This window comes from Mus musculus, chromosome 16 (assembly GCF_000001635.26).
Source record: "Mus musculus strain C57BL/6J chromosome 16, GRCm38.p6 C57BL/6J".
Lineage (NCBI taxonomy): Eukaryota > Metazoa > Chordata > Mammalia > Rodentia > Muridae > Mus > Mus musculus.
This window is the reverse complement of record NC_000082.6, coordinates 39,411,729-39,555,907: the sequence shown is the minus strand read 5'-3', so window position 1 is coordinate 39,555,907 and position 144,179 is coordinate 39,411,729. Positions and strand designations below refer to the sequence as shown.

Below are 144,179 nucleotides of genomic sequence, written 5' to 3'. Positions count from 1 at the left end.
TAAAAGTAGCTGAATACAGAATGAACTAAAAAAAAAAATCAGTAGCCCTCCTACATACAAATGATAAATCAGCTGAAAAAGAAATTATGGAAACACCTATCATAGTAGCCAAAATAAAGTAAAATACCTTGTTGTTACTCTAATCAAGCAAATGAAAGATCTGTATGACAAGAATTTCAAGTCTCTGAAGAAAGAAATTGAAGAAGGTATCAGAAGATGGAAAGATATTCCATGTTTCCATGTTGATGGATTACATAGTGAAAAAGGTCATCTTACCAAAAGCAATCTACAGATTCATTGCAATCCCCATCAAAATTCCAACACAATTTTTATAGATATTGAAAGAGCAATTCTCAACTTTATATGGAATAATTTAAAAAAGACAGGATAACCAAAACAAAGATGAACAATAAAAGAACTTTGGGAGGAATAGCCATCACTAACATTAAGCTGTATTACAGAGCAATAGTGATTAAAAAACAGTGCATGGTATTGGTATAAAGACAGACATGTTGATCAATGGAATTGAGTAGAAGATACAGTAATAAACCCACACACCTATGAACATGATTTTTGGTAAAGAATCCAAAACCATACAATGGAAAAATGAAAACATCCTAAAAAAAATTGGGCTGGACCAACTGGATGTCTACATGTAGAAGAATGAAAATAGATCCATACTTATCACCATGCACAAAACTCAAGTCCAAGTAGATCAAGGACTTCAGCACACAAAAAAGATACACTAAAATTTATAGAAAAGTATGTGGGAAACCTTGAGCACACTGGCACAAGATACAACTTCCTAAACAGAATACCAATATCTCAGATACTAAGATCAACAACTAATAAATGGGATCTCATAAAACTAAAAATGTATGTAAGGTAAAGGGCATCTTCAAAAGAATATAAGGGCAGACTACAGAACTGGAAAAGATCTTCACCAACCCAATATCTAGCAGAGATCTGATAGTAATACATAAAGAACTCAAGAAACTGTATATCAGCAAAACAAATAGCTCAATTTAAAAATGGAGCACAAATCTAAATAGAGAATTCTCAACAGACGAATCTCAAATAGCCAAGAAGCACTTTAAAAAGTGGTGAACAGCCGGGCGTGGTGGCACACGCCTTTAATCCCAGCACTCGGGAGGCAGAGGCAGGTGGATTTCTGAGTTTGAGGCCAGCCTGGTCTACAAAGTGAGTTCCAGGACAGCCAAGGCTATACAGAGAAACCCTGTCTCAAAAAACCAAACCAAAAAAAAAAAAAAAAGTGGTGAACATCATTACTCATCAGAGAAATGCAAATCAATGATCTCTGATATTCCATCTTAGGCCCATCAGAATGAATAAGATCTAAAACACAAGTGAAAGCTCCTATTTGCAAGGACGTGGAGCAAAGGGAACACTCCTACATTGCTAATGGGAGTGCAAAATTGCAGCCACTTTGGAAAGCAATTTGGCTGTTTCTCAGAAAATTAGGAATAGATCTCAAGACCCAGCTATAGCATTCTGGGCATATACTCAAAGACTACTCCATCCTATCACAAAGACATTTGATCAACTACGTTCATAGCAGATTTATTCATAGAAATAGCCAGAAACTGGAAACAACCTAGATGGACCTCAACCCCAAAATGGAAAAAGCCAATGTGGTACATTTACTCAGTGGAGTATTGCTAAGCTATTAAAAACAATAACATCATGAAATCTGAAGGTAAACAAAAGGAACTAAAAAAGATCATACTGAGTGAGGTAATCCAGAACCAGAAAGATGAATATAGTATGCACTCACTTATAAGCAGCCTTAAAGTAAAGAATAACCATTGTACAATCCACAGACCCAAAGATACTAAGTAAGAAAGGGAGCTGGGGGGACAGGCAAAGCTTACTAGTAAGGGGAAATAGAATAGATATCATAGGTAAACATGGCGAGTAGATGTGGTAAGAATAGGGGTCAGGAGGGGAACAGGAGGTATCAGATATAGGAAAGATAGAGCAAGAAAGCGCTGAGAAAGACAACTTGAATAAGGGTTGGGAGAAGATCCAGAAACCCAGGACAATGGAAACCTCCAGAAATCTGTAAGGGTGACTCTAGCACTGGGAGATATGGAGTCTGAATGAGTCATCTCCTCTAATCAGGGAAGATTTCCAATGAAAGGATTGGAACACCAATTCAGCCATGAAGTTTCAACCTATAATTTGCCCTGCCTACAAGATGTGCTTTGTTAAAGATGGAGCAGAAATTGTTTCCCGGGTCTCTCAGAGTCCAATCTGCACAGGAGAGCATGCAGGCCACAGAAGCAACAGAGCTTCTTGTACAGGATCCTTTCAGGCCTTCTTCCTCAGCCATGAGGCATAGCTGAGCACCAGACCTCTGGACACCTTCCCAGCCAGAGGAGAGCTTGCCAGAAGAGAGTGCTTTGACCCCTGGGACTCAGGAGAGAGTTGGACTCCTAGGAGTGCTGACAGAGTCTAACAGAATCACAGGAGGAAGAAGTTCCAACCAGAGACAGCTAGAACATCTAACACCAGAGATTACCAGATGGCGAAACACAAGAGTAAAAATCTTACTAACAGAAACCAAGATCACTTGGCATCATCAGAACCCAGTATTCTCAACACAGTGAGTCCTGGATACCCCCCAACACACCCAAAAAAGCAAGATTCGGATTTAAAATCATATCTCATGATGATGGTAGAGGATTTTAAGAAGGGCATTAATAACTCACCTAAAGAAATAAAGGAGAACACTGCTAAACAGGTGGGAAAGAGGCACACTCCTCAATTGCTGGTGGGACCGCAAGCTGGTACAATCACTCAGACATACACATACACACACACATACACACACACACATACACACACACACACACACACACACACACACACACACACACACAAAGGGTAGCTGCAATAGACTTTTCTTCTCCTCTTTAGTTTTCAATATAAGTTTATTAAAACAAAAATCATAGAAACATACATGAAACAGAAACTTCATAAATCTATACAAAAATAAAGCGTAACCTAGAACAGGAGCATTAAGCATACAGAGGATGAGGTACTTTTAACGAGGTGATGTAGGAACAACAGCTAACAGAGAAAGGCCCTTTGAAAACCTACTACAGGGAAAGCTTTCCAAAACATAGATATGAAAATAATTTAAAATGGGGGAGTGAAAAGAATATAAACAACATATACCGTGTCAAAGGAAACCTTAAATACAAATTTAAAAGAATAAACTAAAGAAAGGGAGAATCCACATATGAAAGTAAACAGCCATCTCTATCTAAGACTCAAATACTTCGATTACTATCATCCTTTCTAGTCTATGTAAATATATGTGCATATATACATGTGTACATATATACATATATGTTTGCTTATATACATATACAGATATATATGCATACATGTTCATATGCACATACACATACATATATGTGTGTATGCAAATCTATATCACTACCAAACAGAATTTATTCCAAAGATACAAGCTAGAATTAATATTTTTTAAAATATTAGTCAACATCTTATATAATATTAAGAAACAAACCACATAACCATGTTATTTCAAATGTTAAAATATTTGATACATTTTTAAAAATCCATTCAGTCTTTAAACTATAGAAAATGGGGATATTAGGGGCTTTCATCAACTCAGTCTATTAGCACACACAAAAAAAATCAACAGTTAAGATAAGACGTGAATGCTGAAAACCTGGTTAGGAACCAGCATGGGCATCACATCACGACTCTTATTCAGCAGAGCGATTAAAGTGCTGCAGCAACCCTGAGTCAAAAAAAATAAAATAAAATAAAAAGTCAAACACAGGGCCAATGAGAGTTCCATCCCCAAATATACAGCATAGAAGCACAGAGCAGACTCCTGCAAATTACCCAATCAGCTTAGCACATGCTGTGGCACATCAGTCCACGCACACACAGAAAGATAGTTAAATACATAACATATCACATGTGCTTTTTCAGGAACTCTTCAATCATAGATAGCACTCACAAAGTGGTCCAACAGGGTGATAAGAAAGAAAAAATAGCCAGGGCTACACAGAGAAACTCTGTCTCGAAAGAAGAAAAGAAAAAAAAGAGAAAGAGAGAAAGAGAGAGAGAAAGAGAGAGAGAGAGAGAGAGGGAGAGAGAGAGAGAGAGAGAGAGAGGAAGGAAGGAAGAAAGAAAGAAAGAAAGAAAGAAAGAAAGAAAGAAAGAAAGAAAGAAAGAAAGAAAGAAAGAAAGAAAGAAAGAAAGAAAGAGAAAGAATTTTGTGACTATTTACAATTTAAAATCGAATTACTTTAAAGACCAGTTAAAAATGCATAAAATTTTTATATTTTAAATTATAATTCTATCAAACATTGAAGCTGGGGCTGTACTGATTGCCCAATGGTTAGGAGCACTTGTTCTTGCAGAAGGTCTGAGTTTAGTTCCCCACACCAACATGGTGGCTCACAGCCATGTATAACTCCAATTCCAGGAGATCTGGCACCCTCTTCTCACCTCAAAAAGCACCATACACATAGATGGTATTCAGGCATACATTTGAATAAAACCCTCACCACATGAAATAAAATACATAAACCTTAAAGTGATGAAAGGAAAACATTACCATCCAGAGACTGCCCCACCCAGGGATCCAGCCCATATACAACCACCAAAATCAGACTATTGCATATACCAGCAAGATTTAGCTGACAGGAACCTGATATAGCTATCTCTTGAGAGGCTATGCCGGGGCCTAGCAAACACAGAAGTGGAAGCTCATAGTCATCTATTGGATGGAACACAGGGCCCCTAATGAAGGAGCTAGAGAAAGTACCCAAGGAGCTAAAGGGGTCTGCAAACCTATAGGGGGATCAACAATATGAACTAACCAGTACTCCCAGAGCTGTGTCTCTAGTTGCATATGTAGCAGAGGATGGCCTAGGCGGCCATCAATGGGAGGAGAGGCCCTTGGTATTGTGAAGAGCATATGCCCCAGTAAAGGGGAATGCCAGGACCAGGAAGTGGTAGTGGGTAGGTTGGGGAGCAGGGCAAGGGGAGGGTATATGGGACTTTCGGGATAGCATTTGAAATGTAAATGAAGAAAATATCTTACAAAAAAAGAAATAAAAAAGAACCATAATAAAGAATACAGTGTTGAAGAGAATGTTTTAAATATCATAATCAACAAACTATTAATATTTAGACTACATGATTAGCACTTAAAATTTCGCACACCAAAAGATCTTCCAAAGAACCCTAGTTCTATCCTTAGTACATGTTGGGTGGCTCACAGCTTCCTGAAGATATATCCCCAGAGGATTGAATTCCCTCTTCTGGCCTCTAGGAACATTCATATACATGCACAAACACACATAATAAACTTAAAATAGATATTAACCATAATAGTCTTTTTTCTTCATTTTTTATTAGATATTTTCTTCATTTACATTTCAAATACTATCCCAAAAGTCCCCTATACCCTCCCCTCCCACGCTCTCCTCCCCTACCCACCCACTCCCAATTTTGGCCCTGGCGTTCCCCTGTACTGGGGCATATAAAGTTTGCAAGACCAAGGGGCCTCTCTTCCCAATGATGGCCGACTAGGCCATCTTCTGCTACATATGCAGCTAGAGACACGAGCTCTGGGGGTACTGGTTAGTTCATATTGTTGTTCCACCTATAGGATTGCAGACCCCTTCAGATCCTTGGGTACTTTCTCTAGCTCCTCCATTGGGGGTCCTGTGTTCCATCCAATAGATGACTAAGAGCATCCACTTCTGTAGTTGCCAGGCACTGGCATAGCCTCATAAGAGACAGCTATATCAGGGTCCTTTCAGCAAACTCTTGCAGGCATATGCAATAGTGTCTGATTTTGGTGGCTAATAGTCAAAGCAATCTAATGAGAAATTGGACAAAGGACATGAATATGCTTCATTGAAGAAGATACAAAGAGGAAAATTGGCTTATTCACCAGAGAAATGCCAATCAAACCTCAGGAAAAAAAATCTTACTATATAAAGCAGGTTGAGATTCTAAACTTCTGTATGACTTAGACATAGAAATATCTTAGATTATTCAACTATTTCAAAATTGTATATGATTTTGTTCCTTTGGGTTTTTTCCATGATTGACAAACATCTACTAGTACATTTGATTCCACAGTCTCTTTTCCAAGGTAGCCATGTTTTCTTATTCTTCATAATAATATTTCCTCTTTAATTTTACTCAAACTAATCCTCCATACCTGTTACCATATTTTCAGTATCATTTACTTACTTTCAATAAGATGTTCATTTTAACAATCAATTTACATTTTTCTTCAATATTTTTATGTACTCTCAGCTCACACTTGATCTGTTACATTTCCTTATATCTTTCAAATACTCATTTTCAATTTAAAACTTTGATTACTTCATTAAGTTTTCCTTTTTCATTCATACTGGCCTTTTAACAAAAAATTCCTATTTTATGGCAGTATATTTTATGTTTAGTATTCTTTTACACTATTTATTATCCCTAGTTCCTATTTTATTATTCATATCTATCATTCCTACTTTTATGTTCCCTTTTCTCAGAATACATCTAATACACTATAGACTGAGCACATCTTATATTATTAATCATCTCAGAATTAGTTAAGATCATTTTGATGAAATATTTACACAGAAGTTCATTATGGTTATGGATCAGGCAAGACTAAAGGAATTCCTATGTCACATCATTGTATGTGTAAATCATTTGGCTTTGATTTACCTCTGCCTTTACATATACCCAAAGGATGTTCCAAATTTAGAAACTCACTTCACTGTCCAACTCAGTCAAATCCAGTCCCCTGTGAATATGATTTGGCTCTATATTTTATTAGTCACCCTCATTTTGTAGTGATGTCAAATAAGGATCATAAATGTCCTATTCCATAGTCATGAGCAAATTTTCAATATGTCAAATCATTTTATTATTGAGTTAGCACAAAATACAAATCTTGCTTTTGGAAAATGGATCTCTTGGCTTTGACTGGGCTGAAAATGATATCACAGCCAGCAATTTATTGAGTGTCCGAAGTCCTTCATTAGAATATATACAGAAAGGAGGAGAGCAAAACTCATGGAAAAGATATAGCCATAACTGTGACTGAGGTGTTTCTAAGATGCCAATCTACCAGGAGACAATGAGAAACTGACCATATCTACAATTCCTACATTTATATTTGAGAGAGAAGAGGAAGGATGCAACAGGGAGAAGCACCGTCTGAATATGGATATCCTGCTCACTATGAGAACAGCAGAGATGGAGAAACTGACTCAGTGCCCCAAGTGAGTCACCCCTATATCACCTCTATAGGGCTTTTGTTTGTTCATTTTACATACAATGTACTTTGATAAGTGTGGTAGTTTGAATAAAAATAGCCCCCATATGCACATCTATTTGACGGATTAGTCACCAGGAAGTAGAACTATTTGGAAGGATTAGAAGGTGTAGCTTTGTTAGAAGAACGTGGTTGATATAGCCACTATCATTTCATTGAACAAAATTGATAGTCCCTTTCTCTGAAAGTGTTAGTTGCAATTAGCTTCTTGTTTAGGGTGAGAATTCATGTCCATTTCCCCATCTCAGTGCTGGCCCTTTGTCTAGTTTGAACTTGTGCGGGACTTGGTTGTGTTACTACAACTATGGGTATAAAAATATGTCATTGGGAGTCATTTATTGTTATGTTCCTTTAGTGGTATAATTATAGTAGGTCTCCTTAGACTAAACCCATCTGGTCCCTACTATGAATCTGTTCTTGGTTATTTTTCTTAGTATGAAGCTTTTAAGAATATGTTTGTAATTTGTGCTCTGGGATGGCAGAGGTAGACAGATCCCTGGGGCTCATTGTCTGGTCAAGTTGGCAAGTTCAACGACAGTGAGAGATCTTATCTAAAAAAAGGGGAGGAAATTTTCCAAAAAACAACACTCGAGGTAGTCCTCTATCCTCCACATACATGAAAATACACATATACAAATTTATCCCAACACACAAAAACATATTCATATAAACACAGCATGCATGAGCTTATGCATGGACTGACAATACTCAAAAAACCACATACTATACTGACAATTCAGGAAAGTATACCACATGCCTGAAAAATCTACTGGAATTTTCAAATCTGAGCCCAAGTTTAGTAACACTATCAGCAAAGGCTTTAGAAAAGTTGGGGATATGGGACTTCTAAAGACGTATAAAAGAATAGAGCAAATAAGACAAGACAAAGCAAGACTCAAGCCAAGGGAGTAGGAAGCCACAAGAAGCATCCATAATAGACATAATATTACATAAGAAAGGCTTTGGATATCTAGGAAAGAATCATGGTATTTGCAAGACTTGAAACCAGATTTATAGCAGTCATACTTTACAGCAGCAGATCATGTAGTGATATATTTAAAGTACTTAAAAAAGCAAACATAATAAGAGTTTAGATAGCATTTTAAATCAGTAGCTCAGGTCAGGCACACCTCTGGGAAGGTGAAGAATAGTTGATGGGTATGATATTCTTATTTAACTGAAGAATTAAGGTGACATGACGCTTGCAAGAGAATCAGCAGGCAACGACAGTGTGCTCTGATAATGTAGGTAAAATGTAACAATCACAAAAGAAAAGATAAAAGGAGGAAAATATGAAAGTGGAATAGCTTTATTGATCGCCTTGTAGCTTTTATCTAGGATGAAAGAATATCACTTCAGAAAGTGAATGGGAAGACATGGTCACTAGTTCACTCCAATATTGCTAATAGGTGGGAACCAAGAGAAGGTAAACGAAGTAAGGACAAAGGAACTTCCACTGCTCAAAAAAGAACTTTCGTATAAGGTAAATATTAGTATCACGTGTAACCTTCAGGAACACACGAAATAATACTAATGAAGAAACAACAGAATAACAGAACCAAGAGACATCAGCTTCTGCAGGATGATGAAAAAGAAGCACCGAATGGCGCAAAGAGAGAAGGCTTTCTTCTTGAGATCATCTTTCATAGGTCTGAGTTGAACTGTATTAATACTACTTTCAAATGACGCTAACAATATTAACATTATCAGTGGATTAATAAAAAGGGACGTACATGTACAAGTGAACCGAAGTATATATGAATGTTAGGGAGTCAAGCAAAGGAGTGACTATGGATGTTCCATCATTTCAAACATAATGAAAATTGAAATTCCTAGTGGAGCATAAAAGAGAAACAAATAGAAGATACAACGCACGCACACACACGCGCACACACACACACACACACACACACACACACACACACACACACACACCAAGGCTAAGGAGATGTCTCAGTTGGTAAGTGCTTGTCACATAAGCATAAGGACCTGAGTTTAATTCCCACTCCCCATGTGAAAAGATAAGTTAGAGATACACACCTGTAAACCCAGAACAGGAGGAAAAACAAAACAAAACAAAACAAAAAACAAAAACAAAAACAAAACAAACAAACAACAACAACAAAAAAAACAGGACTCACTGGCCAACTCAATGAGCTTCAGACCAGATATCAGAAAATAAGAGGGATGATTATAACAAAATAAAACCCTAGAGTAACTTCTAGTACAGACATACACACACATACACACATATACACTCACATAAGCATGCATCCATATGTACTCACAGACATACATATACAGGTGTGCTCATATAATTACTCACCTGTATGCACACACACACACACACACACACACACACACACAATCACTCAGATAACGTGCATACATGTGCATACACAAACACACATACAGACACACATGCACACACACACAAGAAAACAAGTAAAGCCTCCATTTTATTTACTGTGAAACTTCTAGAATTACTTAAATAAGTTTTCAATGGGATTTGTTCTCTGTGTCCTGGGTCTCTTCACTCTTAGAAACAATAAGCAGAACAAAATCCATGAGCAACCTGCCACACAGACTACAGACTCTGTTCAGTGAGCACCATCTCACATTGAGAGAAATGGCTGGTTTAGTTCTGTGGGCATGTACAATTTGGTGTCCCAAAGAAAACTGTATCAAAAGATGGCCTAGTCGGCCATCACTGGAAAGAGAGGCCCTTTGGACTTGCAAACTTTATATGCCAGTACAGGGGAACGCCAGGGCCAAAAAATGGGAATGGGTGGGTAGGGAAGTGGGGGGGGGGAGGGTATGGGGGACTTTTGGGATAGCATTCTAAATGTAATTGAGGAAAATACGTAATAATAAAAAATATTTAAAAAAAAAAGACTATTCAGTGGAAATCAGAGCTACACTGAAGCCAGTTTGAAGTTTCCCACTACCAAAAGTGGGACAATTTAGCAGAGATTACCACCCCACCAAAACATCATGGATTACAATGTGCCAAATACATGTTAAATATTATTAACTGAAGAAAACCACCAAACATCCAAATGCTTACTGTGCTTACCATTCCTTGTCTGAATTTGAAACAATGGCAAAGAACTAAGAAAAAGAGAAATGGCTCAGTGGTTAAGAGCACCGACTGCTCTTCCGAAGGTCCTGAGTTCAAATCCCAGCAACCACATGGTGGCTCACAACCACACATAGTGAGATCTGATGCCCTCTCCTGGTGCATCTGAAGACAGCTACAGTGTACTCACATATAATAAAATAAAATAAAATAAAATAAAATAAAATAAAATAAAATAAAATAAAATAAAATAAAATAAAATAAAATAAATAAAATAAAATAAATCTTTAAAAAAAACAAACCAATTACATATACCTTTATCAATAACTTAGTCTGTATAATATTCAAATCAAGAAAAAAGGGGTGTTTCTTCATATGGAAACATTCCAGCTAATATATGTATAAGGAATGTCAGGAGCAAAATATCTAACTAGACCCAGAATTGATCCTGACAGTAGTATCAATGACAGTTAACAGCCAGGCATCGTGTGCCTTCCAAAGAAGACAGTGACTTTACTTGTGAAATAGTCATGCTGGGAACATTGATTCTCAATGTGATGAAGCCCTTAGGTCAATCTGACATTTTACAGGAAGAAAGAACCTTTACATGCCTCCAAGGAGGACCAATCAGCAAATCCTAGAGTATGAGAAGCTAAGCTACAAAATAAACCTGATTCACATGAATAATTTTCTTTTATATGTGGGAAGGAGGGGAGACCTGCTATGAAATGTTGGGGCAGACGGGGAAGAAGCCTAAAGATTAAAAACAACAACAACAACAAAAAACAAAGCAACCATGAAGTCATCATTAAGTTGCAAATTTTCAATCTTATTGGTATTTGGGGAGAAATGTGCTATTAGGGGCTAAAGAGATGTTTCAGGGGCTTAAGAGCACTTGCTACACTTTCGAGAGCACCTGGGTTCATTTCCAACATCCTTGTGGTTGCTCATACCAGTCCCAAGGGATTCAATACACTCTTCTGGCCACCAGGGACACCAGCCAAGCATGTAGTAGGTATATGGACATACATGCAAGCCAAATACACATACATATAAAAGAAATAATTTTGAAAATTATACTATTCAAACAAATTTAAAAATCAAATTAGAACTTTAAAGAGATTTAAAGTTTTTTTTTTTTACTATTAACCAATATTTGATGACAATGAAAACAATATTGTGAATGCTTTTGCCATTGTAATTTGTGTCATCATTTAAATAAGGTTTTAGAGACATAGTCATATATTTGCAAATTAGGATACCAGCTCTAGGATGCCTGAGATTAGCTCCAAACTAACATTCCAGAGTATGTGGATGGGAATGGAACTAGATTAGTTTTAATTGTTAACTTCTCAATTAAGTGATGGCTCTCGGGTTCACCAAATGATTCTAGGAACTTCATATAATTTTAAAATGTTCTACAGTAAAATATTTTGAAAGATTAATGAGAAAGCGAAGGGAAAATGATAAAATCCTCTTTGACCATCATTTTTTAAGTACGTTGGTTTAATTTCAAGCAAAACACACTTAAAAGAGTACTGTTATCAAATAAAGTAATGTGCCATTTTTTTTCCCTCTGTGTCAGGAATAAATTACTTTATGTTGACTTTATCACAGAGGAGACTATCATATACCTCAGGCCAGAGTTATTAATTAAAAATAGACACAATACATAATGAGCAACAACTAGAGGAGGGAAAGGGGTAGAGGGAGAGATGGAGAGAGAGGGAGAGGGGGGAGAGGCATCTGAGTGTGTTCCCATTCCACCCTCTCCTTATAGACTATTCAGTTTTCACATAAACCCTCTGAACTTGAGGACCACGGTGTAAAGAAACTCTGTTCCAGGGCTGGGGGAATTCAGGAGACAGCATATCCATGGCACAGACAAGTTCCAGTTGAAGCCTTCACTTTTATACTGTTCTTTGACCATCTACAAATTTAAAATTATTTTTTATCTTATTCACCACAAAATACCCTCTCTTCTATGCTCCCCACTCCCTCTGAATACCATCTTCTTTCTAGCAAACTCCCCTCTTACGTTCATATCCTTTCCTTTGTGACCGAATTTAATTGAGGTTGCTTGCATGAGCATGGGTGGAGCGTGCATAGTAAAACATGGGTGACTTACACGTGGCTGGTGGAAATTACTTCCAATTCACCTCAACTGAACTTTCGTATCTTCCAATAGTTCAGGGAGATTGCTGGTCTCCGGCTCATTCCTGAATGCTAAAAGGTCCAATTTTATCCAGGCACTATGCAGGTAACCTAAAATCCCATGAGCTCATGGGTATAATGTCCATGTCATATCCAGAAGAAAGGATTTTACATCAATCTTCTCAACAGGGTTTCTTAAATCCTGTCCTCTCTCCATGATCTTCCCTATGGTTTTGAATGGTGGCACATAGGCCCCTTGTAGGTCTAACATCTCAGTAATTCCTCGTTATCTTCACCTTGGCCAGTTATGAGCCTCTTAATGTCATTCACTACCAAAAAATAAAAAAGCTTATGTTATTAATGCTGAGAGTGGCACAAATCCATGGGTATTTTGAGTTAGTTTCAAAACATGTTTGTGTAAGAAAACAACAGTAGTATATTCCTCCTAGGGCCACTTACTGTCACATCCATGAACTTTCAACAAGGTTTACAGTTTGAGGAATAACTTGCTTCCTGTGGATTAGGCCACAAATATAAGCAAAAAGCAACTGGTTAAACTCATAACATTCATGTCTCAGTTGCACTACAATGTGTGTGATGCCTGTCATATCAGTGTTCTAGCATGCAAGTTCCAGAGCTGGGTCAGCCCATTGATGGCGCCCCAGCTTCAGCAGCCTCCCTAACACCTCCCAATATGATGAAAGAGAGCCAACAGGAAGGGAGCTCCCATTCACTTCCAACTTGATTTTTCTACATCCTACAACCATTTTTATTTAGGGGTTTCACGAACTAAATCCTACCCTCCAGTTGTGAGAGGCAAATAAGAGCAATAAAAGCAAATTCACAAAGTTTCAAGAATTCCTGCAACCTCACTGATCAACAACTCATAGAAGGTATCCCCATTCCCAAGTGACTTTTCAAAAATAGTTTTTTATCTAAATCTCAAGAGTTTGGCAAAAATACTTCTTCAGCATTGTTTGAACAAGTCATAAGGAAATGTGAGCTGAACAATGGCACCATTACAGAGAGCCTCAAACTACAAACAAAATTACTCAGAGAATATAGGTACACTGTAGTGGCAGATCTGAGAGGAGAACAGGGTCTGCCAGATGTGTATTCTTCTCCAATGAACACATTAACACACTTGGATAAAGAAGCATATGCCGTGGTTATTAATTTTTACATGAACAAACCTAAGAGTCATTGACAAATTATACAAACTTAAATGAAGATATAGAGAGATAATATCTGGAAAAATAAGCTACCATTGGTGATATTTTATATGTATAAATGAAGAGCTAAAAAAGGTAACAGGACATAAACTATGAAGACTGTTCGTTGTTGCTGGCCCACAAAATACCATTGTGTATCTCTAGCTGTGGGCTTCGAGGATACCTGCCCAATTCCAGGCCCATGTCTGCAAGTGTCATTGCTGTCCTGAGTTCTGCTGAGAAGGCTGGAGAGATGAAGAATAGACTTCATACTGAAACTTAAGAGTTCTGTCTTTCAACCCCAGACACTGTTGCATACGCCAGCAAGATTTTGCTGACAGGACCCTGATACAGCTGTCTGTTGTGAGGCTATGCCAGTGCCTGGCAAATACAGAAGTGAATGCTCACAGTCATCTATTGGATGGAACACAGGGACCCCAATGGTAGATCTAGAGAAAGTACCCAAGGAGCTAAAGGGGTCTGCAACCCTATAGGAGGAACAACAATATGAACTAACCAGTAACCCCCAGAGCTTGTGTCTCTAGTTGAATATATAGCAGAGTTTGGCCTAGTTGGCCATCATTGGAAAGAGAGGCCCTTGGTCTTATGAAGATTATATTCCCCAGTACAGGGGAATGCCAGGGCCAGGAAGTGGGAGTGAGTGGGTTGGGGAGCAGGGCAGGGGGAGAGTATAGGGGACTTTTCGGATAGCATTTGAATTGTAAATGAAGAAAATATCTAATAAAAAATAGCCTTTCAAGCTAGAGTCTGGAAACCCAGAAAACCCTGCAAATGTGTATCTTCATGCAGCTTAGATCTGAATTTGATGGAGAAATCAACTATACAGCTAAGCAGGAAATCATCATGCCAACAAAGTCTACCATTGATATTATCTCTGAAAGAGGGGTGAGTTACAAATAAGACACTGTGAGCTCTATTTTACATCCAGAGAAAAAAGTGGAGTCCAAGACCAAAGGCATGATATACAATGTGTACCACTGTCTGATCACGCACCTCAGTGGTCTTCAAAGTGAAAAGTGAAATCTGTAGACAGGAACAGAGCAGCCCAAAATTCAGCAGGGGATGGTCCCTTAGGAGGGTCTCACTAAGACAGATAAGAATGTTTATTTCAGGAATGTTACAGAGAATATCAATTGGAGGAGAGACAGTGCCTCTTTCTGTGGAAGGGCAAGGAAGGTCACTTTTCCTAGACCTGAGAAAATTTCCTTAATGAATACCAAAGTTTGTCATCAGGCCTTCCCATTATATTTGTTTCCCTGTGTTGATAGCTAATCTATATCCCTCTATATGAATCTTATAGTTATTTAAAAAAAAAAAACCTCAGACTTAAACATTTTTGTCCTAAAACTTATCTCATATTGAAAAATTTAATATATCTCTGTGCTAAGTCCATTTTCATGTTATGAATTTTTAAAGGAACAGTATTTTAGATGTCTTTCATAGTGTTTAAAATTACAAATTTTGAAAAAATAAGAACTAAGAGAATAACTTTCATAGGCACGGAAAAAAATAGTGTAACAGGAGATCATATGGGCAATGGGGTCTTGGGAATTCAATTTGATGCAGATTTAGGGAACTATCATCAAGGGAATATATCACAAGGAATTTATTTAGAAGAGCAGTCTTCACATGACTAGGTTACAGTTTGGCTGTTGTATTGATCAGGGCTCTCTAGAGTAACAGAATTATTGGAGATACATATTGAAAATCATATCATATATAAATGATTATGTCATATAAAAATGATTAAATTATATATATGTGTATATATATATTTATAAGCATAACTTACAGTACTTGCAGTTCACAATCCAACAGTGGCTGGATACAACCTAAAAGTTCATGAGTCCCATGAAGCTTCAGTATTATATACTAGAATCCCAAAGAAGGAGGTTCAAATGCTAGTAAAGAAATGGACTTTCTAGAGAGAGAGCAAGCAGACAAAAGGCAAAAGCTTCCTTCTTCCATATCCTTACTGCAGAAATAGAGATTTAGATTTGCAAAGAGTAATGTTTTTGTTTGTTTGTTTGTTTGTTTGTTTGTTTGTTTGTTTGTTTTTTAAAGATCAGATTCTCCTGGACCAGCTTGTTTCTTTCTAAAAATTTTTATGAACATTGGTGTTTTGCCTGTGTCATGGTGTCAGATCCCCTGGAACTAGAATTACAGACACCTATGATCTGCCAAGTGGGTGCTGCAAATTGAACCCTGGTTATCTGGAAGAGCAGCCAGTGCTCTTAACTGCTGAATGTTGCTTGAACCAGTTTCTTAAAGAACCAATGAGCCTCATAATCTCTAAAGCAATCGTAATATCACTGATTTCTCTTATTAGAAACATCCTCCTTCAGGGAAGACAATGACAAAATGACCTTCACTGGCATTTTATAATTTGATATTATTTTTATTAATTACACTAACATATATAAGATTTATGAGATTTCTATCAGCCTTTCTATAGAACTCATACATATTATCTATTTATGAAAGAATAATTAAAGGGCAAAGAAAACTCACACCATCCTAGATTTTTCCCTGCCTTACAAATATTCTTTCCCTTCTAATTTCTCAGTCTAACTCAGTCAGCTAATGCACCCAGCATGCTGTTGTCGTGCACTTAGTAGCAAGCTTCTCAGTTACTGGCCAAATTCTCCATTAAACCCTTACAGTTTGTGAATCAGCAACTTTCTCATTGATTGAAGTTCCTTCTTCCTTTCCCTACTGATTGCCAAGCAAAACTTCATAACAAATATATGAATCAATTCCACTGAGCATCAGCTGAAGCCAAGCTCCCTCACAGAAAATACAACTGAAGGTAACCCAGAGTTGGGACATCCTATCTGTTTGAAACTTAAATGTGTGAGTGCCTCCCTAGAATCAGAAACACATCTTTTTCTCAATACAGTAGAATGTGTTTTTCCAATCTTGGGTTTTTAAGATGTAACCTTCGTAACCCTAGTTTCCCTCACTCTAAGCTGTGATTATCAATCTACTTTTCATTATAGCTGTATTGAGTGGCTACCTGACACATGCTGTGAATAAAAAGTAAAGCAATCATACTCTCAATAGTCTATGATCTAGTTGAGGATAGGGACATCAGGGCAGCATTTATAATATACATAACCTATACAATTTGAATTGTTATAACAGCCACAAATGGATACTCCATCACATTGGGAGTGCATGTTTTTTTTTTTTTCTTTTTTTTTAAATTGTTTTATTAGGTATTTTCCTCATTTACATCTCCAATGCTATCCCATAAGTCCCCCGTACCATTCCCCCCATACCCACCCACTCCCACTTCTTGGCCCTGGCGTTCCCCTGTACTGAGGCATATAAAGTTTGCACAACCAATGGGCCTCTTTTTCCACTGATGGCCGACTAGGCCATCTTCTGATACACATGTAGCTAGAGACAAGAGCTCCGGGGTACTGGTTAGTTCATATTGTTTTTCCACCTATAGGGTTGCAGATACCTTTAGCAACTTGGGTATTTTCTCTAGCTCCTCCATTGGGGGCCCTGTGATCCATCCAATAGCTGACTGTGAGCATCCACTTCTGTGTTTGCTAGGCCCCAGCATAGCCTCACAAGAGACAGCTATATCAGGGTCCTTTCAGCAAAATCTTGCTTGTGTATGCAATGGTGTCAGTGTTTGGGGGCTGATTATGGGATGGATCCCCGGATGTGGCAGTCTCTAGATGGTCCATCCTTTTGTCTCAGCTCCAAACTTTGTCTCTGTAATTCCTTCCATGGGTGTTTTGTTCCCAATTCTAAGAAGGAGCAAAGCATCCACACTTTGGTCTTCGTTCTTGAGTTTCATGTGTTTTGCAAACTGTATCTTATATCTTGGGTATCCTAAGTTTTGGGGTAATATCCACTTATCTGTGAGTACATATCATGTGAGTTCCTTTGTGATTGGGTTACCTCACTCAGGATGATGTCCTCCAGGTCCATCCATTTGCCTAGGAATTTCATAAATTCATTCTTTTTAATAGCTGAGTAGTACTCCATTATGTAAATGTACCACATTTTCTGTATCCATTCCTCTGTTGAGGGGCATCTGGGTTCTTTCCAGCTTCTGGCTATTATAAATAAGGCTGCTATGAACATAGTGGAGCATGTGTCTTTCTTACCAGTTGGAACACCTTCTGGATATATGCCCAGGAGAGGTATTGCAGGATTGTAGTACTATGTCTAGTTTTCTGAGGAATGGCCAGACTGATTTCCAGAGTGGTTGTACAAGCTTGCAATCCTACCAACAATGGAGGAGTGTTCCTCTTTCTCCACATCCTCGCCAGCATCTGCTGTCACCTGAATTTTTTTTTTTTCCCTTTTGTTTTCCTGGTTTTTTTTTTTTCTTTCCATTTTTTATTAGGTATTTAGCTCATTTACATTTCCAATGCTATACCAAAAGTCCCCCATACCCACCCACCCCCACTCCCCTACCCGCCCACTCCCCCTTTTTGGCCCTGGCGTTCCCCTGTTCTGGGGCATATAAAGTTTGTGTGTCCAATGGGCCTCTCTTTCCAGTGATGGCCGACTAGGCCATCTTTTGATACATATGCAGCTAGAGTCAAGAGCTCCGGAGTACTGGTTAGTTCATAATGTTGATCCACCTATAGGGTTGCAGATCCCTTTAGCTCCTTGGGTACTTTCTCTAGCTCCTCCATTGGGAGCCCTGTGATCCATCCATTAGCTGACTGTGGGCATCCACTTCTGTGTTTGCTAGGCCCCGGCATAGTCTCACAAGAGACAGCTACATCTGGGTCCTTTTGATAAAATCTTGCTAGTGTATGCAATGGTGTCAGCGTTTGGATGCTGATTATGGGGTGGATCCCTGGATAAGGCAGTCTCTACATGGTCCACCCTTTAATCTCAGCTCCAAACTTTGTCTCTGTAACTCCTTCCAAGGGTGTTTTGTTCCCACTTCTAAGGAGGGGCATAGTGTCCACACTTCAGTCTTCATTTTTCTTGAGTTTCATGTGTTTAGGAAATTGTATCTTATATCTTGGGTATCCTAGGTTTTGGGCTAATATCCACTTATCAGTGAGTACATATTGTGTGAGTTCCTTTGTGAATGTGTTACCTCACTCAGGATGATGCCCTCCAGGTCTAAACCACAGAAAGATCCAACAAAGATAGAGAACTTCAGACCAATTTCTCTTATGAATATCGATGCAAAAATCCTCAATAAAATTCTCGCTAACCGAATCCAAGATCACATTAAAGCAATCATCCATCCTGACCAAGTAGGTTTTATTCCAGGAATGCAGGGATGGTTTAATATACGAAAATCCATCAATGTAATCCACTATATAAACAAACTCAAAGACAAAAACCACATGATCATCTCGTTGGATGCAGAAAAAGCATTTGACAAGATCCAACACCCATTCATGATAAAAGTTCTGGAAAGATCAGGAATTCAAGGCCCATACCTAAACATGATAAAAGCAATCTACAGCAAACCAGTAGCCAACATCAAAGTAAATGGAGAGAAGCTGGAAGCAATCCCACTAAAATCAGGGACTAGACAAGGCTGCCCACTTTCTCCCTACCTTTTCAACATAGTACTTGAAGTATTAGCCAGAGCAATTCGACAACAAAAGGAGATCAAGGGGATACAAATTGGAAAGGAGGAAGTCAAAATATCACTTTTTGCAGATGATATGATAGTATATATAAGTGACCCTAAAAATTCCACCAGAGAACTCCTAAACCTGATAAACAGCTTTGGTGAAGTAGCTGGATATAAAATTAACTCAAACAAGTCAATGGCCTTTCTCTACACAAAGAATAAACAGGCTGAGAAAGAAATTAGGGAAACAACACCCTTCTCAATAGTCACAAATAATATAAAATATCTCGGCGTGACTCTAACTAAGGAAGTGAAAGATCTGTATGATAAAAACTTCAAGTCTCTGAAGAAAGAAATTAAAGAAGATCTCAGAAGATGGAAAGATCTCCCATGCTCATGGATTGGCAGGATCAATATTGTAAAAATGGCTATCTTGCCAAAAGCAATCTACAGATTCAATGCAATCCCCATCAAAATTCCAACTCAATTCTTCAATGAATTAGAAGGAGCAATTTGCAAATTCATCTGGAATAACAAAAAACCTAGGATAGCAAAAACTCTTCTCAAGGATAAAAGAACCTCTGGTGGAATCACCATGCCGGACCTAAAGCTTTACTACAGAGCAATTGTGGTAAAAACTGCATGGTACTGGTATAGAGACAGACAAGTAGACCAATGGAATAGAATTGAAGACCCAGAAATGAACCCACACACCTATGGTCACTTGATCTTCGACAAGGGAGCTAAAACCATCCAGTGGAAGAAAGACAGCATTTTCAACAAATGGTGCTGGCACAACTGGGAGTGCATGTTAATGACGGAGTTTGACCTTCTGAAGGGCAGGGACTGCTTTCCTAATGAAGTGACCCTGAATCCTCTCAATATTAAGAAGGCATCTCCATGGCTAAAGCAGCAAGAAAAAAAGCACTCCAGGGGTACAAAATTGCAAAGGCTTTCTCCTGAGACCAAATTTCACAGTAGGGTAGAAGTGATCAGTGAGGGTGGAACTCAGAAGGGCAACATAAAAAGGATCTATCATGAGATAACCTTTAAAGTAATCACTGAGTACATCCTTATACACCCCACATAGGCGGGTAATGAATATAACTGCTGTGGGGTTTTCATGTCATTGTCATGAATAACTGGCAAGACAGGAAAACTATGATGATGGAGAGGAAGCCACTCAAATTTCAATTGTCTCATTTCCTTGGTTTGACTATGAGCTTGATGACTACCATGTTCAGTCCTCGTAGTCTCCCTCAGGTTAAAAATTATACACATTATTTCCATGTCTCCTCTTGTTCTAGGTGCCATGATAAAATTCTTCTCTGTGGGAAAAGATGATAGAATTTGAATAGGTTAAGATATTTCTGCTATCTCTACAGTATATTTAAAGACAATAGAAGATAGAGTTTTAAAGGCATTTATTTTAATGACTTGGCCTGTGCAGTAGTGGGTGATGACAAGTTTAAGTTTTGGAGGTAGACCAGGAGGCTGAGATTTCTGGCAGTGTTTCTAAGCAAGTTCTGAAGCAATTTTTTTTTCTTCTGAATAAAATGCTTTGGCCCTTAAGACCTTACCTGATGGAATGAGACCCACTCACCTTATTAATGTCAGGGTGATGTATCTTAAAGTAAACTGGTCATAAATGTTCATTCCATTTACAGACTAACTTCACAGAGACAACTAAACAAATCCTATACTCAACCCAAGTAAACATGGAAAATTAATGCCTACATAGGCCACACATAAGTCTATCTTTTTCTACCTCAGGGGATTCAGACAAGTTTGGTATGTTAAGATCTCTGAAAAAAATTCATATGATTTTTTATATATAAACTGTTAGCCTTAATAAATTAGCTTTACTAAAAATTCAGCTTAGTTCATTCATCATACTTCCTTCCCCAAGGTTAAGAAATATATACTTTCTTTCCATTTCACCCTGGGCTCTCTACAATGCTTGATGCTCCCTTCCAACGTTGCAAGATTCTTGGATTTATTGAGATAAATACAGACAGTAAAACTAATGATCTCTGTATTATGTTAATGTTAGTTCTTATCTTGGTATGTGATCTGTTTACCAAGATCAAGGTTTTCACTACATGGCATTAGTCTGACCAACTTCTCAGCACAATTGCTCAGAGCTTTAGTGACAAATGGTATTCAGTGAAGGAGCAAAGGTATTACTCCATTAAAAACCACTAGGCAGTATATACACAGATTTCCTTGGCATTAACCTTGCCAAATACCTATAGACATTGTTTTGTAGTCTTATATTTTAGTTTGATGTCTTTATTTCTTATCCTATGTGAATTCACTAGGAATAAGTAGTAGAACCATTATAAAACTCTCTCTCTCTCTCTCTCTCTCTCTCTCTCTCTCTCTCTGTGTGTGTGTGTGTGTGTGTGTGTGTGTGTGTAAGAACACAAGGCAACTGATTTCTTTCAAAAGTTAAAATAAGACAAATTTTTGTTTTTACTTCTTCTTGTGTTTGCTTATACATTGTGGCTCACAGTTCCCCACAAATACACATCCAGATACACATATGTGGTCAGTATACACTCGTGTACATTTCAGAGGTATAGGCAAGATATTCACTTGTAGGCTGAATGTACATCTTCCTCAGATGCCAATTCCACTACAACATTTGAAGAAAAAAAAATGTCAACTGGAAATAAAGTTTTATAGCGTATTCTTATCGCTTTATATTACCTTCATCAACGAATTCTGCCATTAACTCCTTTTTATTTGAAAACTGCCATAATGAAGTCTAATTATTTGTATGCTAATAAAAATAATTTTTAAGTGAAAATAATAGATATAAAAATGAAAAGATTTGAAACAAATAAGCTCTCGCTTAGCCCTGTGGACGTGCAGGAGAGCGGGGAGAGGCATGAATCCCTAGAACAGCCGTCAGCTGTGCTCTTGGTCACCTGCCTACACCCACTACAGACCTGCCTACTGTTTGATGCAGCCATCCAACACCAGCTGTCTTATGCTGTGCGGAGATGATCATCAAGTCTGCCCGCACAACTCAAGCTGAAAAAGAAGCAAAGGAAGAATTGTCACAGGCCCCTTCCTCTTTTGCTAGGTCTCACAGGCCTGGATTTCAGGTTGCTGAACCTCCCCTGTCCTCATCTTTTCCTTTTATCTTGGGTTGATTTTAGGAATATGTCACCCTGCATTTTGGTAAATCAGAATCCAAAACATAAACACATGAGACATAAATCTGCAACATAATCTCCTAAAACAAATACTATTATGGAATGGGCTTTAAGGGTCACCAGAGCTAGCGGAGAAAACATAACTGTAAAGCTGCAGCAGCAGCCTTCAAAACATGCCCCTCAAGTCCCAGGGTGCACCTGTTCAACCTACTCTGCCACTCTAAATCCTCTTTGGGGGAGCCTCAGCAGCATGAGCTTAGTGATCAGTGGAATGATCTTTTGTCACAAATTCTACCAGCTGAACCCACAAAGAATGAAGCTCACTGGTCTGTAACTCCTGAGTCCCCAAGGGGCTCTTCTCAGGCATTGTTGGGAGTTGCTTTGACAATCGCACAGCATAGTGGCTTGTTTATGGCAGCTTGCGTATTTATGCCAGTGACTCCACAATTTCACTCCTGAGTTCCTTTAAATGTCTCTTGATAAGTCATTAACTGAATGAGGCCTAAGGGACCTGAGAGATGCTGGGAACGCAGGACAAGGAAGGACTAGGGCAAAGAGGAAAGAGAAAGGAGAGGAGGAGAAGGAAGAGGAATAGGATAGTAGTGAGAAAGAGGAGGTGGAGGAGGAAAAGGAGGAGGAGGAGGAAGAGGAGGAAGTGAATTGAACCTTTTCCAAACAACAGCATCTGAAAAACAGTGCCATGGGCCAGACATGACTAGGGCTCAAATACGCAGACTCATAGAGCAGAGTGTAAGAGACTGTGAAGTTCAAAAGGCCAATGGCAGTGGGCATATAATCTGCAGCTCAGATTTTAGAAAGTAGGGAAGAAAGAAACACACACTGGAGGACTCTGACCCTGGTAGGAGAAGTAATTGGTCAGTGGATTCATAGTCTTCTCACATGGGTCTAACATGGTTTGTACTGAAGCTGAGCAGTAGGAGCTACTTGCAGCAAACAGATGTCCTTCTAGGCAGTAAATTTCAGGACAGGTGGAACGAAAGCATTTCTCATGAAAATCAAAATGCAGGATAGATGGTAGCAAGCCAAGTTATTTGTCTTCATCTGGTTTTTCAATTACATGGAGAACACTCCTAGCATTTGCAGGCATGTGATCTGGCGCATCTGATCTATCTTTGTTAAAAGAGAATTTAGGATGCGTGATTCCATTGAAATCTTCCTCAGAGAGCTGCCCAGCCATGAGATGATTTCTTCCTGTTCCCTCCCAGTCTCCAGCACCTCTCTATGCCACAGCTGTCAAGTGTGTTTCTCTCTGGTTTTGTGCCTTGGATACTGTCAAATTAATTATCCCCAGCACTCAGTCTTCTGTAGATTTTCTCTGAATCACATTTTGGGCTTGTCTCTTTTCCCCATGTCAGTGTCATCTACAATGTTAGACTACCTTTTTCTCATCTCTTTATTGTTCTTTCTGTAGAGAGCTTTCCTCTTTTTGACGTTTATTTCTAAAGCCTTCCAGGCTTTCACTGCTTCTTTAATAAGTTGCCCCAAATGTCTTCTTTTATTATTTTTTTCAATCTCAAAATCCAAGTTTATGATAAATATATACTTGCCTTAATTTTCATTTTTGTATGATAGTAGGTTAAGTCTGGGGATCTCTATAGATGAAGGAGGAACAAAATTGTATTCCTTACAAAGAATTAAAGCAATATAGATAGTTTCTTGGTGAATTGAAATTTAGCCCTGTCTAGCAAATAGACATAGCTCATCTGGAGATCTTGTTTTTACTTAGTGTTCTTATCCTGGATTAAGTACTTAGAGTGGACACTTGCAATTTCTCCACTCTACTTCTCTATCCAATTCAGTTTCCAAGACTGTGCACTGGTTTTACACGTTTGTAACTTAGTTGGTCACAATTTACCCATCACATTGCCTCATCCCTTATCCTATTAATCACTCTATTATTGTCTTGATTTTTTTTTTATCCTGGGAGCCAAACATTCATTGAACAATTAACTGAGAAGTCCTTCCATGTCAGGCACTCAGCCAAGTCCAAAGAGACCTGGCAGTCGCCAGGGAAGAGACAATTGCAGCCATTATGGAGCTGGAAGGCCTTCCATGCTGCCAGTCACTGCCAAGCAAACATTTATGATTGTTGAAGATGCATTTATAGGTCATAAAGTAGTTTTATTGTTTTAAAATTGTCTGTCACTTGATGTCATCAAATAACTACTTTGTCGCCTGCACTTCCTTCCAATAAGCTGACTTTGCTGAATCTCAGGCACTGTGGGGGTAGAGGGGAGATAAAGTAGAAGCTGGACGAGTTCTCATGTGGGATGTGCAGTGTGTCATTTCCCTCAGATTTTAGTTTAATAAGCAAGGAAACAAAGCGCCACCCTGTAACTTCGACATCAAATCTGTATAGCAACCACTGAAAAGGGATCCTCCATGTCTCATTAAGATATTTTTATTAAAAAACATGGAAGGAAAAAAACTCTAATCACCAAAAGAAAACCTCAGACCAATAGTTAAAACTCCAGTGAATCTAAGACTCTGCTGTTAACTATGCAGGCTTTGTCTTCTTGTCAACAGAGCTGACAGGCTGTTAGTCACTTGCTCATTGTTCTAATAAAACACCCACGAAAACAACTTAAAGGGAGAGAGCTTTGATTTGGCTTATGGTTTCTGAAGTTTTAGTCCATAGCCTCGTGGCCTTATTGATGTGAGTTGAGAAAACCATTTATTCATGGCACCTGTCAGGTCGGCAGAAAAGAGAACAGGATGAAGGACAAAGCCAAGGTATGTCCTTCCAAGCCACAGCCCCTTCAAGTGTCCAATTATGACCTACTTTCTGATAGTCAGTTGGGTTTTCAACTCATCAACAGATTGATCTCTCATGATCCAATCACCTTTGAATAGCCCAACAAACTACATCTAGGGACCAAAGTTCAATATATAACCCTTTTAGGGAAAATGCACATCTAAGCTAACAGATGCACAGGCACACACACACTGAAATAAAAGCACAATGACACTCTCTTATTGTCTCCTCACCTGTAATTTAAAATCTCTAATACTAGTCAAGCAAGGCTCCAGGTGTGCTGCTGAAAATTTGAGTTATGGACACATCTCAGCCATTGAACTCTTGAATTCATCATGACTGTGAATGTCTGCACAAATCATGCACAGGATCAAGCAAATCAAACTTCTTATAGACTCAGAAGACTCCCCTACCACCACCTTACAGCTGAGGAGGTCTGGCAGTTGAAAACTGCTGGGATACAGAGAGTAAATTTTCTTTAGGGGACTGGCCCATGCTAGGCTGTCCATGCGTACCAGGAAATGACCCTACACCCATGCGTATGTATGCAGCATTGACTGTAGTCACTAGGCTATGAGATGAGGACATGCTCTTGGGAGGAAAATGTGATGGTGGGACCTGAGAGGGGGAGTGTGACATCAATATGATGGAAATGCATTGTGTAGCACATGTATGAAATTCTCAATGAATAAAAATATTTAGTAACCAAGGAGCTAAAGGGATATGCAACACTATAGGTGGAACAACAATATGAACTATCCAGTACCCCCGAGAGCTCATGTCTCTAGCTGCATATGTAGCAGAAGATGGCCTAGTTGGCCATCAGTGGAAAGAGAGGCCCATTGGTCGTGCAAACTTTAACTGCCTCTCTCAGTACAGGGGAACGCCAGGGCCAAGAAGTGGGAGTGGGTGGGTGGGGGAGTGAGTCGGGGAGCGGGTGGGGGACTTTTGGGATAGCATTGGAAATGTAAATGAAATAAATACCTAAAAAAAAAAAGAATCCCTCATATCATGAATGTATCATCTTATTGTCAAAAAAAAAAAAGCTCAACAGTTATATGTACAGTTAGGCTAATATGAAAGAGATATTTAGAATCCTCTCATTTTGTAGAATTGAAACTACACATTATACAATTCCCTGTTCCTCTTCCCCGAGTCCCTGGTAGCTACTAATGTATTTTCATTTATATACATTTGACTACTTTTAAACATATTTGTGAAATTTGGTAATATTACTTCTTTCTTGACTGGCTGACTTTATTTATTATAATTTCCTTTAAGTTCATACAAGTTTTACCTTGGTACAAGATTTTCTTCCTTTTTAATTTTGAATAAATTACAATTGGTTTTAAGTGTACACCACATTTTGCTTAACAACACATCTGTTGATAGACTCTTGGGTTTATTCCACCTTTTGGGTAGTTTGAAATATGCTCCTATGAACAAGAGTAAGACTATTTTCTATCTGGCAACTTAGACTTCAATTATTCTGAATATTTACTCAGAAATGGGGCATATGGGTGGTATAATTATTCTAGTGCTAATTTGTTGAGGAGTTTAAGCATTTCCTAATTTTGCCATATCATTTCCAGTTCCACCCTGTGTTCAAGCTTTCTAGCTACCTCACATCCTGCCCAATACCTTTTGTTTTCTGGACATGTTTATAGTGATCCTCAGAATAGATCAAAATGCTATCTTGGTCATTTGCATTTCAGTGACAATTGATGATGTTCAATTTCTCATGGTCATTTATGCATATCTTCTTTGAGATAGTGCACATCCATGTCCTTTATTTTTAGATCAGGTCATTTGGGTTGTATTGTAGATTAATTCTGTGTAACTCTTTATATATTGTGAATGTTTTAAAACATGTGTCTTGAACAGCTTTGTTTCTTTCAACCTGTGGATTATCTTTACTTCGTTCCTTATGTCCTTGGATAAGGAAACTTTCTGAGGGTAGATGCAATTCCATTTGTTTAATTTTGCTATGTGTATTCTTGCAGATGTTAAAATCAACAAATCACTCTCAAGATTGATATCATAGGCCCTTGGACTCATTTTTTTAATCAAAATTATGGAATTTAGAATATTCCACTTAAGTTTTTAATTAATGTTCAGGTTAAAAGTACTTATATTCTCAGAGTCATGATGGCTAATCTTGTTGTCTACTTGGCCACATTAGGAGATAACTAAAACCCAAGCAGCAGGATACAACTAAAGGGAAGGTTTGGAGGTAGGGGCTGATCATTTGAGACCCACCCTAAATCTGGGCTCCACCTACTGGTGTCAATCCATAGGACATGGAAGAAGGAAGGTTGGGCTTGTCTGCCTGTCCTCACTCTCACTGACAAGTTCATCGAATTCTTCATGATTCCAATGTAGACTGAAAACTGACAGCTCTCTAGAACCAGACAGGGACTCCAGTATTAGACTAGAGCTGTTGAGATATCTAGTCTTTTATGGACTGAACAACCACTGGTTGTTAGGCCTTTCTTTCAGGATATAGCAATTGTTAAACTACTCACACCACAGTCTATAAGAAATTCTAATGATTTGGTATAGGGTCGGGGAAAAGGACTGAATATCTGAGGGCCAGCAGAAAGAATGGAAACAGGCAACTTAGGGAGGAAGGAAGTTGGGGGGACCCTCCAGAATATACCAGAGACCTGGGAGGTGACAGATTCTCAGGATTCACACGGAGGGACCTTAGATGAAATGCCCTGCAGTGGGGAGAGGAAACTTATAGAGCCCACCTCCAGCAGAAAAGCAAGGTATTGAGTGAGGGGTGGGGTTGCCATTCCACAATCAAAACTCTGACCCATAATTGTTCCTGTCTGAAAGAACTGCAGGGATGGAAATGGAGAAAACCCTGAGGAAAAGAAGGTCCAGTATCAGGGCCAAAGTGGAATCCAGCTCAAAGGGAGGCCCCAAGGCCTGACACTATTACTGAGGCTACAGAGCGCTCACAAAAAGGAACCTATCATGACTGCCCTCTGAAAGACCCAACAAGCAGCTCAAAGAGTCAGATGCACATATTCACGCCCAACCAATGGACAGAAACTTCTGACTCCCCTGGTTGAATTAGGGAAAAGCTGTAAGAAGTTGAGGAGGAGAGCAATTGTGCAGAAGGACCAGCAATCTCAATTAACCTGGACTCCAAGATCTCTCAGGCGCCACATCATCAATCAGGCAGCTTACACCAGCTGAGACTGCCAACACATATATAGCAGAGGAGTACCGGGTCTGGGTTCAGTCAGAGAGGATGCACCTAACCCTCAAGAGACTGAAGGCCCCAGGGAGTTTAGGGGTCTGATAGGGTGGGAGGTTGGGTGGGAACATCCTAGTGAAGACAGGAGGGCAGGGAGGAGGCATGGGATGTGGAACAGTGGGAGGGTGTAATAATAATAATAATCACAATAAAAGGATTTCTAATGAATCTCTTTTTAGTATATACATATATATATATGTGTGTGTGTATTATACTAAAAAGATAAACTATATTTAGTATATATGTATACAAATGTGTGTGCATAAAGGTATATATGCATATACATAGATGTATAGATGTATACACACATATGTATATACATATATATGTATACACACATTATATATATATATACATATATATATATATATATATGCTCTATCTTTCCTGTTACTTAGAAAAGCCTGAGTATTGCAGAGTCCAACATAAACTTTGAATAAGCAGTTTTCCCAGAATCGTTGCCTCACTCCTCCTTTCCCCACTGAGTGGTGTCAGCACCTACCTTGCCTCATGTCGGTTGTAAACTTGACAAGATCAGGAGTCACCTTGGAAACAAATCCAGGAGCTTACCTAGATTGGGTGAAGATAGGAAGAGAGGAAGGAAGGCCCAGCCTTCTTAGGGTGTGGGAAGCAGAATCGTGCTCTGTGCCCTGGAGTGTGTAAAATGGAGAGGGTGAACTGAGAACTCACACTTACTGCTTTATGCTCCTGACTGCATACACGGTGTGGTTACCTGCCTTCTGCATTTTAGTTCTATTTTACCTTCCATGCCATGACAGACTTTATACCCTGAACTATACATGAAAACAGCCCCCCTGTCCCTTAGTAAGCTACATTTATCAAGTATTGCCACAGCAACAAGTAGGTAATGCAGTTAGCTCCCTTGTTGAAGGACAAATGTCCTGAGGCTTTTTTTTCTGGGCTCTCTACTCTATTGCCTGTTCTATGATTGACATTGTTTGGGCCATTGAAGATATTTTGCCATTCCATAAGAATGCTAGATTGTTACTTTATTTATGAAAAACCAATTATCATTAAAGTTTGACATTGAAATGTTAAGTACGTAAATTACCTTGAGTAATATTGACACCTTAACACTGATGGCTTCTAGTCCTTCATTTAAGAATATAGCTTCATTTATTTGTGTTTTCTTTGTTTTCTTTTAGCAATGTTTCATAGTTTCAAGTGTACGATGGTTTTTCCTTTTTAGTTAATTTTATGCCTAAGAATTTTTGATATTACTGTTTACTGAAATACATTGTGAATTTTTCTTTATGGATGCTTGTTGTTGTATAGAAACATAACTGACATTTGTATGTTGGTTTTATATGTTAAGTGTTGCTGAATTTATTATTTCTAATACTTTCTTTTAATCTGATACCTTTGAGGTTGATTGTAATCCTCTTTATGCTATCCTCTAATACTAATTCCCCTCTTTACTCTATGGGCTCTTGGAAATAAACGTGTATCCAGAGTTTACAGAGTAAACTGTAATGCTACTGAAAATTCTTGGTGTACAGAGTAAGATGTAGCATTTTCATAAGATTTGTATGCACAAAGCAATATTCTGCTGCTGCTCATGCACATCATTTCATTTGATCTTTACAACTACTATACCCACGTGTCATTCCCACTTTACAGACTAAAAGTCTGTGGAATAGGTTGTCATTGATTGTCAAAGATTATTTACTAAGTAGTAGTAAATCCAAACTATGAGTGAGTAAGCATGATAACAATAGTCTCAACTAGAAAGCAGAGACGAACATTGCTCAGGCCATGATCAAGGATGGAGCCCAATTCCTGCTCATCTGATATGGAAATGCTTAGTGTACAGTGCTGTCTCTGAGTTAAATGGCATATAAAGAAAAGCTGAGGCAGATAAGGAAGTGCTAAGAAGTTAGAGTGGAGCTTCATCTTCCCCACTTAGCTAGCCAATTCCATCCACTTCTGTGTTTTCCAAATCAACTTACCCCATTTTCTGGAATCATTCTTCTCACAAAAATCACAGGTGTTTATTTCAAATGCTGTTTTACCTTTCACTGTACTTCACTTGGCAATTATTCTCCTTAGCCTTCAGCATCTCCTTCATATTTCTTCGTAAGCATGAAAATAATAATGACTTTGTTCTTATTTATAGTAAGTAGCGTAGTTGTGGTTAGAAGGGATTTTTCCTCTATATAATGGTGGCTGAACATTTTTAAAACATCAGAAAAGCATTCATTTCATACCCTCACTGGCTATCATACTACTGGTTACATTTACAGATACTCAATACAAAGTGAATAATTCAAACACATTTGCTTCATAGGACTGAAAAAAATAATTCTGAGCTTCAACTGGAGAGATGGCTAGAGTCCTGGAAGTGCAAGTTCAACTCCTCAGAGCAAAAAAAGGAAAAAAGAAAGAGAGAGTGAGAGAAGAAGAAGGAGGAGGAGGAGGAGGGGGGAAGAGAAGAGAAGAAAAGGAAAGAAAAGGAAAAGAGAAAGAAAAAGAAAGAAAGAAAGCCACATGAGGTACCATATAATTGTAAGCCCAGCATTGGAGGGGCAAAGATGACCTCTAGCTGGTCAAGGCTAACTGGCCCAACTCAGGTTAGTTGGGCTTTAAAAAAAATTCAGTTCAACGGCAATTAAGAATACATAAGTGAGCAGGACAGTGGTGGCACGCGCCTTTAATTCCAGCACTTGGGAGGCAGAGGCAGCTAGATTTCTGAGTTCAAGGCCAGCCTGGTCTACAGAGTGAATCCCAGGACAGCTAGGGCTACACAGAAAAACTCTGTCTTAAAAAAAAAACAACAAGCAAACAAACAAACAAACAAACAAAAAAGAATACATGAGTGAAATTAAGGATATTTTCCATTTTCTGGGTCTTGAGATATGGCCCAAGAGGTGACAGCACTTAATGTTTCTTGCAATTCCAGCACCCATATCAAGTAGGTCACAAACTCCTGTACCTCAGGCTCTGGGGAAGTTCTAATGGCTTTGCCTTCCAAGGACACCAGCACTCACATGCCTATAGCCACACTTTTACATATAACAAGCAATAAAATGCAAATTATTCCATTTTTAAAAGCAATGGGTATAATAACAAATACACAGAAATAAATTCACTGGAATCAATGAAGGCTGTAAGTAAATGGAAATGTATCTCATGCTCATAAATTAACTTAAACAAAAGAAGAAACAGTCAGAAAGATCACCTAGTGTATGATTCTATACATCTGAAATGTTCACAACAGGGAGATAAGCAGTGACAGAGAGAGAGAGAGAGATTAGCAATTCCCACGGGATGTGCAGTGTGAGCGTCAGGATTTGAATAGACATGGGGCTTCTTTTGTGGTGATAAAAAGGTTCAAAAACTGGTCAATAAAAGCAATAAAATAAAATAAACTGGACAATGACAAGGATCTCATAATTCCATAAATTCACTTACACAACAAAACTGCACATTGTAAAGGGTAAATTTTTTAAATATTTACGCTCTATACCTTTAATGTGAGGATTATCTTCCCATTTTTGGTACATTTTTATCATATATTGTGATTTTGATAATATTTTAATATTTAACTGGCACTGCTATGCAAAAAATTACTGTGAAAAAATTAACTAAGAGACAAACTACATAGGAAGAAAAATTTATTTTTAAAGGTAAGAAATGAAGTGGGATTTGCAACCGCATACCACTGGTTCATTTCTCTCTTTCATTCATAATTTAAGGTGTGCAGGAAAAAGTCCGGTGTGAATATTTGATGTATAAGGTTTTAGAGGAATGAAAGGATGCTGCAATTTTGGTGTGCTCTTCCAGAATTTCCATGTGTTTCAAGTATGTCTGCTGTGTCTCTTTAAATTTTCATGGAAGTTTATTATTAACAACTTGTCCCTTCTGAAATTAAAATCAGGGTAGAATATACAGAACCAGGGTCAGACACAATCCGCAATGGTCAGAGCTGTCATCAATATATATTGAGTCAGAATTCTGGATGAAGCATCTTAATCATTAGCTCCATCCTCATAATTTAAAAATGGTTGTAGTGATATTGTATATTAAAAACTCACCTCTCAATAAAAAAATTTCAAAAACTGTTATTTCCCTGACATTGTTTATCGACTGTTAACAGGTTTGAAATGTTAAAGGAAAAAAAAGGGTAGAACCATTCCCTAGATTTTCTATACTCTTATTTTTTATTAATTAATTTATTTGTTTATTTTGCATCCCAATTGCAGCTTTCCCTCCCTCCTCGTCCCAGTTCCTTTCTCTTACCTTCCCTCCCTTTTGCCTCAGAGTAGGGGTGTGGGAGACATAAATTGGATATACTATATCTGATAGGAGAGAAGGTGGAGAATATAGCCTTAAATGCATTGGCACAGGAGACAACTTCCTAAACAGAATACCAGGTCAGGCACTAAGTTTGACAATTATTAAATAGAACCTCATAAAACAGAAGAGCTTCTATAAGGCCAAAGACACAGCCAATGGGACAAAATAGCAGCCTACAGAATGGGAAAAGATTTTCACTAACCCTACATCCAACAGAGGGCTGATCTCTAAAATATATAAAGAACTAACGCAAGAAATTAAACCTGTAAACTGAACAAACCAATTCTATACTCTTAAGTAATTACTACCTAATTATATGCCTTTTAAGGTTGTATATCTCTTTCATTTTGAAAAACAGAGTATTGTACCATGGATTTGTTTCTATTGACATCCTTACACATGTTGAATTAAACAAGATATGGTGTCAAATTTTCAATAATGTTCATATAGAAAATCAGGTATGCACATATGGGAAGGAAAACACCAAATAACAGAAAACTTCAAAGGTAGACTCACCCCATCAGACATTAAATTCTATCAGCTTTTAATAATCAACATGATGAGGTACTAAGATGCACACACACACACACACACACACACACACACACACACCACAAATAGACCAGTAGTATAGAATAAAAGATTCAGAAATAATTCAATATTCACATGGATATCTAAGCTATTAGGACAGAAAGACAAATATGTACAGAAGTTTTCCTGAGTAACTATTTAGGGGGAGACAAAATTAAATCTGTTCTTTACACCATGGAAAAGAATAAACTACATTAGACATTAGACTAAAGACTCACATAAAGTAAGTTAAATCATATTCAAATGTTGTACAGGAGCAAATCTGAAGACATTCATGTATGAAATTTTTATGATAAAGCTTATTAACCTATACACAATATATATCAAAATTACAATATTAAAAACCTATAAGAAATAGGTGAATTTCAGTTCACTTTGATACAGAAAAACATTTGATCCAATTAAGGTTAATATACAGAGGAAACAAAACAGAAGTTCAATTTATTTGATGATGCAATATTTTTAAAAATATTTGAATAGTAAAATAAATATCATAAATGAAGTCCAAAAAAAAATGATGGGTTAGAAAACGTTGGCATATACATCTCAAATGGATAATACTTCTAATATATGAAACCTAAATACCAAATATATGAAAACTAGATATCAAAGGACAAACAACTCACAATATATGATTAAAAATGCACAAAAAATGGGAAGATAATTCTCACATAAAAGGTATAAAGTGATCCTTAAGCATAGTGAGAGATACGGTAACTTCCAGTTAGAGAAACACTAAGAAAAGCAACCCTATGTATATTCATAAGCATTAGACCAAAGAAAATGTACAAGTATGATAACATGCTCCATTGTCAAGGCTATAAGAAATTAAGATGTATTAAAATGAATAGTGTTCTAAGATTTTGCTGAAGAGGTAAAATTAGCATATGCCTCCAAACTGGGACAGCATCTATAACCCAAAGAATTAATCCCATGAGACCATCGTGATGGCTAAATTCAGATGAGCAGTGGCCACTTATAAAGCAGTAGACAGCTTTGGATAATAAGCATTTCTCCAAAGTATCTTGAAACTTACATTTGGTTTTAAGTCTACAGTAGAATTCATGTAAAGCTGAACTTAGTGGTGTAACTACCATTAAAGTAACAGAGCAGACTACATTCTTAGCTTAAGCACTGACCAATGAGGATGCCAGAAATGTTACAGGTTTTGTGTACCCAGTCTTTAACCTTATTGGGGATTCTGATGGCCTCAGCAAACATTGTCCCACTGTGGGAAGGGTTTCCTTCACTGCAGTCTGATATATAGAACAGCTAAACGGAAGCTTTGTGCAAAATGGGGCTATTCTGGCTAGGATTCAGGGAGCCATACTAGGTACATGTTTATTTGCTGAATTGTAGAACTACTTGAAATTATTCTTGAAAACAACCAGAATGCCTACATATAAGGTGAAATAGTAAGCAGGTATTTAAAATGAGGCAAATTGTAAGCAGATATGTAGTGCTTTCATTAATATGTAATTAAGCAAAATAAAACCTAAGAATTTTTAAAGATAAAAAATCTTAAGCATATGTTATTATTTATATCACAAACAATCATAAAAATGTATAAAGCTGCATTGACATCTCCAAAATAGAGGAAGATTAAATTAGAATATTGTTAGACTCACAACTTAAGGGACGCAGCCAAGTCACTGGATCTTGAATTTGATCGCACATTTGCTTCACTTACCACCGTCAAAATGTAAAACATGGGAGCGAGCAGATCTAAGATCATCAATCACTGGGACATGGACATTTGATTTTCTGTACTTTCACTGGTGTATAGTAAATGTAAAGAAGTCTACAAGGAACTAATAAAATGGGGTAATTAAAATATAAGAATAAAAATGAAATAGCAAGAACTGGACCCTTCTCTAGGTATAGCTACTACTAGAAACTGAGCAGTCGAGCCTAACTAATTCATCGCTAAGTTCAGGTTTTAATGCTTCTAAGGAAATGAAATGTTTAAGTTTTTTGTTGTTTTGTTGTGTTGTGTTTTGTTTTGTTTCCCATTGGACTAGAGTTTATATGGTTGCTAAACTAATGCTGTGTTTTTATTATTATTTATTATTGCCAATAGCTGACAACAAATGGTTACACAGTTACCCCTCTAAACCTGCTTCCCTCCCAAGACTCCCTCCAGTGCCAGTGGCTTTCTTTGCTTCTATGACATAGGCCATGACTTCTTCTAACACCATTTCTTTGATGTGCCTGCTGTTAGCTTCTGAAACTCAATTGTTTTCTCCTTTGAAATTTTGATTCATGTGAATTCCTGGTCTGCATATCTACCAATGAAACTTTGAATGCAAAAAAGTTTTGAATTTTGCATGAATTTACTTTGGCTCTATGAGATTGGATCTTTCTACATTCCTTAGGCTGTCACCAAACTTGTGATCCTCCTGCCTCTGTCTCTCAGTGATGGTATTGTAGGCCTTTGTCACCCCACTAGGCAACACATGCAATTTTGATAAACTCAGAGGCCGCTAAATTATCTTGTATGGGTGATCAATGGAACTAATAGAAATTGTAAGTTCTTGGCCTTAACAGAAAGAGGTCAGATATAGCTCCAGAAGCAAAGTAAATATCTGATAGGCATGTGGAGTACCTGTAATAACCCTGGAAGGTATAAATGGGAGTTCTAGAGCAAAAACTGACTAGCAAGAATATATATCTGTGAAGTCTGGATTTGATTGACAGATCTTGCCTCTAGATAGAAAGGTAGGAAAGCCATCAAGAAAGATTTCTGAACTCAATCTTGGATTCTGCACACAAGCACGCACGCACACACACACACACACACACACACACTCACAAATGTGCATATATACAGGTATGCAGAACACACACATTCACATAAAAATAAATAACAAAAGGATAGTTTGTCATTTTGCTCAGCATAAATGGATATCAAAACATTATGATGAAACAAAGCTGAAAAATAACCAATGAATCTCTTATAAACTGCTCAGATATACAGTCACAGTGAGATAGACAATAGTTACCTTCTGTCTTAGGGCTTCTGTTGCTGTGATGAAACACCATGACCAAAAGGAAACTTAGGAAAGAAAGGGTTTATTTCAGCTTACAGCTCCACATCACAGTCCATCATCAAAGAAAGTCAGAGCAGGAGCTCAAAGCAGGATCCTAGAGGCAGAGGCTGAAGCAGAAGCCACGGAAGAATGCTTTTCACTTGCTTGCTCCTCATGACTTTCTGAGCCTGATTTTTATATAACACACAAGACCATAAACCCAGAGATAATACCACCCACAATGAACTGGACCTTCCAAATCAATCATCAATTAAGAACTATGCCCCTCCTTAGAAGTGGGAACAAAACACCCATGTAAGGAGTTACAGAGACAAAGTTTGGAGCTGAGACAAAAGGATAGACCATGTAGAGACTGCCATATCCAGGGATCCACCCCATAATCAGCTTCCAAACGCTGACACCATTGCATACACTAGCAAGATTTTATCGAAAGGACCCAGATGTAGCTGTCTCTTGTGAGACTATGCCGGGGCCTAGCAAACACAGAAGTGGATGCTCACAGTCAGCTAATGGATGGATCACAGGGCTCCCAATGGAGGAGCTAGAGAAAGTACCCAAGGAGCTAAAGGGATCTGCAACCCTATAGGTGGAACAACATTATGAACTAACCAGTACCCTGGAGCTCTTGACTCTAGCTGCATAAGTATCAAAAGATGGCCTAGTCGGCCATCACTGGAAAGAGAGGCCCATTGGACACGCAAACTTTATATGCCCCAGTACAGGGGAACGCCAGGGCCAAAAAGGGGGAGTGGGTGGGTAGGGGAGTAGAGGTGGGTGGGTATGGGGAACTTTTGGTATAGCATTGGAAATGTAAATGAGCTAAATACCTAATAAAAAATGGAAAAAAAAAGAAATTGCCCTACAGCCGGGCAGTGGTGGCGCACGCCTTTAATCCCAGCACTCAGGAGGCAGAGGCAGGCAGATTTCTGAGTTTGAGGCCAGCCTGGTCTACAAAGTGAGTTCCAGAACAGCCAGGGCTATACAGAGAAACCCTGTCTCGGAAAAACAAACAAACAAACAAACAAACAAACAAACAAACAAATGCCCTACAGATTCATCTACAAGCAAATACTACAGAGGCATTTTCTCCATTGTGATTTCTTCTTACCAGATGAACATGACTTATATACAGTTGAGGTAAAAACTAACCAGCAAAATAACCAAAACCCAGAATTGGGGGAGTAATTTGATAGACTTGGTTGTAAATAGCATAACTATGAAGGGAACAAGTCTAGTTATGATATAAAATATGTTGTATTTTTATTAGATAAGTAGTTATTGGCTTGGTCTTGTCACAAAAGTACCTACATGAAATAATACATGTTATTCTGCTTTTTTATAGTAACCATCTCATGGCATAATTGTATGCAATAATATCTTCTTGTCAGCTGGACAGTGGTGGCACACACCTTTAATCCCAGCACTTGGGAGGCTAAGGAAGGTGGATTTCTGACTTCCAGGCCAGCCTGGTCTACAGAGTGAGTTTCAGGACAGTCGAGACTACACAGAGAAACTCTGCCTCAGACAAACAAAAAACAAACAAACATATTGTCAGTATCAAATATACACAATGAAATGAGTTTAAAATTAATAGTATTTGGTTTTACATCTATTACAACAAAGCTCCTCCAAAAGTAACTATATTTGTCTTCAACCAACACTATTTAGGAAACCCACATAGAATTATGAGGTCCTGAATAATTTCACTAAAGTTTTTCAAATACTCAAGGACATCTCATATATTTTAACTTAGTCCCCAAGTTCCTTGTATTGATAATAACACATCTAATAGAAATGGGAGTCCTACTCAAATTGGTTCCTTTTGTTACTTTGCATTTAGTCAGTTCAGTACGTATTTATTGACCTTTCAAATCCTGAGTTAGGACATTGGAATACAGGAAGGTTTCCAGCAATAAGTGTCTTCTACAAGCATACAGGGGATGGTTACATAATGGCTGCAATATTATGATTCATGAAAGATTTAATTTAACAGGCCATGGGTAAAAATAGGAGAAATGCTTAAAGGCAACACAGAAATGTTGAAATTTAATTGAACAATTGAGTCATAATATTTTTATTGAAATCTGTCCTGAATAATTTGCATAAATCACTCAAAGTCAGGATGGATATGTTATCAAGTAGATGGGACTTTTGGATTCAAGGATTCTCTCTTGCACAGAGCTTTCAAAAGGCTCTAGGCAGGGATATAAAATATCTTCACATGGCCACAGACTGAAGTAAAATTGGGGTGAAAAGTTTTCTAGTAACTTCTATCTTTTGTTTTCTTATGTACTTTTTCATGATACTTGAATAATAAATACTTGGCAAATCTAGAAAAAGAAACTTTTAGCAGAGAATGTACTCCATTTGGGTTACTGGACTACAGATTATGTGGCTCTCAAACAGTGATGTACACTGATGTTCCTGTTAGCCATCTAGTGTATATGTAGAGATATCCGAATGCTTGCACTTCTTGCTGTGTGAGCTTATCCACCGTTTCATGACTCAGTATCAGAGGTCATATTATATAAACATGCCCTCCAGTTTCTGGACTGGAAGTGAGGATAATGGAGGAGAAACAAGGTTTGAAATGTACACAGCCAGAAGGCAGCCTGTGGAAAAAGTTCCAGCAATCAGTAGTGTGAAATTCTAAGCAGTCCATTCAATTCTTATGAAGCCTAGTCAAAATAAAAGTTGCAGCCTGTCAAGAATATATTCAATAATGTAACGCTTCCAGTTATAAACACAAGGTACATTTTAAAATGGCAGTTGTGCATAAAGTTGAACTTCCCAGAAGTTCTTTTGTTGTTCTTGTTGATGTTAATAGGTCGCATACCTATAACAAAGCTACAGTGAACCAGCGCTTTAGGATGGGAAGCTGTCTTTGTCATTATCTGTGAAGTACTGGATTGTATCTTATCACAATGGATGCATCTTGTCTTGATGCTGTCTGGGATGTCCAGACAAATCAGTGAGCAAGATTGCCACTAAAGCTCCAAAACTGCCTGAAGAGACAAATGTTCTAGTGACAATCCCTCTGTCCATATTGATCAGGAAGTCATTGTATGCCAGTAGAGACGAATTAGATCACACCATTATTTGGCTCAACACAACATTGGCTTAATCTGTAAATGCACGTTTCTATTGCCATTGATTTCAAATTCATTTTGACTTTTATATTTATTGATCATGCCAAAAGTAAAAAATGTGTTATAAAAGTGTATGAAGCAATAAAATAGTTAACTTTAAAAGTGGCTCACGTGTATGTATGTATGTATGTGAGCACCTGCACACACACACACACAGAGAGACAGAGAGAGAGAGAGAGAGGGCGAGAGAGAGAGAGAGAGATTTACAATTTTGCTTTGTTTGTGGCAAATGTCAGCTTTTTAAGTTTTTAATGCACTTTTTTCTTCATTTTTTTGTATTTTTGAAATATTTGCATATTTTACTGGATATTTTGTTTATTTACATTTCAAATATTTACCCTGTCTCTATTCTCCCCTCCAAGAAACCACCGACCCATCCCCCCTGCTTCTGTGATGGTGTTACCCTACCCACCCACCCATCCACTCCCACTTCCTTGTCCTGGCATTCCCCTACACTGGGGTATCGAGCCGTCACTGTTCCAAGGGCCTCTCTGCCATTGATGCCCAACAAAACCATCCTCTGCTACATACATGGCTGAAGCCATGGGTCCCTCCATGTGTACTCCTTGGTTGGTGGTTTAGACCCTGGGAGCTCTGGTTGGTTGATACTGTTGTTCTTCCTATGGGGTTACAAACCACTTCAGCTCCTTCAGTCCTTTCTCTAACTCCTCCATTGGGGACCCCGCAATCAGTTCAATGGTTGGCTGCGAGCATCAACTTCTATATATGTCAAGCTCTGGCAGAGCCTCTCAGGAGACAGCTATATCAGGCTCCTGTCAGCATGCACTTACTGGAATCCACAATAGTGTCTGTGTTTGCTGACTATACAATGAATAGATCCCTAGGTGGGGCAGTCTCTGGATGGCCTTTCCTTCAGTTTGTGCTCCACTCTTTGTCTCCATATTTGCTCCCATGAGTATTTTGTTACCCCTTCTAAGAAGGACCGAAGGACCCACACTTTGGTCTTCCTTCTTCTTGAGCTTCATACGGTCAGTGAATTTTATCTTGGGTATTCCGAACTTTTGAGCTAATATCTACTCATCAGTGAGTGCATACCATGTGTGTTCTTTTGTAATTGTGTTATCTCACTCAGGATGATATTTTCTAGTTCTATTTATTTGCCTAAGAATTTCATGAATTCATTGTTTGTAATAACTGAGTAGTACTCCATTGTGTAAATGTATCACATTTTCTGTACCCATTCCTCTGTTGAAGTAAATCTGGGTTCTTTCCAGCTTCTGGCTATTATAAATAAGACTGCTATGAACATAGTGGAGCATGTGTCCTTCTTACATGTTGGAGCATCTTTTGGGTATATGCCTAGGAGTAGTATAGCTGGGATGGTGCTGGTTCAACTGGCGGTCAGCATGTAGAAGAATGCAAATCAATCAATTCTTATATCCTCGTACAAAGCTCAAGTCCAAGTGGATCAAGGAACTCCACATAAAACCAGATATACTGAAACTAATAGACGAGAAAGTGAGGAAGAACCTCGAATGCAGGGGCACAAGGGGAAACATTTCTAAAAGAACACCAATGGCTTATGCTCTAAGATCAAGAATTGACAAATGGGACCTCATAAAACTGCCCAGCTTCGGTAAGGCAAAGGACACTGTCATTAGGACAAAATGGCAACCAACAGATTGCGAAAAGATCTTTACCAACCCTACATCCAATAGAGGGCTGATATACGATATAGACAAAGAACTCAAGAAGACTCCAGAAAGCCAAATAACCCTATCAAAAAAATGGGATACACAGCTAAACAAAGAATTCTCAACTGAGGAATACTAGATGGTGAAGCACCTAAAGAAGTGTTCTTCTACTACTATTCTACTCCTACTTCTTTCAAAAAGTTTTACCATTTATTTTCCCCATCCATGTTATTTCTAATATTCATTGTCATGCTCTTTTAAAAAAAATTATCAGAGTTACATTTACCTCAGGGAATTTCTTCTGTAATACACTGACAATTTTCTTATAAATTCTCAAGTGTGCTTCACTTTCTTGCACCTGTCCCTGTTCAGTTCTCCTCTATCCCGAGTTGTTTAGGACATTTTTCATGACATTTTTATCTTTTACTCCCTTCTTTCCCTTCTTCTCTGTCTTGTGTGCTGTCCCCATCTATGACACTCCTACCTAGCTTTCTAACATCAGCAGCTGCACAGTTTTACAGAAACACCCTCCAGAAACAGCTAATTGCTCAGGGAATTGTTACTCCCTAAAGCCAATGGGAAACTTTTGGAATCTCCTATTAGTCTCAGACTAAAATCCTACCTCAATCAGAGATAATTATTAAACTAAGCAAAAGGATTTCAATAGCCTTCTCAAATTGATCCCAAAGACGCCTCCTGAAGTGAGGCTGCTTCACTCAGCTTTAGCCTCTTTCAATTAACTCACAGCACAAAGCACTCCCAAGAGACCAGGAGCAAACAAAATCCAAATTACAAACAAATGGAAATATTTGAAGCAATTAAGTCCTTGGTGGCTTAACTCCAGGGTGCCCAGGAGTCCTGTTCAAGGCCAAGGACCCAGTTGGTGTAGGTAAAATAATAAATCTATTCAATCTGGTGAAGCAACAAATACTTGATAAATTTAAGCTGTGTAGACAGTTACACTATATAATTGGTAAGAGGTGGGGAGAAAAAAGACTTTTGAACTGGAAGATCTTGTTTAGTACTCGCTACAGCCCAATTCCAGGAGGTAATGTCTAAATCTCTACTACACTTTGCAAACAAAACCTACTTTACTTCCTAACAGAACACAGCACTCCACTATAAAACTAATTCCATAACTCGTTGAGACCCTGATATATAATCTAAACCACGTGCTCCTTTAAATGCCTGCATCACTAGTAGAACTAAGTACTTCCCTCATATGCAAAATTGCAAATTGCTAGAAGAGCCAGTGGAGAAAAGGAGATTAAAATTGTAGTAGTAGCTGGGAAAGTAAAACAGAAAATGAAGCAAAGAACTCTATGGATGAGACTGAAGTAATGAAGTAACTGTGAAAATTAAATTAAAAAAAAAAAGTCCTCAGAGTGAATCCCAGTGGCTGTGCCTATCTGATGTTGAGGTCAGAGAAGCATTTCAAAGGTGCTTAAGGTTTGACTGAGTGCTGGATTACAGAAGGCTCCTGCCAAGCTTCAGGGAGGGAGGCAGAGGCTAAGTCCCCATCCTCCTTCCTCTCCCTCTCCCATCCCCTCCCACTGTTATCAATGGTGGCAAGGCAGCTGCAAGCAAGAGTTTTGGGACTGAAGAGCTTATCTGTAATAACAGCTTATCTGTGGCTGGCAGTAAACCCTGAGGTTAAAACTAAAGAAATTCAGTCCCTCCTGCCATTTCTCTTTCTCCTCAAGGATATTTCAGTTCCCCCACAAGCCTCTTCCCCTGCGTTGTGCACTTCAATCAAGCAAGCAAGTAATAAGCATATTCAAGCTCCATTGTACTCTAGGAATCCTGAAAAGCTCCCAAGGCACAAGGATAGGCAAGACACTCTCCCTGATACTGAAGACTTACATGGTTGTAGAGGACACAATGTATAAACGTTTAAGAGCAAGAGAAGATGGACAGCAAGGGGTCTTTGTTGAATTACAGTGCAGGTGAGTAGACTCTGAGTTCAAAGTAGAAAGAGTTTGTTCAGAGCCTGTCAGTTCCATCCCGGTGGAGGCCTGACAAAATAGACACATTGTAGACAAAATTGGAGCAGAAAGACAGCTGGAAAAGGCTCATACCATGAGCAAAAACTAAAGCCATTTAGCCATTTTGTTGTTCCAAAAGAACAACAAAAACAGAAAACAAAAACAAGCTAGCTTCTAGAGAGAGTCGGCCAGCCTGGTAAGAATATTTCTAAGGCAATGATAGAAAGAAAAAGTCATCTCAGACTCTGGAAGCCTTTGGATATCAATTTCCAAGAATTTTATCCTTATTCTGCTAGTTGTGGGAAAAGAACCAGTTTAGGAAGCCAACTCTAAGATGGCGCCGGTTTCCGGTGTGCCTTGTCATAAACAACATCAGCTCAATTGTAAGCCCGAGTCTGGTGCCAACCCCTCCCGAGCGGGTACATGTTAATTAGGTGACAGCGGTTCAACCTATCCCAGGAGGACACGAAGCCTTTCCCTGTGCTGGGGTGCATATAAGCAGACCTCCCTGGGTTCCCGGGGTCCCCGTACCAGCATCGAGGCATTCCTGCAATAAAGGCTGTTGAGAAGAATCTGACCATGTTGTGTCTTCCTTGCCAGCCTAGGTGGGCGCAACAAAACAGTTCTTAAAGAAAATATAATCTAGAACCCCTCATTGTTTTCTGGAAAATGAATACTGGAGTGTAAATGTGTTGACTAATGTTTTATCTTCTGTCTTGTCTTTGCTAAGGAGAACGAACGCCAAAGATGAGTTGCGGAGTAATACAAGAGAAGAATCCTATAGAATAAGGATCAATATTTTCAAGTCAGAATATTTTCAAATGTAGAGAAAGGAAGAAAATGGATAAAGGTTTTATTCAATGGTATAGCCCTTACCCCACCAAAAATGTAATGATAGTATAAGAATAAAAGATAAAGCTGTGGTTAAGGATAGAAAGCACAGAGGTAGTACTTGCTACAAAAATTTAGTACATAACAAATATTAATAGATATGGTTTCAGTGGCATGCATTTACAAATTCCTATGTTCACAAATGAGCATAATAAATACATGAGAAGGCAATCATCACAGGCTGCACAACATCTCGCTCATTGCACAAGCAACTAAATAATTCTGGCACCCTCAGTAGATGGCACCTCTCCTTTACAGACTTGTCCTCTAGTGAAAATATGGCAGGTCTCAGTGGGTTCCCCTTTACTGTAGTCAAGACTAGTAAAGACTGTACCATGATGATGGTGATGCTTGGCAAAGGGACCATGGTCACTGCTGCCCACTTCTGCCTGCATGCAGCATCAGTTAAAGTGATGAGGGTGTAAGACCTCCTTTCAGAGACCCCCCACTCTAGTCTCAGGAGAGAGAATGCACCCAAAGAAACACAAGAATTCTTCTTGATGCAAACACATGAGGTAGTTTAATGGTGGAGCTCCCGGTCGAAATGTATCTCATGCAGGAGACAGTGGATTCGACCCTGAGGCAAGAAAGCTAGGAGGTTTTATGGGGTAAAGGGCTTAGGGGTGGGGAATTCAGCATAGCGACACACTATTGGCTTATTCAAACATCAGCAAAAGAATACATGCAGGTCAGGGTGTCAGAGTTCTGTGAGTTGTTGACTCAGTTCAGATAGCCCTGATATATCCTCACATTCCTCTTTATCTTTATGGTCAAGCTGTTCCCAGGAATGTTTTAACGATGGGGGATGCCCAGGTTTGTTTTTCTTTGTTCCCAGCCCCAGGCAGCCTCTAGGCTCATGAACAACTAGCAATTTCTGAGTACTTTATATGACTTACAGGTCTTGAAAGTTCATCTTTCTTTCAAGGGCACGCTGCTTGCGCAGAGTACCCTGTGCTTATGTCATTAACACAGGCTTTGCTACTGCCTCCATTTACTGCCACAGGCCTAGCGCACCAGCTTCAGAATGCTGTGTCGTCATGTACTTCGGACACTAAAGACAAAAATAAACTCTTGGTACTCAATCTTTTGTTGCCCCCCTTAACCATAATCCAGCCAAAAGACAATCTCATTGAGAGGCTTGATAAATTCAGATTTGCCTTGCCTTATTAATAACAATTAACAATTGTCCTTCAGCCATCAGAGCCTCTTCATCCTTTCACTCTGGAATATGGTGCTAAAGAAAACTTGTGCTATATGATAGAGACTTAGAAAGCCTTTCCAATCTACCTCAAATAGGATCAGACACAGGGCTCAAGACTCATAGTAAACAATCAGAGACAACTATGATAAAATGCAAACTGTCTTCTATGCCCTCTTCTGTTTTCTAATAACTATATTAACTCTGCTGAATTCCAAATTCTAGTTTGGATGCCTGGACTCCAAGTCAATATTTACCCCATTGTTTTCATAATGGGCAATTATGTCAATAGCTAGAATGATTGGATGTAGAGGCAGCAGTGAAATTCCACAAACCCACACTCCCAATATTCCCATGAGGACCTGCACAATCAAAACATACCAAAAAATCCGCCCCAAACAACTGAGTAGATGTCAGGTATTCTTTTTTTTTTATTACGTATTTTCCTCAATTACATTTCCAATGCTATCCCAAAAGTCCCCCATACCCTCCCCCACCCCTGCTCCCCTACCCATCCATTCCCATTTTTTGGCCCTGGCGTTCCCCTGTACTGGGGCATATAAAGTTTGCCTGACCAATGGGCCTCTCTTTCCAGTGATGGACGACTAGGCCATCTTTTGATACATATGCAGCTAGAGTCAAGAGCTCTGGGGTACTGGTTAGTTTATAATGTTGTTCCACCGATAGGGTTGCAGATCTCTTTAGCTCCTTGGATACTTTCTCTAGCTCCTCCATTGGGGGCCCTGTGATCCAACCAATAGTTGACTGTCAGCATCCACTTCTGTGTTTGCTATGCCCCGGCCTAGTCTCACAAGAGACAGCTATATCACAGTCCTTGCAACAAAGGCTTGCTAGTGTATGCAATGGTGTCATCGTTTGGAGGCTAATTATGGGATGGATCCCTGGATATGGCGGTCTCTAAATGGTCCAAACTTTTGTCTCAGCTCCAAACTTTATCTCTGTAACTCCTTCCATGGGTGATTGTTTCCAATTCTAAAAAGGAGCAAAGTGTCCACACTTTGGTCTTCGTTCTTCTTCAGTTTCATGTGTTTTGCACATTGTACCTTATATCTCGCTATACTAAGTTTCTGGGCTAATATCCACTTATCAGTGAGTACATTTCATTTGAGTTCTTTTGTGATTGGGTTACCTCACTCAGCATGATGCCCTCCAGGTCCAACCATTTGCCTAGGAATTTCATAAATTCATTCTCTTTAATAGCTGAGTAGTACTCCATTGTGTAAATGTACCACATTTTTTGTATCCATTCCTCTGTTGAGGGGCATCTGGGTTCTTTCCAGCTTCTGGCTATTATAAATAAGGCTGCTATGAACATAGTGGAGCATGTGTCCTTCTTACTGGTAGGGACAGCTTCTGGATATATGCCCAGGAGAGGTATTGCGGGATCCTCTGGTAGTACTATGTCCAATTTTCTGAGGAACCGCCAGACTGATTTCCAGAGTGGTTGTACAAGCTTGCAATCCCACCAACAATGGAGGAGTGTTCCTCTTTCTCCACATCCTTGCCAGCATCTGCTGTCACCTGAATTTTTGATCTTAGCCATTCTGACTGGGGTGAGATGGAATCTCAGGGTTGTTTTGATTTGCATTTCTCTGATGATTAAGGATGTTGAACATTTTTTCAGGTGTTTCTCAGCCTTTCGGTATTCCTCGGGTGAGAATTCTTTGTTCAGCTCTGAGCCCCATCTTTTAAGGGGGTTATTTCTATTGTCAAACCCTGCTCTAAATACAAACAAAACAAAGGCAGTGTGCTGAAGTTCATAGTAAGCCAGCATTCTATTTTACACACATTAGAATTTTCTCTCAAGGATAATGAGAGCAAGGGAAACCAAAATAAATAATATGTAATGTTGCCTCTTGTGAAGATGGAAGGTGAGCTCCACCTTGCATTTATCCTATAGTTGTTCTTAAATCCTATAGAGAAATGTTTTCAGAAGGACTGATTGGACTAAGCATGTACTTCCATTTCCATGTAGACAGCAGTTTCTATGAGAGTGGGCACATAAAGCCACTTTTTGTAAATATAGATGTCCAAGAGGTGAAAATGTTGGTGCCATTGCCAGTCATGGCATAAAATGATTGCATTGGATAACGGGAGCAGACACTTTAAAGTTCAGGAGACTGCCAAGCTGAAAGCAGACATTAGAATCTGTCTGCCCGGAGCTATAGAAATATAAACATAAGACATAAAAGGTCAATCTTCCTCAGTCACTGAATCACAGTCAAGAGAAATACATTTCTAGAAATAACTCAAAACATGTGTGCCATTGACTGAGATCGTGGGGCTAGCTCACATTCATCTCTACCCAAGCTATTTAATTAACTTCATGGTCTATAGAGCAAAGAAAATCCTTGCATCACGAGATAACCTATATCCTACTACCCCCTTCTTTGGTTTAGCACTAAGGTGAAAATTCAGGAATTTTGTGACCACCATCAAAGACTCTTCATTTTAAATGTGTGTCTCACCATACTGCAATTTGCTGTCATTGAAATATGAAATGGGAAATTAAGGTTCCTTGACTTCTTTCATTTATAATAAAGTTGAACCCACATCACCAAAATTGGACAGGGCATCATTATCTGGGTCAAACACTATCTCATAATCACTTTAAGTATTAACAGGAAAAATAATTGTATAAGAACAGTATGAGACTGGCAAACTAGTCTTCAGAAAATGATAGCCTTGAAAGCACTAAGAGAAAGCACAATAACAATGATATTCTAGTAGTAGTAGTAGTAGTAGTAGTAGTAGTAGTAGTAGTAGTAGTAGTAGTAGTAGTAGTGGTAGTAGTAGTAGTAGTAGTAGTAGTAGTAGTAGTAGTAGTAGTAGTGGTAGTAGTTGGGGGGTAGTGTGGTGGTGGTGGTAGTGGTAGTATGCAGGTGGGGGGTGGGGGGTTAGTGGCAGTGGTGTTGGTGGTAATACTGGCAATAGCAATGCTGACCACTGGGTTGTTGACTGGGATCTATTCCATTCCCAGACTCTTTTATTCCTGAGTCAGTCTGTCTTTTCCATTTTTCTACTTAATGTAATTTACCCAAATCAGGGCAGAAGTTTTTAGACATTGAAGGATTATCTCTCATTTCCAGTGATGGCTAAGGATAGAAAGGTTTTTTTTTTTTTATGTAAACCCAATTCCAAGTTCCCTCCACTCCCAAATAATCCCTGCACTATCTTCTACTCCAGATCAATGGAATGTGTACATTATATTTTATCATTTGTAATTTCCATGGAGGACTCTCTTTTCCTTGAGTATGTACCTATGAAATTCCATATCTGATGTAGTGGGGTGTCTGGTAAGAGCAGACCTACTCATCACAGGCATTTCCTTCTAATTCCATTCCCTCCCAGTTAGTTTCCTTATGCACTAATAGTCCTTAAATCTTTTCTGACATTCTGCTATATATCTCTAAAATAATACTTGGTAAGTACCACATCATGGGGATGGTTATAGCCAAGAAATTAATTCCAAACAGCAGAACTGTTTCTTGATTTTCTAGTTATTCATAAATGCAAACTAGTTTTATTTTTTATTTGTTTTGCTTTGTTGAGACAGGGTTTTATGTAGCCCAGGCTGACCTCAAACATGCTGACTATCCAAGGGTAACATTGAAATTCTAATTTTCCTGCTTATTGACATCCATCTCTGTATCTACTCTAAGTATAGGGATTTTTGTTTGTTTTGACATCTTTGTTTTATGGCTCTGATGTTCTTGTCATGAGGAGTCCGTTTGGGACTATAAACTATTGTTTCTGGGTATAACGCTTTTCCCAAAGTGTGGAATTTCAATACTTCCTCTCCCTTATAGAATTAAAAGGAATTGGCCACCACAACCTCACCAGCAGGCAAAAATACTGAAAGGAGACATTGTGCTCCTGGCACAAGCAAGCAGGCTGTTCCTACATCATAAGCAGCTGCAGCAGGTTTCTTGCAGAAGGCATTAACAGAAGAAGAAAATAATTAGAAATCAATCAACAAGAACAATGCAATTTCATATGCAAACCAGGGCAATCATGGAGATCCCCACACAGTTGCAATATTACTAATGTCCCAGTACAAGGAAGAGGCCCTTTCATACAGAATATGAATAAGTCAGAAGCAGAGGATCAGCCAAGCATGAGGATATGAGAGTCAGATAGGGTCCCAAACTGGAAGACTTCACTGTAATACATAAACGACGGTCTTATCAAATTTCAGTGAGGAAAAATTGAGAATCAACACTGTGATTCATACTCTATTATTTTGTAATTAAAACTAGTATTAGTCAACTATCTGGGAGAAGTCATACTTTTTACTGTAATCTACTTATTTATCTGTTTTTAGTTTAATAAGTTTTTAATTAAAGTGCAATTTACATCACTTCCCCCTCCGTTTCATCCCTTCAAATCCTCTCAACTATCTTCCCTCAAAGCTCTCTGATACCCCTCACTCTCAAGGCAATATCCTCTTGTTCTTTATTATTGTTACATATACATACACACATACATACATACATACATACATACATACATACATACATACATACATACAAATATACACGTACATGTACATGCACATATACATGTGTATATGTTTGCACAAATACATATAAATACAACCTGCTGAGTCTGAATTTTTTAACTTCCTTTTAATTTAATTTTTTTAATTACTCACTTTACATCCTGCTCACTTCCCCACTCCAGGTCATTCATCCTGCAATTCTTCCCCCATCCCAGCCTCCCCTTCTCTACTGAGTAGGTGTTCCACCCTAGATAGCCCCTCAACCCTGGCACTTCAAGTTTCTGTGAGACTAGGTGCTTCCTCTTCCACTGAGGTCAGACAAGGCAGCCCAGCTAGAAGAACATATCCCACAGTCAACAGCATTGGGATAAGCCCTGCTCCAGTTGTTCAGGACCCATATAAAGGTCAAGCTACACATCTGTTACATATGTGCAGGGAAGCCTAGATCTTGCCTGTGTATATTCTTTGGTTGATGTTTCATACACTGAGAGCCCTAAAGGTCCAGGTTAGCTGACTCTGTTGGTCTTCCTGGGGAGTCCCTATTCCCTTCAGGGTCACAATCCATCCTCCTATTCTTCTGTAAGAGACCCCAGGTTCCAATCATTGTTTGGCTATGGGTGTGTATAACTGTATGATTTAACTGTTGGGTAGAGCCTCTCAGAGGACAACATGCTTCTGTCTGCAAGTATAACAGAGTATTACGAATAATGTTAGGAATTGGCGCTTGCCCACGGGATGGGTCTCAAGTTGGCCATTCCTTCAGTCTCTGCTCCCTCCCCTGTGCCTACATTTCTTGGAGATAGGATAAATTTGGCATCAAAAGTTTCTCGGATGGGTTGGTGTTGCTATTGTTTCACAGGGCTTCCTGGCTGGCTATAGAAGATGACCTCTTTAAGGTTCAAAGTCACAGATAAGGTCACCCCCATTGAGTCTTAGGCAACTCCCTTATCCCTGGTCTCAGTCTTGTCTTGTAGATGGCCCCCACCTATACTCGCCCCATCAGTTGCAGATTTCCATTCATTTTCATGATCATCTAGCCATCTATCTTATCCTTCCCTGCACATGAACCTGAATCCCACATTCCCTACACTTTCTCCTCCTCTCCTGTTCCTTCCCTTCATTTGCCATCTGAAGTATAATGAAGGTAGAGGAAAGGTGGTAGGAGAATAGAGGTCCTCTTGGATTAGCAAGTGCTCCAGGCAGCTTCACTGAGTCTGGGTTTTGATTTTTTGGTTTTTTTGAGGGTTTTTTTTTGGGGGGGTTGCTTGTTTTTGTGGTGGCATGTAAATTGTTTCAAGGCTGACTACTATGCATTGAAAAAGCTGTAAAAGTTCTCATCACTGAGACAAGTTATTTCTTTTTCCAGCAGTCATTAGTTGCCTGTAGTTTTTTGCCTAGGTGTAGAGAGTTGAAGAAAGCTGTGAGTACGTAAGGTTCTGAGTGAATATATACTGTTAACATGGGCATGAGTGAATATATACTGTTAACATGGGCATGACCATGTCACAGACCTCAGAGCCTCAGACAAATGAAGAAATGGCAAAGCATCCGACCCTCCCAACTGCTCATTCCAGAGTGAGGCTCAAAGGAAAATGGCCATGTTTTCCCTTCCACTCCCTATGTGATGTAAGATAATGTATGCAGAAAATGTTCATAATAGCTTTTCCCCTGGGTATTTACAGCCTGAAGACTGTTCCCCACAAAGCTAAGCCTTGATCCAGCTATCTACCATAAATCCTGACTCCTTGTTTAAGTACATATAATAACCTCACTCTCTTGTTCAGTTGTGCAAATAATTCTACCTCCCTATTCAATTCTATACAATAAACACAATGAGCTACTGAGGTACAATGATTTCCCCAACAGAGGGTTTAGTCCACCCAATCCCAACTTTATTATATGTCTCTGTGTCCATGTGTCTGTCTTTCTTCATTCCCTCACTGTCTCGGTTGTGTCCATCCCTGGAAACCATTCATGTACCAAGCATCTCTAAGTATGACCCCACAAAATGGGGAAAGTCATTGTAAATGACAAATGTTAAAACAATGATGAATATGTATTACTTAAATTACAAAAAAAAAAAATGGAATATATTAGTTGACATAGAGAAAGAAAAAAACACACTGAACATTCACTTTTAGTATTGTGGGTAAAAATCTTCATTGTGGGTAAAATCTTCATAAGCAACAAGCACAGGAGTTATATATTCTTCTCTATTTTAGTTTTTCCCTATTCCCCTATAATATAAAAAAGGACATGATGATAAGTGTTTTTAAAGCACCCTAATTATGAAATCTTCATATATATTTATATTTTTCTTCTAACATTTGTTACATTCACTCTCTGACAAGTGATGCCTCTCTATGCCGTGTGTTCCCCAACTATTTAATTTAGATGTTATGGTCATTTGTTTTCATATTTATATGTATTTTAATAAAAATATTTGGTATTATTTAATAAAAATTACAAAAACAGAAAATAAAATAATAGTCGAATTTGACAACAAGCAGAGTTGGCCCTTGATTAGCACAGACTCACTAGAAGGAGCAAATATGACTTCGTGCCAGAAAACAGATGGAAGCTCTCATATTGAGCTGATACCAGCATTAGCCAGCCATTGTGGCTGACCAAAGAAATGGACACTTACAATTTGGAGGTTGATGAGTACAAGTCTGCATGAGTAGTCTATGACATAAAGTTTTCTTAGGATAAGAGTTTAGATCTTCCACTTTCATGCCTATTCATACAGTGCATGCTGCTCTGCTCTACCTAAAAAATCTATCACACTGGAACTAACAAGAGTGTTTTCTGCCCCAGTCCCATATGCCAAATTATTTAGTGATATTGAATTCCTCTAGACTTCTCCAGGAGTTCCTAGAAGGTCCCTAAGCTTTGTTCAGTGGAGCTTTCTACCCACAGCCTGGATACTGCATTAAATCCTTTTCCTTTTCCTTTTTTTTTTCTCAAAGCAATAAGCCAAGCTGTTGTAATCTCTAAAATTCCTTAATTAAGAATGTGGCCATCAATTGTGACTAGACTTTAAAACTTGAACAGGAGTAAAAGAAACCAAGAGTTGGTCAGAGGAAGAAGTATCAAAGGGAGACTATTCAGAAAGTACTACAGGAGTGGAAAAAGGACATAGTACAGAGCTCAGCTCAGCACTAAACCTTAGAGGTAAATTCTTGCTGAGCTGTGGTAATAATATCCCTGCTCAATGTAAGCCAGGGTGATCCTTTATCATCTAGTGAAGCAGTGAGAAAGAAGAAACTCAGATCCTGTGCTGAGGAAAGGGCTTCTGGTTGTGTTGATGTAAAGGGAACTGTACTACAACTGGAATCTTGAGGAGAAGCCTCAAGGACAAAGCCTTGAAAGGACAAAGCCTAACAGAGGAGTCAATGTAGGCTTTTGTTACTACCGGAAGATCCAGCAATACCTCTCCTGAGGAATACCCAGAAGATGACCCAACAGGTAAGAAGGACACATGCTCCACTATGTTCATAGCAGCCTTATTTATAATAGCCAAAAGCTGGAAAGAACCCAGATGCCCCTCAACAGAGGAATGGATACAAAAAATGGGGTATATTTACACAATGGAGTACTACTCAGCTATTAAAAACAATCAATTTATGAAATTCTTAGGCAAATGGATGTATCTGGAGGATACCATTCTTAGAGAGGTATCCCAATCACAAAAGAAGTCACTAGATATGCACTCACATTTTATTAAGCATCCTCCAGAAACTTAGAATACCCAAATACAATTTGCAAAACAAGAAAATCAAGAAGAAGGAAGACCAACATGTGGATACTTCATTCCTCCTTAGAATAGGGAACAAAATACCCATGAAAGGAGTTACAGAGACAAAGTTTGGAGCTAAGATGAAAGGATGGACTATCCAGAGACTACCCTACCCAGGGATCCATCCCATAATCAGCCACCAAATCCAGACACTATTGCATATGCCAGCAAGATTTTTCTGAAGAGACCCTGATATCTTGTGAGGCTATGCCAGTGCCTGGCAAATACAGAACTGGATACTCACAGTCATCTATAGGATGGAACACAGCACCCCCAATGGAGGAGCTAGAGAAAGTACCCAGGAGCTTAAGGGGTCTTCAACCCTATAGGTGGAACAACAATATTAACTAACCAGTACCCCCCGGAGCTCGTGTCTCTAGCTGTATATGTATCAGAAGATAGCCTAGTTGGCCATCATTGGGATGAGAGGCCCCTTGGTCTTGCAAAGTTTATATGCCCCAGTACAGGGGAACACCAGGGCCAAGAAGTGGGAGTGTATGGGTAGGGGAGCAGGGTGGGGGAGCATATAGGGAACTTTCAGGATAACATTTGAAATGTAAATAAAGACAATATCTAATAAAATAAAATAAAATCAAAAGAATTAAGCCTTTGTCACCAGCCAACCTCCAAAGCAGTTAGTGTTCTCCCATAAATTGCCTTAGCCAGATGTATTTTACTTAGGTGAACTATAATACTCATTCCCAAAAAGCTATCAGTCAAGTACATCCACATACCTAGTAAGAATTTTCCCATTCTGAAGCCTCATTAATATAGCTTCAGTCAAACCAGAATGCCAAAGCAAATGATTATTTGCTTTACACTTATTTGTAATTTAAAAATTACTTGTTTAGTTCCAGACTATATACGCTGAAAAATGCAGAAAAGAAATAATTTAACTGTGTTAAACATTAAGACATACCTAATGTAAATAAAGAAAATATCCCATAAAATGAGTAATTAAAGAAAAAGACATACCTAAAAGCAGAAGAATGATCCATACAAAGAAAGTAGTTACCCACTGTTGGCAAGAGAGACGATGAAGGACACAGCTTCATGGCCTTGCTAATCTTTCAAGTTTCAAGTTTGATGAGCATTATGTTTGCTTCCATATGAATGAAATTCATATATAATATATACTTAAAACTGTTAGGAAACTATATAATTGATAGGATGGCCAATTAATCTCATATCTGTAGGCAAGATTTTAAGAAAGTACAAACAACTGTTTTGTTGTTGTTTTGTTTTGTTTTTTTGTTTTTTGCTTAAGAATTTTGTCATGGGTCAAAGAAAAATAACACCAAGTAACAGAGTAATGAGCTATATAAGCCTCAGCTTTGACATGACAGGTGGGTGCTGTCAGTCTTCAAGGGCACAATTGGGTTAGTGGCCCAGAGTGGAAAGCAATGTGTGTCCAGACAGGACAATTTCTAGAGACGTGTTTTTACTGTCACACTATATGAAGAATATTGATGGTATGTAATGGATGTTTGGGATACAGTGAAACATTTTATTAAGCATCCTCCTTTTCCAACAAAGACACAGTTACCCCAAAGTGATAACAGCTTGGAAGTTGAGACATTTGTTGTCAGCCTATTCTGAAGAGAAAAGGAATCCTATCTACACCAAATGTAGAAATGACAACTACCAATAATCTGCACCAACCAAAGCTAGTCTTGGCAGGGTAAAAGATGGGTATTTTCAAATTAATTGAGATTACAAAGAAAGACAATGATTGATAAAGAAAATCTACACTTGTACATTTCCTTTGATATTTATTTCTAACTCTAAAGACTTCTCATGTAATCCTCTGAAACTTTTGCCACTTCATTTCCACAACCCCTACCACCACCCAATTTCCATCTAGCCTACCACCAACCTGTTAGGCCAAAAAAAAAATTTACCTGAGATATTATTCAAAATTTTTTAAATAAGAAAATTGTGATGGCTACCTGAGGATAATCATATATAATTGTGGCTAGGCTCATCATGGAGAGGAAATAGCTTGTCTAATGAAGGAAATATTGATCAAGCTTTAAGAAGTTGCAATCACTATAACACAGTATGATATATTTAAGTAAAGGATCTAAAAATAACAACAACATCATAAGGAATGTTTTTCTGAGCACAGTTGTCCTTTCTCTCACATATTTTTCACTATCTCCTTATAATCATAAAATATTCCCTGTGACTCATGCTTTCTAGGTCATGCCACTTTGTAGATGACACTAAGGTAAAAAATAAATAATGTGAAACAAGTGCAAATGTTCTGTTCCAAGAGAGCTACAGTGTCAATATGTCTTCGTGCCTCTCACTGTTTGCATCTCCTAGATTGTCACCAACTAAGCCCCTGTTAAACCATGGTATATCTGGTACAATGATGACCCAAGAGCATACCACTATAGCAAAACATGCCTGTCATGGCAGTCACCCACTGAGGATGGTGACAGCTCTGGCTTCTGTGACACAGGTAGAATAGAATCTTTGTCTGGAATGCACTTCACACCCATCATCTCTCTCTCTCTCTCTCTCTCTCTCTCTCTCTCTCTCTCTCTCTCTCTCTCTCTCACACACACACACACACACACACACACACACACACACACACACAAAACCACAAACACACACTGTGTCATCTCCCATTATACCCCCTCAGGTTCAACTCAAATAGAATGTTTTCACTAATCATCTGTAATTTTTTTTATTTTATTTATTTTTTATTAGGTATTTAGCTCATTTACATTTCCAATGCTATACCAAAAGTCCCCCATACCCACCAACCCCCACTCACCTACCCACCCACTCCCCCTTTGTGGCCCTGGCATTCCCCTGTACTGGGACATATAAAGTTTGCATGTCTAATGGGCCTCTCTTTCCGGTGATGGCCGACAAGGCCATCTTTTGATACATATTCAGCTAGAGTCAAGAGCTCCGGGGTACTGGTTAGTTCATAATGTTGTTCCACCTATAGGGTTGCAGATCCCTTTAGCTCCTTGGGTGCTTTCTCTAGCTCCTCCATTGGGAGCCCTGTGATCCATCCATTAGCTGACTGTGAGCATCCACTTCTGTGTTTGCTAGGCCCCTGCATAGTCTCACAAGAGACAGCTACATCTGGGTCCTTTCAATAAAATCTTGCTAGTGTCAGCGTTTGGATGCTGATTATGGGGTGGATCCCTGGATATGGCAGTCTCTACATGGTCCATCCTTTCGTCTCAGCTCCAAACTTTGTCTCTGTAACTCCTTCCATGGGTGTTTTGTTCCCAATTCTAAGGAGGGGCATAGTGTCCACACTTCAGTCTTCATTCTTCTTGAGTTTCATGTGTTTAGCAAATTGTATCTTATATATTGGGAATCCTAGGTTTGGGGCTAATATCCACTTATCAGTGAGTACATATTGTGTGAGTTCCTTTGTGAATGTGTTACCTCACTCAGGATGATGCCCTCCAGGTCCATCCATTTGGCTAGGAATTTCATAAATTCATTCTTTTTAATAGCTGAGTAGTACTCCATTGTGTAGATGTACCACATTTTCTGTATCCATTCCTCTGTTGAGGGGCATCTGGGTTCTTTCCAGCTTCTGGCTATTATAAATAAGGCTGCTATGAAGATAGTGGAGCATGTGTCCTTCTTACCAGTTGGGGCATCTTCTGGATATATGCCCAGGAGAGGTATTGCTGGATCCTCCAGTAGTACTATGTCCAATTTTCTGAGGAACCGCCAGACTGATTTCCAGAGTGGTTGTACAAGCCTGCAATCCCACCAACAATAGAGAAGTGTTCCTCTTTCTCCACATCCATGCCAGCATCTGCTGTCACCTGAATTTTTTATCTTAGCCATTCTGACTGGTGTGAGGTGGAATCTCAGGGTTGTTTTGATTTGCATTTCCCTGATGATTAAGGATGTTGAACATTTTTTCAGGTGCTTCTCTGCCATTCGGTATTCCTCAGGTGAGAATTCTTTGTTCAGTTCTGAGCCCCATTTTTTAATGGGGTTATTCGATTTTCTGAAGTCCACCTCCTTGAGTTCTTTATATATGTTGGATATTAGTCCCCTATCTGATTTAGGATAGGTAAAGATACTTTCCCAATCTGTTGGTGGTCTTTTTGTCTTATTGACAGTGTCTTTTGCCTTGCAGAAACTTTGGAGTTTCATTAGGTCCCATTTGTCAATTCTGGATCTTACAGCACAAGCCATTGCTGTTCTGTTCAGGAATTTTTCCCCTGTGCCCATATCTTCAAGGCTTTTCCCCACTTTCTCCTCTATAAGTTTCAGTGTCTCTGATTTTATGTGAAGTTCCTTGATCCACTTAGAATTGACCTTAGTACAAGGAGATAAGTATGGATCAATTCGCATTCTTCTACATGATAACAACCAGTTGTGCCAGCACCAATTGTTGAAAATGCTGTCTTTCTTCCACTGGATGGTTTTAGCTCCCTTGTCAAATATCAAGTGACCATAGGTGTGTGGGTTCATTTCTGGGTCTTCAATTCTATTCCATTGGTCTACTTGTCTGTCTCTATACCAGTACCATGCAGTTTTTATCACAATTGCTCTGTAGTAAAGCTTTATGTCAGGCATGATGATTCCACCAGAGGTTCTTTTATCCTTGAGAAGACTTTTTGCAATCCTAGGTTTTTTGTTATTCCAGATGAATTTGCAAATTGCTCCTTCTAATTCGATGAAGAATTGAGTTGGAATTTTGATGGGGATTGCATTGAATCTGTAGATTGCTTTTGGCAAGATAGCCATTTTTACAATGTTGATCCTGCCAATCCATGAGCATGGGAGATCTTTCCATCTTCTGAGATCTTCTTTAATTTCTTTCTTCAGAGATTTGAAGTTTTTATCATACAGATCTTTCACCTCCTTTGTTGAGTCACGCCAAGATATTTTATATTATTTGTGACTATTGAGAAGGGTGTTGTTTCCCTAATTATTTCTCAGCCTGTTTATTCTTTATATAGAGAAAGGCCATTGACTTGTTTGAGTTTATTTTATATCCAGCTACTTCACCGAAGCTGTTTATCAGGTTTAGGAGTTCTCTGGTGGAATTTTTTAGGGTCACTTATATATACTATCATATCATCTGCAAAAAGTGATATTTTGACTTCCTCTTTTCCAATTTGTATCCCCTTGATCTCCTTTTGTTGTCGAATTGCTCTGGCTAATACTTCAAGTACTATGGTGAAAAGGTAGGGAGAAAGTGGGCAGCCTTGTCTAGTCCCTGATTTTAGTGGGATTGCTTCCAGCTTCTCTCCATTTACTTTGATGTTGGCTACTGGTTTGCTGTAGATTGCTTTTATCATGTTTAGGTCTGGGCCTTGAATTCCTGATCTTTCCAAAACTTTTATCATGAATGGGTGTTGAATCTTGTCAAATGCTTTTTCTGCATCTAATGAGATGATCATGTGGTTTTTGTCTTTGAGTTTGTTTATATAATGGATTACATTGATGGATTTTCGTATATTAAACCATCCCTGCATTCCTGGAATAAAACCTACTTGGTGAGGATGGATGATTGCTTTAATGTGTTCTTGGATTCGGTTAGCAAGAATTTTATTGAGAATTTTTGCATCGATATTCATAAGAGAAATTGGTCTGATGTTCTCTATCTTTGTTGGGTCTTTCTGTGATTTAGGTATCAGAGTAATAGTGGCTTCATAAAATGAGTTGGGTAGAGTACCTTCTACTTCTATTTTGTGAAATAGTTTGTGCAGAACTGGAATTAGATCTTCTTTGAAGGTCTGATAGAACTCTGCACTAAACCCGTCTGGTCCAGCGCTTTTTTTGGCCTGGAGACTATTAATAACTGCTTCTATATCTTTAGGTGATATGGGACTGTTTAGATGGTCAACTTGATCCTGATTCAACTTTGGTACCTGGTATCTGTCCAGAAATTTGTCCATTTCGTCCAGGTTTTCCAGTTTTGTTGAGTATAACCTTTTGTAGAAGGATCTGATGGTGTTTTGGATTTCTTCAGGATCTGTTGTTATGTCTCCCTTTTCATTTCTGATTTTGTTAATTAGGATTTTGTCCCTGTGCCCTTTAGTGAGTCTAGCTAAGGGTTTATTTATCTTGTTGATTTTCTCAAAGAACCAACTCCTCCTTTGGTTAATTCTTTGAATAGTTCTTCTTGTTTCCACTTGGTTGATTTCACCCCTGAGTTTGATTATTTCCTGCCGTCTACTCCTCTTGGGTGAATTTGCTTCCTTTTTTCTAGAGCTTTTAAATGTGTTGTCAAGCTGCTAGTATGTGCTCTCTCCCGTTTCTTCTTGGAGGCACTCAGAGCTATGAGTTTCCCTCTTAGAAATGCTTTCATTGTGTCCCAAAGATTTGGGTACGTTGTGGCTTCATTTTCATTAAACTCTAAAAAGTCTTTAATTTCTTTCTTTATTCCTTCCTTGACCAAGGTATCATTGAGAAGAGTGTTGTTCAGTTTCCCCGTGAATGTTGGCTTTCCATTATTTATGTTGTTATTGAAGATCAGTCTTAGGCCATGGTGGTCTGATAGGATACATGGGACAATTTCAATATTTTTGTATCTGTTGAGGCCTGTTTTGTGACCAATTATATGGTCAATTTTGGAGAAGGTCCCGTGAGGTGCTGAGAAGAAGGTATATCCTTTTGTTTTAGGATAAAATGTTCTGTAGATATCTGTCAGGTCCATTTGTTTCATAACTTCTGTTAGTTTCACTGTGTCCCTGTTTAGTTTCTGTTTCCACGATCTGTCCATTGATGAAAGTGGTGTGTTGAAGTCTCCCACTATTATTGTGTGAGGTGCAATGTGTGCTTTGAGCTTTACTAAAGTGTCTTTAATGGATGTGGCTGCCCTTGCATTTGGAGCGTAGATATTCAGAATTGAGAGTTCCTCTTGGAGGATTTTACCTTTGATGAGTATGAAGTGTCCCTCCTTGTCTTTTTTGATAACTTTGGGTTGGAAGTCGATTTTATCCGATATTAGAATGGCTACTCCAGCTTGTTTCTTCAGACCATTTGCTTGGAAAATTGTTTTCCAGCCTTTCACTCTGAAGTAGTGTCTGTCTTTTTCCCTGAGATGGGTTTCCTGTAAGCAGCAGAATGTTGGGTCCTGTTTGTGTAGCCAGTCTGTTAGTCTATGTCTTTTTATTGGGGAATTGAGTCCATTGATATTAAGAGATATTAAGGAAAAGTAATTGTTGTTTCCTTTTATTTTTGTTGTTAGAGTTGGCATTCTGTTCTTGTGGCTGTCTTCTTTTTGGTTTGTTGAGGGATTACTTTCTTGCTTGTTCTAGGGCCTGATTTCCGTCCTTGTATTGCTTCTTTTCTGTTATTATCCTTTGAAGGGCTGGATTCGTGGAAAGATATTGTGTGAATTTGGATTTGTCGTGGAATACTTTGGTTTCTCCATCTATGGTAATTGAGAGTTTGGCCGGGTATATTAGCCTGGGCTGGCATTTGTGTTCTCTTAGTGTCTGTATAACATCTGTCCAGGCTCTTCTGGCTTTCATAGTCTCTGGTGAAAAGTCTGGTGTAATTCTGATAGGCCTTCCTTTATATGTTACTTGACCTTTCTCCCTTACTGCTTTTCATATTCTATCTTTATTTAGTGCATTTGTTGTTCTGATTATTATGTGTCGGGAGGAATTTCTTTTCTGGTCCAGTCTATTTGGAGTTCTGTAGGCTTCTTGTATGATCATGGGCATCTCTTTCTTTATGTTTGAGAAGTTTTCTTCTATTATTTTGTTGAAGTTATTAGCTGGCCCTTTAAGTTGAAAATCTTCATTCTCATCAATTCCTATTATCTGTAGGTTTGGTCTTCTCATTGTGTCCTGGATTTCCTGGATGTTTTGAGTTAGGATCCTTTTGCATTTTGTATTTTCTTTGACTGTTGTGTCGATGTTCTCTATGGAATCTTCTGCACCTGAGATTCTCTCTTCCATTTCTTGTATTCTGTTGCTGATGCTCGCATCTATGGTTCCAGATCTCTTTACTAGGGTTTCTATCTCCAGCGTTGCCTCGCTTTGGGTTTTCTTTACTGTGTCTACTTCCCTTTTTAGTTCTATTATGGTTTTGTTCATTTCCATTACTTGTTTGGATGTGTTTTCCTGTTTTTCTTTAAGGACTTCTACCTGTTTGGCTGTGTTTTCCTGCTTTTCTTTAAGGGCCTGTAACTCTTTAGCAGTGCTCTCCTGTAATTCTTTAAGTGACTTATGAAAGTCCTTCTTGATGTCCTCTATCATCATCATGAGAAATGTTTTTAAATCTGGGTCTAGATTTTCGGTTGTGTTGGGGTGCCCAGGACTAGGTTGGGTGGGAGTGCTGCGTTCTGATGATGGTGAGTGGTCTCGATTTCTGTTAGTAGGATTCTTACGTTTGCCTTTCGCCATCTGGTAATCTCTGAAGCTAGCTGTTTTAGTTGTCTCTGTTAAGAGCTTGTTCTTCAGGTGACTCTGTTAGCCTCTATAAGCAGACCTGGGAGGGTAGCACTCTCCTTAGTTTCAGTGGGTAGAGTATTCTCTGCAGGAAAGTTCTCTTCTTGCAGGGAAGGTACCCAGATATCTGGTGTTCGAACCGGACTCCTGGCAGAAGTTGTGTTCCACTCACTAGAGGTCTTAGGATCCCTTGTGGAATCCTGTGTGGGCCCTTGCGGGTGTCAGGCGACTTTGCTGGCAAGATAGCCCGGGGCTCGAGTGGAGTGGAAGGATCATCTGTATTTTTATCACATGCCAATTTAGTCAAAGTCTCCAAGGTTATTGTCAAGGTTTTGCACCTTTTCTGCTTCCCAGAGGATGCTTCAGTCCATTCAAGTTTAAGAACTCATGTTTTCAACACTTTTAGGACTTTTGACAATCATTTTGCTATCTACATTTGAAGGACTTGCCTGCAAAATTGGACTCTAGTGATGATTACAATGACAAGTAGTAACAGCATAAATCTGAGTCACAGAATGTTGCCTGAAGTTCCATAGCTAGTAACTGTCAGTATAGACTAGAAACACTTTGGAACCAAAGGCCTAGTGAAGAGAGTCAGCCTGCGCAGGCAGGTAGTAAGCTTCCTTTCAAAACTATTCATCTTCAATGACAGGGCATTGCAACTACCTTCTTTCTATTAATTCATCTGTATCAGTGTATGGAGTCATTACTCTCAGTTCCCAATGGCACCATTCCATCCTACACATACCCCACCTTTTCAATATCCTCGAGTTGATGGCAATTTAAGTTTAAGTTAGATATTCCTTTTTGCTCCACTGACAGTCCACATACTAATTTGTACACATCACCACCACAAGGTACTCCTGTTGTTCACATAAGCATGTACAGAGCCATCTTGCCTCTTCAGTCCACAACGAATAATATACACCCCCTAAGTAGGAACATGCTTCTTAAGATTTCGTTCAAGAACTTTGTAATATAGGCATGTAAAAACATGGAAATATTGAAACGATGCACTGGGGAGTCAGACTGCATTCAGAACCCACTATATAGCTTTGGAAAACTGAGGCTTTAGTCTCCCAACATGTAAAGTTGAAACAAAACTAGGTGTCCACAACAGATGAATAAAGTATTATACATAGGCATGTATATAATCAAGAGAGAGAGAGAAAGATTATTCAAAGAAAAATTAATTTTTGTTAGTGGCAAGAAAATGGATAGAAATACTGGGAATTATTTTAAATGAAATATGACAGACACATAAAAACAAGTATAAAGTAATCTCTTCCATTAAGGAAAGTTTTTAAAATATTGAGCAGAGTGTAGAATGATGGTTCATAGGAATTAAAAGCTGGGTGTAATGGGGTATATGTATAGTCCCCAGCTACTTGGGCAGTTGATACTAGTGCCCACTTGAGCCTGAAAGTTTGAATGTCTTGGGAATACATAAAGTACTTCACTCAAAAAATAAAATATTAAATGAAGGTAGAGAACGGTATGGAAGGTATGGAGTTTGATTATGAAGTTTGATCAGTGAACACTATACTCATGTGGTGAAATATCGCACTGAGCTTGAAAATCAGAGCATCAAGTGAGGGATGGGTTGCCATCTCACAGTCAAAACTCTGACCCATAGTTGTTCCAGTCTGAAAGAACTGCAGGGATGGAAATGGAGAGAAGTCTGAGGAAAAGAAGGTCCAATGACAGGCCCAATGTCAGATCTAGGTCAAGGGGAGGTCCCAATTCCTGACACTATTTCTGAGGCTAGGGAGCGCTCACAAAAAGGGACCTATCATGACTGCCCTCTGAAAGACCCAATAAGCAGCTGAAAGAGTCAGATGTAGATATTTACAACCAACCAATAGACAGAAGCTGCTAACCACTGTGGTTGAATTAGGGGAAAGCTGGAAGAAGCTGAGGAGGAGGGTAAAACTGTAGGAAGACCAGCAGTCTCAATTAATCTGAACCCCCAAAATCTCTCAAACACTGGACCACCAAACAGGCAGCATACACCAGCTGATACAAGGCCCCCGACACATAATTCAGCAGAGGACTGATGGGCCTGTGCTCTCAGAGATGATGCACCTAACCCTCAAGAGACTGGAGGCACCAGGGAGTTCAGAGGTCTGGTGGGGTAGAGAGTGGGAAGTGGGGACATCCTCATGGAGACAGGGAACTGGAAGGAGGTATGGGATGTGAAACAGTTGGAGGGTAGACCGGGAGGGGAGTAAAACCTGGAGTTTAAAACAAACAAACAAACAGACAGACAAATAAATAGCAAGCAAGTAAAAGATAAAAATGTATAAACAATATACAGTAACTAAAATAAAAAGAAGTCTTGGAAAGTAAAACTACCGACCAGACTGAGTAATGATGAGGGTTTTGTTTTTATTGATAATGGGCTTAGAATTGTGTTATCTCGTTGAAAATGTACGTATGTTTAGGAATGCCGCTTAGAATTCAATAAACCTATCAGGGGCTTCTTGGAGAAAACTGCTTCTCCCTCTTCAGTGGCAATTGATGGCTGTTAGATTTTTATCTAATAGTAGGACATTGTACATTTCCCTCCATCTATATTGGCATATCTAATAGTGCCATCTGATACCATTCAGATTCTATTTGGGCAAACATACAGTTGAGATTTCATGGGTGCAGCCCTCTTTTCCCTCTTTCAAGATGTTACCTGAGCCTTAGGTATAGAGACTGGTCTACAAATGTTATCAACTGAGTCCAGGCACTCCACCATCACTTTTTGGGCTATGCATTTTGACTTGATGTGAATACCTGTATGAGTCTTCATCTGCTACAAAATGATGTTTTTTTGATGAGGGGTAATATCTACAGTTACCTGTAGGTATGAAAACAAATACTTAAACACAATTAGAAATTGTATTGGCTTTGGAAAATAGTGGTAGCTGGTTCTCCTACTATATGGGGTCTATGAACACTCTAGCCACAGAAAGTTGGTTAGATTTATAGTACATAGCAGGAATCTCCTCTTATTGAGTGAACATTAAGTCGCACTACATAGTATTTGGTTACCCCCCAAAATATAAGTGATATTCTTGCACCTTTAGAGATATCTTGCCATGAGACCCATAGTTGTGGTTCCCGGGCTTTAGAGCTAAGTTGGACTATTGATTGCCTTTCCCCATTGACAGCCTACATATTCCATTCCAATATTGTGAGAATTAGTTCTCAGGAAGGAGAACTCAATTCCTCCATCTCTGTGCCTGAAGTATATAGCATGGTAGGGAGAAGAGACAGTGATATAGTGGTATATGGAATAAATAACACTAAGGAGGTTTGAAAAACACACAGGAAAGCATAAGCTTACATAAAATACATTTATAATGTATATATACATGTGTATACCTATGTATACTTTTAAAAGGTTTTATTTTTCTATTATAATATGCAGAAAAAAAAACACTGCCCAGACATGCATATCGCTGAAATAAACTATCCACAAACCAATGGTTTTAATCATTGTATGTAACATACTCTAATATTTTTCTATTATACTGTATTTCTAAGCAAGATGAACAAAACTCATCAAATTGATTTGACAACTCAGCACTAGACCCCATGTAGTTTTGAAGACATTCTACTAGACTGCAAACCTGGTGAAGCAAGTCACTGCATGTGTTTGGTGCAATTTCTGTAATTTCTGAGATGAAAAAGAGCATATGAGGTGTGGTTTGGCGTATTTTTATAAGTGAGCCATTTATTAGAGGAGTCTCAAAATGACCATGTGTTCTTCTATGGTGTTAATGTATAAATCTGTAATAAACTAATACATTTGCTTATGTTGTGATAAGATTCTTAGACGAAACCCTAAAATAATTAAAGATTTTTAAGTCCCTAGCCCAATAGCAGTGGGCCCTGCCAAACGCTTTCCTGATTCATTAATTTGGAGTCCTCTTAGGAGGGTGAAAAATTCTGGTAAAGGACTCTGTTGCCATCCTTAATTTTAAAAAAATATTTTTCTTAGCATACTTGGTTTTGAAGTCACTCATTCTCTACACATGGACATATTCCTTAAATTACCATAGTGATTCTGATTCTATGAGATTTTGAATACATTTTAACTATTTCAATTCAATGAAATTTAATTCGGTCTTTTAGTTTTACCAGGAGCTGTTTCACAGGTAAACTTGGGGACATTTAGCTGAGGAAAGAGATGACCATTTTCACTCAACTGCTCTTTTGTGAGTTTCCCATTCAGCGGAGGAAATGTCTCATCAGGAGGAATATGAACAAGAATAAGAAAGCACAGCATCTATGGTGTTGTGGCTCCCTGGAAATGGAATCATTTTAAAGTTCAGTAACTATATCTGGGCTTGAACGTGGGAATACATAGAGAGCTGGCAATAAATAAAATATACTACACACGCACAAGCAAAGATATGCTCCCTATGTTTATAGGCATTAGAATTAGGGCAGATCAATACACAAAGCCTGTCCACTAGTCTCTAGTTTTGTTTCTGTCTGCAATCTTACATGTGTAAATGGGGCAAACAGTACCTATGTTTATAAAGAGGGACTGTGATACTAAGTAGAGCCATGTAAAGAGCCTGCTGTAGAGCCTGGCAAACAGCAATCTTCACTCACTAAGTGTTAATTTCTTCTGCCATCTCCAGGTGTGTGTGTGTGTGTGTGTGTGTGTGTGTGTGTGTGTGTGCCTGGACCATGGGTCACTCTAACTTTGGTCTCTTGGCAAAGCTGAATTCCACTTCTAGAAATAATGATACAGTTTTTCACTTTTAATCGAATAATAAACATGTATTAAATGCCCCTGGTATACAAGGTAGAGTGGCTAGTTGTAAAATAAAATTGAAGTAATGAATCAAATAAATGACATTTTGTTTTTGGTTACAAAGAAGCTTCAGATTTACCAGGTGGAGTGTACACCTCATTAACACAGTCTGTGTAAGCAATAGCATAGCTACAGCTGAGAAAGAACTAGCTCTAACCTCAGAGGGGATCCACAGCAGTTAGCTGAGCTAGCACTTGAACTACACTGAAGAACGGAAGGGTGCAAATGTATTAGGCACTTTTGGAGTTGTTGCCTTTATGGGTTTTGCTCTTTAGACGGAATTGGTAGCCAGAGTCATTTACTCTGAAGCAACAGCATGAGCAAAGCCAGTAAACCAGCTAAGTAGTGATACCCAGGCAAAAGATGTGGGAAACTGGGCAGGGGCAGCGGCGGTAGATATGAGGAGAGAGGAGGACGGGGGAGGTAGAATCACAGAGGCCAAAGCAAATAATTATCAAATAGCACAAGCTGCAGAGACTATCAACACACTTTGCAGGGCTCGCTGTGGGCCTTCGGGTTGTTCCCTGAATCTATTTTGTTTATTAAAGCCTTTTCTTCTCAAATAACTACCCTCGTTTTCCGACTAGTTGGCTGGATTGTCAATACGTCACAGGGACTAGCAGCCTCCAAACCCGTAAGAATGGACTTGATTGCCGCTTCCTGTTTCATTTTCTTCTTTGCTTTGTAAGATTTCTCCTCTTTGCAGCTCCCACCACACTGACTTTTTCGCTCAAACATTATATTGTAAATTTCGTTTGATTTAGCTTCCTCGCTTGCTCCAGATCTTCCACCAGATTTCTCAGGAGGACCTCGAAGCCGATTCAATTTCTTCCCAGATGTACGAGTTTACTTTCTCTCCAGTTTAATCTCATTTTGATTTGAGTCCATATTTGTAACCTTTTCAAGTTTCAGGGAAGTAGTTTCTAAGTCATTATCTATGTTTACTGCATTGCCTAATATAGCATCAATTCAAGATGTATTAATGTGCTGCTTGCTCCCAAAGATATTAATTGAAGTTAAAAAACAAAAAAGAAGCTTGTCTTTGCCCTCTATTCCACTGCCAGTTCAGCAAAGTGTTGTGTCCACTGTCTTTTGCTTAACTTACTATTTATGACTCTTCATGATAACATCACCTTTGAGATATTTCCAATTTAAAAAATGGGAAAAGTGTGTTTATACTCATTTTATAAATAAATTTATAATGTTTTGATTCTAAGTCCTATTTAGGAAGAAGATTCTTCAAACTCTCTGACTTGGGTTCTAGGGAGATGTCTCAGTCAGTAATGCATTTGCCTGCAAATATGAGTATAGACATAGGTTCCAATATAGGCATGAAAAGTTAAGCCTGGTGTGGTGTGTACCTGTAATCCCATTTTAGATGTAGAGCCAGGAGAATCACCGGAGCTTGCTGGCCAGGCAGTCTATCTCATCCAGACAAAAAAAAAAAAAAAGAGGCCATGCTTGAAAGACAATTAGGTAGGAAAGTGATTGGTGAAGTCATGTAGCTCCATCTCTGACCTCCATGGGCATGCACATGCACAGACAGACAGACACACACACGCACAGACACACAGACAGACACACAAACAGACACACACAGACAGACATGCACATGCACAGACACACAGACAGACACACACAGACAGACACACAGACCGACACACACAGACAGACACACAGACAGACACACACACACACGCACACACAGACAGACAGACACGCACAGACACACAGACACACACACACAGACACACACACACACAGACACACAGATCCAATCTTACCAATTTTGGGGAAACTTTTCTGCTTCTTTTCTGGTCCATGCAGATGTTTCAAATCGCTCATCTCCACAAAACTAGCTTGCTGACTGGGAACGCACAAACTTCACTTGAATCTGATGAATGCAACACAGACTCATTCAACTTTGTTATCTTTTAGACAGCTGCATACATTTTCCTAATTCATAATCAATTTTGGTAAGAAAAGTGTTTTATGTACTGAGACGTTGTATTAACAAAACTATTCAGATAATATCAAGAATAAGATATATCACCATTATAGTTCAACAGAAAGAGAATTCTCAAAAGAGAAATTACAGATGGCTGACAAATGAAAAGATGCCTTTGGCTTTACACTCATATAACAATTGCTTTTCATTTAAAATGGGGGGGGTTGTTGGTGACAATGATTATTGCTGGGGAAATCCAGGGATGCTTGTATACTCTAATATTAATTTTGACCACAGAAATTTCAGCATCTGTTTTATAAACAGCTTGGTCCTCTGCATCACAATTAGGAGGAATATTCTGCTCTTGTCAGTGATTCTACTTTGGGTGTTCTAAGAATATAAAATGAGGACTCTCAAAGCTGATATATATGTAGACATTGCGTATAGTCTGATTGCCTATTTTATATTAGAAAGGTTCTAAAGTTACTTGAATGCCCAGTAACAGGGAAATGATTTTATAAATTATAAGGCATCCACTAAAGTAATCATCAAAATTATAAAAATTGATATTAAGACTCTAAACATGACAAAATGATAACTTAAAATGTATTCAAACGACCTCTTACATGAAAATTTACTGCTTCTACCATATATATGTATATATATACACATATATGTGTGTGTATATGTGTGTGTATATATATATATATAAACACAACCATATATATGTGTGTATATATGTATATATATATATATATATATATATATATGAATGAAAACCTGATCACAGAATAAATTTTTGAAGCAAATAATTTTCAAAAGTTAAAGTACTTTTATAGGTTTAGGAATAATAGTCTATTTTATTGAAGCAGGGCTATTTGTTTGTTTGTTTTTTTTCTCTCTCTCTCCATAGTTTAGATTTCTTCTATATAGCTTATTTTCAATAAAAAGTTCTCATGTTTGTGAACATTTACTGGGCTATCACTGTGTTCTGAGCACTGTGTGAAGCCCTATAAAAACAGAAGGTAGAAAACAGAGGTGACCACTACTCTCTCGGACCTCAGGGGTATCAGGTCTACATAAGACCTTATTCAGCACACCACACCTCCAATATAATCCATAAGGAAATAATGTTGCCTTCTGCTTATCTAAAACCCAACCACTGTGCCACCCCCTACTGCCCTGTCTTCATTGTGACTTTCTTGCTTAGGCAACTACCATCACCTGCCTGGGTCCCTACAAGAAGCCTTGTGATTAAATAATGTCCAAAGGTGCCTGTGCTTACATCCTGTGACATTATTGTGACATCGAAGAGATTTTTCAGGTCTGATTATACCATGATGGAGTGATAAACCTGGATCATCTGGGCAGGCCCAAGCTCACCATTAGGGAGTCAGAGGAGATGAAGGAAGGAAGGAAGCAGAAGCTGTGGTGATAACAATTTCTGGAAGGGAACCGTGAACCACACACAGATCACAGGGCTCCTCCAAGAGCTAGAGTTATAAAACACAAAGAAATGGATTCTCCCCAGAGCCCCCGGAAAAAACCACAATCAACTCCTTAATTCCTGCCTGAGGAGATTGACATCAGTCTTCTGCCCTGACAATTGTGAGAAAAGTGATATATATGTTTTGAGCTGCCATATTGATGGTAATTTATTACATTAACGCGAGAGCCTCCTGAAAGATCTCTTGTTTATAGGGTCTTGTAGTGTGGGCATTTTTTTTCTCAGCTTAAATGCCAGAGGCATTGAATAAAGCCAGTCTTAGAAGCCGGTTGCTTTCAAGTTCACTTAGAAGAAGAACCACAGCCCCCTGCTGATGAGCTCCCTGTGACTGATGGCATTGCCGCTCCAACCTCACCTCTCACCATTCTCTAATTTCATTCCACATATGCTGACCTCCTTGCCACTCAAGATTAACATAGATGCTTCTGCCACAGATCTCTTGCACAGGCGCCTTTCTAGGTATTTCTGTATCTTACCCCTGGAACGTGACATGACATATGACATGTCTTCTGTCATCTCCAACCTTCACTTAAATGCCGCCCCTCAATAAAACTCTGCGAACCACTCTAATCTGTAGCACAATTTAGCCCCTTCCAAGCTCTCTATCCACGCTACATTTTTATACAGTGCTTACACAGCCTTCAAGAACACAGCATGACTTACATCCAATTATTTAATTTATTGTTTATTTGCCACATTAGCACAGACATGCATGAGTGCATGTGCCAATGGAATATAAACCCCATGAGTACACGGCTTAGTTTGTATCACAGAGCAGTAGATACCAAGTATCCAGCACACAGAGCACACTCACTTAAAACCATCTCCATAAATAAACTTGTATTACACTCAGTTCTCTGTTAGACATTCAGTTTTCTCAAATGGCAAATTTTTGACAGCTGAATACCTCACTGAGTAAAACATCAAATTCAGAGCAGAAAAATGGAGACTTTACAACTGATAAAATAAAACGTTAATTGACAAACATTTGGGAATGATTCGAAAGCTTACAGTGTCAGGAGACTTTTTTTTTTCTTAAATCACTGTCCATGTGCACTAAGGAGTAAGGGCATGTTATAAACCCGATGGCAATTTTGAGTTTCTGATAACTTACCCTGGTTCTACGCAGAAACAGTTAGCTAAGCTCACACTTCACATACATCTTTTGTATTAGTCTCCTACTGGTCAGTTACTGCTCTTTCCTTCTTTCAAGTTTTATGGATTTCAGTATGGATTCCAGTTCTTCCTATGGCTGGCTGAATGCACTTTTCCACTTGATTTTTGCTCTCCAGTTCATTTGGGTGTGATTTGTAGCCATGTACTAGTGTTCCATCACTAGCACCGCTGTCCCTGAAAAAGTGAGCTCAGCCCGGCATCTCTCTTAATTTTATTTTTCATTTTCTCTTATTCCTTTTCATCTCTGAAGTGTCATCAATTCCATTGGAGGGATAATGACGACCATATAACATAACATTATCCAAAGCTGCCTGAATCCTGTGCATCACAGTGAGCTCTCCAGAGCTTGTGACAGGTCCCAAGGCAGATGCCTAAGAGCACACTCTGCACATGATTCAATAATAAGCTTGATGACAGGGGAAGAGAATTGCTCCTCTTCATTTCAGATGATAGAAAGGAATAGGCCCCAGGGTGTGGGTGGATGTGCTCAACTCAACTTCATTCCTCTGATCAGAATGCCTGTGTCTCTCCTTTTTTATTTCTTCCTGATCACTTTGTTATTTTATATAATTGTGAACAGAGGGTGCTAAGTTCAGTAAATGAAATAAATCAATATATTTAGCCTCTCTATTTTTTGGAGTTTCAAAATAATCTAGATAATTAACTATAGCCATCTTTCTCTCAAGACCAGAGTCATCCTGACCTCCTCTAAGGCATCAACATGAGAAGCAGTCCCTGCCTTTATGGGTACGGTGGTTGAGCCTAAAATGGTGGCACACATTTATAACTCAATTACTCAGAAAGCTATGGCAAGAGGATCAATTGAGTTCATAAATTCAAACACAGTCTGGGCAATATAGCAAAAACTCATTTGCACAAATAAATGATTACAAAAATGTAAGGTCTAGTCATTGAGTCTGAAAATTTTGCAATTTATACACCAGCATCAAAACTGAGAGAAGGGATATCTATGTGCTCTTGAATATCACAGAGGTAAAAGATAAATATAATCTAAATGAAGTGATAGAGAAGAGGCCAAGGCAAAGGACAGGAGGAAGGAATAATCATTTATGAAAAACCAAAGCTCAGTAACAGGATAGAAGAAAGGGGAGGGGGCAATAAATGAGTTTGAGCATCAGCTTGGAGTGACAGAAGAGACACCTAGACTCTGGGAACTTTAATTCATTATGACTAGAACACAGGGCACAAGAACAACGTAGATGTTATAAATAGGATTTACAGGTACCTACTACATTATAAAGAACCTGACCAATAACAACTATTTGGTTTTTAATTACTAAGATTTTTCATGAACAATTCTACATAAATGAGTCCTGGTACTTATTTATGTCATATAAGGGACATAGAGATTGGTACATAATATTCAATCCAGAGATTTTATGTCCAAGCAGAATTTAATATTGTCCTTTCTAACCTTGAGGTAGTCATTCAGCTTATGCATTCTTCAATAATAGCTGCTTTGCAAATACGTATTTGCTAATTGCAATGGCTGTAGATAAATAATGCTTTGGCTTGATGTGCACATGCTCAACTTTTTCTGCATACTCTTTTGCATTCACTGGGTCAATAGTTGCCTTATTATTTCCCAATGTTTAGATTTATGGAATTTATTTTTCTTCTTGAGGACAGATTTAAAAATGAGCTCAGCCTAATGAAGTATTTTAATCGACATTAAATTTTATAACCCACTAGCAAATATTGTTTAAAATGGGTTTTCTTCTCCTCTGGCTAAGCTGTATTTCTGTGGGGGACTAGAGAGGTTTCTGATTAATTATCTACTTGTTATTGTATCACGTTTCTGCCTAGCATTCACTCATCCAATTCTTTATTGGCCATTGAATTTTATGTAAAAATATTCTGAGCTAAGATTGGCTGTTTTGATTCTAACTTCTCTCAGTGAATACAACATATTTAATCCTGACCAATTTATCTTTCTTCCCATCTGTAGAATATAAAAGCTACAGTGGATCACCCGAGAATATCAGCTAGTAGACATCATCTCTGTGACTAAGCAACCATATGTGCAATAGATCTCATCAGCTATAATCTACCCTATTTATCTCATCTGCTCTCTCTCTCTCTCTCCTCTCTCTCTCTCTCTCTCTCTCTCTCTCTCTCTCTCTCTCTCTCTCTCTCTCTCTGTGTGTGTGTGTGTGTGTGTGTGTGTGTGTGTGTGTGTGTATGTGTGTGTGTGTGAACATGCATGGGTATGTGTGTTTCTGTGAGATAGAGACATTCATGCATGCCTGTTTTCATGGGTTCATATAGTGAGTATGTGCACGTTCCCAAAGGTATGCATCTATGTATGAATATGGATGTGGACAACAGTGGTCTGTAATGTTGTAACTCGGGAGTCATACATCTTGATTTTTAATCAGACTCTTACTGGGAGCTGAGTCTGGCTGATAAGCTTACACTGGCTAACTGGAGACATGTAGAGATCCTCTTGCCTCAGCTTCCTTTACACGGGGACTAGAAACATGTGTAGATTTTTTTTTACGTGGGTTCTAAGGCTATAATTCAGTTCCTCGTATTTTCACTAACTGAGCTATTTTTCCAGGCCTTCAACACCTACCTTCAGTCACAAATCTCAAATCTATGTATTTTACTTTTTGTTCTCCTCGTCTATGAGAATAAGGGTGCTTTAGGTGCCAGAACTGACTTGTTATAGATTTCCATCTGAAATGTTGTTGAAGGTTCTTGGCCTGTTGAAGTTACTTGGTGACCTTTTGTCATGGCTGTAGATGAGGTCTGCCTGGGAGGCTGGACCCTTTCTGTTCAGACTCTTTGTCTTGTTAGTGACAGGCACAACAGGCCAGCAAGCAAACGTTTTATTTTTGGATGGGAAGCAAAAGCATGAGGCAGCATTTCTGACTTTAATAACAGTAGCCAAGGGGCCTTTCCAAGGTGGATCTATTGACTGTCTCGTCCTATGACGTATATGTTAGACAATGAGATTGAACCAACCAGGTCATAGGCATCTGGCTGATGACATGAGGAGTAAGGATCAGAGGGATATTGGCCATTATTGGTGAATTTCCAGAGTGGAAGTGGGGAGAAAGTCACAGGTAGATTGTAGCACTGTGCATTCTCTGTGGTTTTGTCACTGGGTAGTTTGGGTGTTCCAGGAGACACATAGGGAGAATAGATTATTTTCTGTTGTGACTGAATAACAAAAACTGGCAGTTGATCTCATTAAGAGCCAAAAAGGAGGGGACAGTTTAATTAGGGTGTAGCTAGTAGGCTGGATCTTGTCTCCTGCCAAGTAATACTTTCTCCTAGTGAAATAGGTTCAGGAAAAGAAATTATTTGTAATTCTGTGCCTCTTGTTGGCATGCTTTAGATGTAAAACTTTTTTTTTTAATTCCAACAGATACCATCTAGCTTCTATTCTATGATAAAAAACCATGAAAGAATATTCTGGGTTTTGTTTCAGGTTGCTTCTCTGTCCTGATTCCAGGAAGGACTGGCTCACTCTGACTCCAGTCCTGAGCTAGTCTGAATGGCAAGGGGTTAGTGAATGAGACTATTGAGCTGAATCATAAGCAAATTCAAAAACAAAGCACACGGTGATTAGTAGACACCATGCTCTGAAATTGGCATGATTTCCTCTTTAGATTAACCTTATCATCCACTCCTTAAATCTATTTCTCCTCCCTTTTCTGCCAAATTTGTTATAATTCAGAAACCACAGAGACAGTAGCTTCTCCTTGCTATAATTTCTGGTGTAATGTCGTTAGTATGTAACTTAGAGTTATCTCATCCTCATCCCAAAGGCTGCATGTGTCTCAGGATACCTATGTATGGAAGAGGGCACAAAATACTGAGCTGACTTACAGTATCATGAAATTTGATTTTGATTGTTTTCAATTCAGTTGTGCAGTTCTCAAGTGTGAACTCTGTAGATGACAGCCGTTATGCAAGGTCATGTGAAAATAAACATATGTATTTTTATGCATGGACTGCTTCAATTTTATGGGTGCCGTGAGGTTTCCAGTGTGTTATCTTCAAGGCACAGACAGTAGAATTGGCACCATCTGATGCTATGTGTGTCTAATGGCTTGGTGAGGAAACACAGGGTTATCAATAATGTTTTAATCTACCATTGCAAGTGATAGGTATTTCATGTTGTTTAGAAAACAGGTAACTGTTCTTATTTGCTTGCTAAGGGGTCTTCCACATCTCACCTTTACCTGTCAGCTCTCACCTTAGGCAACTGTGATGTAATAGGGTCCTATGCCAGTTAAGGTTTTGTTTACTTGGCCCAATAGGAAGTCATCTGGGAAGAATGAATCTCAACCTAGAAAATGCCTTTATCAGATTTGCATATGGGCAAATCTGTGGAGCATTTTCTTTATTTATGATTTATGTTAGAGGGACCCACATTGTGGGTTGTATGCTTTTTAAGAGAGCAAGCTGTGTAAGCCATGGAGAACAAGCCATTAAGCAGTCTGTCTCCATCACCCTGTGTGAGCTTCTACCTGTAGGTTCCCGTTTGAGTTCCTGCCTTGAATTCCTTTAGACTGTGACCTGTGATATGTAATCCACATGAAACTCTTTCTCCCCAAGCTGTTTTTAGTCAGTGTTTTATCGCAGTAATAGAAAGCAAACTAAGACAGGACTAAACCTTGCTTTGTATTTTTCTATTAATCCATTTTCATCATAAAAGTAAACAGAGTCCTTTACTAATTCCAAAACATTGTACAATAAAACAGAACTCCATAAAGAGAAATAACAAATGAATGGAGTCTGTTCAATGAAAGGGAGGAGCAGCTGATTATTATTTTTATAATAGTAAAAAATAAATATTGCTTAATTTGTGGGAAATTTTGTAAAAGTTTCCAAAACCTATATCATTACATATAAAACTATGATGCCAAATTCATTCTCATGGAAAACTGTCCTCAAGACTGAGGGGAGGGACAGAAAAGACTTTCCCCCCTTAAACTGATTTTTGCTGTTTGTTTTGTTCTATGTTAGAACAGTGGAGTCAACTATAAAAACTGCTTATGAGGTAGTATATTATGAGGAAACCTACTCACTGATGGAGAGTTTACTAAGCACTGTATAGAGCTTGTAACCAAATCAACATGCCCTAAACAAACAAGAACACATCTAAAATCAGTTTGACAATAAAGTCAGACAAACTGCTGAAACTGGAAACCCTACTGAAATAAGTAGGGAGAGTATTGCTACAAACAATAAATTTTATGTTGTGATGAGAACTGACAGTGCCAGTTTCAGAGATCTGGCTCCCCTTTCAGTTTTTATTAGAGGTATTAATGAGAAATATGTCACCGAAGAAACAGTTCTTAGTTGATATTAAAATATATGACTAAATAAAATGATTTATATGAACCAGTAACAAAAATATGGTAACGTGTTTTCTTTTGCTGAGTGTCAACATATTTGGCAATTACTGATGGTCTCCCAGCAATTAAAGGTAAAAGAGAGATTTATTAAGACTAATAAAAGATGAATCAAGTGACACACCACATTTAATGAAACATTATCACAGACACACCAAGAAAGTTAACGTTCAAAACCTTTAAAAATGTCTTAGTTTGGTTTTTATTGCTGTGAAGAGACACCATGACCATGGCAACTCTTATAAGAAAAAAATATTTAACTGGGGCTGGCTCACAGTTTCAGAGGTTTAGTCCATTCTTGTCATGGTGGGAAGCATGGCAGTGTGCAGGCAGACATGATGCTGGAGAGGTAGCTGAGAATCTGTAGGCAGCAGAAGACTGTGTGTCATGATGTGCAAAGCTTGAACATAGAAGACCTCAAAGCCTGCTCTCACAATGAATCCCTTCCTCCAACTAGGCCACACCTAATTCAACAAGTTCACACCACCTAATAGTGTCACTTCCTATGGGCCTATGAAAGCCAACTACATTCATACTACCACAGATAAGAAAATGAGAGTCATCACCAAGACTAAAATTTATGAGGATGACAAGGATTGACAGTTCAAGCATTTCTTTGGCACATTCTCTGTGGCGATGCTGATATTATTTCCTGGGGGAATTATCTAGGGGGATTCCAAAGTCAAAGCCTAATGTTGAAAAGATTTTATATTTGTGAAGTTACTAAGTCATTTACTGAATCAACAACAAAATTTGTACCAGAGGTTGGTGATCACATCTGACTTACATCTTTAACACTTTTGTGCACATAAACACTTACTTAAGTAAGTAAAACCCGTGTCTTCAAGTAAAAAACAACTGATCAATACACTATTTTAAATCCTAACAATAAAACTGCATTTTTGGCAAGCTCAAAATAAGGTAACTTCATGCATTTTGACATCTTGGCTAAACGAAGTCCATTAAAAAACAAAAATGTATAAGATTCTCTTCTACATTTGATGCAATAATTTGAAAATACATTTCAAGTTTTCTGGAAAAATAATCAATATTTTGGCATATGTTATTTACCAATTCTCCAATGGAGTGCTTAAAGCTCTAATCTGATACTCAATAGAAGGAAAAATATGATCATGTCTTTATTAGACTTTCATAGGTCCTGTGCTGGTTTGAATAAAAATTGGGTCCCATAGATTCACAGAGAGTGTGTGTGGGGGGGGGTGATATTGTTAGATGTGTAGCATTCTTGGAGGTAGTGTGTCACTGAGCAGAGGAGGGTTCAGGTGTCAGAAGCTGAAGCCAGGCAGAGTGGCTCACTCTGTTTTTCTGGTGTTTATCAATCCAGATGCAGATCTCTCAGCTACTCCTACAACACCATGATGCCTGTGTGTTGCCATTTTCCTGCCATAATATAATGGACTAAACCTATGAACTGTAAACTGGACTCAATTAAATGCTTTCCTTTATAAGAGTTGCCTTGGTCATGGTTTCTCTTCATAGCAATAAAATCCTAAATAAGGCAGATTCTATCTTCTCAGAAACAAGAAGACCTCACTTCATGATCATAGATGGTTCATTCCATCACTTTTTGGCAGAACCGCATTTGAACAACTTTTTTTTCTTTTTTTTTTAAATTAGGTATTTTCTTTATTTACATTTCAAATGCGATCCCAAAAGTCCCCCATACCCTCATACCCCTACTCCCTTACCCACCCACTCCCACTTCTTGGCCCTGGTGTTCCCCTGTACTGAGGCATATAAAGTGTGTAAGACCAAGGGACCTCTCTTACCAATGATGGCTGACTAGGCCATCTTCTGCTACATATGCAGCTAGAGACACGAGCTCTGGGGGTACTGGCTAGTTTATATTGTTGTTCCACCTATAGGGTTGCAGAGCACTTTAGCTCCTTGGGTACTTTCTCTAGCTCCTCCATTGAGGGCTCTGTGTTCCATCCAGTAGCTGACTGTGAGCATCCACTTCTGTGTTTGCCAGGCACCAGCATAGCCTCACAAGAGACAGCTATATCAGGGTCCTTTCAGCAAAATCTTGCTGGTGTATGCAATGGTGTCTGCATTTGGAGGCTGATTATGGGATGGATCCCTGGATGCCGCAGTCTCTAGATGGCCCATCATTTTGTCTCAACTCCAGACTGTGTCTCTGTAACTCCTTCCATGGGTGTTTTGTTCCCAATTCTAAGAAGGGGCAAAGTGACCACACTTTGGTCTTTGTTCTTTTTGAGTTTTATGTGCTTTGCAACTTGTATCTTGGGTATCCTAAGTTTCGGGGCTAATATCCACTTATCAGTGAGTACATATCATGTGAGTTCTTTTGTGATTGGGTTACCTCACTCAGGATGATACCCTCCAGGTCCATCCATTTGCCTAGGAATTACATAAATTAATTCTTTTTAATAGATGAGTAGTATTCCATTGTGTAAATGTACCACATTTTCTGTATCCATTCCTCTGTTGAGGGACAACTGGGTTCTTTCCAGCTTCTGGCTATTATAAATAAGGCTGCTATGAACATAGTGGAGCATGTGTCCTTATTACCAGATTTTTTTTCTTTTGTCTTTGTTTTTTATTCACTTTACATCTTCTCACTGCCCCTCCTCTCAGTTACCTCCTACCTCCATCTCTTCTCCTCTAAGGGAGGGACACGTCCCAACCCCCCCCCCCAGGTATTTCCCCACTGTGGCACATCAAGTTTCTGCAGAGCTGGGTGTATCCTCTCCCACTGAGGCCAGACAAGGCAGCCTAGCTAGAAGAACATATCCTATGTACTGGCAACAGGTTTTGGGATAGCCTCACTCTAGTTGTTAGGGACCCACATGAAAACATAGCTGCATATCTGCTACATATGTACAGAGGGCCTAGGTCTAGACTGTATTATTCTTTGGTTAGTGGTTCTGTCTCTAAAAGCCCTAAGTATCCAGGTTAGTTGTTTCTGTTGGTCTTCCTGTGGGGTTCTTATCTTCTTTGGAGCTCACAATCCTTCCTACTGCTCTTCCATAAGAGTCCCCAATCTCCATCCACTGTTTCACTGTGGGTGTCTGCATTTGTCTGAGTCATCTTCTAGGTGGAGTCTTTGAGCAACTATTTTCTTTTTTTTTTTTTTGCAACTATTTTCAATAAGGATTTTATTTGCATCTAGACCTCAAATTTTATCTTTACATCTACATTCAAAGGAGACCAAGCAAATATATTGGTCAATTAAAAAAAAACTAGCTCAATGGATCTGTGCACTAAATTTATAGTAATGCCTAATGATACAGAGATAAACTATTCTGAGCCATTATAGAACCACATGGCTTGGCAATTTGAATACCATTCTCAGTTTAACCACAAGTCGATGAAGGTGAGAAGAATATTGTTTCACATATAGCAGATTGGGTTTAAGCTCTAAGAATCTAGAGTTTTTGTTAATGAAGCCAGGGAGGCAGCTGATGTAGAGGGTTAGAATAAAGCCAGAGGTTAAGCACGCATGGCATGTGTGTGATCATGATGCGGCAACCCACACTGTCTCCCACATTCAGTAAGATGCTGCAGATCAGGTTGGAAAGGAGGAGGTTGTTTGTTTGGTTTTATATTTCTGTAATGGAACCAATATCAACTGGGGAGGAAAAATTTATTTTATCTTAAAACTTCTAGGTCACATTCCATCACTGATGGAAATCGGGGCAGGAACTCAAGCAACAGCTTAAGTGGAAACCAGGAAAGGATGCTATTTACTGCCTTCTTTTACATGGCTTACAAAGCTACTTTCTTCTTTTAATTAAGCTTTATTTTTCTTCCTTCATATATTTCACCCCCCATTTCTATTCTCTCAGCTTCTTCCCCCAACCTGCCTTCTCCCTGGCCCCTTTATCCACTCTTCTTCCTTTTCTTTGATAAAAGGGCAGGCATCCCATGGACATCAAACAAACATGCCATATCAAGTTGAGGTGAGAGTAGGCAACTCTCTTTTTATTAAGGTTAAATGGGACAACATTGTTCAGTAGGAGGAAAAGGATCCCAAAAGTAGACAAAAAAAAAAAAGTCAGACATAGTTTCTGCTCCCATTGTAAGGAGTCCTATAGGAAGACCAAGCTGTATGCACAACTGTAACAAATACATTAAAGGCCTAGGTCAGACCCATGCAGGTTCTCTGGTTGTAGGTTCTGCCTCATCGATGCCCTATGAGCCCAGGTTTGTTGATTTTGTGGGTTTTCTCATAGTATCCTTGAGCTTTCTGGCCCCTACAATCTTTCCTCCCCTTCTTCAGCAAGATTCCCTGAACTCTACAAAATGTGTGACTGTGGATCTCTGCATCTGTTTCCATCAGTTGCTGGATGAAACATCTCAGATGCCAGTTTGTCTAGGCACTGATGTATGAGTATAGTAGAATATCATTATGAATCATTTCATTAATATTTCTTTTCCCATTTGTCTCTGGGATACCCAGCCTCTGGGTCTTAGCCCTCCAGGCAGGGGTGGGCTCCCTCTCCTAGTATGTGTTTCAAGCTGGGCAAATCACTCATTGGCCATTCACAATTTCTTCACCATCTTTACCCCAGCATATCTTGTAGGCAGGACAAATTCTAGGTTGAAGGTTTTGTAGCTGGACTGGTGTTTCAGTCCCTCCATTAGAAGTCTTGCCTGGCCATAAGAGATAGCTACTTTAGTCTCCATATGCACCATTACTAGGATTCATAGCTAGTAGGGTCACCCTTGTAGACTCCTGGAAGTTTTCATTGTACTAAGTTTCTAGCTTGCCCCCAGAATGACCCCAATTCCAGTTGTCTTTCGAAAACCCTAACATTAGAAATGACCTATGTGTTTATAGCAATTAATGAAGGTTGAGACAACCTAACTAATCATAATAATTACATTTCTTCAAAAATGAATTTAGCATACACATGTTTACAAATTAAATTTTTAAATATAAATTAATAATCTATACTATGTCAAACTTTAAAAAATGAATATCAATTTAATATCCTCAAACCCTGAAATATGAATATTATTAATCTTGATGACTTTAATAGGAGGAAAAAGATTTGACAAATGTGACTCAGTTAATGGGTAGCACAAATGCTATTTGAATACAGCCCTCATTCTAAATCTTTTTACTTCCAAATATTCTCACAAAGCATGTCATAAAAATTAATTGAAGAGCATTAAAAATGTTTTAGTTACTGCCATTCACAAACACAAAAACATATTCAGATAGATCACATATTAAGACTGAATAGGAAAGCTGAAAAGAATGAAGTTTCTGTTATAAAGCATGGGTGACTATCATTATGACCTCTAGACAGTCAGATTTCTTATGCCACATTAAAATATAATGGCAAGACTTAAAAAAGAATAGCAAATTGGGCATTACTAAAGTTAAGACCTTTTGCTCATCAAAAGACACCATAAAGGGAATTAAAAGGTAAGAAACAGGATGAAAAATAATAACGTGGGTAGCTAGAAGATAGACAGATGGATAGATAGATATGCATGGATGGATAGATGGGATGGATGGATTGCAAATTATACTCAGCATTATAAATCTTAAAATTAAAATCTTGGATGGGAGGGGGCTTATATCAGCAAAATGTTCTCATCACCTCCAAAGAGATAGTCACAAAGAACAAAATGGACAGCATTCTTGTAACAACAGCTGCAGTAGAATATCAGGGAATACTGAAGTCTAGTAGGAAGCCTGGGGAACACAGGCTTCTAGGTTTCTAGAAAACGTACTGTCCCTTACACCCAATAGAAGCTAATCTTCCTTTGGTAGAAAAGGCACATAGGACTTTATAAGTCAATATCACCACTTTAGATACACTTCCCCTCTTTACCACTGAATGCTCCTATGACCTCAATGGGCATATGGTCAGGAGATGGAGCTTCCTTGGAATCCACACAGCTAGGATTTTTCAGACCCAAAGCAACACTGTGTCCTATACCCTGTAGCCAGGGCAGCTATTGTCCATCTTATCTTAAAACTGCAAGAGTGGTTGAAGCCTTAGTCACCACCTAAGTAGTCATATCTCATGTCATGCTATCCTACATGAGCTGCTGCGGTTACCCTCCACCCTCTTGGACCAAGACCCTGCTGATCTGTTCCTTCTTTAGCTCACAATTATAGTAATTCACTGCCATCAAAAGCTTGAATTGAAGTCAAATGCTTTCTCCCAAGAAAACCACACCTTAAAAGCACTATTTTATCAGGTCCAAATCATTGCTGTATCCTGTCCTTTGTGCCAACAGCTAAAACGGTGTTATATATATATATAAAACACCCCAGGAGATGATATGCTAATTAACAAAGCTTCACTTATACCTCAGAGGTATGCTGGGCATTAAGTAAGGCTCTGTACAATGTCACTATGGAAGGAATCAGTGTCTTTTCTAAGCTGATTCATCTACTTCTTCTAGTTATTGCTGCACATTGATTCTCAAAGCCTGGATAGGCAATGCCAATTTCCCAAGAATAAATTGTCCTTGTATGACCAGAGTAACCCTGACACACAGATCTATGAATATTGATTCTCAAAAAAAATGTCTTGGCTAAGTCAAGCAACTATACCTCCCAGGACTGAGGGTAGAAGCATCATATATCCTAGGAAATTAGAGCATTGGGTGAGCTCAGATAGCCTAGCACAGAGGCCAATCTCCTCCTTCAAACTGGTTGAGGCCAGAAGACTGGCTGTGAAGATAGACTTTCCCAGGGTGTTCAGTCATTTTGACCATGATTCCTGTCTCTGTACCCAATGACCAGATGCTGTCATTATTCCAGAGTCTCTTACTCTGCTGGAGCTAACTTTAAAAGTCTGAGATATTGCTACATCCAACGATCCCATATACAGAATTACTGCTACATAATGTTGACTCACCAGCACACCAAAACCCAATTGCACAAAAACTATATAATCAAATCTTCTAGGAACCAGAGGCATCAGAGCTTTCCAAGTAAGAACACCAAGGCTCAGTGGCAGCTGAAAGATTTTTCAGGAATATCAATGTATTAAGTTTGAAAGATGGGATGGATCTACTAGTAATGGAGATGCCATTGGAAGGACACAAGAAAAACAAAAAAGGAAGGAAGCCTGATGCTACTAAAGGTGCATAGTACTACTCCAGTGACTAGAGCACCCCCTACTGTGTGCAAACCCAAACAAAATTAGATGCCAAATAGAAACTCAAAATAATGATCTTTAGAATAGTTGCTGAGATAAAAAGAGTTTAAAAAAGACAATTTAACAAAATCATAAACAATGAAACAAAAAGTCCATGATCTGAATAACAATCTAACACAGAAAATTATTTGTAAGAAACAAAATTTAAGATCTTAGAGCTGAAGAACTCAAAAACGACAATAAAAAGGTTTGTATAAGCTTTGCCTAAACAGACTAGTTCAAGCAGAAGAAAGAATATTTAATTTAAAGATAGAAACCTTAATATTTTCCGATCAAAACGAGAAGAAAAAGGAAGGAATAAGTTAAAGACAGCTCACAATTTCATAGCTAGAGTATTAGCAGAATAAATGTTTACATTATGGGAATTTCAAAAATAAAAGAGAATAGAGAATATATCAGAAGATGGAAAGCTCTTTGATGCTCATGGATTGGTAGGATTAATAGTGAAAATGGCCATCCTACCAAAAGGAAATGATAGATTCAATATAATTCAAATCAAAATGCCAACACATTTTTTACAGATCTTGAGAGATCAATTTCCGACTTCCTATGGAAAAAAGAAAAACAGGATAGCTAAAACAATCCTGAACAATAAATAAAATTTGGAGGAATCACCATCCCTGATCTCAAGCTGTACTACAGAGCAATAATTAAAAAAAATGGTATTGGTACAGAAACAGACAAGTTGATCAATGGAATCAAATCAAAGACCCAGAAATAAATCCACACACCTATGGGCAATTGATTCTTGACAAAGAAGCCCAAACCATGAAGTGGAAAAAAAGGAAGCATCTACAACAAATGGTGCTGGTCTAACTGGATGTCTACACATGGAAAATGCAAATAAATCCATATTTATCACCCTGCACCAAACTCAACTTCAAGTGGATCAAGAACTTTGATATAAAACAAGATACACTAAATCTAATAGAAGAGATGGGGGGAAATACCTGACTCATTGATTCAGGAAACAATTTCCTGAACAGAAAATCAATGGCTAAAGCTCTAAGGTCAAAAATTAGTAAATGAAACCTCATGAAACTAAAAATCTTCTGTAAGGCAAAATAGATTGTCAATAGGAAAAAACAGCAGTAAACAGAATAGGAAGAAATCTTCACTAGCCCCACATCAGAGAGAGGGCTAATATCCAAAATATATAAAGAACTCAAGGAGGTAAAATCCAACAAACCAAATAACCCAATTAAAAATGAGGTACAGAGCTAAACAGAGAATTCTCAGCAGAAGAATCTTGAATGGCTTAGAAGCACTTAAAGAAGTGTTCAAAGTCCTTAGTCATCAGGGAAATGCAAATCAAAACAGAACACTGAGATTCCACCTTACACCAACCAGAATGGTTAAGATCAAAACTCTTCTATTTTTCTGTTATAGTTGTAGACAGGAGTCTAGCATAATTGTCCTCTGAGAGGTTCTACCCAGCTGCTGACTGAAACAGGTGCAGATACCCACAGCCAAACTGTGGACAGAGGTAGGAGGCTTTTACAGAAGAGTTGGGGGGATGGAGTGAAGACCCTGAAGGGGATAGGAACTCCATAAGAGGACCAACAGAGTCAACTAACCTTGACCCTTAGAAGTTGTTGGAAACTGAGCCACCAACAAAATAGTATAAAAGGGTTGGACCGAGGTCCTCTGCATATATTTAGCAGATGTGCAATTCAGTCTCCATGTAGGTCCTCCAATAACTAGAGTGGGGCCTGTCCCTAATTGTTGCCTGTCTGTGGAATGTTTCCCAACAGGACTGCCCTGTCCAGCATCAGTGGAGAGGATGCACCTAAACCTGTATAGATGCACCAGGGTGGATGAATACCCAGAGGGACCTTACCCACCCTCTCAGGAAAGAAAGAGCAGGGCATGGGAGAAGGGGCCCTGTGAGGAGGGCAGCAATAAAGAGAGTAGTGATAGAGATGTAAAAAATTAAATAGTTAATGGCTTTTTAAATTTAATAATTATTAAATAAATTAATTACTTATTTATTTTATCATATTATTATAATAAATTATAATTGATAATAAAATGATTGCAATAATATTGGAAAAAATCTTACTTAACTGAATAGTTACCAGAAAAATCTCTTCTCTTAGAAGACATAGAACACCCTGATATAAGAAGTTTATATTTCCCTAACACATTTGTATTAGTTATTTTTCTCACTGCTATTAAAAAAAAAAGCCTGCAGAAAACATCTCAAAAAGGGATGTACTCTGGTTTGCATAGCATGTACCTTTTCACACCATGTTCTGGTTAGTTTTGTGTCAACTTGACACATACAATAATTATATGGTAAGTTGTCAGGCAACCTCAATTGGAAAAAGAAATCTAGATCAGACTGGCCTGTAAGCAAGTCTGTTGCAGAATTTTCTTGGCATAGAAGGGACCCCACTTTGTGTGATGGCATCTATGAGTAGGTGTTCCTAGGATACATAAGGAAGCAAGCTAAGTGAGCCAGAAAGTAGGAGATTTTTTTTAATTAATATAGATTTTTATCTCACATAAGTCAGCAAATCATTAATTTCTCATATTTTTAGTTTTCTTTTTTCATTATTTTTATTGAAAATAGATCTTCTCTCATAGACTACACATTTTTAATTTTCAATTTTTAAAGTTAAAATATTTTTCCTGTATTTCTCTCTTCAATCCTTTATATGCTGCCCCTTGTTCCCTCTCAAATTCATGATCTCTTTTTTTTAATTATTGTTGTTGTGTATACATGTAGTAGCATTTTTAATATCGTGTATGCCATTTTTTTATTTCTTGGAATTTCTTTCTATGCTAGTAGAGTCTATTCAGGAATTCTTTGCCTGTGACCATTTTGAGTTGTTTTCCATGTGTTTCTATCAGTTTTAGTTTCAGGTCCTACATTAAGGTCTGTGATCCATTGTTAATTAATTTTGGTACAAGATGAGAGATATGGATCTATTTTTATTCTTTTATAGATGGAAACCACCCCCCCCAGTAACATTTCAGGTTTTTTTAAATCATTTTTTATTTATTTACATTTCAAATGATATTCCCATTTCCGGTTACCCTTCCACAATCCTCCATCTCATACCCACTTTCTACCCTCCCCTTTGCCTTATGAGGGTGCTCCTCCACCAACTTGTCCACTCCTGCCTCACTGCTCTAGCATTTCCCCTATTCTGGGGCAACTACCCTGAGCATCATGCTGTCTCCATGGAACTCCATGGACCAGACAGCTCTCTGCTCACCTTCACAAGGCCTGCAACACCAAAAACAAACAGGTCAGGTCCTCTCTCTCTACATATCTCAAGCCTGCTGTGTCCCCAGGGAAATGCCCAGATGCTGTGAGATGTGCACTGCCTCTGACTTCCATTGTCCAGTCCAAGGGTCCCCACCAGAGGCCTGCTGCACCAGGAACATCCAAGCTAGGCCTGCCTTCCCAATACCTGCTACATCACGAATAGCCAAGAACAACCAGATGACTAAAGGCCAGAGTAATAACACAACTAACAAAATCCAGGGGCATATGTCACCTTCAGATCACAGCTATCCTACCACAGTATGCCCTGGATATCCTAACATTACTGAACCAGAAGAAAATGACTCTAAATCCAATCTCATAAAGTTGATAGAGGTTCTAAAAGAAGAAATGAATACATCCCTTAAAGAAATACAGAAAAATACAATCAAATAGATAAAGGTCCTTACAAAGGAAACAAATCCCTTAAAGAAAAAAAGAGAAAAAACAAGTAAATTCAATAGAAAATGAATAAAACTGTTCAAGATTTGAAAATAGAAATAGAAGAAATAAAGAAAATGCAAACTGAGGGAATCTGAAGACAGAAGATCCAGGAAAAAGAACAGGAACAACAGGAACAAGCATCGTCAATGGAATAAAAGAGATGTGTGAGGCCGTGAAAGGCAGCCTATGTTGGTTGAATGAGGCTTGCTCTGACGACCCAGTAGAAAACTCTACAGATATGGAACTATGAGCCATGCACTGAGATCCAGAGACATGCACTGACCCCTACAGAAGACAGACTTGGGACCTTCCAGCTACAGATGAACTCTCTTGCCAAAGCCAAATGGCTGCTGAACTTGGGGAAAGTTACATGATAGTAAGGAAAACATAACGTCTATATAGATTAATTAATTGCTATTCAAAATTGAGGTTATTACCATCAAATTGTATTACCCATAGAACAATTAATTGATTGTATAATCTCTTGCCTTCCCAATCCTTACCCTTAACCCTCCTTACTACTCTGACTTAGTAGTGTTACTCCTCTAGCCTATACATTTTCTTCTGATACTTCCACCTCCACCCTAAATTCTTACCACAAATGAGTCACTCCAATGACCTCTCTCCTTTAAAAAAAAGAAAAAGAAAAGGGGAGTTGTGGAGCAGTGAAAGGCAGCCTATTTTGGTTGAATGAGGCTTGCTCCAGCAACCCGGTAGAAAATTCTACAAGGGATAGAACAGTGAGCCACATTTCTAGAGACAGGTGCCTGACACCACAGAACCCCCAACTCCATAAATCTGTGACTATAAGACACACAGACAATGTCCGAAGCTTCTGGCATTCTGGCTAGACTCCAACCCCACAGTTATCTGACTATAGCCAGGTAGGCTCGTCCACACAGTTGCCTGATAGCCCAGCCCTCTATAAAAGGGACTGCTTGGTCCCTCCTTGCTCTCTTTAAGCTCTCACCATTACTCTCCTCTCTAGCCCTCCTTCTCTCTCTCCCTTCCCCTCTCTCTCCATCTGGCCATGGCCAGCTTCTCTCTCTCTTTCTACCTTCACTCTTTCTCCCTGCCTTTCTACAATAAGTTCTGAAACCATAGACTGCCTCTGCTCATCAAGGCTCACTGTGCTTGAATGATGGGATAGGCTTTCCCCTAAAGAGGCCCATCTAACCTTCCTGCACTCCAGCCACAGACCAGACCAAGGACTCTCGCCTGCATGGGAACCACCCCATGTCCTCTCCTCCCTTTGGCCTCGGGGCTGACCGAGCTGCCCCTGGGGCCCTCACTTTGTTCTCAGCTCTACTGTGGTATCCAGTAAGGGATGCCCAAGACTGAGAACCTGTTATCTCTGGCCTCCGATAGTCCTAGAGACCTAGGACTGCCCCTTGTACACCCCCACCCCCCCAGTGAGCTTGGATTCCTGGCTTACCACAGCCAGACACAACATCCAGATCCACGTGGAAAGCATGCAACAGTCTTCTGTGTCTACCCGCCCAGAGCACTGGAACTCTGGCAGGATGTGGGTTTCCTCCCACTCCTTTTAATCCCCCACAGCCACTGCCAAACAGAGATGGAAAAGAGAATCTCAGGCATAAAAGAAACAATAGAAGAACTTGATATATCTGTCAAAGATTATATTAAATTTAAAAAGTTTCTGACATAAAACACCCATGAAATATGGGATATTTGAAAAGACCTTACCTGAAAATAATAGGAATAGAAGAAGGTGAAGAATCCTAGTTCCAAGGACCCAAAAATATTTTCAACAAGATCTTAAAAGGAACTTTCCCCAACCTAAAGAAACATACCTATAAACATATAAGAAGCATAAAGAACACCAATTAGATAGGACAAGAAAAGAAAATGCTCTTGCCACACAATAATTAAAACACTAAATCTACAGTACTAAGAAAGTATATTAAAAACTACAAGAGGAAAAGGCCAAGTAACATGCAAAGGAAGACCTATCAAAATTACATGTGACTTCTTAATAGAGACTCTAAATATAGTAGAGCCTGGACAGGTGTCTTATAGCCTCTTGGAAAACACGAATGCCAACCTAGACTACTATATCCAGCAAAACTCTCAATCAACATAGATTGAGAAACCAAGATACTCTAAGATAAAACCTAATTTAAACAGCTATCCATAAATCCAGTCTACAGAAAATACTAGAAGAAAAACTCCAATCCAAGGAAGATAACTACACCCAAGAAAACACAGGAAATAAATAATTCCATACCAGCAAAAACAAACTAAGGGACACACACACACACTACTACCAGCACCAGCACCACCAGCATCACCACCACCACCAACAACAACAACAACATCAAAATAACAATCATTTGTCATTAATATCTTTCATTAATAGACTTAAATGGCCATTAATAGACTTTCAACCAAAAAGTAACTAAAAGAGAAGGGGAAGACACTTTATACTCATCAAAGGAAAAATCCACAAAGACTACATCTCAATTCTGAATATCTGTTCCCTGAATACAAGGGTACCCACATTCATAAAAGAAACATTACTAAAGCTTAAATCACACATAGAACCTCACACATTAATAAGGGTAGTCTTCAACGTCCTATACTCACCAGCTGACAGATCAAGATAAAAACTAAACAGAGAAATAAGCTGAAATAAGCTAACAGACTTTATGAATCAAATAGGCCTAGCAACCTAGCAACTATCTATAGAACATTTCACTCAACAAATACATATACATATATATATATATATATGTAATGGAACCTTCTCCAAAACTGGGATATAGTCCTTCACAAAGGAAGTCTCAACAGATAAAGGAAATTGAAATAATCCCTTGTATATAATCAGACCATAATGGACTAAGGCTTCACATCAACAACAACAGAAACAACAGAAATCCTAGAGATTCATGGAGACTGAATAACTCTCTATTCAATAACCGGTCATGGAAGAAATTATTAAAAAAAATAAAGACTTTCTGGAATTCAATGAACATGAAGGCAAAACACCCCAAATTTATGGAACATAACAACAGTAGTGCTAAGAGAAAAGTTCATAGCACTAATTCCCTTCATAAACAAATTGGAGAGATAATATACTAGGAATTTTAAAGTACGCCTGAAAGTTCTAAATAAAAAAAAAAAGGCAGACACATGCAAAAGCAGTAGATTGCTGGGCATAGTTAAATTCAGAGCTGAAATAAATAAATTAGAAACAAAAAGAACAATAGAAAAAATCAATGAAACCAAGATCTGGTACTTTGAGAAAATTAACAAGATAGATACAAAATTAGCCAAACTAACTAAAAGACACAGAGACTGTATCCAAATTAACAGAATTAGAAATGAAAAGGGAGATATAAAAATAGATACTGAGGAAATTCAAGAATCATTAGGTCTTCAAAAGACTGTAATCCACAAAATTGGAAAATCTAAATGAAATGGATGATTTTCTTGATAGATAACACTTACCAAAGTTAAATCAAGATCAGTTAAACTATTAAATAGCCCTATAACTCCTAAAGAAATTTAAGCAGTCATTAAAAGTCTCCAAACCAAAAACAGCCCAGGGCCAGATGGTTTTAGCACAGAATTCTTCTAGACTTTCATAGAAGCGCTAATGCCAATACTCTTGAAACTACTACACAAAGTGAAAGCAGAAGGAACATTGCCAAACTCATTTTATGAGGTGACAGTCACCCTGATACCTAAACCACACAGACTCCACAAAAAAGGGAACTTCAGACCAATTGCTCTTATACTCACAATAAAATACTCACAAACCAAATCCAAGAACACATTAAAAAGAAAAAATCCATCATGATCAAGTAGGCTTTATCCCAGGGATGCAGGGATGGTTCAACATACACAAATCCATCAACATAATCTACCATCTAAACAAGCTAAAAGAAAAAAGTCACATGATCATCTAATTAGATGCTGAAAAGGCCTTTGACAAAATTCAACACCCATTCATGTTAAAAGTAGTGGAGATATCAGAGATAGAAGACACATCTTAAATACAATAAAGAAAATAAATGGCAAACCAATAGCAAAAATGAAATTAAATGGAGAGAGAGATAAGGCAATTACACTAAAATCAGGGACAAGACAAAGCTGCCTACTCTCTCCCAATTTATTGAGTGGAGGAATTAAATTTACATCCAGACCAATAAGACAAGTAAAGAAAGATCAAGGAGATACAAATCAGAAAGGAAGAAGTCAGAATATCACTATTTGCAGATGATATGATAGTATATGTAATTTACCCCCAAATTTCCTCCAGAGAACTCCTACAGCTAATAAACACCTTCAACAAAGTGACTAGATACAAATCCAACTGAAAAAAATCAGTAGCCCTCTTTCATACTAACAATAAACAGGATGAGAATGGAATTGGGGAAACAACACCCTTCACCATAGTTACAAATAATATAAAAGATCTTGGTGTGACTCTAACCAAGAAAGTGCAAATTCTGTATGAGAAGAACTTCAAGTCTCTGAAGAAGTTGAGGAAGATATCAGAAGATGGAAAGGTCTCCCATGCTCATGGATCAGTAGGATTAACATAGTACAAATGACCTTATTACCAAAAGTAATCTACAGATTCAGCGCAATCCCCATCCAAATTCTAATATAATGCTTCACACACCTAGAAATAACAACTCTCTACTACATTTGAAAAAAAAAGAAAAAAGAAAAAGCACAGGATAGGTTAAAAACGACCCTGTACAAAAAAGAACTTCTCGAAGTACCACCATAGCCGCTCTCAAGCTTTACAACAGATCAATAGTAATAAAAAACTGTCTGGTACTGACATTAAGACGGTAAGACGGACCAATAACTCAGAATCCAAGGCACTGTGAGGCAAAGGACACCCTCAGTTAGACAAAACTGCAACCTACAGAATGGGAAAAGATCTTCACCAATCCTAACAGCTGACAGAGCACTAATATCCAAGATATATAAAAAGCCCCCCAAAATTACCTGCCCCCCAATTCCTTAAAAAATGAGATACAGAGCTAAACAGAGTGTTCTCAAGAAAGGAATGAAATCTAGAATGGCCAAGAAGCACTTAAAGAAATATTCAATGTCCTTTGTCCTCAGGGAAATGCAAGTCATACAACTCTTGAGATTCCATCTTCCACCTGTTAGAATAGCTAAGATAAAAAACTCAAATGGCAGTGCATGCTGGTGATGATTTAGAGAAGAGGAAAGTTCCTCCACTGATGATGGGAGTTCAGCCATGTACAACTACTCTGGAAATCAATCCCATGATTTCTCAGAAAATTGGAAACTATACCTCAAGCCCCAATATACCACTCTTGAGCATATACCCAAACTACGCTCTACCATACCACAAGGATACTTGTTCGACTATGTTTATAGAAGATTTATTTATAAAAGCTAGAAACAAGCCAGCGGTCTCTCAACAGAAGGAGAGATAAAGAAAATGTGGCTCATTTTCACAATGGAATACCACTCAGCTATTGAATATAAGAACATCATGAAATTTTTCAGGTATACGTATGGAACTAGAAAATATCATCCTGAGTGAGGTAATCCAAAACTTCTACTTATTCTTAATGAAGATGAGTGTAGTAACTAACAAACCAAAACTAAAATCTCATTTCATCCTTTCATCACTGCTAATAGCTTCATTTGTTACCATATTTTAATAAATTTCCACTCAAAGAATATCTATGCATAATAGAGATCATTGAATTCATTTCATGTAGACCTCAGGAACTCTTAGGTAGCCATCATTAAAATTATACTCTGTTCATACATCTTTCCTTAGGTTTTAATGCTGGGTTTCTTTATGTGGGATGATTAGTGTGAATTTATATCATAGAATTTACAACATTAATGTTGGCAAAAGCCTTAGAATTCATCAGCTCTGTTTTGCTATTGTTGTGGCAGTAATGTCAATGCTGCGCATCTTGTTATTTGCAGAGCCAGGATTTGTACCCATGAGAGCTGACCTTATGAACAGTATTTGAATTGCCAGAGTCTAGAGATAAAGTGACTTAACAAAGGTGTGAATAAGAATAACGGGGGGACATTTGAACATACACACACACACACACAAATTCTACTCATGAAAACCAAATATGTTATCCAGCAACTTTATATGTTCTTTAAAAAATGATTGTAATGGATTTCTATTAATAAAGTACAGGAATCTCTGGTGTACATGTAATTATTTTATACACAGTCACACATACAAATGAACACAGATTTGTATGATTACTAAAATAAATATAGATTAAAATTTCCAGGATTCTGAAATATCACTATGGTCCTTCTCAGGCAGTAGTTTTTCTCTTTCAAAGATGACCACACTCAGTACTTATGCTTCTTGTTGTCAACCTCTCTATAGGCACAACTGATCTGTATTTTATCTGAAGTACTTTATTTTTTATTATATTTTTGAAATCTGTTCATGTCTAGGACTCATGAGCTCCTTTATATTCTGTACAGATTCTACTATAAGAATATCTATTTCTTGTATTGCTGTTCAACATTTAGATTATGTATGTTTTCATCTCTGGGTGTAGCTGTTATGCATATCCTTATATTCTTAATGATACAGCCCAGTGCCTATTGGATATTACTGCATCATTAGTGTGTCTTTCAGTATTACTAAAAATATTTTAAGCAGTTTTAGCATTTCATCCACCAGCAAAGGAAGGAATACCAATTTAGTGACTTTTTTCAATAATATTTTTATTCATTTTTCATCCCAGTTGCAGTAATACTAGCCTTTCCTTAGTACTGATTTTAACTAATTATGCATATTGTGAGTAGAGTGGAATATTTTGTGGCATGCATACACTTTATAATGACTTAAACAAGATATCTTCATGCCTTACCTCTAACTATTATATTTCTGTCTCTTGTAAACATTCAACATGCTCTTTTTCTTGCAAATTTGAAGTGCACAATTAATAGCTGCCACTCAACCACACAAAAGTCTTCTAAAATGTTTTTCACTTGTGATTCATGTTTACATGAAAGGCATTCAGGCTATCCTGTATACAGGTATATAAAATGGCTATACAAGTCAAACAATGATTATTGATAATTAATCAAAAGGAAGTTCATTTCAAAATCCTTTGGTGTACTTATAATTTTACTGTTAGTTAAAGATGAATACAAGTTTTCCCACTAATGAGCTGCATATGCTTGTTTATTTTTATATGTAATTTAATTCATAAATATTTTTCAATAATATTTTTATTCATTTTTCATCCCAACTGCAGCCCCTTCCTCTTTTTCCCCCAGTCCTGCTCTTACAAATCCCTCCCTCCAAACCAAAAAAATAAAAATAAAACAACAAACATAGCCGGACAGTGGTGACACTCGCCTTTAATCCCAGCACTTGGGAGGCAGAGACAGGAGGATTTCTGAGTTCGAGGCCAGCCTGGTCTACAGAATGAGTTCCAGGACATCCAGGGCTACACAGAGAAACCCTGTCTCAAAAAAACAAACAAACAAACAAAAAAATCCCTCCCTCCACCACCCACTCCATATCCTCACCAAAATATGCTGTCACTTGAACTTTTGATCTCAGATAATGTGAGAGGTGTAAAATGGAACCTCAGAGTTGTTTTAATTTGCATTTCCCTTATGACAAAATGTTAAATATTTCTGTCAATGCTTCTTGGCCATTCGAGATTCCTCTGTTGAGAATTCTTTGTTTAGCTTTGTATACCAATTTTTTGTTGTTGTTTTGTTTTGTTTTGTTTTTAACAATTTTATTAGATATTTTCTTCAATTACATTTCAAATGTTATCCCGAAAGTCCCCTATACCCTCACCCTGCCCTGCTCACCAACTCACCCACTCCCACTTCTTGGCCCTGGTGTTCCCCTGTACTTAGGCATATAAACTTTGCAAGACCAGGGCCTCTCCTCCCAATGATGGCTGACTAGGCCATCCATCGTCTGCTGCATATGCAGCTAGAGATACAAGCTCAGGTAGTACTGGTTATTTCATATTGCTGTTCCTCCCATAGGGTTGCAGACCCCTTCAGCTCCTTGGGTACTTTCCCTAACTCCTCCACTGGGGGCCCTGTGTTACATCCAATAGATGACTGTGAGCATCCACTTCTGTATTTGCCAGGCACTGGCATAGCCTCACAAAAGACAGCTATATCAGGGTCATGTCACCAAAATCTTGCTGACATATGCAATAGTGTCTGTGTATGGTGGTTGTATATGGGATGGATCCCCAGGTGGCACAGTCTCTGGATGGTCCTTCCTTCTGTCTCAGCTCCAAACTTAGTCTCTGTAACTCCTTCGATGGGTATTTTTTTCCCCATTCTAAGGAGGGACGAAGTATCCACAGTTTGGTCTTCCTTCTTCTTGAGTTTCATGTGTTTTGCAAATTATATCATGGGTATTCTAAGTTTGTGGGCTAATATCCACTTATCACTAAGTGCATGTGTCACAGAGCTAAACAAAAAAATTCTCAACTGAAAATACCGAATGGCTGAGAAGCACCTGAAAAAAATTTCAACATCCTTAATTATCAGGGAAATGCAAATCAAAACAACCCTGAGATTCTACCTCACACCAGTCAGAATGGCTAAGATCAAAAATTCAGGTGACAGCAGATGCTGGCGAAGATTTGGAGAAAGAGGAACACTCCTCCATTGCTGGTGGGATTGCAGACTTGTACAACCACTCTGGAAATCAGTCTGGCGGTTCCTCAGAAAATTGGACATAGTACTACAGAAGATCCAGCAATACCTCTCCTGGGCATATACCCAGTAGATGTTCCAACTGGTAATAAGGACACATGCTCCATTATGTTCATAGCAGCCTTATTTATAATAGCCAGAAGCTGGAAAGAACCCAGATGTCCCTCAACAAAGGAATGGATACAGAAAATGTGGTACATTTACACAATGGAGTACTACTCAGCTATTAAAAACAATGAATTTATGAAATTCTTAGGCAAATGGATGGACCTGGAGGATATCATCCTGAGTGAGGTAACCCAATCACAAAAGAACTCACATGATATGCTGTACTGACTAGTTTTGTGTCAACTTGACACAGCTGGAGTTATCACAGAGAAAGGAGCTTCAGTTGAGGAAAGGCCTCCATGAGATCCAACTGAAAGGCATTTTCTCATTTAGTGATCAAGGGTGAAAGGCCCCTTTTAGATGTGATCATCTCTGGGCTGGTAGTCTTGGTTCTTTAAGAGAGCAGGCTGAGCAAGCCACGGGAAGCAAGCCAGTAAAGAACATCCCTCCATGGCCTCTGCATCAGCTCCTGCTTTCTGACCTGCTTGAGTTCCAGTCCTGACTTCCTTGGTGATGAACAGCAATATGGAAGTGTAAGCTGAATAAACTCTTTCCTCCCCAACTTGTTTCTTGGTCATGATGCTTGTTCAGGAATAGAAACCCTGACTAAGACATATGCATTCACTGGTAAGTGGGTATCCCAATTTTTAAAATTGGTGTATTTGGTTTGTTGGTATCTAACTTCTTGAGTTCTTTATGTATTTTGGATATTAGCCTGGTCATATGTAAGGCTGGTTAAGATATTTTCCCATTTTCTAGGCTGATGTTTTGTCCTATTCATTGTGTCCTTTGCCTTGCACAGGCTTTTCAGTTCCATGAGGTCCTATTTAATAATTGTTGTTCTTAGTGCCAGAGCTTTTGGTGTTCTGTTCAGGAATTTGTCTCCTGTACCAATGAGTTCAAGGTTATTCCCTACTTTCTCTTCTATTAGATTTTGTGTTTACAGGTTTATGTTGATTTTTTCTGATTCAGTTGGACTTGAGTTTTGGTCAAGTGATAAATTGGGATCTATTTTCATTCTTCTACATGCAGACATCCAGTTGAGATCAGCACCATTTGTTGAAGATGCCTTCATTTTTCCATTGTATGGCTATGGGGCAAGTGGACAGAAAAACTGGTAATTGTGAATGAAAACAAACCCTGTGAAACTCAGAAATGAGTAAGGTAGGCATGGAGCCACTTCCCTGACAAACTCTACTTGCTCTAGTACATGTAGCCCTGATACCCCACTGAGAGGACTATTGCAGTCATATAGCATATATGACTGGCATTCTCCATTCTAATGAGGTATCAAAATAGGTTCCAAGTGTTCAGCCAATGAGCTTCCCTTCCTGGGCATTCCTTCCCACAAAAGGCATTTAATCCCTCCTTCCCACTGAGTAGTAATGTGTATGCATTCACATTCACCATCAAATAAAGCAGTTGTACAAGGAAGGACTGTCTTCATCGAGGATCGCCTGTCTTAAAGAGCCTTGCCTAAATCTCCCTGAGAAGGCCCTCTCTCTCCCAGCCCTTCGGTACTGTAGGCACTCACTGGGAACCAAACCAGGTTCCACACTCACCCATCCTGGACAACCTGAGGGGAAGCATGGACTACGGACCCTGGTTCCCAACTCCTAGCAGTATCCAGTCAGCACTAGGAGACTGGAAACCACAGCAATCATCCCAAACTCTGCAGCCCTTTTCTACCTGGGGAAACGCCAACCGAGGACCCCATTACTGACTGCATTCTGCCTCCCCTGAGGAGCATGCTGGTATTTCAGTCATCCCAGCAGTGAGACAGACATACCCATGCTATAGTCCACAAACTTGAAGTAGCTAAATAACAAGAAGGGCCCAAGGCAGATGCGTGAATCTTGCTCAGAGGGGAAATAAAATAGTCATTGGATGTGGGTGAAAGAAAAGAGATGGGAGGGTAACTATGGGGTGGGGGGATTAGGAGTAGGTAGAGCCAGGGAGATAGGGCTGGGAGAGTGAATGGATAGCAGCAGTAGGCAGGGAAGTGGGGCAATCTCTAGGACTTGCCAGAGACCTGGGATGTGGGGAGGCCGCAGAGGATCAATGGAGACAACTTCAACTGTGACTCCTGGTAGTGGAGCCTGAAGTGACCAACTCCTGTTACAAGGTAGGACTCCCAGTAGAGAGATAAAGACACCAACCTACCAATAAATGCTTCGATCCAAAATTTGTCCTGCTTACAAAAAGTGCAGGACAAAGATAGAACAGAGACTGAGAATGGCCAGCCAAGGTGAGGCTCAACTTGAGATCCATCCCATGGGCAAGAATCAATCTCTGAAACTATTAATGATATTCTGTTATGCTTGTAGACAGGAGCTTAACATTACTGCTCTTATAGAGGCTCCACCCAGGAGATGACCAAAACTGATCCAGAGCCTTATGTTTGATGGAGCTCAGGAGTCTTGTGGAAGAGTTGGGTGATGGATAGAGGGACCAGGAGAGAATAAGGATGCCAGAAGAAGAACCAACAGAGTCAACTAAACTCGATTTGGGGGGCTCTTAAAGACTGAAACACCAACCAAAGAGCACAAGTGAGCTGGACCTTAGCCCTCCTCACACATATGTAGCAGAAGTGAAGCTTAGGCTTCATCTGGATCCCCTGACAACAGGAGCAGGGGCTTACCTTGACTCTGTTGCCTGCCTTTGGTTCCTGTTCTCCTAACTAGACTGCCTTGTCTGGCCAGAGTGGGAGAAGATGTGCCTAGTCCAGCAGTGTCTTGATGTGCCAGGGTGGGTTAGTGCTCAGGGGGACCTCATGTTTCTCAGAGGAGAAGGGGAGTGGTTGGGAATGAGGGATGTAAGTAGGGGACTGAATATAGGGAGGCTGAGATTAGGATATAAAATAAATAAATACATTAGCAGGGAAGAATAAAAATTAGAATGAGCTAAATAGTTGTCTTGTTGGTTCAGATCACCTCCTGCTCTTCCAAAGGACATGATTTCAGTTCCCAGAGCAAGACAGATGGTTCACAAGTGTCTGTAATTCCAGTTTGTTGGAAGGAGTTGATCTCCCTCTCTGTTCTTGTCCCCAATGCCACAGACATACACACACACATAAATGCACACTCAGATAGAGAAAGAGAGAGAGCATACTCTCACAAGACAAAAATACACATATAAAAATAAAATAGAAATAAGGTCTTTAAATTAAATTATTTTTCAAAAATAGTAAAATCTATCTTGCTTTTGAAAAATAGTAGAAAAACATAGAACTGAAAAAGAATTTGTATTTTGCTTTTATTTCAATTGCTAATTGTATTTTAATGAGTTATCTCCCCTGACTATTCTCCTTGAGAAAATAATAGGATTAAAATAGATAAGGTCTTCATGGTTGTGAGAGCTATGTAACCTGTGAATTATTTTAGAGCCTGATTTGAAAGGGTCAGTAATAATATTCAGTTTTTTGGTGGAGACTTGCATTTTGTAACTTTGAAGTAAATAGTCACAAACTCTGTAGGAAAGAAACTGATAGAATAACAGAGAATAAACTAGTTTGTTCACGTGCTGTTTGTTGTGTTTTTGGTTTGTTTGTCTCTCTTACACTGGGGTCGAGGTCCAAAATGATTGCCAGGTACTTAATACATATGCATATACATACAGGTTATATATAGCATCTATACATACATACATACATACATACATACATACATACATACATACATACATATAAACACACACACTCACACACACACACATATATAGTATATAATATATATGTATGTACACATATACATTGCTTAAAGTGTTTACTCCTCATAGCCAGTTCCTATCAATGCAAAGAGAACTATGTCTCTCTCATGTTTATAACAAGCTATATGGAGTGCATTATGAACCATTATAAAAATGTAGAGAGTAATATCAGCTTACCAATTTCTATAAACACTATGCCTAGTTGAATGAATCTTTCTTCTGCCCTTGTGCCCATGTATTAGTCAGGGTTCTCTAGAGTCACAGAACTTATGGATAGTCTCTAGATAGTAAAGGAATTTATTGATGACTTACAGTCGGCAGCCCAATTCCCAACAATGGTTCAGTTGCAGCTGTGAATGGAAGTCCAAGGATCTAGCAGTTACTCAGTCTCACACAGCAAGCAGGCAAAGGAGCAAGAGCTAGACTCCCTTCTTCCAATGTCCTTATATTGTCTCCAGCAGAAGGTGTAGCCCAGATTAAAGGTGTGTTCCACCACACCCTTAATCCCAGATGAAAAGGTGTAGCCCAGATTAAAGGTGTGTTCCTTAAACTCGGGGATTTAATCTTCTGGAATCCATAGCCACTATGGCTCAAGATCTCCATACCAAGATCCAGATAAGGATCTCCAAGCCTCCAGATAAGGGTCACTGGTGAGCCTTCCAATTCTGGATTGTAGTTCATTCCAAATATAGTCACGTTGACAACCAGGAATAGCCACTACAGCCCATAAACTGTATCTACCACTCACCCTACCCTGTAAGTGGGGCAGAATGAAGGCAGTTATTTCTATAGTCAAGAGAAGAGGCATGGTCCCGGGTACAAACTTTTATGAATTCAGAAGTGAGACAGCAACTCAAGGAGGGCAATCAAACAACCATCTGCTCTAGGACATCATTTCCCATAGAGTCTTCCAGAGGTAAATACTACTAACACAAGGATCAGTGGGACAGTTAATACAATTTTATGAGCCCAAGTTGCATAAGAAGTGAAGAGCAGTCTATAATTTCAAGTAGTCCAGAGAACAGCCACATAGCCAACACATGTTAACAGGTTGTCACTGGTCTCAGTGAAACTGGTGCTCATGAAAACTAAGTGGGGGATACTCCCTAACCCTTTGATAGCCTAATATATGCTACCTCTTCATTGTCTCTATTTCTCCCTCTCCCTATCTCTCCTTCTCTCCCTCTCCCTCTTCCTTCCTCTAGCCCTGTTTCTTTTTCAACCTCTAGTTTCTTCCCACTTCCTTTAAAGAAATACTTAGCTTATATTTCTAATGAGCCTCAGGAAACTCACTAGGGCTGTGCCTGAACATTGCTTGTAATTTACGGTGAGTTATGTTTCAATTACCTCCATATTATGGTATACTGGTAAGGGCAGGCATTATGTCATGTCAGGAATACAGGCAAGAGAAAATATGGACGCCCCCATTACAGCCAGTGATGGAGCAGTTTTAATAATATTGGGGGAAAATGGAACATAAATGCTTTTCATCTGCACCATTACCACACATTAGCAACACCCGGCACCAGAGTGTGCAGGAAAGGCTGAAGGACAGAAGGGGTTGCAGGGATGCTGGCTACTCGCATTGGCTCTCTGCATTTGGAGACAGGCAGAGGGAGTCCCTGGAAATGTTTACTTCTTCTCTAAATAATAACCTTACCAAAGATATAAAGCACAAACTTTTAAAAGAAGAACAAAATCTAATTCTGCCCCTTTCCTGTGAGAAGGAAAAGTCTTAACTTGTTCTTTCCTTCTGTTCTCTTCCCTCTCCCTCTCCCCCTCCCTCTCCCTCATGTGCCCTGCCTCTTTATTTTCTTGACACAAATAGCAGTCATTGCTCAAAGAATGTGCGAATTAGGCTGCTTTGTAATTCAAACCTTTTATTCAGGTTACTGGATATGTACTAAGGAGGAAAATACCATGGACTAAATGGCTGTATTATGGATGTTTCCAGCTGCATATGGGAGGGTGAGTTCTCCCCACACAAATCTCCCCAAGCCCAAGCCCCGGACTCCATTTGCCACTTAGGATGGAATTTGGCTAATGCTAATTCCCACCTCTTTCTTTCTTTCAAATACAGGGATGGGGAGCATATATAGATGTTTTCCTTGGGTGTGATTGGTGCTTTTAAGGAGAGGAAGTGGCACACAGGAGCAGCCTCAGCCAGGTGAGGATCTGAATGATGTGTGCTCTGAGGATTGGAGGAGCGCAAGTGGTGTATAGCTCCTGCAATACAGTAAGAAAGATGAGGACGCCTGGCCTTGATGCATTCAACAGCTGCATTACTTTGTTCAGTTAGAACAAATATAGTCAGTCAGGAGTGCCTCATATTTTATGAAGGGCTCAGTAACTGCAAGAATACATGGGTAGTCTAATTTTTCTTTAATCATAATGATGGTATAAGCCTAAACTAAGGGGAGACTACAAGAAACACAGGAACATGCTCAGAAAACACTCTGAATTACAGAGAATGTTAAGCCAACTTTGGAGATGATATAGATGCCAGGAAGATGATTTGCTGTGGGTTCATGATTTCTTTTGTTGCTTCTAGATATAATTTGCATGCACTAGGAAAGATCAACATTTTTCATATAATGTGAAAGATGCCTCTATTATTAGTCATTTCATTAAACATTCTACTATGCAGTAATAACCAGAATCATTTTACTCCATATGAAATGAAGGTATCTAGTGAACAAGTTGGAAGCACTCAGTACTCTCCTGAATTGTACAACTCTTGGGAGAAGCACACAGTATACAATATGTGAGTGCCTTTGTGTTGTGATGCATGCTGGGAAAGAAAATATGAGAGTATTAGAAGATTAAGACCAGATTCGAAAGTCTTCAGAGAAATCAGGATTAAGCTGAGTGACTCAATACTTGTGCTTTGTTCACTTAATAGCACAGTTTGAACATTTTTGTTGTTGTTGTTGTTGTCGTCGTAGTTGTCAAATATTCTTGGGAGATATTTTTAATCATTGCAGGGTGTGTCTTTTAAATGAGACTAGATGTTTGTTTATGACCTTTATAACATATTTCCGGTTCTTTTTGGGTTGTTGGAATTGTCTCTATTACTCACATTTACAAATAATACCTAAAAGCCTATTTGATACAAAATGCAACTGCTGCCATTTCTAATTAAATGATTTTTATATTATAAATAATTGTGTCGTTATGTATTATTATTTTATTATATGCTGCATTATTTAAATGGGTTCAAATCACTAGTTTAAAAGGCCAGGAAGGGGGATAACATCTAAAATGTAAATAAATAAAATAACCAATCAGAAAGTTTAAAAATGAATAAATCTAAAAGTTTTAGAAAGTTCTCAACATGCCAGATCATTAACTTTGGGGTATTCTACTTTAGGAAAGCTGGTGCTGCTGTACTTTGTCCAGCTTTGTATGTGTACTTAACCATAGAGTTAAATGCTTCCACTTCTCCATTTCTGCTGTTCCGTGTGTCCCATGCCTCTGGGTGCTCACTTCCACTGAATACCAGTCTCTAGCTTACTTCTGAAAGATAGCTTTTTTCAAATTAAGAGTACAACACTGCCTATTGTAATAGCTTTCTTATTTCTCATCCTGCTATTTGTCTCTTAATTACATTTCTGCATTAAAAAAAAGAATTCTTTTTCCTTGCCTTTTGATATGTTTATCAAAAATTATTGATTTTTTTCTTGTTGCATTTCTCGTTCATGACTTTTATCTGAGAAAATACTTTGTCTGAACATCCACTAAGTATTCACCAATGTTTTCTACTCTTTTTGTTGTTTTTATTTTTCTACGTTTCACTTTTATAATTCATCTGAAATTCATTTAGATGTAAATGAGAGAAAAATAGTGTTCCTCACAAAGTTAGAACAATTCCTGAATGGCCCATAGCTCCTCCATTGTTTTATGATGTACTATTTGTCAAATACCAAGTATCTAAATATACTAGAATTTATTCCAAGGTTACAAGTTCTATTGATCTGTCTGTAAATATTTATAACAAAGGATTCAGAATTGCTTTAGTGGTATAATCAATTTTAATATCTAGTAGGGGGAAAATCTTCCTCTCATCTTCCAATTTCTCTTCGCTGTATCCTACCAGACTGGAGATGAATTTTAGAATTATTTTGTCAAATCTCTATAAAAGAAAAATTAATAGACAGAGGAGATCCCAATTGCCTGACATTTTAAACTTGCAAATTTGGCCAAATTGATGCTAAATGCTCCTTATAAAATGTACTTAGAACTCCCCAATCTAATGCCTTTTTTCTTGGTCAGTTTTAAACATAGGCAGGACAATGAAAACTTACATTTCCTGAACCAAAACCGAGAGATAAGCAACCTGCTATGGGCCTTCTGATCTCGACTTTTCTACCATAATGTGTCCTGTGTGTGGCTTATGAATATCAAGCTTTTTAAAAGTTTCTGGCTTTTACTCATTAAAATACCTTTCTCTGTGTGCTCAAATGGTCTTTAATGATCTCTTGGTCATTATTGTTGAGATATGACCTATGGAGGGAATACGAGCACCAGATAAATTTGGTTGAAGCATGAATTGTGGTTCTACTAGCTGCCGCTTCAATGTTCACAGATTACACACACACATACACTTATTCATATACACATACACACATACATATAAATACACACATATAAACACACACACACACACACCTAAAAATAACCTAAAATGTATGACAAAAAGTCATTGGGAACCTCACTTGTGTAACTTTTAGAGCAATGATTTGGTATTGACTAATAACTTTATAGATCACAACATCTGCAAATAATTAAAACTGACCACATTTTATAAATATTGCTTTAAAGCTATATAGTGGCTTGAGAAAGATACAGACCAACAAATAAACAAATGGTATTCAGAAGTATCTTATATTTTTACTTATAAATAAATTTCATTATTCCCATTCTCAAACATCATATTATCACTATGGTCATTGCCAGCATCAGCATCAGCATCAGCATCAGCATCATCATCTTGCAGCTAGCCCAACTGCCCACTGCCTATAGATTATTTTTTATATTTCTGTTGTAAATATAATCTTTTACTTACATGTTTGAATGACATTGGTAGTTTTCAAAGATTATTTTTTAGTCTACTCTCTTTGCAAAATCCAATTTCCATAAAAATCTTACCTTTCTAGTTTCTCCAGAACTAAACAGAATCACTCCAGAACCTCCTGGAAGCCTCCTCCCGGGTTCTAGCTCTCATGGTACCAGAAGATGTTAGGCAGCCTGCCAAAGGAGAACGACAATCAGTGATCCTACCCAAATGTAAGGTGTTCCAACCACAAATTACCAAGGCAGACATCCTCAAGTGCACAGTAGCAGCATTTATATTTTGGGTTTAATGTAGTTGTCAGTTAATCCTGCTCAAATTACCTGGTGGGCAGTGTACTCCTCACTACCTGCCCCATGTCCTGGGTTCCCGAATGAAAGAAAGACAAACACACACACACACACACACACACACACATGAGCCACGTATCCTTATATATTTTAATATGCTTTAAACAGTTCAGTGTCTGGACCCCTCAGAACCTCCCACATGACTAATACTTCCCCTCTGATATTCTTAAGTTACTGCTTACTAAAATCTATATTCTATCTTTGTTGCCCAAGACCCAATCGGGGGGAGGGGCGAGGTGCTGGGGCTGCTCTTCCCTGTTCTGGCATGATTGGCATGCTCTTGCTTCTGCATCTCTCAGGCCTGGGCCTTTCTCCTTTCCAGACATGGTGGTTCTCTCTCCTTCTTCTTCCTTCGGCCCCCCTTGTCCACAAATCCTAGTCTTACCTCTGTCTCCCTGCCTAGTCATTGGCTGCTGACAACTTTAATTACCAATCAAAACCAACTGGGTGAAGACCCTCAGAGTCTTAGGTGTGGATTCTTGTACAATTTTTGGAACGCAATTAGCATAATATAGGCATTAGACCAAATCCAATAGCCATGTAACTGGTTTTAAGACCTGTTCAATCGATGAGAATTTGTGTCTGATACTTCAGGTCTTGGACCCCCATTGGAGACCCCACAAATGCCACTCTACTAAACCAGTTTTAGTTCTAATTCATTCTAGATGCGTATTCCTGTGCCCATAAATAAATACAGCTCTTACTTGTCATCACAGAAGGTTCTTTCTGTATTACATGGAAACCATTACAAAAAAATGACAGCTCGTTAAAGGTCACTGAGAGGGAGACCCAGTCTTTCCAAAGGAAACGTCTGGTAAGTTAGTCAATACCAAGTGGTCATCCCTAAACAAAATAGGCATGGGGCAAAACTAAGCGGACTTAGAACATTGTATGATACATACATATGTGTACATATATGGTCATGTATGTGACAATAGGACTTAAAGAACTCAAGAATTTGAGAGGGAGTGAGGCACGGGGAGGTACCAGAGGGAAGAAAGGGAGCAGTAGAAATGATAAAAAAAAATAGTACTCATATTCCAAATTCTTAAAAAATAACTATTTCCATGAATAATTTTAAATCCTATTTGTAATTTCTGTCCTAAAAGTCTTACTTATTTTTCCTAGGTTTTCACCTTAACTACTGAGTAGAAGCACTTTTATAATAAACAACTTTATCTTTTCTTGAATAAAGGGTTAATTTCTAAAGCTTTGTCATTAAATATAATGCAGGCTCATGATTGTCTGATTGAGAAATGCTCTCTAAGAACTGAAATGTAATGGGTGTTGAATACAATCAAAGCCTGCTTAATATTTCATGAGATAATTATTTTCACTTGCTTAATCCAATTAATAAATTTCTTGATATTAATTTACTATTATAGTCTAATATTAAATCTTGCATTTTGATTATATTTTAGTTATATAGGGATTAAACTTGCTCATGGCTTATTCTTAAAATTGTTTTTCTATGTAAATGAGATTAGTTAGATAAAGTCACATAGAAATAGCTACTTGGTTTGCACATATGAAATATGCATTTACATATTATTCTACTTCTGCTGGTATTGCCCAGTTTTTCTCTCTGAAATTAATTATTTTAACATTTTTACATATTTTTAATTTCCTAAATCTTTGAAAACCATTCTACATACAGAATTTAAACCTATAATTTGAAATATGCACTTCTATAATAAAATTTCAATTTTTAATAAAAATTTTAATCTTCCTAAGGATTCTCATGAGAAATTTTGATAATTAACATTTTTTGATTATTACTCAGAAAAAATTGTAATCTTTACCTTATTTTTACTGCATTAGATGTAGTATGATTTTGCTAAATTTTCTCTATACAATTACTGTTCTCACATTAAGTTTTCATTTTGTTTTTATTAATTAGGTTTCTTGGGTGATTTCTACTTTTTCTTCTTGTTGTTGTTGTTGTTTATTTTCATATAAGCACATTTATTTTAGGCAAGAGTTTTAAGAACTGTTTTGAGGGTGATTGATGAATAAAACAGCAAAAACATAAGTGTATCTGGGAAAACAAAAGTCCATGAACAAGCCAACCAGACTCAGGAGGCTAAAGACAGTATTCTGAGGCAGTGCTGGTAGGTGTGCTTCTTTGAAAGAACAAAGAAGGGATGCAGGATAGTGCTCAGTGCTATGAAGGGGAACATGAACTGGCCTTTGCCATGATGATAAGCAGACATTGGTAAGAATAAAGCTAAATTAAAATATTCTAGTAATTGTTACAACTAAAATACAACTTCAAAAATGAACAAAAAGGGGAGAAAGTTTTCACAGAAAAGATTTAGAGATTTAGTGGGACTTTCCAAGAAGCAATTAAAATTTGCAACAAAGACATGAGCAAAAACTGAACAGCTCAAGATTTTATGGTTCTGATAAAGACACAGCTTATGTGAAAATGAGATCTTCATGTTGACAAGTGTGAGAGCACTTGTGATGATGTGCAGACAGGATATGTGAAGATGCTCCTGCCTCGACACTCTAGAAAAAGTTTTCTTCTTTGGGGCGCTGATGTATGAGAGGCCAGCATTAAATTGCCTAAGTTCATTCAGTAGAAAATTGTTGGCCATTGAAGAAAAATAAATAGAAAAATTCCAGGAGAAATTTATGGGGAAATATTGAAAGAGAAATCTTTAGGGGATGATTGAAAATATTGGAAAAATAAAAGAATTTACTGATTTATTGTTTCAAGATGCACATACAACGATAGGAGCGAATCAGGCTTGAGCTTGAGAAATTAGACTGGAAATTAGGCAGGTCAAAATTTAGTACATGTGTAGGTGCTATTTAAGAAAACATTTGGGGAAGTTTAGTATTAAAGTAATTTGTTATCAACTTGTTATAGTCATTTGGAAAACGTTTGGACAACCTTAAATAAATACCTCAGAACCTAGTCTTTAATTTAGATTATTTCCTAAAATACTACGTGTAAGTCTCTTGATATGAAAACATGGTTGTTTTGTGCTCCCCTAAGAACTGAAGGAAACTTAGAAAGTTTCTAGCTTGTACTTTTCAAAGCCTGTTTCAACTTAAAAATCACTGTGTGTGTGTGTGTGTGTGTGTGTGTGTGTGTGTGTGTGTGTGTGTGTACACTTCATGTCTGAACAGTATTTCCCCTTTCCCCCATAGGTATCTCACCCAGAACTCTGTATTCCTTGGAGTACTTCTTTGGAGGAACTTCTCAAGCCTTTCTTGTTGCTGTCACAATTACCTTGTGAAGGGAATAGAGGCAGTATTCTCTCCTCCATGTTGCACCCCTTACAGAGTGGAACCAATCTTCCTGTACAGCACACTTCTCCCTAATCTGAGGCAGCAAATGACAAAGCAATAATCTATTTTCATCAAATTTCAAACACAACCATGCTATAGAGAATTTGTACTTAATTTAATTTGTGGAAAGCCACTGCCAGGTAATATTGTGGTCCCATTGTCTTAACTCAGAAGACCTGGCAGGCTCAGAAGCTATCAGTGTGTGAGAAGACAGTGGTCCATGAGTAGAAATAGAAAGATCATTTTTTTTTATTCTGAGCACCTTTCCACCAGGACTTTTTCCTGTGGTTTATGCTACTGACTTCACGTCCCTCCGTATACTTTCGAACCTACATAGAGATTCTTTCTCAAGTATGCATTTATGAGACTTGAGTAGGATCTCAAGAGAAAATGTGATTCATCCCCTTTCCAACCTAAACCTCTCTAGTATCTCTCTCTCACACAAGTCCCAATGGAATTAGATAGATAGTCAATAACTTGGTGGCATAATATATCTGCATGATCTGGAACACAGATTTGACTATATCTGCAACATCAATGCACCATCTTTGCAAATGCTCATTGAATGCCTACTATGTACTGAGCAATAAGGATATGTCAGTTAGTAAGAGAGATCATATTCCAGCCAGGAAATAAGTAAAAGCAAAAACTTAATGCACAGTATGATATTTAATAATGGGCTGTTTGTTAAAACATAAAGCAAGAAATAAGGACAAGAGTGGTGAAATAGGAAGGTCAATTTTAAACACTGTGGGAACGAATGTCTCCTTGAGAAGGTATTGTTTGTCGAAAGGTCTTGAGTGGGTGAGAGAATGAATCATCAGCTATGAAGGAGGAGAGTGTGTCAGGGAAAGGAACATACTTCTACAAAGATTCTGAGGCAAGAAAATATCCAAAACTATGTTCAAAATGTTCAAAAACTAAAGGGCTGCATATGAGTGGATTGAACAGTCAGGGAGACATTTGCCATGAGGTGTGTGAGGTGGGAACAGGTCCCTTGGACTAGTGTACAGACTCTGCCTTTGACTGTGAGTGATCTGCAAACCATTGCATGTTTTGAGGACGAAGACACCCAGTTTAACACATGCCTGAAGAGTTAGTGTAAAGGAAGAATACTTTTAAGGTAAAATAATTAGATTTATTTATGCTGGAGAATATTTAGAATCTTCTTTGTGCAATAGAATATGTGGGAGGCAAAACTCAGAGCTCTTGCTTTTCAAAGTACTTTGCAATCCCTGGAAGAAACAGGCTAAGCATCTGAAAGGCACAGAGCTCTGATTAAATATTACAATCCTAGATTCTTTGTAGAATTATGAAGGGGAGTATTGGGAATCTCAGAATGGTGTCAAACGAAGAGAAGGTATGTAAAGCAAAGGTTTAAAAAACAACAGACTATGGGCACCAAGCAATGCTCACAATTTCTTTGACACCCATTCCTTCAAAACCCTTCTTCATCCTTTGACCTTTGAATGTGGAATGAAGCTAATGAATCTCTTTGATAAATCTGATTATGAGTAAACCAGTAAGAGGGTGAATGTAAAGGTATATTATTTAAAAACAACTATAATCTCTCTGCATTCCCTCCATCTCTAACGATGGCCATTTCTTGATCCACCCTTGAGACCCATGTGGGACAGAATTGAAGTTTGGTTCATAGCAGAAGCTCCAACCCTTCAGGAAACATCCTCTTGTCAGATAGCCTTACTACAAGGAAAACTGAGCATCTCTTTTGAAGCTCTTGGACTCAAATATGAAACTGATTTTAAAATGGACTCAAAAGGAACCTTGGGGCAATTTTATTGAGAAAAGGCAAGCTATAAATCTTGGTAGCTGTTGGGAAGCTGGATCTGGATGGGAGAGAAAAAAAGCCATGCCCTTTTTAGCTAAGGTTCATGAAAGCCAGCATGTTCAGCAATGGAGGTTGACAAATAGCCGCATGGCAAAAGGGAGAAGAGAAATCTAGAGAAAGCCCACAGGGTCTGAAAAAGCACGCTTAGGTTTCTGGCTAGTGTCTGCAAAAGTCATAAAAGATGTTATGCTACTTGAGTTAGAAGTTAGAAATCAGGAAGGTTTACCACTGCTGTATCAGGCTCAGCAAGCAACCACATTGGGAAAGGGACTTCTGGAAATTATAAACTCATTACCTCATTAAAGGGGTAATTACTCCTCCCATCTCTTTAGCATATTATCAGGTAAATCCACTTTCTAGAGGGCTGAACATTTGATCAGATAATTGACAGGCACAGCAGTATAAACTCTTAAGGAAGGAAATAATAGTATGAATATTTTAATCTTTGGAGCAGATCAGGGTATCCTACCTCTACCCAGGAGTATAGATAGAAACCAAATTACATGGTTTTTATAATAGTAGCTTTATCTTATTGGGCGTCAAGAGAGTGTTGATAGCACTGCCTTTCTCAAATTTTAGGCCCAAAGGACAGGCAACTGTATTTGCCTTTTTAAAGCTACTTGAGAAAGAAGAGGTATGTTCCAAAGAAAATCATGAGAAGGGCATCATCCAAACCCCTTTCTAATCACTGTCACACTCCTCCTTAAGAGTTGAAACATAATTGATGAGCTGAAATTGGGACACAGAAAGGTTTAGCATCTCCATCCTTGTTAACTTTAGGGCTTTGGAGCTCAATAAAGAGACCCAAATCCATGTATTTAGACTGTAGCAGGACGACCTGATTATCAAATAACAATAAACAAGACAGCAATTGAATGTAGAAGGTCTAAAGACTAGTATGGTCACTGCTATGTTTATCATAGATAATACCCATTTCTACCATGACAATCCAGAGATTTAATTCCAAAGCTGTTCATAACAAAAGATGATGGTGCTTGGGTGGGAGTTAAAAGGCATACCTTCTTGCATGAGCCCAGGCAACTGTATAAAAGATAGACAATCAGACTAGAAACTAGAGGACCCAAACACTTCAAGGATTTCTGTCCTCCAGACATTGTATACCCAAGGACGTTTTCAGGTTTTGAGTAGGGATGAGAATGGAGTGGCTTATTTTTAAGTATCTGCCCTAAAACTTCCCACATTTCTGTTTCCTGTTTTCATCAGCCAGAATGCATGCTCGGGGAGATGTTGGAACATGGTTAAGAGGCTAAGCAATTCTCAGATTCATGACCCTGAGAAAACACATATAATCATACAGCTTTCCTATATTAAGATGCTAAGTAGAAGTATAATTTGTTACTCAGCACTAGATAACTATACAAGATATAGTAATGAGTAGGCTAGAACTGTAAGAAAACAGGGAGAATGTAATGCAAGAATTGACAAGATATATTTGCATATTTAAATGTGAGAAACCTTAGCCTAGTCATTAGTTCAACTCAATTACAAGGAACAAATGTATTTGGAGTGCACAAAACATCTCATGCACTGCTGCCAATGAGTTACAAAGTCTGCCGGAGCTCTCAATAGGTGACCCTCTATCTCTGTTCAGTGAAGTATCTTACGAGCATCTACCATAAAAGCAGAGAGTGGTAAATTCTGGGCAGAGAGATAACGTTTGCACCATAGATTTTTTTCCTTCCAGAGACAAACTAAGTCTCTCTTTTTGGAAATTTAAGGAACTGTATTTATTTCCACACCACTTAAAGAATAACAGCTGAAGTGTCAAGGAATATAGATCAAATCTTACCTAGCATGTGTGAAGCTGTGGATTCAATTCCCAGCATCATAAAACACCACACGCACTCCACCACCACAACCACTACCAACAACAACAATAGTATCACGATCATTCATTAGTTTGTATTAACCACCATTCACTGCAAAGAGACATTTTGTAAAGCAAGTCTGAAGACAGCACTAGTCTATGACTAAAATTATAAATACTTAGGAGGTAGTCTGACAATGTATCTAGCTAGGGAAACACAAGTTGCAGGTTTACCTTTAGCGTCTGTGGTCCCTTAAGTCATGGAACTTTGACTAGGTCCATGGTACAAGGCATTAACTTCTTCCTAAAGTTTGGGCCTCAGACACAGTCACAAATCATTCAGTTAGTCCCATAACATTTAAGTCACTATTGCAACAGTAAGTACCTCTTGACTGATAAGTTGACATGCATGGTCCCATCCTGGGCAACCATTGCTGCCCATTGTCTCTGAACTGCCTTCATATTATACTCTAGCACTATGAAGGCTATCTAGGATATCAGGTCCAGCACAGCTCTTCTATGCATATTCCTCTGCAATCAAGTTTATGGTACCTTAGCCACAGAGTCTTATAATTCAGTTCTAATGGGCAATTAGGGTCAATAGTTATGATCTGTGTGCTTTTTCATGGCCAACAAATCCTAGAAAGCTATTCTACTTTCAATAATAAAATAGTTATCTATAACTCATAAGTTCCAGAATCTGCTTTATCTTCCCATGAATATATAGTATTTCAAGTCTTTCTTAAGTTATGTTTTTAGTTACCTTATAAGGCAGTAGAAATTCACATAACTTCTTTATGCATTTTTAGTTTTGGTTAACCCTCCATATGAACCACATCTCTCCCATACACTACCATCATCCTAATTTATACCTTGTCACTTCCACTGTTTTCCCCTGTATATTTTGTAGCCCATGTGTTCTATTGTCTTTATGTCTCCTTCCTCCTGTGTTGTTTCCAGGTCACTACAGTGTTTTCAAGTTAACAAATGTACCTAAAATTTTGTTTTTTGTGTTATCTCACTCAGCATAATATTTTCTAGTTCCATCTGATAGTCCTGTGATTTTACTTTTTATTTTTACAGTGTAATGAAATTTCATTGCATATATGTACATATTTTATGGTCCATTCATCACTTGATATACAGCTATGTTGATTCAGTTTCCTAGGAGTCCTGGATACAGAAACAATGAAGAGAGATTAACAAGCAGCTCTGTAGTAGGACGTTGGATAATACGCAGGAGTGATGTAGATGGGCCATATGGTATTTTTAACCTCCTTGGAAACTCCACACTGATATTTAAGATGGCCGTGTTAATTTATATGTTCATCAGCAGTATATCAAAACCCACTTCTGTCTATATCCACACTAGCATATGTTGTCATTTATATTTTTGATGATAGCCATTCTGACTGAAGCACGCAGGAAGCCTAAAGTAGTTTTAATCTGGAATACCATGATAGCTAAGGCTTTTGAGCATCTTTTAAAATACTTATTACTCATTTATATTTCTTTTGTTACTCATCTATATTTATTATACTTCTTTGTTCATTTTTTTTCTTTCCATTTTTTATTAGGTATTTAGCTCATTTACATTTCCAATGCTATACCAAAAGTCCCCCATACCCACCCACCCCCACTCCCCTACCCGCCCACTCCCCCTTTTTGGCCCTGGCGTTCCCCTGTTCTGGGGCATATAAAGTTTGTGTGTCCAATGGGCATCTCTTTCCAGTGATGGCCGACTAGGCCATCTTTTGATAAATATGCAGCTAGAGTCAAGAGCTCCGGGGTACTGGTTAGTTCATAATGTTGATCCACCTATAGGGTTGCAGATCCCTTTAGCTCCTTGGGTACTTTCTCTAGCTCCTCCATTGGGAGCCCTGTGATCCATCCATTAGCTGACTGTGGGCATCCACTTCTGTGTTTGCTAGGCCCCGGCATAGTCTCACAAGAGACAGCTACATCTGGGTCCTTTCGATAAAATCTTGCTAGTGTATGCAATGGTGTCAGCGTTTGGATGCTGATTATGGGGTGGATCCCTGGATAAGGCAGTCTCTACATGGTCCATCCTTTCATCTCAGCTCCAAACTTTGTCTCTGTAACTCCTTCCAAGGGTGTTTTGTTCCCACTTCTAAGGAGGGGCATAGTGTCCACACTTCAGTCTTCATTTTTCTTGAGTTTCATGTATTTAGGAAATTGTATCTTATATCTTGGGTATCCTAGGTTTTGGGCTAATATCCACTTATCAGTGAGTACATATTGTGTGAGTTCCTTTGTGAATGTGTTACCTCACTCAAAATGATGCCCTCCAGGTCCATCCATTTGGCTAGGAATTTCATAAATTCATTCTTTTTAATAGCTGAGTAGTACTCCATTGTGTAGATGTACCACATTTTCTGTATCCATTCCTCTGTTGAGGGGCATCTGGGTTCTTTCCAGCTTCTGGCTATTATAAATAAGGCTGCTATGAACATAGTGGAGCATGTGTCCTTCTTACCGGTAGGGACAGCTTCTGGATATATGCCCAGGAGAGGTATTGCGGGATCCTCCGGTAGTACTATGTCCAATTTTCTGAGGAACCGCCAGACAGATTTCCAGAATGGTTGTACAAGCCTGCAATCCCACCAACAATGGAGGAGTGTTCCTCTTTCTCCACATCCTCGCCAGCATCTGCTGTCACCTGAATTTTTGATCTTAGACATTCTGACTGGTGTGAGGTGGAATCTCAGGGTTGTTTTGATTTGCATTTCCCTGATGATTAAGGATGTTGAACATTTTTTCAGGTGCTTCTCTGCCATTCGGTATTCCTCAGGTGAGAAATCTTTGTTCAGTTCTGAGCCCCATTTTTTAATGGGGTTATTTGATTTTCTGAAGTCCACCTTCTTGAGTTCTTTATATATGTTGTATATTAGTCCCCTATCTGATTTAGGATAGGTAAAGATCCTTTCCCAATCTGTTCGTGGTCTCTTTGTCTTATTGACGGTGTCTTTTGCCTTGCAGAAACTTTGGAGTTTCATTAGGTCCCATTTGTCAATTCTCAATCTTACAGCACAAGCCATTGCTGTTCTGTTCAGGAATTTTTCCCCTGTGCCCATATCTCCAAGGCTTTTCCCCACTTTCTCCTCTATAAGTTTCAGTGTCTCTGGTTTTATGTGAAGTTCTTTGATCCATTTAGATTTGAACTTAATACAAGGAGATAAGTATGGATCGATTCGCATTCTTCTACATGATAACAACCAGTTGTGCCAGCACCAATTGTTGAAAATGCTGTCTTTCTTCCACTGGATGGTTTTGGCTCCCTTGTCGAAGATCAAGTGACCATAGGTGTGTGGGTTCATTTCTGGGTCTTCAATTCTATTCCATTGGTCTACTTGTCTGTCTCTATACCAGTACCATGCAGTTTTTACCACAATTGCTCTGTAGTAAAGCTTTAGGTCAGGCATGGTGATTCCACCAGAGGTTCTTTTATCCTTGAGAAGAGTTTTTGCTATCCTAGGTTTTTTGTTATTCCAGATGAATTTGCAAATTGCTCCTTCTAATTCGTTGAAGAATTGAGTTGGAATTTTGATGGGGATTGCATTGAATCTGTAGATTGCTTTTGGCAAGATAGCCATTTTTACAATGTTGATCCTGCCAATCCATGAGCATGGGAGATCTTTCCATCTTCTGAGATCTTCTTTAATTTCTTTCTTCAGAGACTTGAAGTTTTTATCATACAGATCTTTCACTTCCTTAGTTAGAGTCACTCCGAGATATTTTATATTATTTGTGACTATTGAGAAGGGTGTTGTTTCCCTAATTTCTTTCTCAGCCTGTTTATTCTTTGTGTAGAGAAAGGCCATTGACTTGTTTGAGTTAATTTTATATCCAGCTACTTCACCAAAGCTGTTTATCAGGTTTAGGAGTTCTCTGGTGGAATTTTTAGGGTCACTTATATATACTATCATATCATCTGCAAAAAGTGATATTTTGACTTCTTCCTTTCCAATTTGTATTCCATTGATCTCCTTTTGTTGTTGAATTGCTCTGGCTAATACTTCAAGTACTATGTTGAAAAGGTAGGGAGAAAGTGGGCAGCCTTGTCTAGTCCCTGATTTTAGTGGGGTTGCTTCCAGCTTCTCTCCATTTACTTTGATGTTGGCTCCTGGTTTGCTGTAGATTGCTTTTATCATGTTTAGTTATGGGCCTTGAATTCCTGATCTTTCCAGAACTTTTATCATGAATGGGTGTTGGATCTTGTCAGATGCTTTTTCTGCATCTAAGGAGATGATCATGTGGTTTTTGTCTTTGAGTTTGTTTATATAGTGGATTACATTGATGGATTTTCGTATATTAAACCATCCCTGCATCCCTGGAATAAAACCTACTTGGTCAGGATGGATGATTGCTTTAATGTGTTCTTGGATTCGGTTAGCGAGAATTTTATTGAGGATTTTTGCATCGATATTCATAAGAGAAATTGGTCTGAAGTTCTCTATCTTTGTTGGATCTTTCTGTGGTTTAGGTATCAGAGTAATAGTGGCTTCATAAAATGAGTTGGGTAGAGTACCTTCTACTTCTATCTTGTGAAAAAGTTTGTTCAGAACTGGAATTAGATCTTCTTCGAAGGTCTGATAGAACTCTGCACTAAACCCGTCTGGTCCTGGGCTTTTTTTGGCTGGGAGACTATTTATAACTGCTTCTATTTCTTTAGGGGATATGGGACTGTTTAGAAGGTCAACTTGATCCTGATTCAACTTTGGTACCTGGTATCTGTCCAGAAATTTGTCCATTTCGTCCAGGTTTTCCAGTTTTGTTGAGTATAGCCTTTTGTAGAAGGATCTGATGGTGTTTTGGATTTCTTCAGGATCTGTTGTTATGTCTCCCTTTTCAGTTCTGATTTTGTTAATTAGGATTTTGTCTCTGTGCCCTCTAGTGAGTCTACCTAAGGGTTTATCTATCTTGTTGATTTTCTCAAAGAACCAACTCCTCGTTTGGTTAATTCTTTGAATAGTTCTTCTTGTTTCCACTTGGTTGATTTCACCCCTGAGTTTGATTATTTCCTGCCGTCTACTCCTCTTGGGTGAATTTGCTTCCTTTTTTTCTAGAGCTTTTAGATGTGTTGTCAAGCTGCTAGTATGTGCTCTCTCCCGTTTCTTCTTGGAGGCACTCAGAGCTATGAGTTTCCCTCTTAGAAATGCTTTCATTGTGTCCCAAAGGTTTGGGGTACGTTGTGGCTTCATTTTCATTAAACTCTAAAAAGTCTTTAATTTCTTTCTTTATTCCTTCCTTGACCAAGGTATCATTGAGAAGAGTGTTGTTCAGTTTCCACGTGGGTGTTGGCTTTCTGTTATTTTTTTTTTTTGTTATTGAAGATCAGCCTTAGTGCATGGTGATCTGATAGGATACATGGGACAATTTCAATATTTTTGAATCTGTTGAGGCCTGTTTTTTGACCTATTATGTGGTCAATTTTGGAGAAGGTACCATGAGGTGCTGAGAAGAAGGTATATCCTTTTGTTTTAGGATAAAATGTTCTGTAGATATCTGTCAGATCCATTTGTTTCATCACTGCTGTTAGTTTCAGTGTGTCCCTGTTTAGTTTCTGTTTCCATGATCTGTCCATTGGTGAAAGTGGTATGTTGAAGTCTCCCACTATTATTGTGTGAGGTGCAATGTGTGCTTTGAGCTTTACTAAAGTTTCTTTAATGAATGTGGCTGCCCTTGTATTTGGAGCATAGATATTCAGAATTGAGAGTTCCTCTTGGAGGATTTTACCTTTGATGAGAACGAAGTGCCCCTCCTTGTCTTTTTTGATGACCTTGGGTTGTAAGTCAATCTTATCAGATATTAGGATGGCTACTCCAGCTTGTTTCTTCATACCATTTGCTTGGAAAATTGTTTTCCAGCCTTTTATTCTGAGGTAGTGTCTATCTTTTTCTCTGAGATGTGTCTCCTGTAAACAGCAAAATGTTGGGTCTTGTTTGTGTAGCCAGTTTGTTAGTCTATGTCTTTTTATTGGGGAGTTGAGACCATTGATGTTAAGAGATATTAAGGAAAAGTAATTGTTGCTTCCTGTTATTTTTGTTGTTAAAGTTGGCATTCTGTTTTTGTGGCTGTCTTCTTTTAGGTTTGTTGAGGGATTACCTTCTTGTTTTTTCTAGGGGATTGTTCCCGTTCTTGTATTGGTTTTTTTCTGTTATTAACCTTTGAAGGGCTGGATTCGTGGAGAGATAATGTGTGAATTTGGTTTTGTCGTGGAATACTTTGGTTTCTCCATCTATGGTAATTGAGAGTTTGGCTGGGTATAGTAGCCTGGGCTGGAATTTGTGTTCTCTTAGTGTCTGTATAACATCTGTCCAGGCTCTTCTGGCTTTCATCGTCTCTGGTGAAAAATCTGGTGTAATTCTGATAGGCTTGCCTTTGTATGTTACTTGACCTTTTTCCCTTACTGCTTTTAGTATTCTATCTTTATTTAGTGCATTTGTTGTTCTGATTATTATGTGTCGGGAGGAATTTCTTTTTTGGTCCAGTCTATTTGGAGTTCTGTAGGCTTCTTGTATGTTCATAGGTATCTCTTTCTTTATATTTGGGAAGTTTTCTTCAATAATTTTGTTGAAGATGTTTGCTGGTCCTTTGAGTTGAAAATCTTCATTCTCATCCACTCCTATTATCCGTAGGTTTGGTCTTCTCATTGTGTCCTGGATTTCCTGGATATTTTGAGTTAGGATCTTTTTGCATTTTCCATTTTCTTTGATTGTTGTGCCGATGTTCTCTATGGAATCTTCTGCACCTGAGATTCTCTCTTCCATCTCTTGTATTCTGTTGCTGATGCTCAAATCTATGGTTCCAGATTTCTTTCCTAGGGTTTCTATCTCCAGTGTTGCCTCACTTTAAGTTTTCTTTATTGTTTCTACTTCCCTTTTTAGGTCTAGTATGGTTTTGTTCAATTCCATCACCTGTTTGTATGTTTTTTCCTCTTTTTCTGTAAGGACTTCTACCTGTTTGATTGTGTTTTCCTGTTTTTCTTTAAGGACTTGTAACTCTTTAGCAGTGTTCTCCTGTATTTCTTTAAGTGATTTATTAAAGTCCTTCTTGATGTCCTCTACTATCATCATGAGATATGCTTTTAAATCTAGGTCTAGGTTTTCGGGTGTGTTGGGGTGCCCTGGACTGGGCGAAGTGGGAGTGCTGGGTTCTGATGATGGTGAGTCGTCTTGGTTCCTATTAGTAGGATTCCTACGTTTACCTTTCGCCATCTGGTAATCTCTGGAGTTAGTAGTTATAGTTGACTCTGTTTAGAGATTGTTCTTCTGGTGATTCTGTTGCTGTCTCTCAGCAGACCTGGGAGACAGATTCTCTCCTCTGAGTTTCAGTGCTCAGAGCACTCTCTGCTGGTAAGCTCTCTTACAGGGAAGGTGCGCAGATATCTTGTTTTTGGACCTCCTCCTGGTCGAAGAAGAAGGCCCAAAACAGGGCCTCTCTCAGAAGCTGTGTTGCTTTGGCAGTTCCCAGAAGCTGTCAGCTTCTGTGGTGCAGACTCTCACCTGTGCAGACTAAATTCCTAAGTTCCAGGGAGTCCTGGCACCAAGATGGCGACTGCTGCTCCTGAGGCTGAGGCCGCCTCCCAAGCCAGGTGGACACCTGTCCTCTGGTCTGGACGGTGGCCGGCTGTCTGCGGCCCACCAAGGGTGCTGCCTCAGTGGCTCTGTGCTTCTGCCCGTCCCAGAAGCTGTCCGGTTCTCTGGTGCACCCTCTAACCTGTTCAGACTAATTTCCTAGGTCCCGCGGAGTCCCGGAACCAAGATGGCGACCTTCTTTGTTCATTTTTAAGTTGTTTGTGTACATGTGTTCTAGACATTAATCATCTGTCAGTTGTTTATCTTTCGTTTCTCCTATCCTGTAGTCTACCTCTTCACTCAATTGACACTTTAGGCTCTAAAGTTTAAGTGTCTATCCCTCTCACACCCAAACAACTTGAATGATTTCAAATGTATTGAAAGGTTTCCCCATCACAATCTTTTAGACTCTCTCTCTCTCTCTCCCTCCCTCCCTCCTTTGCTTTCTCTCTTCACCCCTCTTCTCTTCCTCTTCCTATCTCTGTCTCAGTCTCTCTGCACTCTGTATCTATGTGTCTGGAGTTTATAATTTGCCTTTTCATAACCTAATTTCTAAAGAAACTTGTCTTTCTCATCAAAGACCCATGTTAATTGAACTATATTATATGAGACCAGTATATAAACAGAGCTTTATGTATTAAGCATGAACAAAATGAAGATAAGTTACCAAGAAGATAACCTAATATGATACAATAGGAAAAAAACCACTCAAAGCAAAAGGTCTTATCCACTTTAGAAACAGAACTTAACTCAAGAAATAAGTGAATACATTGGCTGTGTGCATGGATCAATTTTATTCCCCATATCCTTCTATTTTACATACTTTTGCTACATTTCATTCATTCACGTGACCTTAAAACCAGTACACAACTTTAATCTCTAGTTTAATCTAAAAACTTGACACTGTGTTTATATGTAGTACAAGTTTTTATAAAGCTAAATATACACATTGATAAGATGAATAGGATGGAGAAATCAATGGAGATTTTATATCCATAACTTTCCCAGGGTCTTATATCACAGATAAAATTTGTTCTAATAGTAATAACCAACATATAGAGACCTTTTAGCCCATTAAATATGTGTACTAAGAAACCAGAATCCTTAGTACAAGGAGATAGGAATGGATCAATTTGCATTCTTCTACATGATAACGGCCAGTTGTGCCAGCACCATTTGTTGAAAATGCTGTCTTTTTTCCACTGGATAGTTTTTGCTCCCTTGTCAAAGACCAAGTGACCATAGGTGTGTGGGTTCATCTCAGGGTCTTCAATTCTGTTCCATTGGTCTACTTGTCTGGCACTATACCAGTACCATGCAGTTTTTATCACAAATGCTCTGTAGTACAGCTTTAGGTCAGGCATGGTGATTCCACCAGAGGTTCTTTTATCCTTGAGAAGAGTTTTTGCTATCCTAGGTTTTTTGTTGTTCCAGATGAATTTGAAGATTGCCCTTTCTAATTCCTTGAAGAATTGAGTTGGAATTTTGATGGGGATTGCATTGAATCTGTAGATTGCTTTTGGCAAGATAGCCATTTTTACATTGTTGATCCTGTCAAATCTAAGTGGATTAAGGAACTCCACATAAAACCAGAGACACTGAAACTCATAGAGGAGAAAGTAGGGAAAAGCCTCGAAGATATGGGTACAGGGGAAAAATTCCTGAATAGAACAGCAATGGCTTGTGCTGTAAGATCGAGAATTGACAAATGGGACCTCATAAAATAGCAAAGCTTCTGTAAGGCAAAAGACACCTTCAATAAGACAAAAAGACCACCAACAGATTGGGAAAGGATCTTTACCTATCCTAAATCAGATAGGGGATTAATTTCCAATATATATAAAGAAATCAAGAAGGTGGACCCCAGAAAATCAAATAACCCCATTAAAAATTGGGGCTCAGAACTGAACAAAGATTTCTCACCTGAGGAATACCAAATGGCAGAGAAGCACCTGAAAAAATGTTCAACATCCTTAATCATCAGGGAAATGCAACTCAAAACAACCCTGAGATTCCACCTCACACCAGTCAGAATAGCTAAGATCAAAAATTCCGGTGACAGCAGATGCTGGCAAGGATGTGGAGAAAGAGGAACACTCCTTTATTGTTGGTGAGATTGCAAGCTTGTACAACCACTCTGAAAATCAGTTTGGCGGTTCCTCAGAAAATTGGACATAATACTACCAGAGGATCCAGCAATACCTCTCTTGGGCATATATCCAGAAGATGTTCCAACCGGTAAGAAGGACACATGCTCCACTATGTTCATAGCAGCCTTATTTATAATAGCCAGAAGCTGGAAAGAACCCAGATGCCCCTCAACAGAGGAATGGATACAGAAAATGTGGTACATCTACACAATGGAGTACTACTCAGCTATTAAAAAGAATGAATTTATGAAATTCCTAGCCAAATGGATGGACCTGGAGGGCATCATCCTGAGTGAGGTAACACAATCACAAAGGAACTCACACAATATGTACTCACTGATAAGTGGATATTAGCCCAAAAAAATAGGATACCCAAGATATAAGATACAATTTGTTAAACGCATGAAACTCAAGAAGAACGAAGACCAAAGTGTGGACACTGTGCCCCTTCTTAGAATTGGGAACAAAACACCCATGGAAAGAGTAACAGAGATAAAGTTTGGAGCTGTGACAAAAGGATGGACCAAAAGACTGCCAGATCCAGGGACCCATCCCATAATCAGCTTCCAAACGCTGACACCATTGCATAGACTAGCAAGATTCTGCTGAAAGGACCCAGATATAGCTGTCTCTTGTGAGACAATGTCGGGGGCCTAGCAAACACAGAAGTGGATGCTCACAGTCAGCTATTGGATAGATCACAGGACCCCCAATGGAGGAGCTAGAGAAAGTACCCAAGGAGCTAAAGGGATCTGCAACCCTATAGGTGGAACAACATTATGAACTAACCAGTACCCCAGAGCTCTTGACTCTAGCTGCATATGTATTAAAAGATGGCCTAGTCGGCCATCACTGGAAAGAGAGGCCCATTGGACACGCAAACTTTATATGCCCCAGTACAGGGGAACACCAGGGCCAAAAAGTGGGAGGGGGGGTAGAGGAGTGGGGGGGAGTGTATTGGGGACTTTCTGGATAGCATTGGAAATGTAAATGAGGAAAATACCTAATAAAAACAATTAATCCTAAAAAAAAAAAGAAAGAAAATAAAAGAAACCAGAATCCTTTTCAGATTGTGCAAGAAAATGAAAAGACCACTCCTGAGTCAAGAGACCCACCAATAGGTCAGGGGTATCTAAAAGCAACATTAATGCAACATGTTGATAGATAAACTGCCCAAGACTCTACTCTGGCAAGCTATCTGCTGAGGAAAGTTCTTTTGGTACAGGGATAACAGTGAGTTACTCTCTAAAGTACACCATCATTATTCATGTTCAGCATTTCCTATAACTTGCCAGAGACAAGTTATTGCCAAATTATTCCACTTACTAGTTACTAAGTACTTCAGATAGCTACCTGTACTGATTTTCTATTGCTGTATGTAATAGATTTCCACAAATCTGACAGTTTGAAATAACACCATATATTAACACTAGTTCTTCAGGTAAGAAGTACACATGAATTTATGTGAGTTCTATCGGCTCAAGAACTTACATGTAAATTGCAGTATCAGCCTGACTCAGCTCTCACCAACAGGGCAGGGATTTCTGATGACCTCATTAAGGTTTTGGTTCCTCATGTTTTGGAACAACACTTCCTGTTTGTTCACTGACTGCCTGAAAGGAGCTGTTTCCAGCTTCTATAGTGCATATTCTGGTCCTAGGCACATGACCCTCTTACAACTTGGTAGCTTACCTCTTCAATGCCAGCCATGAACCTTAGGGGAGATGTCTCTGAACTCTATCTCTGTCTTTTTCTATTTTCTGTCTCTGCCTCTCTGTCTCTTTGTGTGCCTCTCTGTGTATCTCTGTCTCTCTGTCTCTCTTTGTGTCTCTCTCTGGCTCTGGCCCTGTCTCTCTCTCCCCCTCTTTCCTTCTCTCCCCATGAGGAGTGCGCTATAAAAAAATCTACATACACTCTTAAGCAAAAAAGCATAATCAGGGAAGCATTTGGCTATCATATTTGGAGGGTAGCCAGTACACATAGGAAAGCAAGTATCAGAGGCACATACAGCAGTGAGAGAGAGTCTTGAAGAATGCCCTAGAATTCTCTTACCTCCCTCCACTACAGGGTTTGTTTCGATTATTTGCCTGACCAGCTTTGAAGAATCTTCCAAACAATTCATGCCTAGCTGGATTCTGCTTCCCAACTGCTTTCTAACCAGCTCTGCTCGGCAGGCTGGCAAAACACAGGCATGTGTAACATTAACTTGGCATGTATTTTGAGGAAACTTTAATTGTGATTTCAAATGGTACAGAACATTCTGGGGAAAGACAAAAGAAGAAAATTGAAAGTCATTTCATACCCATTATCGTAGCTCTGATTGGGAAGCGGGAAAAGAGCAAGTGTTAGTGAGGCTCTGCAGAAGTTGGAGTCCTCAGATACTTCGGGTGGGTGATGAAAAGTGCTTCTGCCATTGTGGAAAAGGAAGCAGTTTGGCAACTGCTAACAAAGTGCAAAGTGGAATTATTATATTATCCAGCTACATCTTGGATTAAGAAAACAGGTACTTAAACAATTCCTATCTTCACCACAGGACTGTGTACAGTAGCCAAACAGTGAGAACATCTACAATATTCAGCAGTTGAAAGGATAGACAAATTGTAACACACACACACACACACACACACACACACACACACTCGCTGCACAGTAAGTACTTGTTCAAACTTAGGTAAATGATCTACCAGTTCAATCCTCAAAATCAAGTTAAGTGAATGAAGACCTCCACACATGACCACGTATTGCATGACACCATTTATAAGAAATAGCTAATATAGTCAGACCCACAGAATCAGAAAGTGGACCAGTAGTTTATAGGAGCTAAGAGAAACAGGTAGGGTGGATGTGTAGGTTAGCTGCTTTTGTCAACATCACACTAGCTAAGATCAACTGGGGAAAGAAGGAATCTCAATTCAGAAAATGTATCAGACTGGCCTGTAGGCAAAGTCTGGAAGCATTTTCATGATGAATGATTCATCCCATTATGAGTGATGCCATCCCTAGGCAATGGTGCTGAGTAACATAAGAAAGCAGGCTCTCTCTCTCTCTGAAAATCACAGGGGAACAAGCCAGTAAGCAGTGTCCTTTCATAGTGTCTGCCTCTGTTCCTGCTTCCAAGTTCTTGTCTTGAGTTCCTGCCTTGGCTTTCCCTCATGACAGACTGTTAGCTGAAGAATAAAGCAAACCCTTCTCCCCCCAGTTGCTTTTGATCATGATGTCTTTATCAAAGCAATAGAAAGCAAAATATGACAGTGGACATCTGCTTAATGGATTGAAGATTTCTCTCTGAGTTGTTGAAAATATTTTGAAACTGAGTTCTCATGATTAACTCACAGAGTTGCAAACATACTAAATGGCATTGAATTATTGGCTTGGAAATTATTTGTTTTTAATTAGATGACTTTCACCTCAACTGAAAAACAAAAGCCACAATTAAAAACAAAAAATCCATTGAAGGGAAAACATGCCAGTGAAGAGCTCATTACAATTTAGACCATTAATTTGAAAAGGACTCCAACAACACTGCTGCCTACCTAGAAATAGTACCAAGGTTACTTTAGAAGACTGTACACCCAGGATCGTTTTTTTTTCTGATGCTCAGAAAAGTACATTGGTCATGAGCGAGCAGCAGTGAGCAAAGGCACTGTTTTTCTTCTGGAATGTGTAGTTCTAATTGAGCTGAAAACAGAGCGGAGCCACATAAGGATCTGCCAGGTAGGTGAGGGCAATGAGAAGGTAATATGTTAGCTAGCGCATTTTCTTTTCTGTGATGAACAGTAAGAGAAAATCTGGTAGGCACTTGAGCCTATAGTGTTACAGGCGATACAAGCAGCAAAATTTTATGGCTCTTCGTCCTAACGTAAACATGATTCAGTACATGCGAAGTCCAAGAAGAGCCAAGATTAAGTGAAGCATAAAAGAGCCACTGTGCATCTAAAAACTACATTCAAAAGTAGAGTAAAAATGGAAATAAAAAGCAATTGAAATCAGAAAAGAGACAGAGAGAGAGAGAGAGAGAGAGAGAGAGAGGCACCTGAGCCCACATGTGACATTTCTTTTGCCCATATGACAGGGTCTACCGTCTCCAATAGTGATATGCAAATGCAGATGGTCTGTACTAACTAAAATTTACATTTCTATTTGATAGTGAAAATGGGAACATGTTGATAAGATGCTCTGTGTGTTGACACCTTTACTCTGTTTTTATATACTAAATATGGACTTCCCTGAATTAGTTGAAGAATGAATATCTCAAAGCATGAGCCTGGAAATGCCATTTCTCTACTGGCATTCCAATTTGGCAATGCAACATTTGTGGCTAACAATAAAGTTCAAAGACAACCGTGCTGAAGTATACTAAAAACTGCATCCCGCTCAACACAGGCCTGGGGCCCCTTTATAGCCACCTCAGAACATTGTGAGGTGAAGAACAGGGAAGGCATCCTAGTGTCAGAGGTCAGAACCTTAGCCATGCCCTCCCAATCCTGCAGCAGCTCAATATGTCTCTGCCATACACATTGTGTTTCCTTGTGTTAGGTGAAACGGTCTTTTACTTGCCATACACTTTACAGAAAAATGAGTAGAAAAGGTTAAAACAAGCACAAGGAAAATCTTCACTCTCATAAAGTTAATTATAATGATAAGACAAATATAGAAATAATGAGATTTAAAATCAATGACTCGAGTTTCAACTGGCTACTTGTTAACTTAATCAGCTGAGAATAAAGGTAAAGCTGGAAGCATGCGTACCTAAACATACATGCATAAATATAGAATTTTCATATGAAAATTATAACTAAGAGACAGATAAAACTGGAAGAATCATGCATAACACATACATGCATAAAATATAGAATTTTCATATAAAAACTATAACAGACAGATAAAATTACTGTCATATTCAGCATGTCTCTAAGGACTTGAACTTGACTAGAGGTGGCAAGGAAATGAAAAAAAGACGGAAAGACAGTCAGACAGACAGACAGACCAAATGGGATGGAGTGGACTGTTCTCTCTGCTGGAGAAATAGCAATATCCAGAAGCTCAGGATATTTATGGTATATACTTGAACCAAGAGGTGGGGTTATTGCATACAGCTAAAGAAGGAAGCATAGTTTATGGTATATCACTAGATCAAGGAGACAGGTTTAGCTAATCTCTGTAAAAGCACTCTCTCTAGAGAGCAGTCTTCTGGCCGTAAATATCCATGGGAAGGTATCTACAGTGGATCGTTTCTTCACACACTGTTCACATCCACACATGAACGCAAAGGGTTAGCTTTGCTATTTCCTTTTGAGGTTCACCCCAGGGAGAAGAATTTACCACTTTCCCATTGGCTTAAAGCTCGGATCCTTCATATGGCTCTGCCCATTTCAAAACCACATTTACTCAGGACCTCCCACTCACGGCTTTCTTTGCTCCCTATGAATCACAAATTGTATAATATGTTTTACATCATATATTTTACATATTTGGGAGCCAAGTCAATCATCAAACATGCAAGCATGTGTTATCTAACTTCAGTTCAGCTCATGTCTAACCTGCTCTCAGGAATGGCTTATAAACTGAAGGATTGGCTTTTTATTTCTCATCCAAAAAGAAAAAAATGGAAAGTATAATCAACTGATCCTGTCTTAGTTCTCCAACTTACTACACTGACTCTGCAAACTTTCTGAGGCAGGCAGGGTAACAGAATAAGCCTGGGAATGCGGTGCACCTGATATAGCAAACTCTGGCCCAGCGTACCTGCTATATCATGGGCAGGTTCTGAACCTTAGTATTTGTTTGTGTATTTCTCAACTGAGTATCCATGTTTCTCAAGGTAGGAACTGGAACCTGTGTATCTGGGTCTCCTGTGCAGTGTGAGCCTGGTTCTCAATGAGCAGCCATGAAACAGCAGCAGACAATGTGCTGATGTCAGTGATGTGGGTCACAATGGCCATCATAATGGAAAGTGCAAACCCCTAGGACTCTTTCTACCAAGTCCAGTCCGGGACAAAGTGCTGAATATGTACGGATGCTCAACCTGACATCAGCAAGAAATCTCACAAACTTTAGCAGAAAATAAATCTCTCTGAAAGAACAAGCATGTGATGTTACTAGGATTAAACACGTTATCCCTGATAGTCCCAAAGCAGTCACAAAAGAATAACAGAATGGACCAAGTGCTGAAAGGGCAGTCTGCTGCTGGGAGCAAAAGATTTAGAAGTAGAAAAGGGCTTCTGGTCAGATCAGAATAATGGCAGGAGAATCCAAAATAAGTCAAAATAAAGGATCAATTGATTACCAGTGTGATGATCCTGTAAGCAGAGTGAGAAAAGGAGCCAACAGCTAAATCTGAGTCTAGTTACATTTTATAATATATTCGGTTCAAGGTTTCTTGTTTTCAAAACAAAACAGATCAGTATGAATTTTGTTTTCAGGTATGCAGTTTTAATATCTGGATCACAGTATCCCTAGATACTAAAGAACTGGGTCTTCAGTAGTAAGTGATTAGGTTAAAATGTGAAGCCATTACACAACACCTTGTGGCTGAACATCCTTTACAAGGGAGAAATATGCTCAAATATATATTTTTTAAGTTAGAAAATGATTTGGAGTAAATTTCTAGTGGAGAAATAAGTCTAGAGAAAAGATAGTATTTTAGGCAAAGCTTACAGAACATTCTTTGAGTCAGCACATAAAATGCCTAAATACATAAAGTATTCTCTTTATAAATGGAAATCACACTAGCTGATTCTCCCAACTGAATTATGTTATACACTCCTCACACTACTGCAGTGATGTAATAATATATCATTAGATGTAACATAGTTCACATGGCATGGAATGGGGTGTGAAATTGAGGTGGGGCTAACTAACTTGCCAGTCATGAGATAATTAGAAGAGAAATCTGAATTTTGACCAGGCTTTCTTGTTTCAGAACCCATGCCCCTCAACCCTGTGCCACCATGGAAGGTGGACAAAAATATATTCAGAACTCACATTTGCCTAGGATTTAGTACTTCACTAAAACCAATTTAAAATGCTTTTCTTGATGTTATAACACTAAGGACCTGCTATGTTAAGTTTGGCTTAGTGATAATTTGAAATCTTCCTAAGAGCCCAGTCATTTGCTGGGTTTTTATTGGCATTTATACTTTCCAATTGTGAAACATCATCATTCCACACATCCTGTATTTCATATATATACATACAAGATACACAAGATTACCAAGGTGTAGATTCAAGTCCAGACTTCTAAAGGCTTTGGAAAGGTGAAAAAACCCAGCAGTTAAGTTCATAATATAGCCTTGGATTTATATATATAAATAATATTGCATATTATATATATTATATAATGTATAGTAGAATTATATACACATTATATATTATATCAATATATTATGTTTATATATATATACATACACACACACACACACACACATATATATATATATATATATATATTCTACATATGTTTAAGAACATTTCCAAATTGCTGTTTTATGTTTGAAGAGATCTTGTTCCAAACAGTCTAGAAAGCTACAAGGAAACCCTTGTGTGGTAACATGGTAACTCAGTAATGAAGTTCTGAAAGAGAAAGCAAGGGAATATAGAAGAAAAAATACCCCTTTGCAGTATTCATTTCACCTTCTAGTCTGTCTCAGGGTAAAGGAAGTCTCTAGGCAAATTCTACAATCAGCTCCCTGGCTTCATAAGCAGATGAATGAGATTGTCTACTTTCAGGAACCCTGAGTCCAGGAGTCCAGAAGCTCTGCTGCCAGTGCATCAAGAATACTGCATGATTCTGGCTTCCATGGCACTGAATCCTAGGCAGGCATTCTTCTAGACGTGTCAGATACTCTTCTTACATCCTCCCTGGAGCTCTCTCTGTCCCACATATCAAACCAGTTGTGCTTCTAGCCACTTTATTAACTCATTTGCTTTCTGATCTGATTGTCTCCTGCTATGTGGTTGATCAAAGAAAGAAATGTACTCTCCTCTTCGCAGAGAAGCCCCTGTGCTCAAACAAACATGCTAATTTATTGTCCTTTCCCTGCAGTTCTTTCTTGGTCTTGTTCTTCTCACTGGCAGTCTCTGCATCTATTTTTTATTTTCATTTCTCTTAAGTCTCTTATTTATGCTTATATTTTATTGTTGTTAAACATCATTTATCCTATTCACAAGTATGAGAATAAAGAGGGGAATCATTTAAGGTTTTGTTTTAGACAGAGTCTCATATATTCTAAACTACTCTAAAATAGTTTTGAAGTTGCTGGGTAGCAAAGGAGGACATTGAACTTCTAACATTCCTACCTCTGTTCTTAAGTACTGGAATTACAGGCCTACCTCCATCATTCTCAGCTTAATGCCTAGAACCCAGGATTTCATGTGTGCATAAGCTAGCACTATGCCAAAAGAGGTAAACTGCTAGTCTATACAGGGAAATCTATACAAGGAAGTGCATGCTGTATTGTGTATTAGTGTGTGCCTACATATATGTTTGCTTATGAAGACAACCTAGAGGTCAACACTGGTTATCTTTCAACCAGTCTCCCCTGTTTTTAATATAGGGCCCTTCTTTGAACCTCAATATCCCCAATTTGGCTAAACAGACTGGTCAGCAAGTCACAAGAATTCTTTCTTTGAATTCTCCATTCTTTTTCTCTAAAAGAGTCACCCCTTTCTCATTTGCTTCCAATTCCATCCTGCTGATACCTCCCCCCACCCCACCCCTGCTCTCTCCTGATTTTTCTGCTGAATGCCCCCCTTCAAGATGTTGATATTGACTAAATCCTTGATACCTAATTCTAATTTGAAAAAAAAGCCAATGAAAAATAATAATAAGCCTGAGAAACAGAATATTTTAGGGCAAATTTGCCAGTTGAAGGATATTAAGTGGACACAATATGATTGTTGACAGAGAATAAAGAAAGCTATTCACAGAACTACCAATAACAATTTACTGAATTCGGCAGGCTGCAGTGATTCAGGGATGAACAAGGTTTCAGTCTTGCCCTTAAGGAAAGTAAACTGTAGTTCAGGGGGAAAAAAAAAGAAAACAGCTTGCTTTTCTGTGACCTTAACAAAGGCAGAATGTGTGGGGCAGCAATTCACTGGACAGACATTAATCCTCACACTGTGATTAGAGCAGTGGAAAACTCAGAAGTGACTCTGGCACCAAGTTCACCCTTAGGGCACATAGACTGTGTAGAAGATCAATTTAGATATAAATAATCAACATGAGAAACAAAAGACAACAACAAACACAGAATCAAAACCTATAAGGTGAAGGTCAGTAATAGGTTCAGAGGGGACAGTGGTTAGTTCAAATACAAAGATGGGAGCAGAGTATGGTACTAATGCCATTTACCTTGGGACTTAGGGATAATTGGAATTGATAGCTGTTAAGGAGACATCATCCTGGAGGGATACAAAGAGTAAACAAAGCCCATCTAAATGTCCACTATAGTTCTTCATGAGTGGGTATGAGAGTTTCTGCTTAAGGATTCTTAAAGCCAGGAATGCTGGGACCATGTGCATGATTTACAAGCCTCTCCCTTATATCCAAGCAAAGGAAGTGAAGTCACATAGTCACTACATGTGACCTCCTCTGTAAGGGGCAAAATGTTGTACAATCCACAGTTCAATGGTAGGAAAGCAATTGGGATATAAAGAGGATAAGTAGCTGTGTGTCAGTGCGTGTGTTATCAGACTTCTCATCACTGTGATAACATACATGACATAAAAAGTATAAGAGAGGATTGGACTGCATATAAACTTTAAGGACCAGCCCCAGTGGCTTGCTTCCTCTAGCTAGGACCAACCAAGTAAGATTTTCTGCAATTCATGAAATAAATCTGTCATCAGGGAACCAAACACTAAACACACAAGGTTGCATGGGAACATTCTATATTGTGAAGAATTAGTACCCAGGAAGACCTTGCACATGATGATAACTAATACAGTAGAGATTAGAAGGGATTTGATTAGTTTAGTTTATCTATGGAAGATTCTCCTGCAGAAGAGAAGGACAAAAGAGAAATTAAATGGATTGTCTATTACAATGCCAAAGTCAAGAAGGGAAGACATGAGGAAGACATTTTAGGAAAGAATCTAGTAGTCTTGATTTTCTTTATATGAAGTTTGAGATATATGTAAAAATGGATACAATATTTGAGAGTCTTGGGGCTGAAGGGAGAACTCAAGAACTAAGTACACTTGCTATTCTTCCAGAAGACCAGAATAGTTCAATTCCTAGAACCTACATTACAGCTCATAACCATTCACAACCCAAATTCTAGGAAATCCAATGTCTTCTTTCTGTCTCTGCACAGACATACATGCAGCCAAAACACCCATACACATAAATTTAAAAACAAACAACAACAACAACAAAAACAGTATTTGGTAGAAAGAATTGAAGACTACTGGAATATATTTTGGTGGGCTAAATTTATAAATTGTGATTAAAACTACATGTCTTCTGTGGGGGTTTGAGTAAGTATGCCCTCCTGTAGGCTCATCTATTTGGATGCCTATTAAATTTGAATGACTATATCAGGATGTAGCTTTCAGCTATTGCTCCAGCACAATGTTTGCTGCTTTGCTCCCCACCATGATGAAAAGGAACTAAACCTGTCAAGCTATAAACAAGCAATTAAATGATTCCTTTAGTATGAATTGCTGTGGTCATGATGTCTGTATAAAGCAAAAGTACAGTTACTAAAACAGATTTTGGTACAAGGAAATAGGTGTTGGTTCCAGGGCATGGGTATTGTTGTGACAGCCTATTGTGCTTGTTGGTAGAATATGGACTTTGGATCTTTGAAACAGAAATGCAGTTGTATACTTTAAGTAGAGATTAATGGGTCATAGTAGTAGGAATGTGTAAGACAGTAGTGCCAAGAGCAGTGATTTAGATGGCTTAGTTTAAAATGTTTAAGAAGGAAAAATTATTAGTAAACAGTCAAGTGACCCTTCTTGAGATATTTTGACAAAGGTTGTGGGTGCTTTTTATCCTTGTACTAAAATCTGCCTGAGGATAAGTTGGAGAGTTTTTGGTTAATGGCTTTGGGAAAGGAGACTTCAAGACAGCCTACTATTGACTGTGTTAAGTGGTTATTAGTGGTTAATCTTACTCATATCTAAAAAGAAAAGGAGCAAGCCAGTCCAAATTAAATACAAAATGTACAGTTTGAGTAGAAAAAGAACACTAGGAAGTATAATGGAGCTAAGTCCAGTACTCAAAGAGATGAAAAGTTTAAAGAAACTCCTGACACTAAATGAAATAAAAGGAGTTAAGCTTATGACATCTGCCATGTAATTAAGGAATATCTTCAACGGTGAAGGAAGTCATCAAATTCAGAGAGCTGAGGCATATGTAATTGAAGAAGAGGGCCAAATTCCAGCCTCAGCAAGCAGCAGAACTTGGCAGCTTTGGCCATGTAGTTCTGGTTTTAGAGTCAGGAATACACTAGAGTTGTAGAATCTCCCTCTGTAGCTATGAAAAGCCACTAATGGACAGATATGTCAGGAATGTCCCTGCATGGAGATAGAAGCTTTTATGTGAAGCTGTGAAGGTGATGCCCGGATTGTGTTGGAGACCATAAGATGTTGAACATACAGAGTTATAGGAGACTTATGAAGAAAAGCTACAGACTGTGTAACCAGCCCAAAGATAAAAGTATGTTCCGGTCAACAAAGCTTTAAAGGAGTTGGAGAACTGAAAATCTCTTTGACATCAGACAGAGGAGAAGAATTTGACATTTTCCCTGCTGGTTTTCAGTCTTTCTTTGGCCTAATATTTTATCACTATGCTCCTTTTTCCCCCTTTTGGAATGTTAACGTATATTCATGGTGAATATATTTTGCAAGTATATGGCCTGCTTTTTCATTTTGATTTTACAGGAGGTTACAGTTATGATATTGCCCTGAGTCTCAGAAAACAGTTTGATCTTTGGGCTTTTAGACAATGTTGTGACTGTAATAGACTATTGGAACTTTTGAAGTTGCGCTGAATGCATTTTTTGCAGTGTGAAATAGCTATAAGATAATTGGGGGGGGGGTGTCACAGAGTGGAATGTGGCATTTTAAGTAAGACTGGCCTACCTACATGAGCTAATAAATTTGAATGCTAAGTCATCAGGGAGTAACAGTACTTGAAAGGATTAGAAGGATTAAGAGATATGACCTTAACCAGGTGGTGGTGGTGGCTCATGCCTTTAATCCCAGCACCCGGAAGGCAGAGGTAGGTGGATTTCTGAGTTCAAGGCCATCCTGGTCTACAAAGTGAGTTTCAGGACAGTCAGAGCTATACAGAGAAACCCTGTCTTGAAAAACCAAAAGAGAGAGAGAGAGAGAATGAGAGAGAGAGAGAGAGCACGCCTTGTCAGAGAGACAGAGAGTGATAACTCAGGGTGGACTTTGAGGTTTCAAAAGCTCATGCCAAGCTCAGAGTCTCTCTCCTGGCTTGAGGATCAGCATGTAGCTCTCAGCTCCTGCTAGAGTGTTATATGTGCTAACTATGTTCCCGGCCATGATAAAAATGAACTAAAGAACTGAAACTGTAAGCAAACCCCAATTAAATGTTTTATTTTATAAGAGGTAACTTGGCCATGATTTCTCTTCACAGCAATAGATCTCTAAAACACTTTTCCTTTCATTTAGTAGACATTTTATTGAACATCTACTATATAAACATTGAATTGAAACATAATCTTAGAAAGAAGATATTGATAACACTTCAGTAGCCAAAATGTCAAGAACTATAAGCTTGTACTTAATAGAAAAAGTTAACAAACTTCTACCATGGGCAGGTTGATTATGTCAAAATTGAAACCACATCAATGTGTCCCAGAATCTGTGAGAGACAAATAAATTAGACTATGAAGTTGGAAAGACTCCAGCAGACACAAAGGTTGTATAAAACCTAGCAATTCATTAACAAATAGATAAGAATCAGTTGTGCTTAGCAAATGTATTATTTAAATGCAAATGATGTTGCTAATTGTCTTCACTCTTAAGTAGGCTAAAGAGGAGCCATTTTCTGCTGGAAAGAGCTTGGGACCAGGGGGATCTAATTTTGTAATTACTCTGCCACTTAGTAGTGATAGTCCTTAGGCAAGTTACTTACCATTTCTAAGTCTCAGTCTCTCTATATTTAAAATGAGGAAAATAATATTTACTGTGCTATTTTGAAGATTAAATGAAACTAATATGCATAAACAGTCTGAAATAATGCAGCTATTTATTATTATTATTATTTATTATTATATTATATTATATTAAAATATCTTTTAGTCTAACACTTTTCCCTGAACTTAATCAAGCTTTACTGCTAGATTTCTCAATGAGTGAATTATCTAAACATCCTAGCAAATTTTTGTTTTAGTTTTTGTTTTGTTTTTTCTTTAACAAAGCTGAGTTGGTTTGATTATAATGCATTCTCTATGCTGCTAGTTCATGGCCCTGTCCACTTTGTAATAATCCTATACTATAAGTGTAGTTTTCATTACAGAAGACTTGAGCTGAGTGGCAGAACAGAATGACTGTTACCATATCAAATAGGCGTTGTCCATCAAATCCTCCTCCTTTTCTGTTTGGTATCAGCCTCCTACAGAAACACTTATAAAGCCCTATACACATAAACGATTACCCATCATCCTCACCCCACATCTTCCCCAGATAAATGTATCTTGCCTCCCTTCCTTCTTGCAACATCCGAGCACACCTGACTCATTGGTTCATTACACCCAAATCTAGGCTTGTTTCTTTCTGAGCCAGTACCTTCCTCTCCACTCCTAGCCTGTTGCCCTATACAAGACTCTCTGCTTCTGACTTTAGGCTATCCTCTAGCCAATCTTCCCTTGACACTATAAAACAGGTCCTATTGTGGCATTCTTCCATTTGCTAATCAGGGTTATCTTTCCATTGTCTATAGGATAGACTATACATTTTCAGTTGCATACTGTGGGTCTTAGTATTTCCTACACAAACACTCAGCTAGTCCTCTGATCCAGTCCCCTGGATATATATAATACCATTGATTAAATTAAGTAATTTGCATTTATCATTTCTTTCATCTTTTAGGGGTATTTTAGTTACTTTTCTTGTTTCTATGAAGAATACATGGCAAGAGGCTAGTTAAAGAAGGAAGGGTATTTTGGGCTCATGACTTATGAAGGAAAAGAGTCTTATCATGATGGGGATGGCTAGCAACATTCTTCTTGCTTTGTTCTCTTAATGTGGATTCTCAGATGACTTTCTCCTTAATTTATGACCCTTACCCATGTGGTGATACTACCCATACTCAGGGTGGATCTTCCCTCTTCAGCCTCACCTCTCTGAAATCACCATCAGAAGTATAATTTCCATTGTAATTAAAAGGCCAATTAAATTGGTGGTTAAGATTAATATCATAAGGTTCTTTCCAATTCATTTGTCAGATTCCTATTCATCATTTAAGTCCCAGATAAAAGTTAACTATTGTTACAAGCAAGAGGCTGGAGACATATTCCTGAATCCTAGGATTGTGTTCTTACCTAGCCACTGGTTTTTTTTTTTAAACAAGTTTGGTAAGGAAACCATTACTGTGTAAGTTAAAGCCAAGCCAAAGTTTATAGCTTGTCTTTGATCTCAAATGCAGAGTGAAGCCCTTGAGCAATAGTCCCTTGAACTCAATTATTTTTCTTGGACAGAGTGACTGACCTTTTAGTGAGACTTCATTCCAGTCTCTAGATGCCTCTCTGATAGTTTGTGAGAAAAGGAAGGATTGAAATTGAGGTGAAGGGCCTCTTCTCAAAGAGGAATGCCATGGGTCCTGACAACCCCAAGACCTTCTAGAAGAAGAGAAACAGCTATTTACCCAACTATAGGCTTAAGTGTGTGCTCCTACTAATATTCCATCCTCAGCAAACCTGGTGTACTAGGAATCTTCTGACATGGCACATCTATGGAAGCTTTCCTTATAAGGAAGAGATAGACCAAAATGATTTCAATAGAAAATTGCCCTAAGAGTTCTTCCATGATTCTCATGATCTGACCACAAAGTAACAAGTGTTCCTTCATCTTTCTTCACCTAATAGTTTGTTATCCATCTCTGACAGTATTGAGCAGCACTCTATATAATACTGAGTGGAAATACATTTCCCACTTAACTGCCATTTTCAAGAAGGCATGACGTGTTTATCCTGGCATGCTGTATGTCTAGTATCTAGTACAGGAAAATGACTAATGACTATCATGTTCTTTTTTATTATTATTATTACGTATTTTCCTCAATTACATTTCCAATGCTATCCCAAAAGTCCCCCACACACCCCCCCACTCCCCTACCCACCCATTCCCATTTTTTGGCCCTGATGTTCCCCTGTACTGGGGCATATAAAGTTTGCCTGTCCAATGGGCCTCTCTTTCCAGTGATGGCCTACTAGGCCATCTTTTGATACATATGCAGCTAGAGTCAAGAGCTCCGGGGTACTGGTTAGTTCATAATGTTGCACCTACAGGGTTGCAGATCTCTTTAGCTCCTTGGATACTTTCTCTAGCTCCTCCATTGGGGGCTCTGTGATCCATCCAATAGTTGACTATGAGCATCCACTTCTGTGTTTCCTAGACCCCGGCCTAGTCTCACAAGAGACAGCTATATCATGGTCCTTGCAACAAACGCTTGCTAGTGTATGCAATGGTGTCATCGTTTGGAGGCTAATTATGGGATGGATCCCTGGATATGGCAGTCTCTAGATGGTCCATCCTATTGTCTCAGCTCCAAACTTTGTCTCTGTAACTCCTTCCATGAGTGATTGTTTCCAATTCTAAGAAGGGGCAAAGTGTCCACACTTTGGTCTTCGTTCTTCTTCAGTCTCATGTGTTTTGCAAATTGTACCTTATATCTCACTACACTAAGTTTCTCGGCTAATATCCACTTATCAGTGAGTACATATCATTTGAGTTCTTTTGTGATTGTGTTACCTCACTCAGGATGATGCCCTCCAGGTCCTAGTGACTATCATGTTCTAATGCAGCTTTCTATATGTGCAATAAATTGTACCTGGTAAGAGAACCCCCCCCCTTGTGCAAACCAAAACTTAGACAATGTATACAGCAGCCTGATAGGACTGTATAAGATAAATTGTAAATATTTTTGACTAAGTAAATGAAGCATAAAGGAATTTCTTTTAGGATCTGAAGAATATAGTGACATTGTAAAAAAATAAGCTAGGGAAATATGAAGTATAAAATTAATAGTGTTTTGTGGCCAGGATCATTAATGACTCATAAATTGTAAAAAGTCCGTAAATGTACAAAGCAATAACAAGGCCTTAAATTTCAAAGAGGTCTATAACTAGAGATGCAGCACTCACATGTTCCAGATTGTCTGGGATAATCCATATTTCATTTCTCTCATCTCTTGTCCCTTAAGTGTAATTGTACTTGTCAGAGCATATGTTCTAATTTGGGGCTCAGAAAATATGATCACTAACTAGAAGATGCATTTCATTTATTTTTGCTTGTCTTTCTCATTGTGCAGATGAGGAAACTGAGCTCCATTGTGGTTTGCCAAGAAATCCAAATTAATGCAGAATTTAATTGCAAGCTTCAGAATTATTAACAAGACTTAGGTCTCCTGACTATAAAACCAGTGTTTTTTTTTTTTTTTAGTTCCTTTATGTTGTAATTGAACATAGATTTCCCCAAAGCTTTTGGTTTGCAAGTGATTAGATACATTGTTCATAACATTTAAATCTTCATTCCTTGGGCTAGGGCATTGTGTCCTCATGGCATGGCTCAGCAGTATTGCTTCCATTCCCAAGCTGTGTAGAGTGTCTACTGTCCTATATTGTACAGTGCCTAATAAAAAGCCACCCCATATGTTTGGATGGGGTGTTTTCAGGGCAAGAAGAAGGAAGACACAGTGACTGCCTTCCCTGAGGCTGGTGGTGCAGAAAGGGTCATAATCATGGGACTATGTTTCTTAATCACTAGATTCTGAACTCTAACATCAGCCAAGGTGACTTTCTGGAATAAGAAGGACTGTGAGAACATCTGGTAGGGGATGGCTCAATAATGAAGAAGTACAGGGAATACCCATCAACCAATCAAAAACTGCCATTCATAAAGAGCTCATCACAAAGGGAAAAGGCATATGGAGTTATTAAGGAAAGGCTGGGAAGAGTGAGTAAGTTGAGAATAATTAATATGAGCACATTATGGATTCTGTGGTGCAGTAACAATAATGAAGAGCTTTAAAATTTTGAGCGTGCCGACACTGATGACTGAAGGACTCAAGCAGGTTAAAAACTTGAAAATGAAAGGAAGGAAGCTGTAAAAGGAAAGTGCATAGGCAGGGAATGTGGAGCTGCTTCAAGCACTGAACAGCAAGTAAGAGCAGCAAGCGCTTAACTACCTGATGTGTGACTTTGAGCAAGGCGTTTAGCTCACTCGTAAACACAAGAGCAGAGCTCTTCCACATCTCAGTCCTCTTTCTAGTTTTAATTTTTATGATCTCCATTGAGCTGTTGCCACTCAGTTTTGATGCAGAGAATTTCACTTTTAATTATTAACTAATAAGGTATAGGTTTACGTTGATCAGATCAGTAGTAAATTTCTAAGTAGTATAGGATCTGATCCAGAACGGAAGTAGGTGTTTGGTTTTTGATCTGTTTTCTGGCTTTTGATTGGTTTGGGGTTTTATTTGGCCCTTGTGAATGGCCCTACAGAAATTTTCTAAGCATTGTGGGCCATACCATATTGATTCTCTGATAATCATCCTCTATGCCATGATAATGTGAGGGTCATAAGATCATAAGATAATCCCAGAGAAGCCCCCGAGTCTCCACTTACTTCAGAGAAGATACTGGAAATGATGGCTGCTGAGGGAGAAAAAAAATCTCTCCTCTAGCAACCTCGTAAGTTACTTATGCATTAGTAGATGGTCACACACACATGGGCACGTGAGCAGCACTGACTGGTTTTAGAGGATTGTTAAGAGCAATTTAAAAAAAAAAAACAATCTGAAGTTTGAAGGAAGGTGTAATGAGACCACTAGGGATAACTGGAGGGAGGTAGGGATGAATGGTTGTGACCAATGTATATTAAATAAATATATGAAATCTTGAAAGAATAGAAATAATATTTTAAAAACTCAAAGCGATCAATAAATGCTACTGCAATTTACATTTACAAATGAATGAAATCAACCATGTTGATAAAGGAAAATTGGCTTTTCTATAACAATGATCAGACACCATTTCCATTTTGGTGGTTTCACTTCTAGAATCTAAAGAGAACTTTCTGTTTCCTCCTCTGTTCCTTGTCTGTACTTGAGGGTTTTAGGCGATATCGTTTTATAGCTTTTGATAGTATAGATAAGACCTTCACGCTAATTCTTCTGCAATTTTAAAGCTGTTGAACTTAAATTATATTTACCATCATGCAAAAATAAAATGAAAGAAAGAAGGGTGGAAAGAAAATAATATAGATAGAAAGGGAGAAGGAAGGAAGGGAGGGGGGAAGGAAGGAAGGAAGGAAGGAAGGAAGGAAGGAAGGAAGGAAGGAAGGAAGGAAGGAAGGAAGGAAGGAAGGGAGGGAGGGAGGGAGGGGGAAGGATAGGAAGGAAGGAAGGAAGGATAGGAAGGAAGGAAGGAAGGAAGGAAGGAAGGAAGGAAGGAAGGAAGGAAGGATAGGAAGGAAAGAAGGAAGGATAGGAAGGAAGAATAGGAAGGAAGGAAGGAAGGAAGGAAGGAAGGAAGGAAGGAAGGAAGGAAGGAAGGAAGGAAGGAAGGAAGGATAGGAAGGAAAGAAGGAAGGAAGGAAGGAAGGAAGGAAGGAAGGAAGGAAGGAAGGAAGGAAGGAAGGATAGGAAGGAAAGAAGGAAGGATAGGAAGGAAGGAAGGAAGGAAGGAAGGAAGGAAGGAAGGAAGGAAGGAAGGATAGGCTTCAGAACAAACGCTTACTTCTGCTCCCACCTCTCAGTCGTCTTTTTTATTCTCCACCATCTGAGTCACAAACTAGAACACCTTTCCTTCATGGATTGTCAAGAAATAATATCCTTTCTAGTACAAACCCATCTCTCTAGAAATCTACTAAATTGTATTACTCTAATCTGTTACACCTTTCCCTGTGATGCTGGCCATAAGAAGCTCTTGGTTTGGCTGGAGAGATGACTTAGTTGTTAAGAGCACTCATTGTTCTTCTGGAAAACCCAGGTTTGATTCCCAGTACGCACATGAAAACTCCAGAGTCAGGGGATCAGATACTCCCCTCTGAATTCTGGGGACACCAGGCGCACACATGCCGAACATAAATATACACAGGTAAAACACTCATATGAATAAAATAAAATTAACAAGTCCTTTTTTTTTAAAGTGTTAAAAGGAACTTCTTGTTTAATCATAAACTATTAAGAGGCCCATTTTAGAAGAGGTCCTACTAACTCTACCCAGGAGTAGGAAATATCACAGAGAAGGATATGGAAAGAGAAGACTGACATAGCTTTCCCCTTCAGCATATGACTGAAGGTCCAGCCATTTATTCCAATCAAATCTCTTCATGCTTGTACATAGTTCATATCTAACCATGACAGATGAATGCACCATCCCAAGTCTTCAGGACCTTCAAACTGAAGGGCCAAGCAACACATGAGCTTGTCACCAAATCAGTGCATGGTTCTGCTATTCTCACGAAGCTGTTCTTTCCACTAGAATATTAGCCATGGCTCTTCTGATGGACAATGAAAGGAACACTCCATTCCCTAAACTTATAATGCATAAAAGCAGCCACAGGAAAGAGGTAAAAAAAATGTGTACAGATGGATTTTATTAAAATGTCCTTCATGAAATCACATACCAGGCTAGATTTAGTTCAACAACCTTAGTTTGCTAACATGGAACATTTCTTTTTTGGCATTTAAATATTGTTTTTATTTTTCTTTATAGGACAAATCCTCGTGTATTTATGTATATATGTGTGAAAGTGTGTGTGAGTGTGTGTGTGTGTGTGTGTGTGTGTGTATTATACAAGCCAAACATATAATTTTTTTAAACAAAAAAAAACCAAAAAACAAAAACAAAAACAAAAAAAAAAAACCCGGCTCAGATTAGACTGCAACACTAGAAGTCTCCAGGGACCATAATATACAATTCCTTCATCAAGCACTAGAACTCCGTGCAGTCCAAGGTGAATGACAGAGATGTACAATCCACACGGCACTGGTGCCGATGCCATTACCTGAATAACAGGCTACAAAGCAGAAACTGGATAACTGGGCATAAAAAAAAACAATAAACAAAAAAAAACAATAACAACAGTCAGATGAACACGATTCCTGTCACCTGCCTACTTCATGAACTTGGAGTTTGCCCTCTTCATCAGGCCTGACCCTCCCTGATTAGTGGTTTTCAATCTTTCTGCGCTAAGACCCTTTAATGTAGTTCCTCATGTTGTGGTGACCACCCACTCCCCCAACCATAACATTGTTTTCATTGATACCTTATAACTAATTTTGTTACTGGTAAGAATTGTAATGTAAACTTCTGTGTTTTCTGATGGTCGTTGGGAGTCCTGACCCCCAGGTTGAGAACCACTGCCATACAGCAATGGCAACCACATTAAAGCCAATCAATAGGGCACGGAAAACAGACCAAACTTCCATCCAAGCCCAGCTTGGTGAAACAAAGCAATTGGGGGTTACTTCCAGGAGCAAGAGTCACTCAAAGGCATCATTAAAAACTCACTCCTCTTGGGAATGACAACTCCTTCATGAAGCTGCATCTCTAGTGTCCACACCTATCTTGCAAACAGCTCTATAGAGAAGGCTACTCCTCCCCAGCAGCACTTTACTGCCTACTGCAGCTCAGGAAAGAGTCTCAAGAATATTGTAATTTTCAAGGCTTCCTGGTCTTTATAAGTGTCATTATATCCCTGAGTCTTAAGAGCCTCCCTCATCCCTTCATAAGGAAATGTTTCTGTTTTGAGGATATGGCTGCATGATTCTCCCCAAGCAAAAGGTTCTGGTCTCAGGAAAGAGATGCTGTATCAGTCAGTGGTGTTGAAGTGGAATTTAATGACTTGCTCCTCTCAGATATGGTTTTATTGACAATATTGCATTGTTGAGTGTAATCGAAGAAACTCTGAGAGGATTGGAGTGTACTCCTGAACTCAAGACCTGATCAACATTCTGTTTTTCTTGTGTTCTTATCATTGTATCAATCAGAAAGTCCTACACAAAGCTCCGAGAAATGCATGCCTATAGCCTTACTCAGTACAGCTGACCCATTCAAAGACAGACATTTGACCCTGGTCATGCCAATCATTTTTTTCCCTGGAATACTTCAAGCCAGGGCTGAAGTGCCTTTATCTCTCTGGAGAGAAACCTGTGAAACAGACCGTTACCGGCCATGTTTGCTGGGACGCACATAAAGCAAGTACCAGAGAATAAAGCCGGAGTGTAGTGAAGGCTGCAGGAAGAGATCCTTTGAGATGATATTCTTAACAAAATTATGCCTCAGGCTCCTACAGCCCCCATCTTTCTCAGTGTGTGAGGATGGTCCTTGGCATTTTTCTGATAACATTCTCTAGATTAAGGAAAGATTTTACTACTTGTAACGAAATGCCTCAGAAAAGCA

General features: G+C 38.7%; 1 long non-coding RNA gene across 2 annotated transcripts; it reads right to left on the bottom strand.

Moving 5' to 3' along the window:
• Window positions 1–47,100: 47,100 nt before the first annotated feature.
• On the bottom strand, window positions 47,101–109,159 carry Gm36903. Of its 2 annotated transcripts, XR_876084.2 has the most exons (5): window positions 109,015–109,159; window positions 105,574–105,672; window positions 68,777–68,886; window positions 49,306–49,393; window positions 47,101–47,627 (listed from the first exon to the last, which is right to left on the bottom strand). It is a non-coding gene; the product is annotated as a predicted gene, 36903 (long non-coding RNA). The 2 variants fall into 2 exon arrangements; XR_384854.2 differs by lacking the exon at window positions 47,101–47,627 and having other exon boundaries at window positions 48,722–49,393.
• Between the last annotated feature and the right edge of the window lie 35,020 nt (window positions 109,160–144,179).